Source organism: Rhamphochromis longiceps, linkage group LG10 (assembly GCF_057381845.1).
Source record: "Rhamphochromis longiceps isolate RC_006_pf linkage group LG10, R_longiceps_female_GT1.1, whole genome shotgun sequence".
Lineage (NCBI taxonomy): Eukaryota > Metazoa > Chordata > Actinopteri > Cichliformes > Cichlidae > Rhamphochromis > Rhamphochromis longiceps.
This window is the reverse complement of record NC_140566.1, coordinates 15,360,192-15,461,810: the sequence shown is the minus strand read 5'-3', so window position 1 is coordinate 15,461,810 and position 101,619 is coordinate 15,360,192. Positions and strand designations below refer to the sequence as shown.

Below are 101,619 nucleotides of genomic sequence, written 5' to 3'. Positions count from 1 at the left end.
TGATATTCCTTATAAAGTATATGAATTTTTACAGAAAAGACTGATTACAAAGTTACAACAGAGTCAGCTGATGCAGAAAAATATATTTAACAATGACAGTATCAAGCAAAATAAAATGTTCCAGTTCAGTGAAGCGCTTGTTGTAAATTAGCTATAAAATAATAAAAATTAATTTAAAAAATGCTTTCTGAAAATGGACTCAGCAGCCTTCTTTTTTTCCTTTGTTTGCTTGTTCCTGTTAATAGTTGGACTCCCACCCCAGTTCCACAGGTGAAGAAAATAACAGTCCGGCCAGAGGAGGGCACTCATTCTCCATTTACAGCTGCTTACACAAGCTCCACTCAGATGTATTTGCACAGACTTGCTCTGGCTCTTATTTGCTGGTTGCTTCCCCACCCTGCCTTCACTCATCGGGGGAACCATTTTCTCTTTAGAAAAGCACACAATCACGAGGATCCCTTCTTTTGATCGCATGATATGCTGCAGTGCCTGACTGTGTGTAGGTAGACATTCAGATTGCGTGTAAGGCCGCTGTGATGCTATATCCCTGTGATTGCTTAACCTCTTTGGATTAGAAACTCGCAAATGCCACGTTTATTTATTACCTGAGCTCGTTCTCTTCATGAACTCTGAATTTATTTCTTATTATGCAGCCACAAATTAACTATCGCCGCCAGAAAGCTTTTAAGCTTACTGACTTGCCAATGGGCAGGTCATTACAAACTCCTGCTGTGCAACCAAGCAACCCACTGAACTTTTGTTTGTGCTTGTGTAAATCCCATTTTCCCTAAGATATCCCAGCTTTGAGCAGAATCAAAACATATCACCTTTGTAGAGCTTAATAAGAGTTACTGAAAGAAGTTAAGTGGTTTAAATTACATTTTATCTCAAACTACTTATTCGGTTCCTGAAATACAGAACATTGTTATTCTATCTGACCCGAGCCCAGTGCCTGATGCATTATAACTACAAGTGACAAACAGAATCAGGCAGAAGGATGAGAGAACATCCATCAAAGACCTTAAACAGGATTCGAGCTGACAAAACGGTGAAGTCTTACAGCCATCAGGTTACTAACATCCACATGATTCTGTTATCCTCCTATCAGTCATCATGTCTACTTCATGTACCAAGGCACGCAATGCATATACCCACAAGCTGGTGTAAGAATGCACAGTTGGACTCTCGAAGAAGCCAGATGCCTGACAGATGGATAGATGCGGGGAGAGAGAAGAGGGGGGAAAAAAACAACAAAATTAAGTTGCTTACTTCAAAGTTAGAATTTGAAATTTCCTCCTAATTAAGAAACCGACTCTGTGAATAAACTCTCTCTTTAATCATTAAAGTGATTCATGGTTTGCAACCCTGATTCGCAGATGTACAAACACTCCAGTGCATGTATCCCGTCTTACTGCCAGGATGGGGGGGGGTTCCTTTTAAACAAAAAAGGGTGCTATGATTTACCAATCACTCGGACCCAAAAGCAGCACAAAGTCAAAGGGAAAACGTCTAAAAGATTTATTGACTGAGAGATGGTGGACTGAGTAGAGGCTGAGGAGTGAGTAGTCTTTAAATGGCGAGCTGGAGAGTAATACATTGAGCAGCGAGGCAGTGATTGAGCAGGGAGGTGGGCGAAGAGAATGGTTTGGTGGTCATCTGTCTGCAGACAAGCAGATGACAGTGAGCAGACAGGCGATTTGGCACACACAGGAGGCTCAGCGGAGGTGACCGTGCGATCTGCCTCGGAGGAGTACCGAGGGGTTGGTGTGCCGCTGAAGCTGACTGAAAGAGGACGTGCAGGTGTGGCGGCCGCAGGGACCTCGGGCAGGGAAAGGAGTGGCCATGGCCAGGGAAACGCAAACACACAGAGATACACAGAAACACCCACAGAAACAGAAGGGAGAATGCAAGAGAGACAGAAACACAGGGACCAAACCAGATTTCTGGCAGAGCCACGACAGAGGGATGAGGAATGAACGCTTCCAAATGTAATAATTAAATCATGCCAGTTATTAGAATCAAATTTCTCTCCAAATATGAAGAATGTGAAATCTGGTGGAAGGAAATTAATCGTTAGACTGTTTGATCTTATAACTCTGTGCAATGGAGCCTATAGTCATTATGAGTTGCAAGTCTGTCGCGTTCCACCGGCAATTATTCACAGCGGGCTTCAAAATGGGCCGATGAGGGAGCAGTGCCTCTTTTTACCTGTTGCTGTACAGAGCTGCAGTGACATTGCTGGATTTGGATGAAAGAACAGCTGACGTGCGAGTGCTGGAAAGAAGATTCAACTGAGAATATTTTTTTTCCTAGGTATTCAAAGCAACCTCCAAACCTCTGAACTTCTGTACGGGGAAACCGGTGAAGCATTTCAGTACAACACAAGCTATCGCACAACTCAAAGCCAAAAGCCTTCAGTGGACCTGAAGGCCCCCTCCTGTTGTCTTCCTGGAACCTTTACTTTTAGTCCTAACTTCAGCAGGGGTAGCCTTACGAAAACAGTGGGATATTTTCAGTAGACAGGCCCACTTTTTTTCTTCTTCTTTGTTTTTTTTTTTACAGTTGCATGAGCTGTCAGAAAGGCATGCCTGTATTCGTCTGAACAGCTGTAACTCTTTGGTTAAGCTAATCCTCTTACATCTACATGATAATATAGCAGGCATCCAGGAGTCTTAAAAAAAATTCACCAGGAACAGTCAGCGATAGGCTTGCTTCACCGAGATGCTTCAGTCACACAGCCAAACATACGGCTCTAACAGACGACTGTCAGTATCATTTGTTACCTTAATTACAACACGACAGCGGCAGCCTGAAGTGGAGGATCAAACGCAGAGCCATTCCTCCTCGTTCATATTTCATACCAGCCCGCTGTGTTTGACTGATCCCTTCTTCTCCTCGTTATGCTCTCGCACCCCCGAGGCCCCACCTGGTGCCAGCTTAGCTGTTTGTGCAGGATGACTTTGAGTTCATTGCTCAATTGTTCGTGTCTCTATTGTTTATCACGTGCCGTATTAGTAAATCTGGATGATGTCAGTTTGGATGCTTCATTGCTCTTTATCCATGTATCAGACTGTCTGCATGAAAATGAGATGATTCATCCTCAGACTGATGATGGGCAGGGTGTGGTGCAGGATTTTTGCCATTACGATGACACTTTACACCGGTGTGAAAACAGCTGTCATCCCAAATCCCTAGACCAAGATAATAACTCCTCCTGCAGTTAAGTCTAATGGGTTCCTTTGCTTTTCTCTGAGTCTTAAGGGCTCATTTAAAACACACATACACACACACACACACACACACACACACACACACACAGTGCAGTCAAGACAACCATCAAAAATATTTGTATGTGTTTTTTCCCCTTGTTTCTTTTTGTGATAATGATTTGAAATGGATTGTGATTTTACTTTTCTTGAAAAAAGAGAAAAAAACCAAACTGAATACCCATGCGCACCCAATTAAAGTGAGGAAGGGCGGTTTGTGAGAAATTTTACCTCGTGCTTATTTAGCCGAAAAACAGCGACGTGGAAAAGATTTTAATTTTGCACCGTGAGGTTTTGCCAACCCGAGAGAACGAAAGCGATTTCAGAGTACAGCCTTGTGGTGTCACTTTTACTAAGCTGCATCTGCAAAAACAGAGCTTAACCAGTGAAAGCTTATAATGTCACCTGAGCCAAATGCACACGTTTCATTTTGTAGTATTAGTGATGAGGTACGATGCCATTAGGATGATGGCCCACAGAAACATGCCAGCATTTGCATTTTTAAATTTCTGCTTAATACCCCCGTTTGCCTACTGAGGAATACACAAAATACCAAATGCACACGTGTACAACTGGAAAATAATAGATAATGAAAGCATGCAGACATTTTAGGGCATTTGTGGATGGCTCCTGTTCTGTTGCTTCAGAAAAGGAAGAGAAGCAGAGCTGAAAATATCCGATTGTGCAGTGAGTCAAGATAGAAGCTCGTGCGTGGCTCTGCCAGTAGAGCTTGGCTTACAAAATGTTAATGTGCATTTTTACCACTTGTTCCTGATGTGTAAATAGCTCTTTAGCTCATTACATGCTCTGTGTCATTATGTCACTGTGAAAACAATTTAAGACCGTTAGAAGTTCACATCTACTGAATGTCAGGCTGACCGGACTTAGACAAACCTGAGGATGCTAAAGATCAGCTAAAGTTTGATCTGCTATTGACTGCAAGGTGATTTGACATCCTTGGACCATCAAATGATTAGTTAAGTGATCTTGAGCAAAATCCTGAATGCCAGACTTTTAACAAGCCAGGGTTTTGCTACTTTTTTTTCCTTCCCAATACTGACATCAGACTGAATCCCATAATTTTAGAGACGTTAAATGTAAAACCACAAAAATAAACTTAGTAAAGGAAAGAAAAAGCGGAGAAAGGGATACTTCAAATCAGCAAATTAAGTCGATTACCTAAGATCCACAGACGGGTCCAGATTCTGGGTCTGAAAGGTGAAGTGCATTTAGTCTGCATTCTTTCTAATGGCCACCAGGGAGTAATCGCTCTCATTTTGTTCTACAAACCTCTATGATCAAATTCTCCGACTTCTCCCTTAGTTTAATACCTCCATAAACATTTACCTGGTGACTTTCTTGTCTCAATTGCTAGTTTGAAGTTCCATCTAATACAGCAAGGTGTCTATTTTGTAAATGATGGTGCTATTTAGAGTAAAAACGTATGATTAAGCCGAGTACGCTTTAGGGTGTGGCTATACTTGTGAGTGACAAGTTGCTACTGGATAAGCAGTGTTTTTGGTTTCTCAGACTTGGCTTCAAAAACCAAGATGTGGGCAGTGTGGCTACATTCATGCTTTATATACAGTCTATGATATCACCAGTGTCAGTGAGGTCAGTGAGATACATCACATGAGCGATGTTTTAAAAACAAATATTTCAGTTTTCCACTTTTTTTTTTTTGACACATTTTACACAAAAAAGATAGAAAGCGGTCACCTCAAGGCTAATGCTGAGGGAAAAGTCAAAACACCGCTGAGGTCGGTATGATTTTTTGCTTTGTGGCGGTGATTTTTGCAGCTTTACATCCAGTTTTCATTCTAGACCGAAAGGACTAACCAGCTGACAAACTAACAGCTTCGGTGAATTCTCTGTGACCGTGAAGTGTCATTGCTTTGCCAAAGACAGTAAAATGACCTGCTTTGAGTGCGTTTTTACATACAACATCAACACCGTTAGAAGTCTGGCAGGAACGTTTTTATGGCTCCATGACTTTTATCCAAGTACATCTTCTGCTCGCGTCTATGTTTGAATCCTCAAAACAACTAGCTCTACTAGTCTCACAAAGCTCTGCATTTCACAGGTTTTGAACATTTCATGGCAATCACTAAAACAGGGATGACATTCAGGTGTCCTAACTAAGCGGCGTCGACAATAAACGGGGTGTGAAAAAAAACGCGGCTGACAAATAGCTTTGTTTTCTACCTTTAGTGGGTCATTCTGGTCTAAAGGCTCCTCTGGCTCACACTCTGGAGGTCTTAGAAGTTTTAGATTTATATTTTAAAGACAAATTGAACTTCACAAGGACATTTCTCATTTTATGTTTTCCTGTTGAAGCTCCCATTGCATCTTCCTGCTGCAAGAAGAAGAAGAATTTCATGCATTGAATACAGTAAATATGACAGCTTTGATGATATGGACACCCTCAAGCGGCATCTGAATGCATGCTGTCTGGACCCTCTGACCACTTACTGTATATAACAGACAAACAAACAGAAATAAAGTTTGACGCTTAGCCTATAAAATGTGCAAAAGGCTTTGTTACTGAGTCGGGATGAGTTGTTGACTTTTTGCTTGTACGATATTTGCACTCCAGTGAGATCCACAGAGATGCAGGCAATGCTTTTTCTAACATTTGACCTTTATATTTTCCGAACAACTTTCACAGCAAGTAAACAAATACTACTGTTGTGCACACGATATGTAGAATATAGACCCCTTCTCTTCATCATGTTCACATATAGCTCATTACAGACGTTTGCACATCTTCACAATCCATCCTCTGACATTTGTATACTCAGGTTTTTTGCAGCTGAGACTTGACCTCTGACTCAACTGTCCATTTTTCTTCTTCAGTCTTTCTCTCTGGGACACAGCAGATCCTTAACCTCGGATTTTGGGTGATATACCATGTGCTGTGTTGTCAGTGGGCTGGATCATTTGATGGTTGGAAGTGGATGTACAGTAACCCAGATGTTTTACTTAATTATTCTGCTTTACAGACATTACATCAACAACAACAAAAATGAAACAGCTGACCCCAGGAGAACGGGAATTGCTGGTCTCGCCCTGCCCAAATTAAGCATTGGTCTGGCCTTGTTAGCAAGCTTGAAATGCTAATGTCTGATTTACATTTTATCACTTAGATTTAAAATATGCATTTTCTCTTGTTTATGCCGCTGTCTTTGCCAGACTTCCCAGAAAAAACAGCCATGAATTAAATAAGAAAATAGGTTGTGCTCAAACACCAGTGCTGTGATTTAGCAATGTTATTAGCTCTCTTGATATCACACTGTGGTCAAAATGACTGAACTTACAGAAGAACGAGCGGATCCGTGGCACATTTCATTACTTAAGTACTGGCACATCTCGTGGAAAGATGCGCTTCAAAATGGACAGAGAGATGGTACAAATTCATGCACCAGATTTCTAATGCTATTTTTTTTTAAAGAGAACACAACTTCTAATAGCCAAAGGCCATATTGCAGAAAAGTTGCATCATGAATCAGGTGAAGTAGTACTGAGCTGATCCATCATCATTTCGTATTCTTTAGCATTTCAGACCTTAGCTCGATTCCATCATACTTACATACATACAGGTTAATATCCCTCCCTGCTCCTTAAAGGCAATAAAGGCTCAAAAATTGTCCTCTCTGTTTTGTCCAAACACACTGATTTCTTATTCATGGGGATTAATTCAAGGAATATTGGCTGGAGTCTGATGGGCTGGATTATAAGTACCGCCAACTTCCTGCTGATTTTATCTACAGCACAGTTTACAAAAACTGCATGCCAGCGTTTGCAATAGGACGGAATTAATTGTAGTGTTGGAGTCAAGACGCTCGTGAAAGTAATCTAAGCGACACCGGAAATCGTGTTACATTATTGTCAAAATAAAAGCATTCCAGAAAAAAAAACAAGATACCAGCTGAGTGCGAAACTGAGATGCGCAAAGAAATGAAGTGCTTCCTATAGCGCCATGTTTTAAGATATTTTTATTCAACAAATGTGTGAAATTACAAACATGTTATCAAACAGACACCAAATATATTAGTTTGCAAATAGGAATTTATTTGTCAAAACAATGAATGGTAAGTTGTGAATCATGTAAAGGTCATATATTCTCTATTTAGTTCTCTTTTTTCCCCAACTTGCTGGTTCATTCGTATAAAATGTTATCGGCCTATATAATTTTATTTTGAAGGTGCTTGCCGGAAATTCCATAACTTTCTTTTGACCTACGCTTTTGACGCTGCTGTTATGGTAACGAGAGTGGGCGGAGCTTGCCCGTGCCATTCGACTCTGGGTTTGATGCGGTGTTGAAGTCCTTGGTGACCAGCTTACAGTAGTCAGAGCCACGAGCGCCCAACTTTTGATATCCAGCGCACATTCAGTTCGCTGACTTACTCAGAATACAAAGTAGACGTTTTCTTCCAGTTTCAGTCTAATTTTTCGAGTAAAACCAGGCCAGCTTAGACCTGTCGCGCAATATATCCCCACCACCTTTCGTTGGGTTTTTTCCCCCCCCCGCAGCCAAATAGTCTGGTTGCTGAAGGAATTAAAAAAGGAAATTAAATCAGACTTTTTTTCCTGGATATTTTTCCCGAACGTGGAGATGTGGAAGAAGGTATGAAGCGACTGCTATGTGAGGACTAAATGTGTATCTAACAGATATGCAGTGAGGTGCCCTGGTTGCAGTCTGCTCGGTCATCGAGCTGAGGGGGGAGAATCTTTCTCTTTTTTAGGGGGAGAAGTCGTGTGGTGCACAAAGAGCTTATTAAGCCGAGCATACAAGTCTTTTTTCTTAACCATGCAGCCCGTGTGCTGACAGAGGGCTGAGCCTCACGAGGAGTTGCAGCACCGCGGTTTGTTTCTGCCTGTGTGTGTGTGTGTGTTTTTTCTAGACTTTCACCACAACACAAAGTTGGACAAGTTTTGAGCCTGCTTATAAACGCTCACTGTCAACGGAGCCACGTACGGACAGGCGTTAGTCAAAGTGTGCTTTCTCTCTGCGGCACAGTGTTGAGGCTTTTACTGAAGTCCAATTTAAATGCGGACTGGTTTTCGGTCAGTGGGTGCACAGCCGAGCTGCCAGTCGAGTGGCTGCCAGCGCCACTTGGTTTTTAATTCAAGTCGATTCATTTTTCACCTTCTGGTAACGACACCATGGAGCTGATATACCAGAGCATTGTCCTGCTGGGGTGCATCTTCCTGGACTGGGCTCTTCTGTCGACTGCAGATGAAGGTGAGTGGTTTTTTTTCCTCTTAAATATTTATTTATTTTCATATTATTATTATTTTCTTGACGTGCTGCCCACACTTGTCTGGGTGAGTGAAATGTCCAATTAGCATCACATCCCGTCTCTTACCAGCGGGAAGTGTCGTAAAACCACAATGCATTTTAAAAAGCATGCTGTGCAAAACACCACACAAGTCATTTTTTATCCAAGTAATCGCAGAAAAATCACGGCCACAAGCTCACTGTTACTGATAAATAGCAGTAAGAATGTCACTGTAGACACTGTGTTTGCAAGAAATGGCTTTTTTCTCCTCCATCTGGCAGTGGATTATTTAGTTTGTTTTGACAGAACTGTGTCACCGTGGTGCCAATCAATATTGTTTTGTTTTTTTTTGTTTTTTGTTTTTTTACAAGCTCCTTGTGGCTTCAGAAAGGCCATTTCTAAGACCAGCTCACTATTGTTTTTTTCTTCTTTTTTTCACTTTTAAGTCATCACAAGGTTCCCACTCTGCTTCCTGGGGGATTATTAACCAGCTTACCTTAAAATCAATACTAAAACATTCAGTGGATAGAGGCTAGTACAGGCGTGGTGTGGTTTTAGTGGGTTAATGTAGAGTGCTTTTAAACTTTTACATTAAGCCCTGGAGGGAAAAAGGAAATCAAAACAACAACAAAAAACATCTCATTTCATATCAAATGTGTAATCTGGATCATAATTTCTATTCAGTTCTGGCAGCAGGCTTGACATTAACAGGCAAATTGTCCTGGATCAGCTTTGTGAACCATGAAGGGGGAGAAACAAGGCAGCCTGAAATTATCTGTCATAATGTTAAAGAAGATGATGGTTTCAAATGGTCTGGTTTTTACAAGGGAGTATAGCTCCACATCATCAGCATAACAACAGGGGCAGTGTCTGGATAATTTGCTTAATGCAAGGGTGGAAGAGTAACTCTGAGTGAGCCACGCTGACAAAAAGCAGAGGAGGCTGAGTGTTTATTTGTTCCTAGTCTTCTGACACGTCTCTGTCTTATTGTGACATTAATAGGGACGTTTCGGCTACGCGGAGGGTACTGCAAACTGATTTAAGTTTGTTAAGGCTGCTGCCGAAACATCTCTCTGCAAAAGCCATTTATAGAAAATGGTCTTTGGAAATAATAGGCCTGTGTTTACCGAGGATCAAAGGATCACAACTGGGTTTCTTTAAGAGCTGTTGAACTGCAGGGTCTTTAAAAAGTACCTTACTGCTGTGTAGGCTGCTCGCTCCTGTTCACCTGCGAGGACTACGTTTTATTCCACGTTGTGCTTTTTCGTTTTTGGCACTGCTTATAACTTTGCACACAGCACTGTAGTCATATTTGCTCACTGGCTCACAGCTAGTATGTTTATTTCCCTCTCCATCACTTGTTGGCATTAGTTAATCAAGGCGAAATGACATGCAGTCTATATATTAAGTTAAAGCAAAATGCTGGCGTTTCTCTTGTAGTTTCCCAACACGTGCTTCTTCAGGTAGTTTTACTAATTTTACCATTATTCACCCCCCCACCCCCCGCAAAAAAAACCAAACCAAACAATAAGGCTATTAAAAAAAAGCCCACTTTTTCCTGGGTATTTCCATTCCAATCGAAAACCGTTCTAAACAGGAACTCCATGTACATGCATGACTTCACATATACAGTGCTGTGAACACAAATCTGTCAGCTGCATCTGGTTTGAGGTCTCAAGCCTCCCTTCTTACTGAGGCTTCCAGTTTGGCTTCATGCTGTACATACACATGGATGTGGCGTACATGACATGGCCCGCAGTTTTATTAAAGGGCTTTTAAGGATTGGATTTGCCACTTGTGCACGCACACCCGTCACATGTAGAAGTTAAATTACTGCAGCTACCGAGAGCCTGAATTCTTGCGGGGAAAACTTTGTTGACTTTGTATTTTGAGAGCGTAGTATGGGATTTTCCCAGACACTTAATTTTGGTCAGTTTTCTGGGAGTTCGGAATTTGGCCGTTAGAGGAGCTGGAGATTCTCCTCCAGCTGGAGCAGCAGGTTTTTTGCAGCTGAGACTTGACCTCTGACTCAACTGTCCATTTTTCTTCTTCAGTCTTTCTCTCTGGGACACAGCAGATCCTTAACCTCAGGCTCTGTGTGGGAGGTGACGTCCCACATGTTTTTGATGTCAGAGTTATTGAGCATCTCCTGAATAGCTTGTCAACTCGTCTCCGCTTGACCTTTTCTGCGTATTTGCAAAGATGCTGGTTCCAAACAGGTGCGGCGCAGACAGTGGCGGTGAAGAACTGGCGTGTAGACGGGAGCCGAGGCCTCGTAGCACCTTGTCGGCCGGCTCTAGAACATCTGTGTCTTGCCAAGTGTGAACAAGATGTCTGGTTTTTCGTGTCTTGGGTAATGGCCCACTCCTCAGCCGGCACACTCTGGATCACTCCCCCCCCTTGTTCTCCACCTAGTAGGGAATTCTGTAATGAACTGATGGGAGGGCAGATGAAGCTCACAGCTGCCAAATCTCTCCTGCTTTTCCAACTAAAGGATAAATGACTCATTTACACACCACTTGGTTGTTCAGAGCATGGATCTCTCTTCCCTCTGTCTTTGTGAAGATTAAAACACAGACCTTTTGATCAGATAATTAGTTTGGCTGGAAATTAATACCACTCTTTCTTTTTTTTTGGTTGAAATCTGCAGCGAGGATGAACACATACAGGCACACCAGACAACATTTTTGTCTGCCTTCCACAGAAAACACATAATTTACAGAAAATTATAACCACGGGTTTAAAGTATTAACCGCTATTAATAATTCCCACTTATGTACTACAATTTTAAAACATATTTGACTTCATAAATGTAAGCCATAATGACGCCTTATCCTCCCACACGCACACTCAACCTAGAAAGTGCTCATTTTGTTTCTCTCCCAGCCCCTTTATATCTTTCATGTACAATTTCTCTTTCTCAGCAATGCCAAGATGCAGCCGGCGACAGGACCACTGCAGTCTTTTCCACCTGTTCGGGTCCAGAGCTTTAATGATATGCCAACACTTATCACTTATCAGTTATCTCTTCCATCTTGCAATATGCGATGTGGCTTGAAGCCATTTTTGAGTGCTAGTGCACCTCTGTCACCCCTGTGATCATCTAAGAGGCTAGACGTAAATTCTTGATATGAGTAAATGCACTTATTTGGCTTAAATCTGCTGCAACTTTCATAAAATTGGGGAAAATGGATTAATGTAGGTGTGTTTTGTTGTTGTTTTTTCTCTATCCATTATTACACCACTGCAATTCTCCAGCGGGGTGCCATTAAACTGTAATTAAGTAATTAAAGAATGACTTCAGCTAAAAACAAATGAAAACAGTGTGGAAAGCGTGATGGGGAAAGGAAATGGCGTTTATGTTGATTTCATGTATTAATTTGAGGAAGGTTGTGCTCATTGGTCCACACTGATCACTTTACTGGTTCTCTTCTATCCAGAACAACTTGTGCTTTTCTTTCTTATCAATACATCAACTTTCCATGTTAGCCAAGTGTTATTTTTTGTAATCATTTCTACGATTCACCTTCTTTTAATCAAAGTCAACTGCACGTAGGTTTAATTGGTAGTGGAGAAATGGCTCAGTTGATGACTAAATGTCTCTTGAACTTGACGTAAACAGTTTTGAAATCCATGTCCATCTCTCTTGAACAGGAATGGGAAGTACATGTGCAATATGGATTTTTTTTATTTATTTTTTTTACTGCAGCTGTTACTTCCTTATAATTTACAAGTCATCTTTTCACATAATGCACAACAAGAGAGTGCAGCTGCCAGAGTAATATATTTGGCTGAGGCCTGGCTTGTTGGGTTGAAAAATACAGACAGCACATTTTTAGCTTCTGGCGATGGAGCGAGGAGGGGGAAGTGTCATCCTGTCTCTTTAGCGGTTTCTTCCATATCACTTTCTCAAACCACGGCTACCCTAATGCTAAAGCAGGTGATGGTAACATCTTTTTGTGTGGCACCTGAAAAGATGCACCATCCACTCTCTATTCCAAACAATGAGTTTGCACAGCTACAGGTTGGTGCCTTGGAGGCAAAGCAGTTAGTAATGAAGCCACTTTTAAAATAGTCAACTGCGTCAAAACGTATTGTGATACTTTGTCTGCAGGTAGGCATCTTTATCGACAGAAGCGCCAAGATTTTTCACTAACGAAGTTAATGAAGCTCCTGTTCTATTTTGGTGCAGATGCTTAATTAATGTGATTAGCAGCACCTGTGTTTACCTACTATTTCCTGTCCACATGGCAAATTTTTGCTGAGTAGTAAAGGCACTGAATTTCTGGCATATTGTTAATTATTTCTGAAAAACTAATATAAAATTATTAAACCATCTGTTGAGACTATATCTATTTTTCCTTATAAAATAGGCTAACCCCATTAGCTGACAGTGGTGCAGCTCTAGCTGACAAGTGGTGCATCTCCAAAGTGTTTTGGGTGAAAGTCACATGGAATGGCGAAGGTGAGACTACCCTCTAAAACCCAACGCCCATCATCGGTTTATTCTTTTTCCTCCTAGCTCGTCCAAGGCACAACTGCTGTGATGAATAGCGTAATGCCGCTCAGTCTAATCGAAACCCCAGTGTCTCAAATGGAGAAAGGATGTTTTTTCTATTTTTTTTATCCGAGAGGCCTTACTTGAGCCTCAATCCTTTCTTTCACAGACATGTATCCTTTTCTTTTGCTACTCCTTCCACATCCTCTGTCTCCTTGATGTTTGACTGGTGCTATGCTGTTTTCTCTTGCTGACTGTCTCCCCTGCCGTGGAAATGTGGATCGTTTCCCAGAAATCCTTTTAAATGGAACCGATTTTTATAAGAAAGGGATTTGCATTTAAAGCAACCTCCCCCCTCTCTGAAAGCCTGTAGCCCATCATCCTCAGTACCTCAATCCGATGATTAGCTTCCTCAAGAGTTAAACAGGCATCTGAGTGCCACAAGTACTCTCAGTCCGTGTCTCTCTCGTTCCCTTTCTCCCCTCCTCCTCTTCAGAGAGGGATACATATGGCAGCTGGGAGTTGCAGGTGGATGATAGTTTAGCTTGGTGAGAGGATACACCCCCAGCCCATACATCCATGTCAGGCATTCACTTTGGAGAGCCAGTCTGTCCTCCACCCACACGCTACTCTGAGAGTGGGACACAATGGGGACAGGCTGCAGCGGAGAGGGAATGAGGCCACAGCCTATCAGCCATAAGCACCAAGGAGAATGGCACTTTTAGAGGGATGGGGGTTCTCTTTGAAGTGAGTCAAGGAGAGATGGGCAGACTGGCATGAGTCAACGAAATGGAAAGAGCAAGTGCAGTGAGGGCAAGGAGGGTGCAAGTATGTGCACGTCTGCACAGCATATAATGAGAAAAGTTAGGTATACTGCCTATTTGCATTCTTTAATCACACACCTAGGGCCAGATATGAGAGATATATGCAATGGGCTAAATATGTGATTATAATAAAGGGATTAAGAAGGCCTTTAATTAGAAGACAACAACAGAGAAGGAGCTATTTATCTCGGGTCCATCTTTCTCATTTATCTTGCACACTAATCACAGTTCTCATTTGAGGCACACCGAGTATTGTGTTGGAAATAAATCCTTTGTGAAACGTTTCTTCATGCCATTGTTGCACGATACCTTATGTTTTTGTCGCTACATTCGAAAATAGAATGAAGTCTTAACGGGGAAGAAGCAACATGAGGCCAGCGAGACATCTGAGGCTGGATGTGCAAGAATTGATTAAAAAAGGCAACCTTGATTTAACAACAAAAAAAAATTCTCTGCTTGAAGCACGCTCCATCAGTAGACTTGATTCGATTCGTGTCTGGGATATTTTTCCTCACTGCGTCAGAGGTTGACCTACATCTTCCGTTTGGCCGTTTTGAGTTAAAATGCAACTCATTTGGTTCGACATCAACCTGGAGAGCACGTGCATATTTGATCCTACCTTCATGCATATGTACACATCTTGAGCGTGTCTCCCAGGTACTGCTTTCATATACCACTCTGAACCAAGTGGGCTCTGCTATATACGGCATAACATAGAAGCACTGCCGTGTAGCTGCCCTCCTACAGTTCTCACACAGCTTAAAGCTTTAAGAGAATGTCATGCTCCAAAATAGAGAGGGTCAAAAAGCATTAAACACCTTTCTTTTTTTTTGCAGCGTGGTATCTTAGTATCTAAATTTCTGTGGATTTGCCACACATGAAAAAATTCTTTACCTTCTTGTCTTCCTTCATATCCACAAATAGCTGCTCAATCCCATCCAATCATTGCGCTGTTAAACTTTGTCCTTTTTTCTGTCATTGGACAAAAGCGTGGTTTAGCAATTCAAACAGTTTGCAAACTACTGAATCCGCCTCCTAATGAAACCATAATGTAGCTGGCTGAGGAGGCAAAATAATGCTCTTTGTACTCGAGCAAATAGCTCCACATCCGAAGATGAGTTTATCTTTATTCCAGATATATCGGTCACCGCCACACAAGCAGCCAATTGCAGCCTCGTAGCGGCAATTCGTGGCTCAATGGAAGAGAATTAACTCTCAGTTGGGTCTGTTGTTGGTTGAATGTGGGAAAAGTGTGATGTGTCAGAATAAAAGGGAAAATTCTCGCCGAGAGTCTGTTCTCTTGTATCTTTACTTAGATGTGTCAATCCTTAGATGGTTTATTTAGCTGGAGTCTGCACTGTTAGCTTCAAGCTGTCCACCTCCCACAGCAGATTAGTCACTGGGAGCTGTGAGAGTGAGTGTGTGTGTGTGTGTGTGTGTGTGTGTGTGTGTGTGTGTGTGCATGCATTTTCTTCTGCAATTTCTTCCCCCCAAAAATGAATTGGAGATTCTGCTTTAGTCGAGGCTTTGATAAAAACTCAGTTGTAAGTACAGCAGCAGACATTTTTGGGGCTCGTAGCAAGGTCGTTAGATGCATCACAGCAGTCGATGGCTCTATGTGGGTTTTTAATCTTTTCATCTAGAAAGATTTGAAATAATATAGGTCACCTGTTATATATTATTTTATAAAAGTAAAGATTTGCATGTCTTTTCTCTCCTTTATATATATTTTGCAGCTTCCAAAGCTGTAGTGCATCAATCTTTGTGAAGGAAATAGTTTGGGTGTTTTTTTTTTTTTTTTTTTTTTTTTGTAGTCACGACTAAATGGCACAAAGCTCCAATCATGCTAATAATTAATCTATAGTTATCTAGCTTGCAAACTAGCTTGTCTAATTATTAAAAGACTAAGCCAGCACAGGGGTGGAAGAGTATCCTGCTGGTTAGGAAGATCATCCCAGATTTCGGCGCTGTGTGACTCCAAAGTATCCACTCTGCGGGGGTGCCAGCCTGTTACTGACCCAGACATCAGCCTTCCTGACAGGAGAACAAAAGTATGAATATCCTCTTAAGACACCGAGAAAGTGTTTGAAAACAAGAATGCAATTTGCACCTTCCCCTTTTGCTTTTGTCAGCTCTGGACTTTCAGTTTACGTTCTTCAAACTTTTAAGATGCTGACCTAAATTGAGGCTTGCGGGCATTTGAGAGCAGTGTTGACCACAGCGTAATGGTGTATGGTGGGTCAGTTATAGGGCAATGAAGTGTCTTTATAAACTGGTCACACCTGAATTTGGTCTATGAATATCTTCTGCTCTGGTTAAATAAGCAAATTAATTGCGTGCTGTAGGCCAAATGTTTATGCATGTTTGTAGAGGTATTTTCCTTCTTTGCTGTGATCAGTGTTGGAGTCGTTACTCAAAACGGCAATTATTACACATATTTCACTGAACACTTTTAAGAAAAGTAATGCAGTATGTTACCTAATTACCCCTGGGAAAAATTAATTTGTTATACTATTCGTTACATTACCTACTCGTTACGCTGTAAAATAGCTGAAACACACCGTCTCATAATCACCGTTTAACAATATAAACCTCAGGCTACAACCCCACACACCAACACAAATCCCTAATGAGGACACACATCTCTAAGTTCTTTCTCTTAGTAGAATACAAAGCTGACAACACAACCAAGGGTGGTTACAACCTGATCTGTTTGTTACCTGTTGAAATTCTGTATCTCAAAAGACAGAACTTCAGTGCTGATCCCAGCAGGCAGCATTCACTCAGCTTTCACTGTGGGTTCTTGACTATCTAATCCACACTCTAGATTGCATTGCTATTTTCCTCCTCTGACACTCGAACTGAAATCAGCTGATTGTAGTGCAAATGCAAGACCCGGGATCAATAGGCAGGCAGACTAACAACTCCAAAGAATTGGACTACTTGGAAACAGTTTTCTTCAAGAACCGGTTCTCGATTCCCATCTCTCATCCAGGGTGATTTTTTTTTGTGATGTATAACAAACTGAAAATTTGTGACATTTGTCTTTTTGCAGTCAAACGTGCAATTGTGGCAGTTTCTTCTACCAACTCTATCACAGGATTCAAGACCATTTTATACCCAAAGTCAATGTTAGATTGATGTTGTGGATAGACGTGATTTTTGCACGATTTTTTTTAATCTGCTGCTTTGTGCCGCTGCTGCAGCAGCTGGGTTGGAGACACATGTATGATGGCGTCAGTCATAGTGATATGTCAGCAGAGAAGCTCAAAGATTTACAGATTACACCGAGGGAGATATTGCGACAGTTTGAAAAGATTCAACTTTGTGGAAAAAACTTTGAAAAAACACTGTAAACATCATATTTAAATGGATGATTTTTCATTTAGGCAGTTTCTGTATATCTCTGTACTCCAGCAAATATCAGCCTTTGTATCAAAGAAAAACTTTTTATCTAAGGCACAGCTGTGCAGGCTTCCATAACAGAAAATGGTATTGTAAAAGTCTCAAGCACTAAAATGCACCATCTAGTAAATGTCTGTTTTGTAAGATGCTTTGCTTTCAAAATCCTTGATAATGAGTGATAGTCTTTCAAGATCAGAAGCTTGAACTGAAAGATTAAAAGGTGTAGCACCCTCGCAAAAACATACCATGGAGTATTAGGGCCACCATTTGTGCAGTATTAGGGAACAAGTTTTGTTCATTTTGAAAAAGTTTCCAAGTGCAAATTTCAACAACAAAATGCTATTTATAGAATAAAGAAAAAATTAAGTCAACTCCTTTAAGATGAATTTATGGCCCAGGTTAGCTAATTTGTTTGCTGTCCAGGGATAGCGGGTCTGTGTCCAGAGAGCCTTGTTGCTAGTTTGGGGCAGTGTACAAAGTATGTGGCCACTACTGCTTGTACTGTTGTTGGTCCTTCAACAAGCCAAAGAAATCAGCAAATATATAACATACTAGAAGCTGGAGCGAAACAAGTGGTAAAAAACAATGAAACATGTCCACTACAGTCCCCGTCTGTGCTTTCCATGCTTTATTTTTATATTTGAAGTTGTTGTTTTTTTTTTTTTTTTTTTTTCATTGCTCTTCCATTCCCGGTGAACTCCGATGTCATTCGTTTCCCTATTCCGGATCACTTGTCAACCAGTCAGCATTTGACAAATGCATACTTCATCTGCTTTCAGCAATGCAAGGTTTTGGAGAACAGTACAGGAGCATGTAATGTGGCTCTAAAAGGAAGGCGTTACTTGTCCTATCATATTTGCATTTGGTGCCCGCTTACAAGTTAATTTGTTTCTTTAATTCAGTTAACTTTCAGTAACTATCCTGTGTAAATAATGTTACATTTTTTTAAAAAAATCAATACTTATAACCCTAATTTCAAGGAGCCTTCCTTCTCTTATCTCTGTGAGTAACAACAGGGAGCGTTCATAAAGAGAAACTAGATCAACATTTTGATGCATTTCTACATCAAAATGTAGGACCATGGCCACCTTTAATTGTCTTTTGAGATACAGAATTTAAGTTAAATTGCATAATATAGGCGATTTGAGGGAAAAGAGAATATGAGTATAAATAAGAGAAGACGAATGAAACGGGAGAATCAAGAAATCAGTCAGCTGACAGGATATACGTTGCAGGTATTTTTTCTGAATTGGATAGTTATTTGTCTCTTTTTTTAAGCAAAAGTGTCCAACCATGGAGGACTTTGCTTTTTTTTTCTTTTCCCTATGATACTTTAAAAGCAAACAGATTAATTTTAAAGAGTGCATTAATCCATTAATCACCACTAGTGGTGGGGTTTCGTAATTATGGTCTCCAGATTTCAGTAAAAATGATGCATGATCTGTTCTGCCTCGAAAGTCAACACAATCAGCTAGCACCAGTAATTTGTCTTCTTTGTATTTTGGGCCTCATCAAGTTATGTGTCTGTCTTTCTAATTTTATACGTTGTACAGTATCCGAAAGCAGAATGGCTTGTGGAATAGCAGAGGTTTTGAGAATTGCACTCTACCCTGCAAAATAAAAAAAAAAGTCTCATCAAGAAAATCTTTTTAAGTTTTCCTTTGTAATTCATTCTTTCTTTTATAGGATTCTGGATCAGGAGGCCACTAGGGAGCTGGTGCAGCCCGCAACAATGTTCTCAAAAAGCCTTTCAGTTTTTCTCAGACTTGGGTTATTTTTGAAGAAGACTTGAGAAACTGTTGCCCATAATTGGAAGTAGCAGGAGGTGAATTCTCACAGTGGCAGATCAATATGCCAAAGAATGTGAAATATGCAGCAAGGCAATTTAACCAATCATGCTTTATAGAAGTGAGTGCAGGGCCTTACGTGTTTAAAACCTGAAGTTTTTAAATGTGTCTGCTTGGAATTTAATTTGGAATGATTAACAATTTGGGCAGAAAGAAGGACGATCAATTCCTTTTGCCGCTTCTTGCCAATATTAGCCAGTTGCTCGTGTTTGCGGAAGTCCATTGGCAGGTATTTTATTATAGAAGTACTCATACAGTGGGGCAAAAAAGTATTTAGTCAGCCACCAATTGTGCAAGTTCCCCCACTTAAAATGATGACAGAGGTCAGTAATTTGCACCAGAGGTACACTTCAACTGTGAGAGACAGAATGTGGAAAAAAAAATCCATGAATTCACATGGTAGGATTTGTAAAGAATTTATTCGTAAATTAGGGTGGAAAATAAGTATTTGGTCACCACAAACAAGGAAAATCTCTGGCTCTCACAGACCTGTAACGTCTTCTGTAAGAAGCTTTTCTGTCCCCCACTCGTTACCTGTATGAATGGCACCTGTTTGAACTCATCATCTGTATAAAAGACACCTGTCCACAGCCTCAAACAGTCAGACTCCAAACTCCGCCATGGCCAAGACCAAAGAGCTTTCGAAGGACACCAGGAAAAGTATTGTAGACCTGCACCAGACTGGGAAGCGTGAATCTACAATAGGCAAGCAGCTTGGTGTGAAAAAAATCAACTGTGGGAGCAATCATCAGAAAATGGAAGGCATACAAGACCACTGATAATCTCCCTCGATCTGGGGCTCCACGCAAGATCTCATCCCGTGGGGTCAAAATGATCATGAGAACGGTGAGCAAAGATCCCAGAACCACACGGGGGGACCTGGTGAATGACCTGCAGAGAGCTGGGACCAAAGTAACAAAGGTCACCATCAGTAACACACTACAACGGCAGGGAATCAAATCCCGCAGTGCCAGACGTGTTCCGCTGCTGAAGCCAGTGCATGTCCAGGCCCGTCTGAAGTTTGCCAGAGAGCACATGGATGATACAGCAGAGGATTGGGAGAATGTCATGTGGTCAGATGAAACCAAAGTAGAACTTTTTGATATAAACTCAACTCGTCGTGTTTGGAGGAAGAAGAATACTGAGTTGCATCCCAAGAACACCATACCTACTGTGAAGCATGGGGGTGGAAACATCATGCTATGGGGCTGTTTTTCTGCCAAGGGGACAGGACGACTGATCCGTGTTAAGGACAGAATGAATGGGGCCATGTATCGTGAGATTTTGAGCCAAAACCTCCTTCCATCAGTGAGAACTTTGAAGATGAAACGAGGCTGGGTCTTCCAACATGACAATGATCCAAAACACACCGCCCGGGCAACAAAGGAGTGGCTCCGTAAGAAGCATTTGAAAGTCCTGGAGTGGCCTAGCCAGTCTCCAGACCTCAACCCCATAGAAAATCTGTGGCGGGAGTTGAAAGTCCGTGTTGCTCGGCGACAGCCCCAAAACATCACTGCTCTCGAGAAGATCTGCATGGAGGAATGGGCCAAAATACCAGCTACTGTGTGTGCAAACCTGGTAAAGACCTATAGTAAACGTTTGACCTCTGTTATTGCCAACAAAGGTTATGTTACAAAGTATTGAGTTGTATTTTTGTTATTGACCAAATACTTATTTTCCACCCTGATTTACGAATAAATTCTTTACAAATCCTACCATGTGGATTCATGGATTTTTTTTTTTCACATTCTGTCTCTCACAGTTGAAGTGTACCTCTGGTGCAAATTACTGACCTCTGTCATCATTTTAGGTGGGGGAACTTGCACAATCGGTGGCTGACTAAATACTTTTTTGCCCCACTGTAGATGTCAGATCTCCTTAAGTGATTTTTTTCTTCTAGTTTACCTGCTTTGGGAATATACCTCACAGCTATGTGTATTTTTGTGTGTTTGAGATAAAAAAGGACTGTTTGAGTCTGAGTTGCACAAGTGCTGTTCAGCAGTTGACATCACAGGTCAAGACTCATTATTCGTAGGTGGCAATATAAAAAAGCCACGGAGGCAAGCTGATGTCTCATATCCTCTTAACCTTAACCTCTCATTTTATGCCGTGGCTAAAACTTTTTCATACAATTGAGATTAGAGGTAAATATCCGCTGCGCGCTGACATGACTTGAATAAGTTAACAGTTTTTCTTTTCACTTAAACGCAGTTAATTAAGAGTGAATTGCAGTGCATTACAGGTGCACCCTTTGAATTCTTTTACCTTCTTATAAATCAATATTTGTTTTGTGTTTCAGAACCAACACTTTCTGGTGCGACATACAATAAAAGCTACTTTCCCTTATTCACAAAGGGTCACCACAGAGGGTAGCTCTGCATGTTTGAGTCTGTGTATTTTTATGCCAGATGCCCTTCCTGGCGCAATCTCAAAGGGATTCGTGTCTCCTCCTGGGATCAAACCAGGTATCTCTCGCTCGATAGGCGAATGTGTAAACCCTTTACGCTATAAACGTTTTACTTTAAAAGGTGAATTATCCAGGGATTAGGGCATACCTTCAGCAATGCAAGCAGTTTTAGTGTTGTAGTGAATTTATTAATAGCTAAGGAAGAGAGGGCGATCTTTCATACCGGTTCTCCAGCGTGAACTCGAAGATTCGCTGGGGAAATACACCTTCACTTGGAAATGATTAACATAATGATTCTGTCGAGCAAATCTCAGGTGACCGTGTAAGCCGGAGCCAAAACATTCAGAGGGCAGGTATTGTAGACCTGGTCTTAAATCCACAGAGCTTTGGGGTCAGTGGGTTTAATTCGGAGCACCGTTGATCTCTCTCCCAGCTTCTTTTGGTTTCTGTCCAGATTGAAGCTTCCTCCTTAACTAGGTCACATCCTGTCCTGGGACAGAAACCAACCACAACACTTATTGATATGCGTCCCTGCGGGCAAAAAAGAGAAAAGGTGTCGAGCATTAACACCTTCCCCAGCTCTTTCATCTTACTGCTCCTGTGAGGCTTACTTATAGTACCTGGGCTCATCCACATGTGCCTCGAGGGGAGGGGGTCTTTGTTATACAGTAGGTGGGGAGTGAAACTGTATCCTGCCCGGCTGCTGTTCACGTGAATGATGTATGCATTGGCGGCACCAGACCAGGAGACAGGAAAAGGACAGGAACTACAGGAAGCTGGTGTCTAATCCCAGTAGACACAACTTTGTCAAAGACACACAAACACGCTTTATACACATACATTCATTTCATCACTCGCTAAGCATTCATTTTCACGTGCACTTGCCGTACAACAATAAACTGTTGAAATGTGACGGAAAATCCCCTCTTCCTTCTTTTCCGTGTCTTCATTTGCACTGTGAGATAAGCTTGGTGTACCAAAAATGATCATTCTTGCATACTGTCAGTAAAGCCTGGAACACAGTCACTTCTACCTCCTTAGCTTAGCTAATCATACAGACATGACAGCGCTATCAATATTCTCATCTAAAGCTGGCTTATTGGTTGGTAAGCTTCAGAATCTCTCTCTTTAACACCTTGCAGCCCATTACCCACGATCCTTCATTCCTCCCACTCAGCGCCGTGTTTGGCCAGCTGAGTAGAGGTGACAGAGGAGCTGGGCATTGTACTCCTCAGTCTCTGCATTTGTAACTTCACAATATGCGACACTTCTCATGTGACCAACCCAATGCAACAATCTCTGTGTCCCCAGAGAGCCTGTCTGAAAATGTGCACCATTATCGCATCTTTAAACAGTATTGCATCTCTGTCAGCCATTCTCTGTGGCGACTTTTTACTCTAAGCTGCTGCTGTGGACAATTGTAACCCATCACTCCAGCCTTAATTCCTGGCAGGAAAGCAAAACGCTGAATGTTTAAATGTGAAGCGTGTAGCTTTCAGATGGCTCCGGGGCAACAATCATGTCTGATTTCAGGATATTGGCTTTGTAAAATTACATGTGCCAGCAGTGTCCCCTGATAAACAGAAGATTCTCAGTTATAGCCAGAGGACAGAAAAACTCCTATCAGGAATCTACTTTGCTGCCACCGAGAAACAGAACGACCCTTCATATCAAACAAAGAAGACAGCAGATTATATTCCAAAACTATCAAATAAGTAGTATCCAAGTGCTTTCCTTTATTTAGCTGTTTATTAATTATTATATTTGTGTATTGATTAGAATACTTGGGAGGGAAGGAGACCTGAAAAATGGTATCATATGTTCAGTTGATGTGATATAAAAAGGATAATGTGTTCAAATAAATTGTCAAGATGACATCAAGATGTTAGCGTGTTAGCTGGACAGGCTAAATATTCAGAGCAAGTTGCTGTGGAATGGAAAATACATTGAGCCCATCCACTTTTTATACATTCGTCATCTGTGAATCCCAAATTTTCCCCTTCTCACATTCCTCTTTTTCATTATCCCTGCTCTTCTCCTTTGTTTCAATTTCGCCAGGTGTACAAGGGTAATTGGCTCTCTGTTTCTTTAATTAAAATGAGGTCTAATTGTAGCTGAAGCAGGGCAAATGTTCTTAGGCCTATAATTTCCCTATCATACTCCAGAGCCACAGAGAGAGTGGAAAATAGGCAGCAAACGGGCATGCAGGGAAGGAATGAACATACAAGTTAAGGATAGAGAATGAAGCAGTTGGGGTGGGGGGTCATTTATAATGGCTCCAGATCTTGAATATGAAGGCAGTTTGAAACCTGAACACGGCTCGATATAGAACATGGGGGTGAGGTGTTTTCTGTACATGCCCCAATTTAAAAAAATGAAGGGTCAGGTTTTACATTTCAAAAGAAAAGCATGTACAACACTCCCTGTTGTTGTCTTGCTTTGACATAGAACAGTTAAACCCATTTTCTTTTGTTTCCACAATATTTTTTTTTAACTTTTTGCCTTAACAATATTTAACATGTTGATACTGTGTTTTTTCTGTAATTGTTAGTCGAAGGCTAAGGCCTAATCATCTCGCCACCACCCGTATCAGTTTAGACTTCTCCGGTGTCTAGTATTGCGTACAGTTGTCCTGTAATTACTGTACAGTTGTTTGTTTTGGATGTTAAAATTCATCCAGATGACGAATTTTCATTGTTCCTACATTTTTCGAGCACTGGGGGCAATTTTCCGGCGGTGGGTGGTCGCCGCTGCTGAAAGAATGCAGGGGAAAAGCCAGCTTCCTCTAACAGGGCTTAAGACTGTATCTACTTCAGCGAAAGGCAAGGCCATGCAAGCACATAATAGGAGCGCTCACCATCTCATAGAAACACTCACGCTCACGCATCCTGTCTCATAAACCTTAATGATAGAGCAGTGATAAACAGTGATTACCATGCCTGGGGGGGTGGGGGTGGGGATTTCATCTCTACTCCTTCAGAAAAAAAAGAAAAGAAAAATAATTATAAACACAGAGGCAGGTGTGTATATGAAATGTGGAGATGTGGAAATATGTATAGCCTTTGTGGTAAGGGTGTTTTTTAGATTATGCTGGAGTGAACTCAGAGTAGACTAAATGTGGGGAAATCACCACTCTGAACTTTGTCATCCAATTATCCTCCTCATCCACCTCTTCCCTCTTTTTTTTTTTTTTTTCCCCCTCTCTGCTCTCTCCGGGCTTTCCTTTCTTTTCCTTTGTCACCTTAGATTGTTGTTAGAAAGCTGGTGGGCTTCTGTGGTTTTGAAGTGGAAATGGCTGAGAAGCACGGTTGTGTTTCTTCAGCTTTCAAAGAGTGTAAAATTGTGAGATTATAAAAAAGCGAAATGGGGTATGAGAAAGGAGGACTTAATGACAAAAGCGGACCCGTTATGCTCATTTACAGCTCGCTCTTTTCACTTTTGGGCTCTACTAGAATAGCTTTGACTTATTGACAGCCTCCTTTAATCCAACTTTTTTTCTGATTGGTTGCACCTTGCAAACAGAAGGTTTGAAGACCAGGTGGGTGGAGCCGAACCCAAACTCAGAGCTGTGTGTTTTGACCATATTAAGGATGTCCCCTCTCCATGACATTATACCGAGCCAAGATAAGGGGGAAAAAAGCTCAGGATTTACCTGAGCTTTAAGTTCAAAGGGATTATTTGCACATATGTTGAACTTACTATTTAAAACATTATAGTTCCATACTAAAGCCACGTCCCTTTTTCTTCTCAATATGATGCATGACCTGTTGCATATGCAGTGCTGATGACAAGTGATGCCATGTCCTTGCTTTTATATGCAGGTGGAAGGCAGTAAAAAAGATTTGACTAATTTGCGTGTACAGCAGGGAGAGTGCTGCGGCGAGAGTGGGATCGAGAAGAGTGAAAATTCTGTGTTTGAGTGTGTGTGTTGGCCACAGAGAAAATGTATTAAATTAGCTGGAGAGAGAATGTGAGCGGTGGTGGGCGTGATTGAGTGATCAGTGAAATCATTATGGGAAAAAACAAAGAAACAAAGAGTGACCTGTTATGGATGAAACAGTTTATTTTTATTTCATAATAGTATTGTTATTGTGTTACTCATTTATTGTAAGTTGTGTTTGGTGTTGCGGATATGCGTGTTTAGAATAGGTTTATTTAAAGATAAATTATATAAGATTATTAGTTTAAAAATTGAGCACTGAGATTTAAGAACTTAATTACAGTATAGATAATGTATATAATTTGCTTGCTTTATGCATCCTCTCACAGAGTGACTGTGTCGTGTCTTCAGCTCAAACTTCACTGGGTGTTTTAGCCCTTAACCATGAGTAAACAGAGGTTGTGGCTAAATCACTGCCCACCAGCTCCAGGCTTCTAACCCCCCTCCTCCCTTTTATACCCGAGCCAACAAGAGGCTCTTTCTGCTGCTTCCCCAGTCCTGTGCACAGCTGTTTTCCTGCTTGTTCCCTGAAACTCCAACTGTAGTGTGCGACTGTGCTGGGAAACCTCTACACTCCACTTTTACAGGAAACAGCCATACTTAACACCTTTTCTCTCCACACTCCTGGATGAGGTTATGGTATTTTAGATTTGTCCTTTTTGTGAGACTCATCACAGCCGTTTTCCCATGGCCGCAGTGGTATTTGACTTCTGGTACCGTCTCCGCCGGTGTTGTTTGTGCAATTCTTCTCATTAGTCGTATTTCAGTCCTGCCCATTACCATTGTGTCTCACCTTTCAAGCTTCTTGTCCTCTCCCACTTTCAGGAGACTCTGGGGGTATTATTCTGTTTTGTAATTGGTAACATGTTGCGGTGCCCTCTTGCACATAGTGTACATCAGGTTTCTAGCCTTAATCACCCATGCCAGACTTTTCAGCTGTCTTTCACTCGTCTTTCCAGCATCACCAATCAAAATCATTCTTGTTTGCCATCCAGTCTCTTCCTGGATGTCACTGGTTACCAGAGTTTACTTGCTGAATGGGATGCCACAACTGCAGATACTCTATAGGGTAACAGTGACTTTCCACCTGGATCTGCTGTGTAGAGCAGCTTTGACGTATTGATAGCTCCCCTTTTAACTTTCTTCTGATTGGCTTCACCTGGCAAACAGAAGGTTTAAAAAGCAAGTGGGTGGTGCTTCTGTAACTAATCTCTACTCTGTGTGTCTCTCTGTGTCACTACAGAGTCAGAGAAAGAAGTAGGACTTCTCAGAGATAATTTTTTTCTTTTATAAAGATAACAATGCCGATCTGATTAACAGTCACTGCACTTATGCTTTCTCACACCCTGCTTATAACGCCCCTCCCCTGCCCAATGGCATCAGGCAAGGCAGACGAGTGGAGACTGTGTAGCTTCTCTGGCAGATCACCATATAGGTTAGTTGTATGATGATTCCTATTCTCTAGCACCAAACAGGTTGAACTTAAACACTGGTTGTTTAAAATTAAAGAAAAGATTTAGCACAACCTAGCATTTGGACACCAAGTGTTACTGAATAGCTGCAACCCCTTTATACAGTAAGGTATTCTAAATATTGCTCTCTTAATAATATAATCGCAATCACCGCCCAATTAAAGTGTTAAGGTCATCTATTCAACTGCTCGTTAATGCAAATATGTAATCATCCAGTCTAATGACTGCATATTTATGCATTTAGGTATGTAGACGTGGTCCAGAGAACCTGCTGAAGTTCAAACTGAGCATTTAAATTGGGAAAGAAGATGATTTAACTCACTTTGAATGTGGCCATGGTTTTTTGCTGCAAGATTCGCTGGTCTGCGTATTTTAGAAACTGCTGTTCTACTGGGATTTTCCTGCACATCTCTAGGGTTTACAGTGAACGGTCAGAAAAAGAAGAAAATATCCAGTGAGCAGCATTTCCCGTGGGTGAAAATGTTAGAGGTCAGAGGAGAATGGCCACGCTGCTTCCAGCTGATAGAAAGGCGACAGTAACTCAAATAATCACTCGGTACAACCAAGGAATACAGAAGAGCATCTCTGAAGGCATTGAACATGGAATCAGATGGGTACCATTCCTGTTAGCTAAGAGCAGAAAAGTGAGAATACATTTCACACAAACTCACCAGAGTTGAACAATGAAGACTGGAAAAACAATGCCCAATCTAATGAGTGTCCATTTCTGCTGCAATGATCAGACGCTAGGGTGTGGGGGATATTTTCTTAGCATACTTGGGGCACCTTAGTATCAGTTGGGTATTGTTCAAATCCCACAGCCAACCTGAGTGTTTATGACCACAGTGTACCATCTTCTGATGACTGCTTCGAGCAGGATAATGACAAAGCGATCATCAAGGGCGATCGTGGCTCAAAGAGTTGGCAGTTCGTCTTGTAACCGGAAGGTTGCCGGTTCGAGCCCCGGCTCGGACAGTATCGGCCGTTGTGTCCTTGGGCAAGACACTTCACCTGCCGCCTACTGGTGATGGCCAGAGGGGCCGATGGCGCGATATGGCAGCCTCGTTTCTGTCAGTCTGCCCCAGGGCAGCTGTGGCTACAACTGTAGCTTGCCTCCACCAGTGTGTGAATTATATAAATGCAATCTATTATTATTATTATTATTATTATTATTATTATTATTATTATTAAAGCTTAAATCGTCTCAACACAGTCACCAGATCTCAATCCAGTAGAGCACCTGTGGGATCTGGTGGGACAGGAGATTTACATCGTGGATGTGCAGTCACCAAATCTCCAGCAACTGTGTGATTCTGTCATGAATCTGTGCCGCAGAAATTAATGGCAGTTGTCTGGATTTATAGGACATGAAGACTTGGTGAGCTAGAGTTGTAGCGCTTGACACAACAGGAGCCAGATTCAGCTTTACCTCAGAATCTTTTTGCACCTTCGTGTGTATTTCACTGGGATGTGGGCTGGTAAGTGGTAAATGCGATTGCCTCTCACTTCACACAGGATCACAGAGATTAGTAACTGTAGGCGTTGGAGTTATTTTTGTAAAATACTACAAGTGCTGGTGTTTTGCAAAATATATTCAAAGAGCACGAGGAGTCCATGACAGCCTTGATGTCCTCGCAATGTTCGGTGTTAAAGGTTTCCCCAAACACCCTCTTATCCTGTACACAATCTTTCACAGGCAACACAATATCTACAACATCCACAGAAAATGAAAGTAACTGAGAGAGCGATATTAGGATTACACTGTGAGGATGAATTTTCATAATTTTGGCAGCAATATTTATCACACTGACACTGCTAGTCATCAGTCTGGGGATGGTGGTGTGAGAAATGGTATTAGATGTAAGTATTTTTCTTTACTTAGGGCTTGAGCTAATGAGTGTTTTTATTATTGATTAGCCTCCTTTTTTTTAAATAAATGCCTAGCACTGTTTTGTTTTCTTTTTTCTTTTCAGAGCCTAGTCAAATCTTCACATAGTTCTCACATTTTTGCTTAAACTTATCTGATGATAAGATTGCTGGCAATTCATCATAATTAACCACTGTGTTTTACAAGCTGACGGTTGTAGAGGAAAGAGAGAAATCATTTCTACTCTTGATGTTTTGTAGTGTGTTTTGTGTAGTTTAAAAGAAAATTCCTTTAATAAGCCTTTATTAAACTTCAATGGCTGAAGTCATTATTGAAGCAATAAAAGAAGCCCCATTGAAGAACTACGGGCTTTAGATAAATGCAGATGGAATCACAGAGTTTGTGTTTAATGCCGGATGCGTGATTGTATGACACACAGCAGATGTTTTGAGAAACAAAGCAACATGTTGAAGCGAGTAGGCGGTGGAAACGCATCTTAAACAACTGAGAAAAGCAACACGTTGTCCTCATTGAGAATTCAGAGTAATTGTTTAGTTTCTGAATGAGCTGTTCAGCGGAGTTTGTCAGCTCGAGGTAAACGAACAGGCAGCAATGCGAGGCAAGATATTGATATGTTATTAAAATTAAAATTCTATTTGAAAGTATGGATTTCCGAGGAATTCGAGCACTGCTTTATTATTTATGTGAAGGATATTGATCTAATGGGAAAACGTTTGAGTGCAAAAATCGAAACGTGGGGGAAAAAATAAAGCACAAAAAGTGGAGATCTGGGGCAGATGAAGCGTTGTATTTGTCTGTGTGTGCAGAGGGTGTACTGCGGCGTTATGGCATGCTGACTTAACTGCCGAGCCTTATATTGGAAGCCTAATTCAACAAAGCACCTTACTAACCCCAATGATAAACCTCCTGCTGAAACCCCCATTTCCTCCAGCATCCATTTTCATGGAAGCGCTCCTTGGTTTGTAGCCACATTAAATCTGTTTATTCGTAAAACCAAACTGCGCAACCCTTTTGGGATGAGCTTCTGTGGGGAACAGGTAGGGCACTAAAAGCCACTCTGTGACAGAAACCGCATCCCATCAGTGTAAATATGACTCGGAGCCTGCTAATGCAGCTAAAGGGGGGAGGGGGGAAAAAAAAAGATGTCCTCACATCAAAAGAAGTCCCTGCACCCAAACTAAACTGTGCTTCCAGTTGCACGCAGTTCAGGTCTCGGATTTTATTGGGTTACTGAATCATAGCAGAAGTCCTCAGATTGTTTGTGAGCTGGCAGCCTAACCCTCAAAAGATTACAAAAAATCAATTCTATTGTAATCACAGATTGTGACTGGAAGGGCTTAAATCTTGGTGTGCCTGTGCACACGCCTGTGCATGCGCGCGTGTGCGTATCTGTGTAAGTCTGTTCGATTCTGCTGTTCTACTTGTCCCTGCTCTCCCTGGACAGACTCCTTTTTTTTGAGCAGGTTCAGTTCGACCGCAGGCGTGGCGTGTCGCTGGGAACTGGGGGGAGATGGGGGGAATAAAAACAAACATGAGAGGAAAGACAATTTTAGAGTAGTGGGAATGTTTCTGTGGATGTAATTGACTGGTGAAACCTCATCTTCTATACTAATCCCAGCATAAGCCATAGCTGATACTTTGCAGAGCGCTTGGGACTCAAAATATGTTCTCTCTGTGATTTTTAGATTCGATTGTGTGTTTTCTGAATGTAAATGAGCCTTATACGTGTCGTTTTTACATTTCCTGCTGTGAGTGGTGATATATTTTTTTTATCTCTTCTGCAGAGGTCCTGATGAACACTAAGACAGAGACTTCAGATCTCAAATGGACCGTCTTCTCCCATGCCAAGCCACAGGTATGTAACCTCAGCTTCACTGTGTTATCTGTATTCCTGCCACAGAGCCTAGTGGTGACTGGGGATTTTTGGCCTCCAGCTGTTCCTTTGTTACTTTGGCTATAAAAGATTTCCTTATATGGCAGGTAACTGACAGAGTAAAAGAAACACCAGAGTGAATGTGGGATTTAAAGTGTATTGAAAGCAGATGCTTTGATAGATCTCATCAACCTTGGAGTCGAAGTCACAGGCTGCTTGCAATTTTTGGTCCTGCAGCCAGAAAAAGACATATTTGTAATTTGATCAGCTGAGTAGTGGTTGCTAAGGTATTTCTGCCAGCAGCGTCTGTGACCAGAACTGCTCAACTTGCCGATTGCCTTGGAAGGAAAATGGTCCCAGTGATGGCGGTAGGAGGATTTCTGGTGCTGGACTGAAATACTCAACAAATGTGTCTGTGCTTTTGATTAAGATGCAAGGCTGAAGCAGGCAGACTGTCTCTAAATAGCCTGCACAGCATTTATCATTTGAAGCAGTTTATCAAAAGCTCTGTGTTGTCAGAAGAGTGGCCGGGCTTGTGTTTTTAAGCATTACCTTGGCACAAAAGAGTATAAAACCGTGATTTAGTCAATGATGACAAGCAGCGGTGGGGAGATGCCACGAGCTGTCTGCTTCAAAAGTGCAGACATAAAAGGGATACTGTATTATTCTTTATTTTTAGGATTAAAGGATTATGATACCCTTGTAGGAGATATTTGTGGCAACTTACAACCCAGTCAGATAAAAATTTCTGGCTTCTCAATTTCAAAAATACTTGAATGTCACTGTTGCATTAATAATTCATGAGGAAGCCAAATAAAGCTAATATTCATATTAAACCTTTTGGTGTAATGATGCGAGTGTGACAATTGTTTTAATGAAACTGGGATGTGCTTCCGACTAAATCTGTCACAGTTAGACCCTGTTGCATATTAACACACATCTATGGGCCTCCATCACACAGACGCGCACATTTGAAGGTAGTGCCATTGCGCTCTTTGTGCAGAGATCATGGCTCCCAGTTTTTGAACTTTTTGATTAGTTGTGCATCCATTTAAAACTTGACTGTCCTGAAACGACTCACAATCTTATTCATGAATCACTTGCTCTTTCTCACATATTAAGTGTACGCAAAGCTTTATTTTTATACTACATTTCATTCCAAGCAGGAGCACAATGCACTGCACAATGCACAAGCTCCTTCAGAGTGTGTATCACCAAACTATAAAGATGCTGTAAAACGAAAATGTACGTAAGAACGATGAAAACCAAAAGTCAGTACAAGGAGTAAGGTGAAAAAAGTGAAGTAATAATTATGATCGTTTGTTGTCCAGTTAGAGTAATAAAATCCTTCAAGGTGAAGTCCACAAACAGTCAGAAATAAAGTAAAATGTTAAAGCCAAACAGCATGGATAAGCAGGACAGGTTTTAGCTTAGGTTTAACATTGATGATTTATTAGGTTTTTACAGTCTGCATTAGCCAGCATCAGATGCATTCAGTGGCCAATTCATTAGTTACCAGGTTGGACCCCTTACACCTTCGTGACTGACTTGAACGCGTGGCATAGATGCAGAGTGGCACAGATTTGTTGAACAGCAGTTTCTAAAATACTCAGACCAGCCCATCTGGCAGCAACAACCTTACCACATTCAAAGTCACTTACATCACCTTCTGCTCACTTTGAACTTCAGCAGGTTCTCTGGACCACGTCTACATACCTAAATGCATAAAGATGCCATCATTACACTGGATGATTACATATTTGCATTAACGAGCAGTTGAATAGAGGTGTGGGAAAAATCCAATCCATCTGACAAGAACAGCCATGCAACATTCAAAGTCACTCGAATCACTTTTCTTCCTCATTCTGATGCTTGTTTTGAACTCCAGCAGGTTGTCTTGACTATGTCTAGATGCTTAAATACAGACATTTAATTGGCTGACTAGATACCTCATGAAGACATGTGCCTAATGAAATTGCCAGTGTTTGTATATGTATAGTATTCGTCTAAGTTGGATTGGCCATGTGTGCTACCTACTGACTGCGACTCCACCAGAGGTTTACCTGGATCATTCTCATAGGTGCAGTTAGACATGAACACACACTTTATGCTAAATAGCTGGCAAATCAAAGAACATTTATTGTCCAATCTGACTGCGTTAGACATTTGCTCTCTACGTGTCTAGTAAAGTTCAGTTCATGCGTGAAAACGGCTCTAAACAACAAGGCAAAATCAATGATTGTAAAAGATTTGTTGAAATGTCATCAGTGCCGGATGTATGTCGTAAATGTCATCCACTGTGATGTTGAGACTTCAGTACTATTAAATACAGAAGGTGTGACTTGCTGCCAAAGAAATGTAATTATTTTTTTCAGGAGGTAATCTATATCTTGTAAAAAGTATTAGATTACTTTTTTAAAAGTAACACTATATGCTTTTTTTTAAAAGTCCCATTTATGTAACTGCACTTTGTCTGTGTACTTGTAGCTCATTCTCTCATTTGCCTTCAAGTCACACTTCTCTTTGAATGGTTTTTGTCAAATCCAGATGAGTCCTCACAGATTCGGTGCATCTTCATCACAGAAAACATTTTGTTCACAGACACATGTGCTGCCAAAGTCCACGGTATTTATTTTTTTTGGGATTAGAAGGGAAATTCTTCATTCCAGCGTCTCAAACCTGGCTCTCGGTGCTCTGCTGCACTGTAATTCATTCACACCACAATTCTGCCTCACTCAACACATCATCTGAAAATGGATTTTTAAAGATTTACATATTTATATAACCGAATTTCTGAGCCTCAAGTTCAGCAAATCTGCTAAATTCTGCCCCGAGTATGTTAATTTCTTGCTTGTTTCCCGCTCTTGGGAACATAGTGATGGTGAACATTTTGCTGTTGACTCAGAAGTCAAACATTAAAGCATTTTTCTGTTGCATTTGGCTGCCCAACAAATGTAGATTTCTGTGCAGTTTTTTTTTACTTCACTCATATTTGCGATATCCCCTCTTTATTCTTGTGTTTTAGGCTATAAATGTGTTTGAAAGGTGAAAGCTTTGTCTGTCTCGATGCTGTTTGCAGAAGTATGCTTTGTTTGACAAGTGAGACTTGTATTCCCACTGGCTGTGCTGGAGCTCAGTGGGAGGAATGATTTAACAACCCAGATTCAAATTCGGGCTGGATTAAAATCCACAGTGGGCCAGATCTGTCCCACGGGCCTCTGACAGGTGCAGAAGGCCAACAAAAGATTGTAACATTATTATGATGAATAGGATTTTTAATGTGACCAATTATATAAATATATAAATACCCCAGTGAAAGTCTTTATAGGTGAAGTAAATCTACTCTGTGCTCACAAGTTATCTGGGTCAATCTGACAGCCCTTTGTTCTCTCTGCTCTCAGTGGGAGGAAGTAAGCGGTTTAGATGAGGAGAACAACAGCGTAAGGATCAATCAGATTTGCCAAACGGACAGTTCGTCCAGCCACTGGCTGCGCAGTGGCTACATCCAGCGACGGGGAGCGTCTCAGGTGTACGTGGAACTGCGATTCACCATGATGGAGTGCTCTTCCAGGAGCACACACCACCGTAGCTGTAAGGAGACCTTCAACCTCTACTACTATGAGGCAGACTCCAACGAAGCCACTGCTACGAACCCACCCTGGATGGAGAACCCCTACATCAAGGTACCCATTACATTACATTATAAAAAAATAATGCAGGTTTCTTTTCTGTTGGCTAGTCTGATAAATATTATAGGAGCTAATTCGTTGTTTAATTGTTTGAGAAAATCAATTGAATTGAATTCTCGTGGTATTGCCACTCGGCTTCTAAGACTGTTGTATTATTATGTCTTGCTCAGCAGGAACATTTTTATATTTGACAGCGTAATAAACTGCAGGGCTTATCTTGATTATCGATCAGTCTGCCTATTATTTCCACAATTAATCGATTGATTCCACTGTGGTGGCTCTAATTTGCTTTGCTTTACCCAAAAGTATAAACAAGTGATGTATATCAAGAAAAATAGGGTAAAAACTGCCTGAAATGGTCGTGTCTGAAATTGTACTCTTAAAAAAAAAAAAGAAGAAGCAAATCAATGGGGAAAAAAAAGTTCTGTCGCAATGAGGGAACTCGAAGCTCCAAATCTGAAGGTTGCCAAGCAGTGAGGACCTGAGAAAAATAAGTTATTGAATAGCTGTGTGTATTGCTACCAGTGAAAGTCTGTTGCATTGAATTTGATGACTCACAAATACCCTCATAAACTGGATAAAAAAAGCTGTGCATGATGTCCAAGTCATTGTTGGGAAAAAAACTTAAATGATGAAACCATTAACAATAAGTATTCTTGCCTTTCACTTTTGCAGAATTATTTATAATCTCACCATGTTCTTGTTTTCGCTGACAAACAACTGTTTTTGAAGCCTCATAAGGCGCATGTGTGTACAGCATGCAGTACTGTGAAAAAGTACCAACTCTCACTTCTTCTTTATATAGGATATATGAAGCATATAGGGTAAATGGTGTGGCGATTGACTGAAATGTCTGCAAACAAACATGGTATATAAACAGAGTTTGTCTGAATAGCTTGAAACTCAATATTTGGTGTGACCATCTTCATTCTTCAACACAGCCTGAACTCTCTTAGACAAGCTTGCCTGCAAGTTCTCTAAATGTCTGCAAGAATAGTTTTCCAGGCCTCTCGAAGGACATTCAAAACTCTTCTTCAGATGTTGGCTGCCTTTTTTTCCCCATTTTCTGTAAAAATGATCCAAAACTTGCTTCATTAGTGTTGAGATCGGTGCTCTGGTGAGACCAATCCATGACTGATAGTGTTCCACTGTGTGTGTGTGTGTGTTTTTCATTCAAGTATGATTTTACTGCATTGCCAGTGTTTTTGGAATCACTGTCGTGCTGAAAAATGAAGCCGATGCCAAGCAGATTATAGCTGCATTGTGCATCATAATCTGATGGTACTTTTCTGTGTTCATGATTCCATCAATTTTGACAAGATCTCCACTGGCAAACTATGACAGATCCTCCATCGTGTTTGACAGATGGCTGTCGACACTCAGTGCTGTAGCTCTCTCCTGAACTTCTCTGCACATATTGATAAAGGTTTAAACCAAAAATGTCAAAATCTCGATCCATCACTCTGTAAGTCCAGTTATTGTGTAATTTAGCATACCGCAACATTTTCTTGCCACTTCCGTTTCTTAAGAATGGCCTTTCTGATGAGGCTTCACTTGGCCAGATGCATCTGCCAGGTCCTGTGTCAGGTCTTTGCTGGACTTTTTGCTATTTCTTAAGGACATGAATATCATATAGTGCCCATCTGTTTGGTTTTTAGGTCTGCGACTTATTCTTGTGTCCTCCACATGCCATTTTTTCTCATTTGTCTTTTAGGACACACTGCACTCCAAGTTATGCCAAGTTTTTTGGTTTACAGCTCTTTGTGAATCACCTTGTTGGTGCAAAAATAATACTTTATGCCTGTTAAACTGTTATTTTTTTATTCCTTTGTTAGTGTGAAGTAGCTTTAAAACACTTATCTGAAAATGTCTAGGTATTAGGACTGGATTAAAATGAGTAAAAAAGCAGACATGTCCAAAGAAAAACTTTAAAAGACCTTCTTCAGACCACTTTAAAAAGTTACAAGAAAGTCTGGCTCCTTGGAAGCAGGCTCAAGTCTTTTGCACAGTACTGTACACGTTTGTGACGGATTTATTTCCCCCTCAGTGTGCAGCTTTTCATACAGATTCAAAACAAGTTTGCAGAGACCAAGATTTCCTTTAAATGTCAGTTTCACAACATCGTCAATGTTCGGGGACTTTTTTAATGTTCCAATCATGTTCTCGCCTCTTGGGAGCAAGCACTGCTTTAAAACCCACCTTGTCAGTGCATTCAATCTGTTTCACAGCCTGAATCTTTTCGTAATGTTTATCTTCTGGGTTTCATTTTCCAAACACATAGCTTAGGAATGCAGCACAGTCAATCTAATTGTCAAACCTTAGTTGTTGGCCGTGTCCTTGAACAAAACACCAAACAGTGGCGTCAAAATAGTCCCTGCTTCTCAACTTCATTACCACCTAATAATGTAACTTTGACAGAAAAATAAAAGTGATGAAATGTTCGCCGTGATGAATTGCCTTCCTCTCCAGCAAGTTTCTCGTCCCTGCAAGTTGAGGTTCAAAGCACACTGTAATAAATGGGAAACAATGGCTGCCAGAAAGGCAGTGAATCAATGTAAAAATCACAGTGGTATGCTTTGTAAAATTTTCAGTAATATGAAGCATATGTAATTTCTAATTAATGGGCTAAACATGCAAAACTATCAGTTTGATCTTTTTCATGGCTGAACAGGAATGCAGGCGTGCAGGAATCTGGATATTACATAAGGTCTTTTCTCTTTCTCCCTGTCTTAGGTGGACACAGTGGCTGCAGACTTTCTACTAAGGAAGGACGGGGAGAAGAAATTGAACGTGAAGACCTTGAGACTCGGCCCTCTTAATAAGAGAGGCTTTTACTTGGCCTTTCAGGCTCAGGGTGCCTGCATGGCTCTGCTGTCTGTCAGGGTCTTCTTCAAGAAGTGTCCTCCCCTGGTCAGTGCTCTTTCCTCTTTCCCTGAGACTATACCGCGTACTCTTGTGCAAGAGGCACAGGGTGTGTGTGTGGAGCACGCAGCTCAGCAAGGTCCCCGTCCTCGGCCGCCTAAGCTCTTCTGCGGGGAGGATGGCCAGTGGGTGGGCCAGCCAACAACCTCATGTGCATGCGTACCAGGATTTGAACCAGCTGAGGGGTACACGAGATGCACAGGTAACGAAGGAGGCAAGGTTAAGCCAAATAAAACTGACATGCGTGCATGTATGCATATAGACTACACCCATATAGGCAACAGGGCAGGCAGACTAAACAAGAACACAATGGTAAGGCGAGGGTGGCGGGGAGTTCACTGAGGGTTGAAGTGTTTGAGAGGAAATGAGAGACCGAGGAAGTTAATGAGGCAGGGGAATGGCTGTGACACAGAGGAGACAGAAAGAGAGGTCAGGTGGAGCAGCACTTATCTCTGAAAGGAAGAGCAGGGTCAAAGGCTTACTGCTGCGACAACTCCTGGCTCAGCCGAGATAGGAGCGCAGGAGGACTGCAGAGGTGAGGGGCGAGAGGGAGGGGAGGTGGTGCTCGGGGTAAAGATCATAACACTTTGAGAACATCAAAGCAAAGCAGACAAAAAAAGAAGGAAGAAGCAGGATGATTCTCTCAGGAGCCGTGCAGCAGCTCTGCCTAATGAGTCCAATTAACAAGCCTCGCGCATGGACTACCCCCTCACACGCGCACAGACTCGCCGCATCGCAGCGACACAGATAAATGGCGAGCACTAAAAACACAGAAACAAAAGGAGAAATGCCACATTTTCCCAGGGAAACGCCTGGTTTCATCTGTCTGTGTTTGAAGGTAGGCTGTAGTTTGATCTCCGTGGGCGGTATAATGATTTTTCATAACAAAAAAATAATTTCCGACATTTTGCTCCTGGTGAGGTGGCATTTTCCAGCGTTCTGTCACAGAAGAGAGTTGCAAGGCAAAACATTCACAAGGCCATAAAGGGAAATTGCCTCGCAGAAAAGACCGGACAGTTAATTTGCTTGGGAGGCTGGTCATTTCGGAAAAATGAAATCGACACCAGGGTTTAAAATTAAAATTCATTTTGCTGTAATACCATTATTTGCCAGAGACTATACATATATTTTCTGGGGCAAACACGAGCATTTAAATATAAAAGTTATGAATGCTGTCAAGTTGATTTAGTGTTTCATCTAAGTATGGTTAGAATATTTAAACCAGGTCTCTGAAATGAACTATAAGACCATAAATACTGCTCTGGGGGAGGGGTATATTTCCCCTCATGTGGCAGTATTGCTTTATTATTGTTAGACAAGTACATCATTATAAAGGTTAAAAACTAAATAGGTTAGAACTAGCCCCTAATCTACTCCAAACAAGATTCATTTCTATTTCAAAAGCTTTGTTTCGTTCAGGAAAAAATGCCAGAACCAGAATACTGACTTATCTTAATGTGAACTGCTGCAAGTGCTAAACAATCTTACAGCTGAATTCACTGAAAAGTTGCACAGTAATCGATAGCGACGGCTCCTGTAAATCACAGTGTTATTTGTGTCATCTTGTGGGAGCTCGAAAGCACCGAGGTTACAGCCGCCTCTTCACATGTGGCAAATTCCTTGCGGTAAATGTCAGTCAGGAACGATCAGCGAGAGCGTTGACCCTGTGAAATGTGTCAGTTTTTCGCTGCAGCGATGCTCCCGCTCGGTGTGAAAGTTTCTTGTTGTATTTCTCTCGCTCAGCAGCTGCGTATCAGCCGCCCAGACTGAACGCAGAAAGTAAACACGTTTGCTGCCATTGTGTGCGGTATTAGCAGGGTGACGGCTTATTACACATTCACATGTTAGAACAAGCGTTGGATCGGGCTTTGCTGGTGAGCAGAAGCTGAGGTGTGCACGGTTTCAGACCATGTAGTGACTGCAGCTAATGACTGTTGTCATTCTTAATTTCTACGTGTATTTATTTTCTTTGATCGATTGATTGTTTAGTCTGAAACGTCAGACGTGGTGATGTTTACTGCGATATGAAGCGAAGAAATACAGGAGTGGTGTTGTAGATTTGGTCAAAATTGTGCTTAATTGTTTTTCCATCGCTCGACTAATTGATTGTTCAGCCAATCCTTTCAGCATGAGTTCAGACTCCATTCACGGTGTCCTTACATCTTACCGCGGTGCTGGTTTGGGCTTTACAAAAGGAGACCTGGAACAATGTTTGAATCAATAAGCAATGACAGTTTTTTCATAAGGACCGCCACATGTCTGGTCTCATTATCCAGATATGGCCAGGTAAATTCAATGATAAGCAGCATGTCAGTCACAGGCAGTTTTTTTTTTCCTCCACTAAATTGACTATTAGTGTCAGTCTCATTACTGTGATTGTCTCAGTTTATAGCCCTCATTACATGCTTCTGTCTGTCAATCTGCAACCATCTGGCACCTAAGCACTCCGAAATAAAGGATTTATTTGCAAATTGAGTTTGACCCAGGCCTATACAGGACACAGTGAAGGCGTTATGCAATGTACTGTTGTATTTAATGCTAATGTGCCTTTATTTGTTCTCACATCTTGTCCTCTTCAGCGTGTCCTGTGGGCCAGTTTAAGTCAGGCATAGAGGGACAGTGCAGAGGCTGCCCAGGATTCAGCCAAGCCACCAACAGGGGGGCGTCAATGTGTGAATGTCGCCCTGGGTACCTACGTGCCGAATCAGACACTCCTGACACACCGTGCACTAGTAAGTAAAACAGTGCTTAATCCACATGCAAATATGGAGGTGCTAAGCAACACTCTTTACTGTCTCCTCCTCTCTTTTTTTGTCTTCCTCTGACACCTCTGATGCTACTTCTTTTTTTCCCTCCGGTGTCATTTAGCCAGGGTCCGCTGAGCTGCTTTGTGGCTTTTGTCTCACGGCTGGGCATTGAGATGCATGTCCTTTGTGACAGGTTGTTGGTGAGGGTGGGAGGGTAGGGCTTTCTGTCCAAAGTGAAGTAGGCATTGATGGTCTCAAGTGACACATCCATGCGGATTGAGGAATTTCAATTCAGGCTCATTTTGGGTGTGTGTGAATGGGAAGGGGGGTCTTTAATTAGGTGCGCTCTTTCGGAAGGGCCACAAAGCTGATGTGAAACAATGTGACACTGTGACTGTGGCTGTTACCCCTGCAGGTGTGATATAAATACCAACTGGAATTCACACCCACCAATTTTATTTTTTACTGATAACTTTAATTACAAAGACTTATCTTAATAATGGATCTCTTTAAGAAGCTAATTTCTATTATGTATTCTGTTGTTGTATCAGATTGCCTGAGCAGTTCGGCACGTAACGTTATTTTCAATTTGTATGCAAAGTTTTAAACCAGCCGAGCCACCTGAAATTCACGCCAGACCTTTTCCCTCCTGAAAATAGGTATACGTTTTTACATTTTTGCGACAGGCGTGGTGGTTTTTAATTAAGCGCATTGTGATTGCCAGGACTTAAAAATGCGTCACCTCCAAAAATCCCCTGTTGCCAAATGCTGAATTCAGAATTCATGCTCGCCCAGATTGAGCGTGATGTTACTCCACTCGGGTTTCCAATGAGAACACCATTAGCACTTAAGTTAGCTGCAGGCTCAGTGACAAAGCTCTCTCTCCTTGGCAGGAACAGAAACTCATTCACAGTGCCTGAGTGGTCTTGCTGTTTAGTTATGCTTGGCTTGAGGCAATAGCTATCTTCTTACAATTTTCAGGCGGTGATCATTATCATCCAGTTTTAGACAAACGTAATTGCACCAGTTAAATCCAGCAGCACATATGCTCCCGCTGTGACGCAAAGCCACTGCAAGAGCATTGTTCTGCTTCGTGAGTACATGTGCGGGCTGAGTAAAATGGCTTCAGCTTATATCAGAAATCATAAAGAAACAATATGTGTGGGTCATGGAAAAGTAAAACAGTGGCAAAATGGCACAGCGGAGATCAACACAGAACTTTCATATATTGTAATTTCACCGAGGCAACTTTCCACAGGGGAAAAAACATGAAGTACGATTCAATATTTTTTCCCATATAACTTGATAATATGTGAAGAACAGCTACTGGTGCTCCCTGAAGGTACTTTATCATAGCAAAAACAAAAAAATCATAACAGGTGATGCTGCTATATTGATATTGTTTAAATGGTCTTAAGAGGTTTAGAAAATGCTGCCTTTGGGATCAGGAAAAGGCCAGATTGAACGGAATAGTTTGACATTTTTGCGATATTTGAGTTTGATCGGATTAATGTGTAATTCTGTCATGTATACATGATGCTCCAGTTCTGAAAGAGAGTCATGTTCGGTGGGTTATGAAATCCCGAACATGCAACATGCAGGTCTGACCAACCATGAATCCTGCTTTTATGGTTAAGTCAAGCTAAGTGGATGCTGCCTGCAGCAAGAGATTTACTCATAATCAAATTTAACAACATCATTTGTTGTATTTTGTTTTAGTGTATATTACCTATAAGTAAAAACATTATAGGTAAGCACATACATGAAAGTTTCATCAATTTTCTCATTCAGCTCTTTTTTTTTTTAAGCAGATTGGTTCGCATACAGGAACTTGGATGACTGCCAGTTTGCAGTATTTTTTAAATGTGGAAAAAGCGTGCTATTTTAACTATTTCTCTCACTGTAGGAACTCCCTCGGCCCCTCGCGGCATAATCCGTAAGGTCAACTTCACCACAGTCACTCTGGATTGGAATGAGCCGCTGGACAGCGGCGGCAGAAACGACCTGAGCTACGCCGTCAGGTGCTCTCTGTGCAGGTCACCAAAGGAAGCGTGCCTCCCCTGCGGAGATGGCGTCAGTTACCGGCCTGCGAAGGACGGCCTGCTGGGTCACAGGGTAGAGGTGTGGGGCCTGCTGCCACACACAACGTATACGTTCACTATTCAGGCACTTAACGGGGTGTCTCAGCTCAGCGAGAAGGAGCCTGCCAGCGAAAGTGTCAACATCACTACAAGCCATGACGGTAAGAGCTGCAGGAGGATGGGTGGAAAGGTATAAATAGTCCGAATTTCACTGTATTTATAATTCTGCTGCCATCTGTGCAGTGCCGCCACTGGTGTCTGTGATTCGGAAGAGCGACTCCACAGAGAGCAGTCTGACTCTACACTGGTCGGCCCCGACTCAGCCACACTACACCATCCTGCAGTATGAGCTGCGCTACTGTGAGAAGGTAAGAGCTCCCTGACGACATCCCCGAACTTTCCCTTCAGATAGATGATCTATTTTTTTTTTAACAGGCTCATGAGAAGAAAGCACTCTCAGTGCAGATGTAGTTAAAGGGTCACGGCACGCGGGTTAGACCATGTGGATCTGTGAAGAAGCTCTCTAAATTGTGCAGTATACACTTTAACAATTAAGATATTAGTAACATATTTGTAATGTTTTTTTTTATTATTATCTGATGTAATTGAAGTTAGTGTTCAGTTCAGGACAGTTTGACTAATTAACTAGCTTGACATCATCATCTGTTCTTCTTTCACTATTGCCTTGGACTCATTCTTTTTTTGCTTTTAGAAGGAGCAGCGTAGCGAAGATCAGTGCCACTCCATACAGAGTAACAGAAACCAGGCTGTACTGACAGACCTCCGCCGGGCTAGTCAGTATGAAGTGCAGGTCCGGGCGCGTACCCAGGCCGGCTACGGCAGTTTTAGTCCACCAACCATTTTCCGCACGCTGCCCGATGGTAAGAAGAGGTCTTGTTTTCTCTTGAAGAGGAGCCACACACACATTACTCTTTTTTCTTATTTAAAAAAAGTAATTTCCAGTGGGGGTGTGACAGTCATTTATCCCTGCATAATCAATCTCTGCACAGTTTCTTTTATGAATTTATCATCTGCATCTTTGTTGACTCTCTTTAATAACCTAAATTCCTGCCCCCCACCCCCACCTTTCTTTACTACCTATGTAAACCTCCTGTCATGGCTTCTGTCGTTGTGTTGCTCTAACTCTCTCACTTTCTGTCTGCTATTTTCTCGTCTCTCTCTTTTGTTTGCCGTCTCTCCCAGGACGTGACTCTGGCTCCGAGTTCTTGGTACCTGGCATCTTTATCGCTGTCGGGATGCTGCTGCTTGTCACTTTCGTCTTTGTGGCCGCCTACTGCATACGGTGAGAACGGGAGGAAGGGAAATAGGCACAGGAAAACAAGATAGATTTGCAAGTGAAAGAAGCTCGCGGAATAACAGGAAATGGAGCGAAAAGGATAGAAATCAAAAACCAATAACAAACGTGACCCCAATTTTACAGTTTTGCACTGCTTTGTTCTTTTGTTTATACAAATCATATCTTATCAACGGTGGTTTTGCACTCTGTTACCCACACCTTTTCTTTTTTCTTCTTCCCCCTCTGTGAAGCAGTTCAGACACAAAGCAAGGCTCATGATTTCTTTTGCTTACACAGCTAAAAGCTATCCTGCTCATTAGAACATTTTCCTTAGGCTTCATTGTTTGAGTAAATAATGTCGGATGGCATCACGGGGAAAAAGAGAGGGAGAAGGTGCGTGCATTTGTGTGTGAGAAGGATGACGATAGAGGTAGAGGGCAGGGAAAGACAGGATGCAGGCGTCCCAACCCTGTTTCCACAGGACAGAACAATAGCTGTGACCTTGTGACACACACACACACACACACACACACACACACACACACACACACACACACACACACACACACACACACACACACACACACACACACACACACACACACAAACCAGTGAGTGAGGCCCAGATCTGCCACTAACTGAGGGTGGTGCATTATTGCTATTTTAGGCTTCTGAGGTGGAAGAGAGAAATGGAGGAAGGCAGCGATCCAGTAGCTACAGGGTTGTTACTGTACTGTAGGGATGAGTTTGCTCCAGCAGAATTATAATGGAGCCGCTTGCGTCAAAGAGCAGAACCATATGGGTTGTCTCAGGTATTCAGCACCACCACAAGTCACTGTGTATTGCGTGTTTACAGCACGGACAAAACTGTCCACAACAAGGCGGTGTTGGCTTCTCAAACCATAACAGTTATGATGTATTTTTAAGAGTGCATGTGGCTGAAGTGACCTCTGACCCGTGATAGCTCTGTTATGTGCTGTGCTGTTCTTATTGCATCTGAACAGTTGGTTGATGTGCATTACATTGGGTTGATAAAGCATTAGGAACACTTGTCCAAAAAAAAGTGAAATAAAACATCAATTCCTCAGATAAGTGCGCTGCAATCCTAATCTTGTTTCATTTATACTGATCTCTTTGTACCTGCAGCCGGCACAGCCGAATAAAGGATCCGGAGCTGAGTGACAAAAACAGCCAGTACCTCATTGGCCAAGGTAACACATCAAGGACATGCACGCTGAACCACAGCTCTGATTTACAATTCATTCACGTCGGGGAAATCATTTTTAATGTGACCGGTCTCTCTGTCGCTCATGGTTCTGTAACATTCCTGCTCCCACGCTTCTGTTTGTCTCCCCTCTCAAAGGGGTCAAGGTTTATATCGACCCTTTCACCTACGAAGACCCTAATGAGGCAGTGAGAGAATTTGCCAAGGAAATCGATGTTTCCTTTGTCAAGATTGAGGAGGTCATTGGTGCTGGTAAGCCCATCAGTATGCTTTTCCTGTGATTAATAAATCTGTAAACTTTGCCCTGGTCCACTCTTTCTGAGGACTTGCAGACTGCACAGGTTGCGTTTTGTTGTGATGTGTTGTTTTTATTTTTAGCATATTGTTCTCTCTCAAAATAACCTTATTAAAAAATACCTAATTACTAAATTAAATAGATTCAGTGACATTTAAAACCATTGCCCTGTTTCTTCTTTATCACTCAAAATTCAATTTGGCTGCAGAAAAAACACAATTAACTGATAAATATGTTCCCGATATTGGTGGCCCTCATTCAAACCAAAGGGCACTGCTAGCTGCGAGCAAGCGTTGCGTTTGTTAAATGTAACAGTTGTCTTCATAATGAGGTAAACTCATGCTGGGGAGGAAAAAACGGCCATAATAGTGTGTTTACGTGTCTGTGTGCTGCAGGCGAGTTTGGGGAGGTGTGTCGAGGACGGCTGAAGATACCAGGAAAAAAGGAAAACTACGTTGCAATTAAAACTCTAAAGGGTGGCTACACCGACAAACAGAGACGGGACTTCCTGTCTGAGGCGTCCATCATGGGACAGTTCCAGCACCCCAACATTATCCATCTGGAGGGAATCATTACAGCCAGCTGTCCAGTCATGATCCTGACAGAGTATATGGAGAACGGCGCTCTGGACTCTTTTCTACGGGTCAGTATGAGTCGGACAAACCAACGCCAAAGCACGCTTCTCTCAAAACACTGAAACACACCGTAGTGCCGCTCATTCTCAGACTGAACTGGTTCTGTCCTCTCCGTAGCTGAACGACAGCCAGTTCACACCCATCCAGCTGGTTGGTATGCTGCGTGGCATTGCTTCTGGCATGAAGTACCTGGCAGAGATGAGCTACGTCCACCGAGACCTGGCTGCCCGCAACATCCTGATCAACAGCAACCTGGTGTGCAAGGTGTCTGACTTTGGCTTGTCACGCTTCCTTCAGGAGAACTCCTCTGACCCGACCTACACCAGCTCTCTGGTGAGACAACAGCCATCCTCAGTTAATGCTTAAGGAGAAAAGCCTGTCATTCATTTCATACAAAGTAGTCTAGTAGGATGGAAACCATAGAAATGATCCCAATGTGTTAATTTTAATCTCTAGCACAGACATCAGGACACTGATTATCAACAATAGTGGTTATCAGTGTGATTTCTGCACTACAATTAGTTGTCAGTTAGATTTTTAAGATTTAAATAAATGCATAAATGAATAGCAGAGTTTTATTTATCCACATGCTTTTCATCTCTTGAAATATTATGTTGATCGTAAAACATTTTTAACTTTAACTTAGGATTTTACCTACCTTCAGTTTCCTCCCCAGCTCCCTGCTGGACCATGTTTACGTGAAGTTTCTGCATCACTCACTGTTTACCTTTCTGTGTAGGGAGGTAAGATCCCAATCCGCTGGACAGCACCGGAGGCAATAGCCTTCAGAAAGTTTACCTCAGCCTCAGATGTGTGGAGCTACGGCATCGTCATGTGGGAGGTCATGTCTTTTGGAGAAAGACCGTACTGGGACATGAGCAACCAGGATGTAAGTTGAAGCAAGAAAAGCCTTGCTGGGCTGTTTTTTAGATTTTTGGAAGGACTTTTCAGGTTTTGTTAGCCGAGTTTTTCCAGTCATTTCAAAACACTTGGAACTAGGTGATCAGTGAAGTGTTTAAATCTTGACTGTGACCATTAGACTCATGTTTAATGGTTGCTTCCGTCAGGTGATCAATGCCATAGAGCAGGACTACCGCCTGCCCCCGCCACCTGACTGCCCCACCCACCTGCACCAACTGATGTTGGACTGCTGGCAGAAGGACCGGTCGGCGCGCCCTCGCTTTGCGGAGCTCGTTAGCGCTTTGGACAAACTCATCCGCAATCCTGCGTCGCTGAAAATAGTGGCTCAAGAAGGAGCAGGGTGAGAGTGCTGATGTGTTTTTACAGTTGGATCAGTGAGGTTTTGGACCACCACGGTGGATTTTAAACCTAAACAAACAAAATGCGATTAAAGTGAAGCTTTTAATTCAAGATGTTTAACAAAAGTATTGCATTAATTGTTCAGGAATTTCCTGTTTTTATGTAGTCCGCGAAAAATGTCACACAGCAAAAATCAAGCATGTCTTCAGACTGTCTTATTCTTAGTGTCCATTTAAAGCCCTGACAGTGACAGGGCAGGCATTAGCCTCCTGCTGCCCAATCTTGTGCACCACCTCGGTGTCCTGCTGTGACCTGTCAGCCACTTGCTGTTCCCATTTCCCTGTCTCAACATTCTGCCTGTCGGCTAGTTATATACAGCTGAGGACACTCCACCTCTGACAAATCCCATTGTTTGTCCCTGTCAGTCACTCAGTTCGACTTGTCACCTGGAATGTTGCTGCAGGACATGTATAAGCTTCTCACTGAGGTTTTGGTGACGGTGAATGTAAGTTATTCCTTTGTTTCTGGATCCTGTCCCCTAGGCCGTCCTACCCCCTGCTGGACCAGCGCGCACCTTTAGCTCTCCCGCCGTGTGCTTCGGTGGGGGATTGGCTTAGGGCCATCAAGATGGAGCGTTACGAAGACAGTTTCCTTCAGGCTGGCTTCAACTCAGTGGACCAGCTGGCCCCAATCACCACACAGTTAGTTCATATTCCCATTTTTTTTCCTGCTCACTTATTTTATCCAAGTAAAAATTTGTTTAGGAAAATTTGTCTCTAATTAGTTTTTTTTTTTTTTTTTAATTCTGTAGGGATCTGCTGCACATGGGTGTGACTTTGGCTGGGCATCAGAGGAAAATCCTTTCCAGCATCCAGACAATGACCTTTCAAAACAAGAGCACTGCAACTGTGACCTTCTAGCTGACCTGCCTCTTATTCTGGACATGACACCAGCACACAGGTGCTGCCAAGTACTGAGAGCACTCTGGATCCTCTTTCTGTGAGCCACTTTGAACACGGACTCGTAAAAGGGATTGGCGACTTTATTCGTGACCAGAAAAAATAGGGAGAAAAAACTATGGTGTGAACTGTTGTGCAGAGATTGGCAGGTCTCTGCCACACAGAGGGACCAGGTGATGAAGCTGTGCGGACTGACTGCTTCTTTATTTTTTTGTTCTTTTGTTTGTTTTTTGCAGTTTGTGCTTTTACATCCACCCAAGATTTGGACTCAGTACATGTGGTGAGCAAAGAGGAACAGCGGACCAGAGTTTACACAGTTCTGTATTGTCATGTCATTACAAAAAAACAAAACAAAAAAACCCAAACTGGTTTGTTGTCCCAAAATGTCACTTTGATCTTTCACCAAAGGAGACAAAAAAGACGAGAAGAAATGCCAAGATTTTTAGTTTTCGTATTGTTGTAATTATGAATGGGAACCGCTCTCGATGCCGACTACGTTACTTCAGAGACACCTTTCACATCAAAACGTGAACATTTTAATGTGAGATTTTACATTTTGTTGTTCTTTCTCCCCCATTTGATTTCAGTATTACCTCCTCTTTACTCAGGTGTGATGTGTAATGCAGACTTTGGAGAGCGCTGTACTTGCTCTAATCAGACTCCTGATCTTCCTCAAGTCTGGCTCTCACTTTGCCAGCTCAGCAACATGTGAGAAGAAAGGCACAGAGACATATCAGCACTTTTGTCATTTCAGAGTGAATCGTAATCTTCAGTAACTCCACGTGTTTCTCGTGGAGTGTGGTTGGTTATTTCTAACGCTGGTCTTTCTGCTGGCAGCTCAGTTTTATTATAGTCGAGCTGAACAAAGACCAAGTGGACTGAGAGACCACGAAAACTGTAGAATTGGTTTTCTTTATAGATAATAGCCAAGGACGCAGTCTGGCCTCAAACTTGTTTTTTCTTGATTATAACGGATACATTTTTAATTATCTTATTCTGTATTCTCCATTTTCCAGTGCCATTCATTTGTCTTTGTGAACTAAAATGCCATTTTTATAAAGCAGAAGCCTTTCACAAGTGATTCAGTTCTGTCTCATTTGAATGCACCTTAAAGGGTAACTGAGTAAAATGTGTCTGCTTTTGTTCTGAAGCGATGCAAAAAGAGGTTCCTAACAAAAAGCACGAAACACAATACATGACCTTAAATTAACACTCTAGCTTGTAGCCACTTTGGTTGGTTTCACCGGCAGTTTCGCTCTGCAAAACTAGTGATTCTCAGAGCTGTTGTCTTATTAGCAGGGCAGCACCTCTCACTTTGCCGGATGTAATGTCAGTAAAACATTTCTGCACTTGCACTAAAACGATTCCCTAAAATTTTGGAAGAGGAAACAAAGCACGGCTACCAACTGAGCCAGTCTGCTCAACGCAGTGTTTTTGCGTTTCTCAGAAAACTGCCTCTCGTACAAATATACAGTTAGCAGCTCGCTGTATCTGTTGCTTTCACTCATGACCTGCTCACAATACTTACTGTTTGCAAACGCAGAAGAGTTGAACTTCCAGCAGAAAGTGCCTGTGCTCCAGGAGCGTATCTTTGCATACTTTGTCCATATGAAGGCAAACAAATCTCTTGGCACATACAAGTTTGCACTTTTCAATCTTATCCAGGACCTGCCAGGATTTGCTGACTGATTGTTGTGCACTACCTACAGCTGGAGGCAAGGACATATGATGGAACAAAGCCTGGACTCTATGGATACATGGGTGCCTCCCCTGTAAGATATCCTCTGCCACCACAATGTAGCAACATTAACAAGTAGTCCAAAGGCTTTGCTCAGTTTGTCTTCAGTGGGTGTAAAATAAATGTCACATCACTCATATACCATCAAATACTCCGTTCACTAAATATTTGTAGAATATCTGTTTACAAGCAGTTTAAGTTACTTCCATGCTACTTTAGCTAACACACTGATGTCGCTAACATAGTATCTACAGCACTGAAAACTCTATGGGTAAAGATTCCTTATCAGGCTAAACCCGGAAACGTTGGCTGATATCATTTGGAGTGTAATGCAGAATGATTTCATGCAGTCTGGTCTGTCCATTACGCGGCTTGTAACCATAAACGTCTGCGTTTTGCTTCAAAGGCGTGTCTTTACTGACAATATTCTGGCATTAAAAAGCATGAAAAGACCATTTTTACTTATTTAGATGATATTGTGGTGTCTGCTGAAAATTCTGGGTTAAAATGTTTTTTTCCTTTTCTCCAGTGCTACAAAATAAAATTGAACATGGGAAAGGATGCTAATAGGCAGTGGTCAGCTCACCGGATTGAGTGGGTAACCCATATGCTGAAAGGCTGATGGGGAGGTCAGGGTTTAGGCCTGCACTGAGGCCATTTACTTAATGTCTTCCCCCTGGTCTTTTTAAAAATCTGTCTCTTCACTGTCTTGGTAAAATAAAGGGTTAAAAAAAAGACCCAGAATGTGGAAACTGGATGCACAGCTAGCAGTAAGATCTGCAAATTGCTTTCTACTTTTCCCCCACAGCTCCGCAGAAACAGCTTGAAGTCATCAGTATCTTGTGAAATAAACATTTAACTGACTGGAGTTCAAAATGTTGAAATATTGCTCAAAGATGTTGCAAATGTTGAAGGATGAGACCAGAATTTTTGACATTTATGTGTATTTTACCCTAGATAGCAGTGCTTCAGGATACACCTGGGCTACTAAAACATACAGAAATGGCTCAGGTGCACTGAATCGCTTCTTCTAAACTTTTTAGGGTTGAGAGAGTTTTTAAAGTCCCAGAGTGCATAACAGTCATTTGAAATATGCAACGCAAACCTGAAATGTGATGCTGGTTATGACCTTACACTTACCCAGTGACAAACAGCAGACCAACACGTTCCTTTGTAGGCTTCATACTGAAGATCTCAATAATGGCAACTCTGAATAAGGGATAATGTTTATCCAGCGTGTATATAGGTAAATATGAATATTTACCATCATTTCTCAGCTGTTTAACATGTCAGAAGGGCTTTGTAGATAGCCACGCTCATTTTTCACTGCAAGCGAAGCATGGAAACGGTTTAAATAAAAGGATGTCGTAGGAGGTCCATATCTGACCTGAAGTGATAACCCACATGGTTTACCTGTCTCCGGTCGTAAGGCAGGCTGTCCCAGTGACCCTGTTCGCTCCCGTCCCAGATTCAAAGAAAAAATGAGCACGCAACAAAGCAGCTACACTTTTGTCAAAAGGCGCACTGATGCTTCTGGATGTCTTTGAGCTTTTTTATTCCAGTGCTACTCAATGTGAACTAAATAAATGTTTCTTGGTTGTCTCGTTTTAATCTTTGGTTAAATAATGTGTTGCCTAAGATCATGTAAGTAAAATGTCTAATAGGATTTTTCTTTGTCTCCTTTGTGTCAGCCCTCCTCATCTATCCAGTTGGCCCGTTTTTAATAATGAGATGGAAACAAGAGAACGCAAGGACTCAAATGAGTCCCCAGCTTTGCTTTCTCGCAGCTTTTCCTCTTGCTTTCTGTTCCTCCAGAGAGCCTTTACCCCTGAGGGCTCAAAGCTTGTCCTCTTCTATGTTTCCTTTCCTGGTCCTCAGCCCTTTTAATCATGAAGAGATGTTCTTTTCTTCTCCTGTGCCTTGGGCTGAGAACAGCTTATGGCACAGCATAAGCTTAAACTCTCACACACACTTTTCTCCCCCTTCTTCTTCTTCTCCCATCTCCAAAGCTACAATAAACAAGCTAAGCTGCCAGGGCTTCCAAAAGCATTTAGGCTCATTGATTAATGTGCTTTGATTATCTCTGTGTTACTGACTCATTCCTCTTGTTCTATTGTTCTGGTGTGGACCACAAAGTATAGACCTGCGCAAGTACAGATTTTTTTTTTTTTTTTTTTTAAAGAAAAAGATGAGTAACTGTTGACTGTTGTTATGGTTTATTTTCAGCCCCACGGTGCATTTTGGTTTGCATGAATCCCAGTGTTGGGAGTGATTCAGTGCTTGAAAGAGAGAGATAAGCATTCATGTGGTTTCTACTTCTGTCAGTGCTTTGAGTGACCCCTGACCCTGCTGCATAGTACAAATCCAGCCTCAGCTTTGTCTGTGTATCTGAATGGCCATTCATTAGGGCTGCTGTCGGGCACTGAGTAGACCAGGCCGAGCAAGTTTTTAGCATTTGGTGGATTGTGTCATTCCCCTCGCATTCCTGCGTGCATTCGAGTGTGGAGAACGTGTGTGTGCGTGCATGGTCGCAGTGGGTGGGGGGCTACCCAGAGGGACAGGTACATGTGGATTTAAAGGAAAGGGGGAAGGGAGGTGATTTGAAATGGTTTCACCCTGTCTGGAGGAGTAAAACTCTCAGAAAATCTGAGAGTACACACATTAAATGTGTATTGGGAACGGTTTAGTCCAGCTAAGTGCACTCCCACAACACTGCAGGACTCAGAAAACTGATTTTTTTAAAATCTACGTCAAATTTAAAACAGTTGAGTCTGAAATGTTCTGGATTTGAGCTTCTGAAAAAAACACGTTATACCCATATTTGAATGATTATCCTATCTCACAGAAATCTCGGATAAATAAGTTTGCTTTGAGCAAACCCCCCCCCCCCCAAGTATCCCTCATGAAAGCCCCAGAGCTGCTTTATCATTCCACCCTTCAGTTTTTGGAAACCGCTGTCTAATTTCATTTTCCATTAGTCTTCGTTTTCGATCTGCAGCATTGGTTTGATTTTTCCACAACAGCACTTATCTGAAGATGGAAGTTTAGGCTGGAGATTGTCACTCCTATGCCGCTCTCCCTCCGCTTCAGCTGCCAGATTTCCTCCCCGAGATGACTCCCAGACAGTTTGCTCAAAATGGCCCAATATTTCTGAGCAAATCCACCGAGCAGCCAGCTAAGATTATTTTTCACCTGTGTACGCATTGTGATTTCGGAGGCACATTGCTCGGCAGAGCGCTTCCACTCTGTTTCGTATTAAATCTGATCACTGGAAAAGTTGTCACTCCTCGCTGCTCTACAGCATTTCTGTTGACTTTGCAGGAGATTGTGCCAGGCCATTGCCGTAAATAAGAATTTGTTCTTTGCTGACCCACCTGATCAAATAAAAGTTGTTGGAATTTAATTATACTTTCATGCTGCAGTACAGTTTTATGTGGAATTAGTCTAGTATTTTTAATCATGTAGTTAATCCACTTAATCAATGTAAACTTTTAGACCACAATCCCCTGCTGTCGTCTCAGTACTGATGTAGAGGAGTATTCAAATATTGTTATATTAGCTACTGTCAGGCTGTTGCTTTCACAGTTAAATTGTTTGGGTTTATTTAAATGTATTTAAATGTACTGAATAACTAAGATGAACTAATAACTGAGATTATTTCCCACAATCATCTCTAGGGTTTACAGAGAATGGCTCTAAAAGACAAAAATATCCAGTGAGCAACAGTTCTCTGGGCAAAAATACCTTGTTGATACCAAAGGTCTGAGGAAAATGACCAGACCGCTTCAAGCTGAAAGGAAGGCAGCAATAACTCAAAGAACGACTCGTTACAGCCGAGGTATGCAGAAGAACATTTGGAATGTGCAACACACTGAACCCCGAAGCAGACGAGGTACCACGGCAGGAAACCACACTGTTAGTTATAAACAGACAACTAAGGGACAAGATTTAAAAAATGTATGTGTTTTAATTTCTGCTGCCATATTCAGATGATGGGATCCATGCTGCCTTGTATCAGCAGTTCAGACTGGTGGTCTAATGGTGTGGAGGGGTAGTTTCTTGGCACACCTTGGGTCCCTCAGTGCCACAGCCTAACTGCGTGTTGTTAGTGGCCATGTCCACCCCTTCATGACCACAGGGTACCCATCCTCTGATGACTGCTTCCAGCAGGATAATGCTCCACATCACAAAACTGAAATCATCTCAAAGAGGTTTCTTGACCGTGACAGTGAGTTCGGTGTACTCGAATGGCCCAAACAACAGTAGGGGTGGGTGATGTACCCACAAAATTTTATCAAGATATTTCAAAAAACATTTGTAATAATGATGTTTGTGACAATATAGAAAAAATACTGAAGGAACTTTTTATGGATGCTTGCACCTTTCAGGCAGCAGCATTTGTACGTGTAAGTAAATAAAGGGCGTTTTTCCATCCATGTTTTCCAATGAGCCACTGTCTCTGATGACAGACTGAAGTGTGAATCCATTGAAATAAGGTGCAGCCAGCACAGCATACGATGGTACAAGTCACGCTTAAGTAAAAAGGTAGCCTAGGCAGCGTTTTCCCTGGAAATTTAACACTTTAGTTTAACAATAACTAGACAAACTTAAGCTTGTAACTCGTCAGGAGCTGCACCATACTGTCACAGATAATAACGCAGAAATATATTTTCTACCTGAAATGTGTTATCTTGGGTTGAGGTTTTTTTTAACCAGCTGCATACAGCCCTGCTTTTCCACCATGTAACTCCATCAGTAATTTCCATCCACCGTTTGCTCTTCCTGTCGTATGGAGCGCAGCTTGTGATGCTTGGTCGAGCCATTTGATTACTTTTGGGTCACACATCACCAGCTGCTAGTATCTCATCCTTTGCAACCTGGTTGTACTCGACAGTGTTTTTGCCTCAAGCGGTGAAACGACTTTGTTGCTTCCACCTTTAGCGAGAACAGGGTTCTGACTGTGCTTTGTTGGAGGTTGTTGAAGTCGCTCCCTCTTTAGGTACTAAAATGCCATCAGAGGCTGACACCTGTGTTTTACTGCCAAGCATTAATGTAAACCCATGGTGTTGCTATAGCAATGATATCACGATATAGTACTTTTATGCCACAGAGGAATTTATACCGGTATTATTATGGACCATGTGATATGGCAACAACAGTCTGGGATAGTAAGCTGTTGGGAAGTGGTGTAGTAAATATTTGTGCATGAGGAATATTTCCAGCACCTTTATGAAAAATTAAGACAGTTCTGAACTCAAGAGGGAGTACAACCTGGTACTAGCAAGGTGTACCCAGTAACATGGTTGGTGAGTATATCTTAGCTAAACCTACAGATGGATCGTTTACTTATAAAGAACGAATATTCAAGCGGTTAAATAGGGTTAGGATGCAGTTCAAACAACCCTTTATTTGTTTTAAGATTTTAAAATGGCTAGGTGTTTCTTTATATCCAGCTGTTTTATATTTTAATATTTGCTACTAGCTATACATTTAGCTAACCGATGCATCTTTGTAAGTAAGGGTTGTTTCTTTTCTTTCTTTTTTTTGAGAGTTTAACACTTTGATTTTCATTTTTTAAATAATTTCTAGCTATATTGGATATATCAACATCTATCTATCCAGTACTGTATATTAGGGCTGCCACAAACGATTATTTTGATAGTCGACTAGTCACCGATTATTTTTGTGATTAGTCGACTAATCAGATCATCATCCATTGGACGTACAGCGTACAGCTTATTGCACCAGCAGCATCTGGTCTTATATAACTATCATTAGCTTACAGCTTGAAGTGTTTGTGCTAACTAAAAATAAAGACAAGATGGTAGTTTATTAATTTTTAATGAAATTTGCAGATTGTTTCGGTGAAGTTTAATAAACTCCTTGCTTTCTAAAATATAACAGGACACCGGAGTATATTCTCCAGCGTCTCACACTTCTGATAATCAGCTGTCTGCTTGACAGTTTTAGCTGTGCAAAAACTATAACTTTAATCTCAGCCAAACCGATTTACTCAGGAACAAATAAAATACTAAAGAAAGCCAAACAATAACATTTTTAAGTTATCTAAGTGACTTATATATATGTTTAACCTGACTAGCGAAAGACGGCGGTGGGTTTGAAAACGATTTGCCGGGAGTCCGGTGTTCTCACGGCTCTAGTTAGCCTTGCCCCCGCCTAGCTAACGAGCTAGTGGGTAACAGACGTCTCCGAAAACGTCGGAGCGCTTTTGAAAATATGTGGTGTCTTGATAAACTGAGCAGATATTTGAGGTTTACACCGCTACATTCTCGCCTGAAAATATGTTAAACGTTTATTTTGTGACCCAGAAAGAATAATAAGAGTAAAGTTAAAACTAACTAGCTGCCGCCATTGTTGACAGCTGCGCTATGAATTCTGGGACACAGCTTCTTCTTCTTCGGGGTTTAACGGCAGCTGGCATCCTTGTACATGCAGTGCTGCCATCTTCTGTTTCAGTCCGTTATTACACTCTTAAATCCTACTACTCATTCCTGCGTCCTTTGTGATCTTACAAAGCTTCAAACGATGCGTCGACTATTAAATTAGTCGTCGACGATTTTAATAGTCGACATAATCGTGACTAGTCGACTAATCGTGGCAGCCCTACTGTATATTTACCTAACACTGGATAAACATTTATGTTACCTAGACTATTAGGTAACAGTTAGCTGTAGGTTTAGCTAGCTTTTTCTACCTTTTGTTGTTCTAGGTTTTTTTTTCAGGTACTTTTATAAGCTGTTTTTATTCCTTTTTGCACAACTTTTAATTATCTAAGTTCTTTATAACATTTCTGCTCAAAGCTATGAAAGCTTGTGTCAACCACTGGGAACCCCCCCCCCCCCCCCCCAAAAAAAAGACTTTATAGTATAAATAGTTATATATAGTTTAGTGATACTGATATATAGCTATGTACTTCTCAACCACACTTCACAGAAGAGACCACATTTGATGGAGGTGTTAGTGTGATGAAGAATGCGAATATGGGTTTCATCACCTTCAGGGTGAGTGAATGGCTCCTCCAAAGGTGTTTGCTGGTTCTTGCTCTGTCAGCTTTCAGCAGCCATCCATCTCCCCCATGGCACCCTTTTGTTTTCCACTCAGCTAAGATGTGCCTCTTGCCTTCTGTGAGGAAATGAAAGTCGTGTGACCTTCCCACTTCTTATCGTCTTCATGTGAATCACTCTATATTCTAAAACTCAAGCCACATGCGTCAAGGACCACTATGTTAAGCGGAGGGAAATAAAACTCGTGGGGCTTCATGTGGCAAAAAGGATTCTGCGTATGTGTCTGAAGTGAGGGAAAGTTCAAAAAAAGGCCATGATAGGAGATGGCAAACATCTCATGTGAAAGCTGTTTCTGATCAGTGAGATTGATTACCCTTTGTGAACTCAGATTGATGGCTTTACTCTTCAGTCTTGCGCTTAACCTCTCCTATAGGTCTCACCTTTAAGTCCTAACTCATCATAACTCCTCCACACTTCTGAACCCACTGGTATGAATCTTTACCCTGAGCTGAAATGTGTATGCACCCACAGTCACCTTGTCACTAACAAAGAACACACAGACTTCCTAGCGACCACCGGGAATTTTTGAGGTTTGATTCAATCAGACAAAGTTTGTAGAACTTTGAGGATTTAGAGAAACTACCAAACAACAGCAATTTAAAACATGCACAAGGTTATTTTTTACCACGCCTCAAAAGGGCTTCTAGTTTTGTCTGTTTTCTATCTTTTTCATAATTACAGTAAGGTTTGGCCTTTATATTTGTATTGTGGCCATAGATGTTTACCCTAACTGAATGTTTATCCTTCTTCTTCTACATTTAAATCACAGTTTGCCGAGCAATTGCCTGAATGAGCTGTTTTCATAAATGTCTACAAAGCAAATGAGCAGTAAACACAGAATATTCCAGTAAACAATGACACACATCTGCACTGAGAGCACATTTTTGTTTTCAAAAGCAAAGGTAAAGCCTTCTTCAGTCTTTTTATTTTTTTATTTTTTGGAGGAGTTGCATGAATGTGTATCCCCTCACAGCAGGTCTAAGGATTAAAGCACCCCCTCCTGATCCCCTGTGGCCCTCCTCCCTGAACCTACACCCACTCCTTTAGCCTGCTTTGGAACGACAGCCTGTCAGAACTATTGATTATACTGCAAAAACATGACCACTCACGTTTAGTACTGACCCCATGAGCACATTTGTGGGGGGACGGGGTGTGCTCAAATTGTGACAATATGGAGGGTAGTAAAGTGTATGTATGCGTGTGTTTGTGTGTGTGTGCCCACTTAGAAATCTGAGCATGGAGCATATGGTTATGATTTAACCAGCATCTGGATGCAATACAACAAGGTTTACAATACAAAGCATAAACTGTGTGCGTTTGAGGGAAAGGGTGTAGTATTGAAAGTAATCAGATTACAGAAATGAGGAAACTAACCTTGGGCTTATACCATCACCCATCAACCAAAATCGTACCCAGAATGGAAGAAATAACCGTGAACACACACTCGCTCTCTCAGATCTGTATTACTGTGTTTTGAGCGCCCTCTAGTGTGCAAAAACTTGGTTTATTCGATTTTTATTCTAATGCTGAGAGGAAAATAATTCATGCTTTAAATTCTCGTTTATTTACGAATCACGCGTTCAACCCTGATCATTCGGTAAACATGAAAGCATGAAATGCGTCCTGACTCTGCTTATCAGATAAGGGTTGAAGCTGCTGTCTGTGCAGGTTTGGGCTGAGCCTCGCAGACAGTGTCTCAGCATATTCTGACCCAATATCACTCCTACTCTTTACAATCGGAAAATCTGATTGTAAACACGGCGTGCAGTCTGCGCCACTGTCTCGGCTGGCAACGTCACGCAGAAGCGGAGAGAGGACTGGTCATTAGCAGTGATCTGAAGTCATGATAAATACATTCTGATTCCGAATCTGTTCTGTGGTCGTCCATCCGGACAGATTTGTTATTCTCGAGTTTTAAAGGTTGGGCGTTCAACAGCTTATCACAAAGAAAGAGGAGCAGCTCTCCTGCAAGGTAACTTTGAGGCAGGCTCACCATTACTCACCCGCGCTGCTTTGTCGCCGCCTGGTGGCCATGGCGGACTCTGACACCCTAAAGGAAAAGCAGAGTCATGTTTCAGTGGGTCGAGCTTAGGCCTGAGAGGATGCAGAGGAGGCGCCTGCTCTCTCAAAACGAAGTCCTCCTCTCACATCGGTGTATTGTGCAACTATCGCCTCTGTAAACATAGTTTCTGATAGGATTTGAACTATTTTTCGAGTAGGTCGAATGTGTACTTGTCTTTAAACAATAATGGTCCTTTGCTCTCTCTTCCCCCCCACCTAGGCTACACTACATTATGCACTGCGTTAAAGCAAACAAAAGAAAACAAAGACCACAGAAAAAACAACAGCAGTAAGAGCCACACCTACATAAATAACACACATGACCACACCTCAATGCCTGGCAGTACAACAAAAAGAAAACCACACAAGACAAAAAAGCTATACCAATGAGTCCTGCGGCAATAAACTTTTAGTTTAAGAAGTAGAAAAAGAAAAAAATGCATTTAGAGAATCGTGTGCTTTTTAAGCACTGAGAACAATTATTTGAGATACAGGGTTCAGTAAAGACAGAGCGTTAGTGCCTCTGAATCAGCATGCGCTTACGTTTAAGAGACGCAGCCCTCTTGGAGTTGTAGTAATTATGATAGAAGTGATGGATGAAGTCATGCACTGTTGTTATAGCGCAGGGAGGTGGTCAGGGTGGAGGAACGGGTCAGCAAAACGCTGGACACAAATACACGAGAGAGCCGTGTTCATTGTTTCCATCTGGCAGCGGAGACGATGAGCCTTTAATTGTAACCACCATGTTTCCCTAGCTTTAAACATGCTCTTCTTTTTAGGCAAAATATGGTCTCTCCTCTTGTTGTCTGGATTTAACCCAGCCTTGAGCCTACGATGCGATTCGTAAGAGTCTTAAAGGATTTGGTAAACTTTGTCCTGCTGATGTAAGCTTGTCTTTCATTTTTAAGGGGAAGATTTTTGTATGGGCCCCTAAGTGGGAATTCCTGATGTGTCTGCCTGATATTTACAGATTGCTTTGACAAGCTGTATAAAAGTAGTAGCAGGTGAACAGCACTGAAGTCGGGCGTGATTTAAGATGAAAGGCCTTTCTGGTACACCGTAGGGAAAATGCCTCCATCTGAGGCAGCCCTACTACTCACACAAACAAGCAAGCTCGCCTCCTTCTCATCACTGTACAGCATGTACAAGGTGGCAACAAATAGCTTGACTCCATCGCGCTCTACATTCCTGGGTTACTATATTGTTAGACTGACGAAATCTATCTTTGCGCGGTTACGCAACAGATAACTAAAAACAATCTTCGCTGTTCTAACCCAGATATGTGATAGTTATACAATGCAGACAGCAGGTTCTCTCTCTCCTTGAAATCAAAAGGTAAATTTCTATCATCTGGCCCTCGTGACATCACGCATAATTATAAATCCACTACTTTGAGGAAATACAGAGTGCTATGAATTACACTGACCTCTGCCAGCTGCCTGTGTGACTGTGGTCAATTGAATGAGTGATTGTAGCAGCTTAATCCCGGATGATCTCTGGCTCTGAAAGCCACTACAGCAAACGCAGGGAGGACTGCACTTTAGGAACAGTGCCTGACCGCCACGGCAGCTGGAAGATGAAGGGGCAGAGATGGTTAAGCAGATGCATGAATGAGCTGGAAGTTAATCATTGAGCTAGACGTCTGAGATACTGATGCACTTTTTTGTGGCTTTAATAATCCACATTTAACCCACTGCTGAATACGGCAAAAGAGCAGATCCAAGCAAACATTTTCACCAACTTGGAAACATGAATCACAGCTGGTCTGATTGTTTTCCTATCAAATTTAAAATAAAAGGAAAAGATATAGATATCAAATCTAAATAACGGCCTGCAGATATTTCACAGCGTGAGGGAGTTGCTTAATTATTTTCACATTTGATGCGAATTTCATTTTTGTTTCCGATGTTGGCTTTTAAGCTGGGACTTAACAGCCATGCACGGAGGAGATTAGAAGGTGGATTTCTTTGCGCAAACTGTCGAAAAGCTGATGGAGAGAACTAATCCTCTCTATCTGCATCATCATTCTTTAAAACTGCACGCTTTCTGTCTGTCTGTATTTCTCTTTTCAGCAGTTCAATTTCATTTTAGTGCACAAAAGATGACCTGCCCTTTTTTATGTTTAATTTTTTATGAACAGGGCACCAGTAGCCGCTGATTTTTCTTTCCCCTCCAGTGAAAAAGGGTTTCACACATTGTGCTCTGCTTTATGGTTTGTGTGAAAAACTGTCGCAGGAGGTTTGGCTCGCGCATTAACCCAGACCCCGACAATATCACGCTCAGCAGTGGCCTGAAGCCGGTGCCAGGCTTTGAGAGGATGCCACCCTCGCTTTGTTTGAGGGACCGAGGGCTCGATGGCAGCAAGGGTGCTGGTTATGATGACAGCGCCGCTGCAGATCAACTGATCAATTATAGCCACGCAGGTATGAAAAACAAAAAAAAAGTCATTATTAATTTATATCTGAAGAAAAAGGTCAGCGAGCTGAACTCTCACAGCCGCCGCTGATTATAGTCACAGAAGAACAGACACTTCATCCGGGTGCGCTCTTAATCTGAGCAAATGTAAGCTGGTGGTGCTTCGACACAAATCCCCCCACTGTCCTTCCTTTGAGAGATAAAGAGAGAAAGATACTGATTGCTTTTCCTATCCATTTTTACTCAAAGACGCACCTCACATCAGCAGGAGTCATTGTTTGTGACTGGGTGTTGCTGCTGACATGTCGAACTGGCTTTGTTTTATTTTGGAATTAGGCTCCACAAAGGAGAAATCAAGACTTTTTTTAAAATATTTCGCAGGTGCTTTAAGTTCTCCTTTCCAGCAGTTTGATGTCTGACACATCCTCGGGCCGGATGCTTCAAATCTACATGAAACTCCATCAAAATAGCACTGCCTTGTTATTTTGTTTCAAACTTAGAAGCAGCTTTTGTTTAAAGTAGATGTAGCAGGCAAAAAAAAAAAGAAAGAAAAAGTAAGCAAAGCAGAATCGAAGAGCCATTTCATCAGTCGGGGTGCTGGAATCTAGGCAACAATGTTTGCCAGCCGTGGTGGCAGCGGAGGAGGTAAGGGGGGGAAATACTCCGTGGAGGACCTCTATGGCATCAGTAAGAAGCCCAAGGCGTCGACCTCCTCAGGGAGTATTGTGGCCAAGGCTGGGACCCGGAGCAGCAAGAGCTCGGAACAGAAGACTGAGTCAGAGGCCTTGGCCTCTCAGATCCTGGAGGCAGCCCACAGACTGGTGGAGCGACGCCGGCTGGAGCTGTACCTGAGAGAATGTGGCCTCTCCCTGGCTGAGTGCGAGGCTGAGCGCTCTGCAATGCCGTACAGGTATGAGGAGAAGACTTTACAGCATGAAACCATGAGGCAGTTAGAGTTTGTAGTTATGACTTAGTACATTTAATTAGGCCACTAAATAAATAAATAAATAAAAGCAATTATTAATAATAAAGAACTGGAATGTACAGCCTACACAAGGCTGCAGATTTAACTCAGGTCTGGGTTTCGGCTGCTTTTTTAGCGAGTGCAGGACTCACACTGAATGTCTGGATTTTACAGAGATAATAAGAGACCATCCCGAGCACTCAGCCATCCGTGGATGATCCATTTTAATAACATGGTTAATATTTTTCTAACATATTACTAATGCGTTGATGTAATTGAGTGTTTGGAGAGGACTGCAATTGAAAGGCAGTGAGTGGAGACATCATTCACGAGAGATGGGGGAAAAAAAATATTATTTTTTTTTGTTTTTTTTGTTGTTTTTTTCTCACTGGTGACCTAAAAAGAAACATCAGGCGTTTGATGAGATTTCAATGCAGAGGACTGATGAGTGTACGTGGCCGGACTGCAGAAGCATCCGGTTGTTCAGGAACGCTAATGTGAGTTGTACGTGAGCCATTGTCTAATTCCAGCCTTTCCAAAAAACAGCCTGACGGGGTCAGGCATCAGTGGTGCAGAAGTTTGGGGTTAATGATGCATGATTTGACAGCGGGGGACGGGCGGTTGGTTGTTGTACCGCGTGCATCTCTCTGTTTAAAGTGTGGAGGCGAATGAACGGTGGTGTTGGCTACTCTTCAATCAGTTTACCAAAAACCTAGGGAAAAATAGATTTTTGTAAATTGAATGAGACCTGAAAAAAGGAGGGGTGGGGTGCTTGCAGAGAAGAGGAAGATACAGGCCAGGCTGCTGCATATTTCATTATTACTGCTTAAACACCATCATACTAAAATACTGAGTACAGATTCCATTACATTTGTCATTTTATTTGCTATAACACATCCAAAACATGCAAACACAGTCATCTAGTCTCCAGCACAGTTGCCTCTAGGTGGCAGCGTCATCATGGTGTGAAGACAAGTCTGTGACCAATGACTCAAAAGCAGAAAGAGGGACAATAGTGCAGGCCAAGGGGTATCATTTGCAATTTCACATCATTTTTATGCTCAGATCTAGGACTTACTTTATAGCACATTTGTACTGGCAGCGTACATTTTGATAGCTGAAACAAACTAACGGCGTACCAGAGTATGATTCAGTTGATTCGACCACCTCTGGCAGAACCGCTTCCATCACTTGAACTGCCCCACAGAGCCTCCAGTGGAAGTTGTTTCCACAGCCTCTGTGCGCCTTCATTTGCATGAGATCTGGACTCCCTCCTGACAGAAAATGATTACCTGTAATCAAAACAGAAGCCAGCATCTACCTTGACGTTCTTTCTCGTTTTCCCGGTTTAGCTGCAAACATTTGAGCTGCAGAAATGTGAGCTATTTAGATTCTGAAAAACAGACAACGAGGGCCGAATGAAACGAAGCTAATAGGTCAGACAGATTCGAACATGTGTGAATCTTCATGGATTATATCAAAGGAATTCTGTCCTCTTTTCGAGGAGCTGAATTACTTTTGAATAAAAACCGCGAGGAGAAACAAGATGCCTTCAAAGTCACAGGGTCAACGCCATCAGCTTTCTCAGAACGTCATGCGAATTTCATGTTGAGGCACACCTGCAAACACTTCTTAGCGTTCTTTAGTGCTATTTTAGTTCAAGCGTGTCAAAACCAACATGAACACCACCATGGGAGACGAGTTTTCTTGCTTCATCCTGCTTTAAAAAGACATTTACACATTTATTTATTTCTCTATTTACCAGGTTATGTCGAATTGTTCTGTTTTTAAGTGAAAATGGATCCAAAAGGGTGACAGGCAAGTCCAGGTCATTTCATTCTGTAGCATTAAAGGAATATGCTTGCAAGCACTTATCAAAGTGCGGTTTGGCAGATTTTAGGGGATTATAGCTCAGAAAGTCACACTTTGTGATGAGTTTTTACGCTGAGTTGCATGAATAACCTACCTTTTCAAGGACATTCAAATTATAGAAGCTCTTGTATAATCCAGCTTGAGAAGAAAAAAAGCCATCTACTGTATCCCCTTATTTTCTGATAATTTGATTCTATAACCTTATCATTACTAGGAAAATAAGGATGCACCACACATGTGCTCAGTTTTGGTCTTTCTCCACCCAAATACTTCAACATGAGGCTCACAAGTGCTGGTTGTGTCCCGAGGTTTTAGCGCTGTAAGCTTCTGAAGTGGAGAACAGACTGAGTCAGTGTCATTACTGTGTAATACGGCGATGCCAGTGGCCATTATTTGGAGTGAAGGGGAAGGTTAAGCCTACAGGGAGATGAAGATAAAGAAGTCGACATGATTATGCAAAAGTTTGGCTATACAAAAATAATGTGCTTCCTGGAAAATAAGCGCCTTAACAGTGAAGTGGAAGTAATTAAATCTTCTCCTCTTTTGAAGCGCCACCACGGGCAGCATTCGTATTTTCTCTCTGCCTGTACAGCTGGAAACTTCCCCGTCCAAACTTGTGCTGAATGGTTCTTTAGAAAGAGCTGATTGCCAACTCAAAGTCACATTCTGCTGGCAGTGGATGCCCTGCAATCTGCTCTGGGACTGCAGATCTGCTTCAAAACACTAGATGTGAAACCAAATTGACAATGGTGACAAATGTGGGGTATTTTGCACATCGTCCTGCTGTGTGAAGCAGACTTAGCGGGGCGAGCACTAACCACAGAGTAAAGCCTTTTGGATTGACAGTCCTCTCTAAGGATATGGCATCACACTTTAGATGGTAAACAAAGCCTGGAAGGGGCTATTATCATTGCTTGGCCACCAAAATGACACATCCATTTCATTTCATTGTGATGGGCTGCAGGATGATCTGATATGCCCTGCCGTGCTATGCCCGTGATGTGATGTATTGTGACTTAGAAACCATCTATCCTCTGTTTGCTCAGAGGTAGTAATGAGTGTAATTCTGGTGATTGGGTCATTGATGGCAAATCAAGCTATCATTGGGGAGGGCAATGTTTTGCATAGGAAGAATAGGAATAATGGGAGTGGTGGGACGACAGAATTCTGGACCTTATGGAGGGAAAAAAGATGGTTTGGGGAGGGGGTTGAGTAAGTATAGCCTAATGTGTGCCTTTGTGATGAAATGTGTGCGCATCGGTGTGATGAAAAAATGTGGATCACACCCGAAAGAAAGGGAGGGAGAGGGAGTATCTATCCAAACCCCCACACTGCTTGTGTGTCGTGAACGTTTTGAAGCCTGTGGAAAAAAAAGGAGGGGGGGGGGGGGGCGGTCTCCAAATGATGCTGGAGAGCCGAGAGGCGGCACCGAGCGTTTGAAATGTCTGCTGCAGCTGATTTTGGGGCCAGTATGCCGGCATTTTTCCCCCAAATCCGCGCACCCTGAGATCCTGGCGAACAACGGGAGACGTGCACAGTTACCGCTGCTGCCGGTATGTGAACAACTTCTCACACTGAAGCTAAAGATGAACCGGCTCCGTGCTTGCTGATTTTGTTGGGTTTTTTTTCCCCCTTCTTCTTCTTTCTCCATCGCTGTTGCATCAATTGGATGCTGCGTGAAGCCGCTTGGTGATGATGCATTGGTGGGGTTTGAGTGTCTTTACCCCCGATCTGACTTTTCTCCTCGGCGATGTAAATTCGAGCTATTGAGCCCGATCTTTTTTTTTTTTTTTTTTTTTTTTTCCCTTTTGCTCACCCACCTTGCGACAGTAAAATAAAAGGTGGGGGAGAAATATGAGTGATTTCGACGCGAGGTGTGAGGATGCCTGTAGCTGTGGTTGTGTCATTGCTGCGGCACGTTCCGGAGCTCCTCAGCTCAAGACAGTCTCAACAAACCTCAGCTGAAGAGAAAACAGCAAGCTGGCAAGTGCTTTATCACCCTACATAAGCCATACAGAGCCCGTGCATGTTATGTCGGACGAAGCCACTCTCCAGGGAGGGCATCTATTGCACTGAGATTTTATTGGGGTGGGAGGGTGGGGGGGCTTCCCAAGAACTGCCACATCCCCAAATTCGTCTGAGGACTGCTGCGAGCACACAAGCTCCCTGATGATTTTTGGAGGGCAGCCCTGATGCATCGTGTGAGTGTGAAAACTCCGAGAGCCTTTTTGCCAGGTTTGCATCACCAGACAGGAGACTGAGCAGACGGTAACTCTGTGTGTGTCATGTTTAGAGGCTGGACTCTTGCCTGCTCCCTCCAACTCTGAGCCAAAATCTTTGACCTGCCCTGTCTGAGCCCTTTTGTATGAGCATCACGGCGCTGCCACAACAGCACGACGGGAAACGGTGTCGAGCAGCACCAACAGTTTGTAGACATTGCTGTTTGTGTGACTCCTTGTTTAAAAGACAAAAAACAAACCCAACCCTATACTCAGACTCTCAGAATAAGAGACACAGACATCAGCTGCCAGGATGCAGGTGTCTTTTGCATGCACTGAGCACAACCTCAAAAGTCGCAGCGAGGACCGGCTTTGTGGCCTTCGCACCGCTCCACCTCCTGGAGGGAGCAGTGGCGGAGTAGGGGGAGGTGGTGGCGGTGGAGGAGGAGGAAGTGGAGGTGGTGGTGGTGGAGGAGGAAGCGGAGGTGGAAGCAGTGGACAAGGGAGCAATGGCAACTACATGTCTCAAGGTTCTGTCAAGACCAGGGAGGGTTCTGGGTCTCGTCAGACTCCTCAGGGTCACGCCCACATGAAGGAGGCTATTGGGCGCCACACCAATATGAAGTACAGGTGAGTATGAGCCTGACTGGGGGAGACGAGGAGCCGGAGCTTTATTGGTTGGAGAGATGGCTTTTATTTCGCTCTGATCACTGTGGCCTTTTGACCTCCACCAGAGGTGAAAGTCCTCCACCAGAAACAAGGTGTTGGGCCTCTTCTTCACAATGAGGCTCTACCTGCCTTGCCGGGCCTTCATTATTCCTAGTTCTGCCAGTCTCTTTGCTGAGATGTGAGGTGAATTCGAGGTTAGCTTGTCACCAAACATATCACCAGTGAGCAGACTGTGCAGACTGCCTACATATCCATTAGCCAGATGAGAAACACCTCAGTGAGAGCAATGACTTATCTGACATTACAAAAATATGACATTTATTCCTAAAAGCGCTTATGGATATAAATAAAAAAATGCTTACATAAGTCATACTATATAGCCCTAATGCTATCACAATATTTCAGACAGTATGCATATGGGAGCATTAGCCACAGACTTTGCGTTAGCCTCTTTCTCATTTCAGCAGATTAATAATACAAAAAAAGCTTTCCTCCAATAACAGCTTCTCCTGAAACCACACTAGGACGTCCGGCTTTTCTTAGAGGTTTTAAACACATGTACTTTCATAAAATAGCCTTGCAGGAGACCATCGTATGCACAGAAAATCTCTGCTGCACACACACCAGGTCTGAGTCATAAAGTAGGAAGGAAATCCAACCAGATAAACAACAAGACAAGAATGCAATGTATGTTTTTCCTCTTTTAGTTTGTTGGCAAACTTGTGGTTTACCTTTGATGGATTAGAGCTTGAAGCTAAACAAGGACAGCTGTTCATGCACAGCTCATGCATGAAGGAGGCTCGTATTTATACATAAACATAAATTTTTTTAAAAAAGGGGGGGGAAAGCACAAAGCATGCACTTTAACATTAGGCTGCAGACTTCCACAGGCTCACACTGTGTTTCCATCTTTGGGCTGTAAAATTCGAGAACTAGGAGGAGAGTTTTAACGACCTGGTTTCTTGGTAATCAGGTTGATTGAATTGCTGCCATTCTCTTCAGTCAATTTAGTTTCCACTTAATAAGATGCTTAAAAAGGGAATAAGGCACAGGACAAAACTAGGATATTTCCACTCCTATTTTTTCCCTTTAGAATCACACACATACAGGACTTTATGATTGGGCTGGATTTTTCCAGTTGTTCTGTCGTCTCTAGAAAAGTGTCACTAATAGGGAGTGCAGCAGCACAATAAGTCTATACAGCATATGGCCACTTCCAGTTGCCATTGGCAACACCCCAGGCATTGCCTTTAGTTTTTGTCTTATTTTCTAATCAGCCAGCACTGCTGTCGCTTATCAGTCCTTTCCTTAACTGAGTATGCTCAAAGCTCCACCACCTGCACCACAACAGTCTGGTTGTGGCGGCGTCGTGGTGGCCGCACATTCCTCATTTCACACCGTTATTACAATTACACAGAGGTCAGGAAGGAAGCAGGCTTCTGCCTTCACTTTAAACCACCCGTGAACTATATAGATATATAGAAAAGTGGGCCATGGCCACTGTGGTGTCATCCACTGGTTTGTGGAGTCCCGGATTTGACCATGTTTGGATGAATGGCTGGAATACAAAGGTGTGTCCAGAGACTGTGTAACTGCATCGCGCAGAAACAGATATCTGCTAATTATTGCTAGGTAACATAGAAATAGAATAAAAGAATATTACTCTGCAAAAAACACCTGAGCACAGATCTCTTGTTGGTGTCATTAACCACACAGTGAGTCCTGTGACTTGTCAGATGATTGCATTAAAAATGTTCCAGGGGGGCACAAACACACAGAAGAGGTCACGATGGGTGACGAAACATTTCCCAGCTTCTGCTCAATGGTGATAACGTTGAGTATAAATGAACTTATATTATATTATATATTTAGATGGTGAAAATGAGTTAAGGAGACCAATGTGCCAGGCTGTAAACATGCCCTATAATGCTGTTTAAACGCAGTGGGAGATTGAGTCACTCTTGTAGGCAGCCTCAAGTGGCCATTTGAGGAACTGCATTTTTTGGCACTCCAGCGCTGGTTTCTATTTCCAGTTCTGGATGCTGCTGCTTGCGTTGACCACATCTTTGTGGCCCTTCTGTCTCATTAACCCAAGTATTGATCACTCACAGGCAGGTCACAGATGCTCAGAGTCTTTCTTTGCGACTCTCTCTATCTTCTTTCTTTGATCTTGTTTAAGCTCACTGTTTTCTTTTCAAATGCTGCCCTTTTTTACTCCCTCACAGTGCACTGCAGCATTCTGGTTTGTGTGTGTGTTTGTGTCTGTGTGCGTGTGCAATATGCTGGGTGTTCAGTGTGGCCACAGGGTATGCATTCGAGCTGATGGAGAGGTGACTGTAGCGGTCAGTTCTGTCACTCAGCAAAACGTCTATTTTTAAAGTAACTAAACCTTCTGTTTTCAACACCAAACTGTCCAGATGGCCCATTTTAAGGTTCCATTTGGCACAATACACTCAAGTTTGAGAAAACTGAATTAAAAGATATGACAAGATAATGCACATTTCACAGACAACGCCAAAAATGATTCGACTTTCCTCTGGAATCGCATTTTTGTCATGTTTGCACCTAAATATTTCAAAAGAGAATTTATCTAAAAGCATCATTCACAAAGTTGTCTGTGCAAATTAAAATTCACATGAGTTAGAATAAAATATGGTATATCTGAGCATCATGAATTTCTTAAAACATTTTTTTGGTATGAGTTTAAAAAAAAGAAAAGGGAATTTGATTTACATTAATACTGGAGAAGACCATAGATCTATCCACCGCTGTTCCTCACAGATGGCCGCGGGGCACGCTGTGTCTGTGGCGGATGCCTATAAATCTTAATGCATGCTTGAGAGATGGAGAATGTGAATAGGGAAGCCCTACTCAGATAAAACATTCAGCACTGACATGCAGTAAACTGTGAAACAAAGTATTATTGTTAAAGAGCCAAGATGTGAGAAAATCAAAATAAGTTCAGGACAGCTGGAAAGACATGAAGGAGTTTAGGAGCGATTACCCAAGAATGCCGTTCTACTGTATCTAAAAGAACTCAAGTTAAACTTAAAGACATGTGATTGTGAAGAGTGAGAACAAACTATTGATGACACTTGCACGTGATGTTTCACATCACAGCCAGCAGCTTAGACCAAAGACTGGAGACGAGGAGCTGTTGCTGGTTCCATGAAGAGTCTGTGACCTGATGGGAATTGCTGTGGTGTTTTTGCACTTTGGCTTTTGCAAGGATTAATCAAGTAATAGAGACCTTGTTAATCAATGAGCTTTAAGTTCTGTCACCTTAGGTGCACCAGTTGACCTCTATCATCTGCTTTGGTGCAAAGCAACCGCTCTCTGTTAGTGATGTGGCTGTACTCGTGCTACAGATCAAAAATCTTAAGCTCTACAAAAGTTCCCTGATTTCAGATTATTTTGCCAAACTAATGTATTTCCAAGCTGTTTCTACATTTTTAAACATTTAGGACATGCTGCTCCAGTTAAAGCAGACGACAAACAAAAGCCTCAGCTGTACCATAAAGAGAAAAACAAGAAAAAGAAGATGTAGCGTTCATAATAATACCTGATACTGGGTAAGGTCGCATGTTAAACTGGAGAACAAAGCCTTCATGTATTTTCATGAGGATTTGAAGTGTTCTGACATTCAGCCATGCAGAGAGGTGTCGTTGTCTGGAGGAGCGGAAGGTGGAAATCTCAGTAGCGTAGTCGCAGCAGCTGAAGCTTTGGCGTCGAGCGGCCCTGTCGACTTTAAACACGCATCTCATGCTCATTTAGTGCTGCGAGACGGTGACCTACCCTGAGTGTTATTACTCTCGCCGCGTGCCTCTTCTTAGCATTCAGATTCTTATCTCGCCCGCGTTTATGCGCTCTGACGGCACAGCGGCGTCACCGGCTCGCTTTGTTAATTTCACTCCACGCGCCGTTCACACGCGTGCCACCGATGGCAAAGCGAAGTGTAACAAATCCCCAGCAGCGACTAAAATATTCATCGTAACCGGCAGGTGAAGCGATAATGTAGTGATTTTGACCTCACGCTGTTGTCATGATTAACCACGGGAAATAAATGGCCTGTGTGGCAGGGAGGAGAACACGACTGCGGGCTGCAAAAACCTTGACCTTCAGCTCTCCCCTCTGTCGCTCTGGGACATTTATTTATTTATTTATTTATTTATTTATTTATTTATTTATTTTCAGGAGGGGTTCCAGTTGACTGGGCAGATTAGTGACTCACTTTGAGGTCTGGGAAGTTTTAGGCAAAGTAACGCCGGGTGTTCACTTGCTTGATTTCAACCAAAACATAATCCAAACCATGATCTGTTTACTGTCTGCTAAACTGTGGCTGCTTATTTTCATCTGCCACCCACTACTACAGCACGCTGTACGGTGCTTAATGTTATAATTACTGCATATATCGTGCATCTGAACAATATCCAGGCTGTTATTATGTGTGCAGCTGCTTGTTGGGACTTGATTAAGTGTATGCAGCGGGCAACTTAATCCTCTCAAAATGCAAAGTGACCTGCGTGTCAGTGTTGTTTGATGAAGCTCAGAGTTGTCGATAATTGACTGCATTTGGCGGCTTACTCTTAACTGAGAGGCATCGTAATCGCGGCCAGAAAATCCACATCACGTCCTCGGAGTAAGGCTGTCTCATCAAAGTCAAAGACTGGTATTGTCTTCTGGCAGAGCCATCATGGCCGCATGTTGTTATTATGTAAGAGCAGAGGGCAGCCTAATGAACAAGTGTCCGCATGCTCTGGAAAAGACTCAAAAGGCATTTAATTAGATGATATCAATTCCTCTTTCTTCTTTTAAAATCTTACTTTTATTTGAAACTCTTTTCAGTGTTTTAATATATTCATTTATTTAAATAAATCTTGGTAGCATTCATTTGCCTGCCGTGTAATACACTGCAAAATTCATTAAGGCAAAGTAGTTGAGCTGTTTTAAATCACAGGGAAACAGGAACACCAAAGAAAACCGGAGGACGGCGCGATACTCAAAAACATGCTCGCGATTGCATTCAATCACTTTGAATTCACTGCGCTGTCACTCACGGGGGCATGAGATCCGGAAAGCGCCACATCCCTCAAATACTCGTCTTTATCCGTCTGCCAGCGGACATGAAACAGAGGCAGAGTGCAGCGACCTTCTCAGCGAGCGAATTTCATTAACATTTGATTACATGTTGGGGCGAGTGAACATTTTTTTGGGGTTTTTTTTTTTTGTCGCAGGTCACGTGTGTTCCCAAACTTGGAATAAACAGTAATGACAGCGCATTGTGTCAAATTCAGCTTGTGTGAGCTCTTTCCTGCACCACTTCATTACATGCATTTTTAGTTAACGGGAGAGTCAGGACCACTAATAAAGTGTCAGCAGCTGATACGCAGAATTGGAGGAGAGCAGCTGAGATTGTGCGTGTGTGTGTCTTTGTGCCCCTTTTTCTCCATTCGCTCCCTGCACAGCATGTGTATTTTATAATTAGGACAGACCTGATTTCCTAACTGTTTTAATATAGCTGAATTAAAAAAAAAATCACATTTACATGAAGGGTCCATTGTTTAGGCTAATGCTTTTAAAAATAGCTACATCAATAATTAGTACACTCTTAGATGCTGGGGTTTTGATTAGTGCCAGGCCATGTGGCTAATTTGGTTTCATTTGTCATATAAACCCAAAAATGTAGCTCTGTTGGCATGTCTCTGGATTATTGAGAATGACAAGCAAAGTAAAAGTTTGTGGTGGCGTTTTTTTTAGTGCCATAACTTCTGCCCACTCCATTGATTGTATTTAGGCAGGCACAGGTGAGAAAAATCTGTTCTCTGTAATTTGGGTGAAGTGACCCTTTAAAGCCACAAAACAGTGTGTGCAGCATTACTGAAAGAGAACAGACAGTCCACCATCTTCCCACACTCTGTGCTCAGAAAATGTGTGTCTAAGCATACACATAAAACTGACGTGAGTGTTATTAATATCTAGGTCTTCCCTCTGGAGAAGAGCCTGCTCAGCATGTGTGTGGCATTTTATGACAACTGCAGAGGGAAGGGGGAGAAAAAAAGTCCACCATTAGCACCTAACCATCTGTATATAGTGTCTTCCTCCTGTCTCAGGTGAAAACTAACTGTGAATGTCAGCACAGGTTAAAATGCTGACTAAACCGTGACGGAGCACCTGTGTGTCTCCTCTGTCTCTCTCTCTCCAGCGTTAATAATGTATGGACGAGGCAGCCAAGTTGCTACAATCATCTCGTTTGGAGATCATGATTTATGGCAATGGAAAAAATAGAGAAGAAAACACTGGAAGACCTACTTATAAAGGCTATAGAGAAGCATCTGTGTGCCCTGCTCAAGAGTGCATTCATGCATGTCTGCATGTGGAACTGTGCCTGCGTTCCAATGCAATTCCCATCAAGCGTGAATATTCACGTGAAAGCATCGAACCCCTCCCCATAATGACACATGCACAGCATAGATGTTTTCCGTTTATTGCACAGCGTCCCTCACATCCGCCTCAGATGAAATATAGGCCGAGCGTCTGGGTGTACTGCGTGCGGGAGATAGTGGGAAAAGACTGTCAATAGGGAGATAGTGCGAGGAAAGACAGAGCATGTGTTTCTCCAGACTCACTGATAGTAATTTAGCAGACTGCAGCATTGCAGAGAGCGGCGGAGTTGAGCGCAAGGGAGGGGGCGGCCAGTTGTCACACATGGAAACAGTGACATCCTCTATTGCTCAGAAGCACACGCGCACACACAGACATAAAAATGAGATTTTTATGTGGCTCGGCAATTGTGGAATTCGCCCAGTAATGCACACCGGTTTCAAATTTGCTCCCTGTCATGATGCGTTCACAAGCAGCGTTCACCAAACACGAGGCTGTCAGCTTCATGCACTCATCTTTAACAAGCATATCGGATAGAAGAGCATTTAACAGAAGAAGGAGAAGAAAACATTTGCGTAACAGCCGTATACCACTGGATGCTTGACACACTCCACCGAATGCTGACTCATGTTTTGGTGGTATGTGTTTTTTCCTCACACGTAAGCCTTCTGTTTGCCGTCCTGGTCCAATGTGAAAAGGAAAGTATGGACAGAAGGTGTGTGACTAAGCTGGGGAACAGATTTTTATTGTCCTTAATTCACAGCTCAAAGCCATCATGCATAATTCTAATGAGTTTTTCTCAAGTTCCCTAAAAATAATAATAAAAAAGAAGGTAATAAACAAAAATAAAGTTGGGTATAAACCATATCGTTTATTTGCTCCCGGTGTGCAGATACAGAAGCTACCTCAAAAGCAATTTTGAATCAGTTTCAAGCTTTGCTTTAGAAGCTGATTAAAACTGTAGGGAATATTTTTTCCGGATGCTGTTATTGGCCCCACCTTGTCAAATGTTGCTTGACAAAAAATAAATAAAATCCCCTTTATTCTCATCCAAATAAAGGTGAGACAAAAAAGGACTGATTTGATGGATACTACAAAAAAAGAAGAGCCAACAAAAACGAACAAAACAAATGGTAAAATATTCAGGTAGCTCATTTGAAATAACCCAGTCTCTGAAATATGTTTTTCCCATGTGCCTCATTTAAATTTACTCCCAGTGTTCAAAGTGGCTGTCAGCGTGAGAGAACAGACAGAGCTGTCATTGGTTGACGAACCACGAAGAAAAGCCAGCTTACCATACAAGGAATCAGCTACATCCAAACCCCGCAGACACATTTCCCTTTAAATAGCTTTCCTGACCTTCCACCTGTGTGCTTTTTTAACAGTTTAACGTAATGACACAAACAATATGTATTTCACACCCACATGGAGTGCTCACATAAAGACTGATCCCCCCACTACACACACACACATAAAGATCGTGAAACAAATGCTTACATATGCAGGAATCTAAAAATAGCATAAGGTTGGGAATAGAAAATAGACCAGGAAAATAAAAGCGGGACTTGTTCGACTGAGTCTAAATGCTCTGACAGTCTGTCTTTGTGCATTTGGCTGTTTCGCAGTGGACGCAGGCAGACAAGCCGAGAGGGGAGAGGCGCTGGAGATGAAAAGACGGCGAGCAGCGAGGTGCACTGCAGTTCTGCCGGCTCTCCAGCTGGCTCCCCGGCTAATTAGAATGGGGGAGAGCACACAGGAGAGCAAAGCATGAAGCCCACATCATTTTCAGCTGTACATGCTCTTGTGGTCAGAAATGCAGCTCTCTGCTTCTCCCCCGCCTGCCCTTCAAAATTCAGCTGTCTGAATAATCAGATGTGGCATGTCAGTTAATGGACTCCTCTTTAGCTCACAGAGCATTTTTGAGCCATTTATGGTGCAGACCAAAGAAGCTTTTGCCAGGACTCTCTAACTGCGCTGAGCTCCGTCCCCTCCAGGTGTTTCACTGGCCCACTGTAATACACTGAACTGCTAACATACGAGGGATGAAAGGTCAATTGTTCAGAAATAATTAGACAGAGGAAGTCATTTTACCAGAGGCGAGAAAGACTTTCACTCAGCAGCTGCAGTGGAGGAGTGAAGTGTCGGAGACTACGATAGAAATAAATTACATCTGTGTCCGGTTTTTAATTTTGTGTCGTACTTATGTTTTACATGTGACACCAGGTTTGTGTTACATGCTGCTACAGAATAATCAGGATCTCATCAACAACATCGCCATATTAAGGCGACGTTTAGCTTTCAAATCCTGATGTGTCCAGTAAAGCAGTGAGCCAGCTCCCTCATAGACGTGAATAAATAGTTTATAACGCTGTAATGTAGTTGTGAGTGGATGTGATTATTAATAAACCGAAACTACTTCAGATGGCTCGGAGGCTTGGGTAGAAACAAATAAGACAAAATGTGTGTTAAATACAGTGTAACATTGCAGCTGCCATCTTTTTTAAACTCCACTTAGGTATCTCTTAGTCTCATCACTGCTTAACCACAGTGTCTCCCTACTGAGGATTGCTCATCACTCACATGCGTACATCTTACTGACTGTGTTTGAAGATTGTATGTCCAGATATATTCCAACTGCCCACACATTTTGTGTGTGTGTGCGCTTTACAGGCATTTCTCATCTAACCTCCTGATTTTTCCCCTTTCTATAGGAACCTGGGAAAATCGGGCCTACGTGTTTCCTGTCTCGGGTTAGGTAAGTTGGGATGAAGGCAGGGAAATATTCAGCTCAGCTTCAAACTCTTAAATAAAATCCGTCTGTCTGTCTCTCCCTCTCTCTCCTTGTTCAGGCACCTGGGTGACATTTGGATCGCAGATCTCTGATGAAGTGAGCATTCTCTCTCTGTGTTTGTATGAGAAATCGATTCCCGCACACCTTCACTCGTTTGGTTTTTGTGTAACACCGTTCGGCGCACTGTAAACAAATCTCAGTGTTCACGATCGCAGGAATATGTGTGACAGGCCTTAAGACTGCTGTAGCTTGGCGAGATATTGTCTGTATTATCCTCCCTGAGTAGTGCCCTTCATGAACGACCTCTGGGTAATTGGAATTTATCCGCCGTCTGCTTCTCTCAGTCTCAGTTTTTGTGTTCTCTCAGATGGCGGAGAACCTGATGACCGTAGCTTATGAGAACGGAGTGAACCTGTTTGACACAGCGGAGGTGTACGCCTCTGGAAGGTCAGACTTCACTTTCCTCTCCTGAGCCTCAATTAAACTTTTTTTTTTTAAATCGTCTGATTTCTCTCACAGCAAATACAAAAATTTAAACCTGTTTTTATGTGACGTCGTCTTTTATTGTCTGCCGTTTTCCATTCTTCTTCTCTACATTAATCTGGTTTTCTTTGGTCTGCGTGTCTTTATCATTTATTTATCTCGTTAAACGTTACATACAAATAAAGTTTATTAGCCTCAGCCCGTCACAACCAATGATGTGTTTCTCCACAGGGCGGAAATTACTCTAGGGAACATCATCAAGAAGAAAGGTTGGAGGTGAGATTACTCATTCTTCCTAACTGACTCACAGGCATGCAAACCTTTTTAACTCGACCAGATCACAGATTTACTTTAAATAATCCCTAATAAACCCTTCCTGAGATGAAATGCATTACTACATGTTTTTATTACTTTTGATAGCGGCACACCATTAAATTCTCTCAAGGGAAAGCCATGCTTGGGGAAAAAATGTAGAGCTTTATCCTCAGAGAGACTAAAAAGGATAAAAATGTTAAATTCCCTGATCAGAGATGGTGGCTGACTCACCCAGCTGCCTAAGAGACACATATTGGTAATAAAATGTTTTAATTTTAACACCAGAAAGAGAGAAAGACTGTCCGTACTATTAGATTTAGGATGAGCTGATTCCCTTAACTTAAATGTTATGCTGCAATCAAAATACTCACGACTCCTGTCCTTGCCAGACGTTCAAGTTTTGTCATTACGACAAAAATCTACTGGGGAGGCCAGTAAGTATAAGACTAAAACACTAGACTCTTCACATTTCTTCAACCCAGCCTCTTCATCATTTTAACTGAGGATCAATGATTTGTATTTTCACAACTTCACAGGGCAGAGACAGAGAGAGGACTCTCCAGAAAGCACATTATTGAAGGTACAGTCTACTCATGTATTTGCAAAGTGTAAACCAAATAAGGGGTTATTCTGGTCCAGTTGAAAGCAATTTAAATAAATTTCAGTTCAGTTATATTTATAGAAAATTCAACAGATCACACATCAGTTGCCTTGGGGCATTTTATTTTGAAAGTTAAATACCCTACAATAATACGGAGAAGACGAACAGAGCAAGTGCTTTGGCGACAGTGGGAAGGAAAAACTACCATTTAACAGGAAGAAACTTTCAGCAGAAACAGACTCAGGGAGGGACAGCCATCTGCCACAACTGGTTGGCGGTGAGAGGAGAAGACATTGGATAAATATTTTTCTGCAGCTTGACTTTAAACTGACAATTTAAAATAGAAAATGGGTCATTTGGAGCTGGACCACAACATCACCATAGATACTGTGGGGATCTCTCACTCAATGACTCCGTGTTACACGTCACAGTAAGCACAACTTCATTTTTAACTGTGATGTCAGTGGACACTATTGGGATATGAGGTGCATTCACTTTGAAGCTATAGTACAGATGTTGATGGGTAGGATGTTTCAGAGGCCTGTCATCAGATTTGTTGGGTCAAAGAAAATACAGAGGTCAGGTGAAGGTACATGTCTTGATTGCTGTTTTCCAGCCATTTCATCGGTTCCAAAAATAATCCTAAAAAAGCTAAAGGATATGGTGGTGGTCTTTGTTCCTTTTGTAAGCAGCACGGCCGCAGGATGACCATTTACCTTGGACTTGAATGACTTTTTTATGTCATTGTCATGAAGCTTTTGATTTGGGGCCGTTGCATAATGAGTGAACTACGTGCAGCTCTTAAGGCTTGCACCGCGTGCAGGGTCAACGCTCAGATTTCGACTCTATGCACTATTTTTCACTTTGCTCAGGAAAAAAAAGTCCAACTGCTGACTTACCCAAGGTTAGACGCTTGCCCAGAACATTTGAGAAGCAGAAAATCGAACATAAAACAGAATCACTCATTTTACCCTCCACCAGCACACTGTACTGAGGATAATCATTAATATCTTGGGAGGAGCTGAATGCTGTTTTGATGCCATGTAAACTTAAAATGTAAAAAATAAATCACTTTAGTGATCTGGCCTAAGATTAGGCACCAGCATGAAGTTTGTATTTATAGATCTACTGGATGAAACTCCATGAAATTCCAAACACACACTCATGTCTCAATCAGGAAAAAATGTAATAACTTTGGTCCTTCCCTTACGCTTCATTGAGCATGATTACCAGATCAATATAATGCAGCCTGATACTTTGGTTTATTGCCAAATAACTGCAAAGCTATTGACACTGTAATTAGACTCTCTGTTGTGTAGCAGTGGCTCAAAACATCACTGTGCCTTAAAGTTATGACCCTTAGTCCAATAATTGACTCGTGTTTCTCACAGGTTTACGAGGATCCCTATCAAGACTCCAGCTAGATTATGTGGACATCGTTTTTGCCAACAGAAATGATGTCAACAGTCCGATGGAAGGTCAGTTTGAACCGCTTACTACTGTTGTAGCACAAATATGGAGGGTTTTTGTATGGTAGTATGTTTTATTTGTGGAAATAAGCTTTAATCAGATGCGTTAGAGTTGTCAAATGAATGTAATTTAAGTGAGATGTCGTGTGCTGTGATTTGCAGAGATTGTACGGGCCATGACGTTTGTAATAAACCAGGGTATGGCTATGTACTGGGGAACCTCGCGCTGGAGCGCAATGGAAATCATGGTGCTGAGCTCTCACTCTTAAAGTCTTACTCTTCACAAATTCACGAGTGTCAGCTTTTTTCCAGATAACGCTGATCACTTACCATTGCATTGTGTTTCCATTTCTGCGGCACCAGGAGGCATACTCAGTGGCACGCCAGTTCAACCTGATACCACCTGTGTGCGAGCAGGCAGAGTATCACTATTTCCAGAGGGACAAAGTGGAAGTGCAGCTTCCTGAACTCTACCACAAGATCGGTCAGGCATCCAAAAACCCCACAGCAACATTTATCTCTTCTTTTTAATTAAGTTTCATTAGTTTCATTCACACTTTCCTCGCTCTGTCAGGTGTTGGAGCGATGACCTGGTCTCCGCTCGCTTGTGGTTTAATCACAGGCAAGTACAGTGATGGTGTACCGGAGTGCTCCAGAGCAGCAATGAAGGTCAGTTTGATCTTCCACTTCTTCTGGCTCCACATCAGCCTCACTATAGTTCTTGATTTTATCGGCATACAGTGTGAATCAGTGCTTTTCTCCATGTTGGTCCTGATGAAGGGGTACCAGTGGCTGAAGGAGCGAGTGAACAGTGAGGAGGGTCGGAGGCAGCTGGCTAAAATCAAGGAGCTCCATCTACTGGCAGACAGACTGGGCTGCACTGCTGCACAGTTAGCCATCGGTATGATCCGAGCAAACGGCCTTAATTTTTTAGTGCAGACATACAGAGATGCAGCTTTGCTTGTTTTCGCATCATGTGACTGCAGATTAAGACTGAATTGATTCGTATTTGCATGATTTTCACTCCTTAAATGACTGATTCATTATGTTTAATCTTACTGTACACACGCAGGTAGGAAGTGCTGTAACGGTTCTGGGAGAAGTGTTGAAAATCTATGTCTCCTGCATGAAAATAACATTACATAATCTGTGATCTTGTTAATTAAGTGCTTTGTATATGTATGGTCTGCATTAAGGCTTTCAAATGGAATCCAACCACTGGTTAAATCTGTTAACATTTTTTTTAAAAGAAGTCTAAAAAATCAGCTACTTTACTTCGGTTACAAACTGATATTCCTCCAGCAATAAAGTTGTCCTGGTTTGCTCTTTTTACAGCCTGGTGTCTGCGCAGTGAGGGAGTCAGCTCAGTACTTCTGGGTGTTTCTAATACAGACCAGCTTCTTGAGAATCTGGGTGCCCTCCGGGTAAATATGTGCTGTATTCAAATATGCTTTTATGTTTTGTGCGCAATAAAAAGAACCACCCAAAAAAACAGCAGATGACACTTTAAGCTGATGCCACCCTCCCCTTCTTTCAGATTTTATCTCAAATGACCCCTCAAACCGTTACTGAGATGGACGCCCTGCTGGGAAACAAGCCACACTCGAAGAAAGAGTCACGCGCTTGATGATTCAAATCTCAGCGACGGACGATGTTCCGAGAAGATGAAGAAGACTTTGATATTGGGGAAACATCGCTTTTTGCTCTGCTGTATACTCAACAACTTGCATGTCCTCGGCAACATTTATGCTTCCAGTATGTGCGCATATCCATTCTGCGCAGTACATTATATCATGTAGAAGAAGAAAAAAGGAAAAAAGAAAAAGAGAACTCTCTCAATTGTGGAAGAAAAAAAACATAATCGATCATATATTGCTCACTGTTGATTGTTCAGAAACTAATTATTTCAACATAGAGGAAGGCTAAAGCTGGTCAATCAAATGTCAATCCTAAAATGAGGAAAGAAAGAAAAAAAAAAAGGCCACCTCTGCCCTAACATGCAACTTTACTGCGTGAACGGTGCTTTCATTAGACGTGTGAGTCTCCTCCCCTCACAGCTGCCTGTTATTCTGTGTGATGTTTAGTACCCAGCAGCCAGAGAGCTAAAGGTTAGTCCTTATGTGTCTAACCGAACATTTCCCGTAGTGTGCATGTGACTGCTCTGCCACACTCACCGCTTTATAGGGTTGGGAACAATGAATTACTTGTGAAGTAATAAAAAAAAAAAAAAACCCACAGCAAATAAGCCACTCTGGTATTACTTTTTTTTTTTTAAATCACATGATTTAAAAGGAAAAATTGGCAAATGAATTTCAAACATGAAGGTTACAGAGTTAGAACTGAGTCTGGCAGAAATGTTGAAATAATAATAATAACTTATGTGTGCTGTTACGTTGTCAAATTGGCAATCAGAAATCAAAAGCCAGTGACATTTTGCAAAGTGACTTTTCCCAACCCTGCTGCTTTCTCAGCGGTCCGTTTGCCTCCTCTGTGCGCATGTCCCTTTAAGACAGAATAGCCCTAACAGGGTGTAAATGTGGCATGGCTTCTTTCTTTTTTTTTACGGCTTATGTAGATTTGCAGTGCCCTTGTAAGCCATTTATTTATTTATTTTTTAAACTCTAAGCGGTCAGATAGTTTTATCCGACATAACCGTCCTGCTGGGCACGCTCGCCTTAAAGGCTCTCAGCAGTCTGCAGACACGGCTTGTGTGTTCATGTTGCATATAATCTTTGCATCGTCCTAAACTATGTCAAAAGATGCTGACATCACTTTCTAGCGGTGCCGAGTTGCTGATCTCGAGCCGCAGGTCTGAGATGGCTGGACTGGGCGGAAAGGTTGCTGGGTGTCTGACACAAAGATTGGGACATATTGTGGTGAACGTTACGTTTTCAAAAAGATGGGAAATAAAAACAATAAGTCTGAGTTTATGAAATGTGATACGAGTCTTACCACAGACCACTTAGGGTAAGATTTCGATTAATGTTAACTTTTCTTTTTGTTTGTGGAAGCCTGAAAACACAGCTTCTCTGCTCATTTCTCTCTCTGCATCGCTCCAAATTCGTTCCCATTCTCAAACACACGCACGACAGATTTTATACTGTGCACTTTGTCTTTTTCCCTTTAGTTTTGTAATGACTTCAACACTTTGTAATGTGAAAGGGGGGTGTCTTTTGTTTTGTTTTTCTCCTTTTTTGTGTGATTTGCCATGAAAACTAATCTCCGAGGTGGAGTTTTTGATACACCGGAGTTGTTTCAGCAGACACGAGGTTGCAATATATTGTAAATAGGCTCATGTGTTTTGACGGTGACGTAACAAGAGAGAGTTCAAGTCTGTGGTTCATGAAGGTTTTCTTAAAGGAGCCGCTGAAACGTGGCTCTCCGTGAGTCTGTCATGATGTACAGTTCGACTGAGCGTAGCTTCCTGTGTACATAGGTCCTTCAATCAAACCCTGAAAATGTAACTTTGCCTGCCTAACTTATATTTTACTGTCTTGCAACAAAGAGAAACCAAAACACAAACAAAAAATAATAATAATAAGAGAAGAGACAACTGATTCTGAATGTATCATGTCTGTTGCTCAAACCTACTTAAGGGACAAAGCACATACCCTGTTCCATGAAGTCCAGTGGTTTTTGAACCTGCAAACGTGCAAACATTTACATTGGGATTAGCCAACTCAAGCTTCTTGCACCCCCTTCTTTCAGCTGTTAATACAAAGTCAGATGAGATTTTTGTACTTCCAAAACCCGGAGTAGTCTAATCACAGGTGTGACGCTAAACCCCCAACTGCTAGCTACTCTTCCACGTTCATTTTTGGACCACCTTTTATTTGTGTACATGTGCGATGCAATTTTACGAGTTGCATATGAGGCGGCATATGGGCCGCGAGCACTAGGATTAGTCACAACCTTCATTCTCGCATATCATGTGCTCCCTTGATGGGTTTTAGCTTCCTTATGTACACTTTGATGATCAACACAATGTTGATGGACATACTTAGATGACTAAGACACTTAAACCTGTAATTGCTTCAGATTTTTGTTTTATTTTGTTCGACATTTTTATGCAGATAGAAAATAAAGCAGCTTTCAGCTACAGATTTTTATTTTATTTGTGGTTAAGCAGTGACTGGCAGAGGAATGTTCTTAACTAAAGTCAACAGAAGCCAGCAGATAACACTGAGTGCATAATGCATACCTGCAAAGCTCGTTTGTTCCTTCCATTTGAGGTTAGCCTGCACCTTTGTGTTGCTGCTGATATAACAGAGCCTCTTTGTGTTGCACCAAAACAGCACGAGTTGACCGAGCGTGGCGACGGGTACTGACCGTGGAAATAGTGATTTTTTGTGTGTGAAAAGGCTCAGGGAGATGTGTTGTTTCAGAGAAATTCGAAATCTCCTCACTAAAGCGTAAAAAACTTTGATTATTCATGTGGATCTTCAGACTGTTCTTTCTCAGAGGGGGAAAAACGTCCCTCTGTGAAATCTGGCATTAAGACTGTTTGTGCTTATGTGGATTTACACTAATCAGCTCCTTCTTTTCCGCGCGCTTCTTGCGAAGAAACGCAATGAGTTGATCAAACTTTTCCTTTTCTTGTATGTTGACGATGGTGACGTTTGTGACAGGCAGCTTTGTTGCGTGCAATAACAGACTATATTTGTAACAAAAGTCCACATCTGATTAATCACTTTGCAAGCGCTGGCTTACAGTATGAGCCACACAAATATTCAGCTGCACATCCAAAGGAGTCAAATTTGCACCTTGTAGTGTTATTGTACAATTACATTTGGGGGTTTGGTTAGCACTAAATCGCAGGTGGATTTAAAACACTAAAAAGCTCACAAATTCAAGAAAGGTGCGAGTTAAGAAGCCTTGCATTTATTTCCCTGCTTACATCCTGTTAAATGTGTGCCAGCTCTTCACCCCTGACTCTTTCAGATGGATGGTACGAGAACAATAACTCAGCCGTGTGTCCGGCGCTCTGTGCCGTGCCCGCTGGGACGCCACACATGTTTACAGCGAGCAGAAAACATCTGTGACGCCAGCACCGGTAGGCCTTCTCTTACTGGATTCCCAGGTGCCCTCAGAGCGACAGATGAAACACATGTGCTGAAAAATATTGACGTCCTCACCGCCAACACAGAAGAAGGAAACAGGTCTTGCCACGTGATTCATCCTCTGTGCGGTGAAACAAGTTGGGGATAAGGTTATAAAGAAAGAAGAAAAAACAGAGAGAAAGATGTTCAGAAGCACATTGGAGATCTACAAGCCCCCACATCTAATAAAGCACATTTCATACCTTACCCAGATGCTGTTGTTTTGGTCCTACAATGAGCCGATTATATTAGAGGTCAGACCCGGTGATGAAATCCCAGGTAACCTGTAGCTTCTGCTGTGTTGACTAAAATCCTAATACAAATGTAATAATGCAGTGGAGCAAAGCAACCCATGTCAGCACGAGCTGAGCACTCGTGCACCGACTACATTTACTGCATTTGTGTCAATAAAGAGCCTGAAATCCTTCAGCCTCCATCAGAGTGCTGAGAATGAGCCCAGCTCAGTGTTTCTCGTAAGGCTCGCCTCTGCAGCCAAATCCTCATGAAGGTTATTGCTGTGTTACAGACCACTGGGTGATATCTCTTTGTTACAATAAGGATGGCTTCCTGCTACTTAGCACAGCATGAAAATGTGCAACAATCTGCTGCTTAAAATATTCAGAAAGAAGAACTATACGCTGTTTGAAGTAGAAACATTTGATAATACTACAGTGCCCTGCAGTATCTAAGACATAAAATCATTTTTGTTCTTATTAATTTAGGGACCGTTTTTAAAGATTTGTTTTACACAGACACCATGTGGAAGTCAGAAACAAGAAGACAAGCTAAAATAATGTTGATTTGGATCTTTGCTGATAATTCGAACACTTTGTAGTTATTGCAGTGGGCTCGCCAAGACAAGGACAGGACAGCGTTTCACATGCACTTATTCCAATAGAATAACCTCCTTCGCACATTTCAAAAAGAGTCCATGCAGATCGTTTGCTTCAAGGACACATACAACCCTCATCCTCCTAATGTATGCTGTCTCCACTGTGCCAAGCCAGTTAAATCTCGACTCCTTTAATCTGACCCCACCTGCTACCATACAATAAATGGATGAAGTGGACTAAGCTACTGTGGACTTCCTTTTTATTGCTGTATTTTCACGTGTTTGGCTTTCAGGTTATGCAAGTGCATATACATATGTATATATATATATATATATATATATATATATACATACATACATATATATATATATATATATACATATATATATATATATATATATATATATATATATATATATATATATATATATATATATATATATATATATATATATATATATATATATACATATGTATATATATATATATATATATATATATACATATGTATATATATATATATATATATATATATATATATACATATGTATATATATATATATATATATATATATACATATGTATATATATATATATATATATATATATATATATATATATATATATATATATATATATATATATATATATATATATATATATATATATATATATATATATATATATATATATATATGTATATCAGAAACTCCCATATTAGTAGAAATGTATTACTTAGGAAAGTTGGGAGAGTGGAGGGGGAAATAAAGAGCTCCCGCTTGTCCTTAATTCCTCCCCCTCTGTTTGCACATCTGCTGAATCACATTAAACTCCCCACAGGCCGCTTCACAACAGAAGTCCTCGACATCATTTCAGCGAGCTGGAGCCCTTCAGCCTCTGTTTGCTGCCATGGGAATGCATCTGAAGTGTTTTTTATAACTGCTTAAAAAAAAAAAAAAAACAACACGCACACAACCATCTCTTTTACTTTTCCTGCTCTGAGTCAGCTTTTACAAGCTCTTCAATTACTTTACATTGTCACAAGGAAAAAAAGAGAAAAAAAAGGAAGCCAGGTGATCACAGGTTACCTTTATTTTACTAAAATACACGTTTCATGCAGGGTTTTTTGTCACTTTCCACAACAGAAACACACCTAAACTAATGCCACCTCGGGGCTTCTTATTTTAAATGTTTTTTTCTTGTCTGCCGCACAACAACAGGCAAAGAGGGACATTAAAGTCACACGGTACAATATTCCGCATGTGCAAATTCCTAGTGGCTTCATAAATAGCGAGTCCTCATCTGATGTCACATGCCGTCATTAGCGAACCAATAGCGAGCCAGATGTATCTGGTCATAGCGACGCAGTTTACGCTGGGAAAAGAAAGTCATGCTCAATGCGCCGGAAATCAACAATAACGGAGTGCTGTATTGCTTTTGAAAATTAATGTCATAAAAAAATATGTGTGCGGTAAAAAGTAGCCTTAATCTATCACGTTTTAAAAACAAACAACCAAGAAAAACTTAGATGAAGTTGGTCAGCTGGATGCATCTTTTCCCTCCAGTTTTATTGCCACCTTTATGGCACCGACTGTGACCCTGCAGGGGGGGGGAAAGCACTGACAGGCCACGTTCCAAACAGTGGAGAAGGCATACGTGAATCAGAGCACATGACGTGTAAAAAAGGAGAGACTGAGCATGGAGGAAACTCTTTCCAAGGCCTGCTATGATCTTCGTATGAAAATAAAAAGAGGTAGGCAAATTGTCTCTGCTGCTCAGAAAACACTGGCAGTTTAATAAGATGCAAACGGGGATGAAGTGCTTATCAAACATGCTACACGCAAAGCCAGTTTTTTTTCCCTAAGTGACAGTCCAGCACAGCATGCCTGAAACAAACCACCTAGCCTATTCAGAATAGTGTTCTTCCTTATGCAGCTTGTTGCATATTAATAATATTTAATCTTATAATAACTTTTTTTCTTATGTAAACAAGGAGACAGCGAAACACACGACTCATGCATGCATTATCATCTCCAGAATGTGGAACAATAGTAAACACAGACGGATGTTACTGCACAGCATATTTAGTGGCTTTTTGTTTTGTTTTTCTCTCTATTTTTTTTTCCTTTTTTTGTTTTTAGGCTGTGGGGGAATGTCAGAGAGCTTCGTTTGCTAACACAGAAATAAAAGCGACCACAGTTAGACCGCTCAACGCTTTTCTTTCCTGCCGCCTGTCTGCATGACATCATTAAGGGAGAACGACACGAAGGCAATCTGCTCGAGTTCACTCTCTTTCCCGCACTCCATCAGGCACGAAAACTGATCCTTGTCCCCGTTGTAAGCCAGGTCCGAGTAGCCGCTGGGCCCCCTGTGGATGATCCTGGGTCTGTCCCATCCGGATGAGTGCAGGGGGGATCGGTTCAAATACACACCCATGTCCCTTCTTCTGGACTTGCTCGTCGGGTGCATGAAGAGGAGCCAGGTTTGCGTGTCTGGTGACAGGAGCGACGTGCCGCAGGCTTTGCTTTCCGCGTCGTCGTTTGGGACAAATTCCGGCGCGGGAAAGCCGATGATGCTTCCCTGACATCCGTAGCGCGTTTCCACCAGCTCCGGGGCCATGTGGGGCTTGTCGAAGTAGACGCCGCTGTTTTCACTGAGAGCCTCACACCTGTGGCCCCCGGCATTACGAGCATTGCAGTAGAGGTGGCTCCTGCCCTCGTGGTCTATGATCTCGGCCATTTCACATTCGCACGACTTCTTCCGCAGCATCTTACCTATGTGCCACGTCTGTCCAAAGTCCTCGCTATATACTGACAGTGCACGTGGGTAGACTGTGCAAGGGATGGGGAAGGAGCAGCATCTGTAAGGAATGTAGTAGGCGTACGCAGGGATGATCAGTCGGCCGTTCTCAAGCTGAACACCGTGGCCGGGGCCCACGGCGAATGTGGCCCACTTGTGAATGGCCTCGCCGATCACGCTGTCAGTTAAGTCTGTCACTTGGCTCCAAGTCTGGCCGTCGTCTCGGCTGCTGACGTAGCAAAGACGAGTCTTGTTCTTACCTGTCAGGATCTGCTTCGCTTCCGTGGTTGTGCCCCACACACAGATGAAAAACAAATAGAGCGTTTTGGTGTTTTTTTCATACACCGGGCAAGGATTCATAGTGCGGTGGTTTGGCAGGCACACCGAAGACAGCTCCTGACTGGACGACCACTGGAAAAAAAAACAAAATCCCAGAAACATGACAAAGGCAACATTTGAAAAGAGGACAACAAATCATGTTAACTTCAACTATGAAAATCAAAGTGATCATGTGGCAATGGTAACCTGCATGGATCCATCCTCTTTCAGGGTGCCTCTCCTCATAACGAAAATTTTGGCGTCATTGTCACAGGGTGAGGATCTCTTCTCTGCAAAGGTGAGGAAGGTGTGACAGTGCCTCAGATAGACGAGAGCAGGGATTCTGTATGTTATCCCACTTGGCTCCCTTTCAAACAAAGTTGTTTTAGGAGGTTCTTCTCCGCTGTCTCCCTTCGACGACGTGTTTCCCATGGTGGATCAGAGCTCCTGTGAGCAATAAAATGTCCTAAAATGCATGACAGAGCCTCAGCTTCTTTTATAGTCTTGTTATAACAACCTTCAAAGCACAGACTCGGTGAAGAGTTCACACTCCAGCAGCTCCCTATAAACACAGACCGCTGCATTGCCACAAACAGCTCGCACCGTGCATGCACAGCAAAGCCCTTACCTTCACTGATCGCTCTTCACAGGTCCCACTCGTGATCTTTGTCTGAACATCATACCGTCTATAATCGCACGCGAAACCAGAGACCTCTGATGTTCACGACACTGATGCTGTTGGTTCATCAGAAACGAAGCCGTACCTGAGACCGAGAGAGACTTTTACGCTCCCTTCCGCGTTCGCTTCTCAGCTAAACTAAACGTCGACTTTATGCAAATGAATATATCCACCTTCGTATTTGATTGTGTTTTTCTTACTAGCACTACCGCAATAATGACTACATATCAGTTATGGCTGTCACTACCTACGCCGCTCTAAAACGGCCTTCCCCCGCAGGGACGCCCTACACAGAAGCTAGCTAACTAGCCGGTTTAAACAAACACAGGTCAGGCTTAAAATCTTCCGAGAGTAATTATTTGCCAAACAATACACAAAATAAAGCATTTCCTGGTTGTAAACGTGCTTTTTTAATGTCTTTGAATGCCTCAGGTTGGCCCGGCGGAGTATTATCTTGCCATTTTAGTTAATCTTTGAACACCTAAACTCACCGGTCTCTTCCGCCTTTAGCTTAGAAAAGAAATGTTACTGCCCCCTGCTGGACGGGAGAAGCGGTACTCGTCTTACGTGCTGTTGCTAAGATACAGAGAGCTACACTGAAGCTCGGGATCAAACACATTGTAGCAGTTTTTTGACATAGTGTGGTGATAAATGGATTTGGCTGCAGTCAGGATGACTTCAGAGTCCTACACCGCTGACGCAGGGCGGAGCTATCCTGTAAATTGTTTCCCTGCCGGGACTTCACACCACAGAAGACGAGACGGTATGTTGAAATAAAGCAAGGTTGTAACTAGCTTATATTAATGAAATAAATATAGTGAAAACGAACAGCACCAAAACCAAGTTAGCTGGTTACTCTAATGTTGTAAATGCTGTAATGTGAGCTACTGCTATGTACAGTACAAAGTAAATATTATTTATCAAAAGGGGCCCAGAAGTTCAAGCAGTACCAAAGGGCACTTTTATGAATGGAATTTGGGCCATACCCTAAATAATATTTGTGCTTGGTCTACTGAGCTGTCTACACTGTATTAAACTGTATGTGTCTGTCTGTATACAGGTGTATGAATGGAGGGTTTAGTTGAGAGAAATCATAGTTGGCAAAAATCATAGTTTAATTTTGAACATACATGCCCACATATCCGTAATCAGTCCAGCCCATCTGGAATCAACAATTATGCCACTTAAATCACCTTTCTGATCCTCAGTTTAAACTTCAGCAGGTCATCTTGACATGTCTAAGCCAAAATATACTGGGTTGTTGCCATGTCACTGGTTCATAAGATATTTGCATTAGTGAGCAGATGCACTGCTCAGTGAGAAAAGAACTGACAGATCCAGAATGAAGAGACTAACCAATAATGAAGAGTGTTTACCTGTGTGAAAACACCTGCTGGCGTGGTTTTAGTCATCCATCTTTGCTTTTATAGGTGCTGGGCACTGGCTTGCAGCTTACAGGGAGGCAGAGGAGCAAAAATACAGGCATCAACGTAGGAGAACAAAAGCAGCTTATAAAAAATGTGAGAGCGAGCTGGCTGATACTTCTCATGGAGTCACATTAGACAGAGCTTTCCTGGTATGAACCTTGAATTCAACACACAAACGCTTATCTGACAAAAGTTAGAAAAACAGTGATATTTTTTTATTTTCTTTTTCAGCTCCAGTTGCATCATGTTGACAGACCCTCTGAGCTCTGTTCTCTGGACATCAGCGAGCAGAAACTAAGCTCTGTAAGAGCCACCTTTTCCTACTTTTACTTACCTTTATCAGCCTGTTGGTTAAAATCATTTGTGATTAGTTCCTTTATACTGGGGGTCACAGGTCAAACCAGAAGAACTCGAGGTGTTTGATAACGTGGCTTACATCAACGCATCTATTAACTCCCTCTCTCTAGGTGAATATGCATGTATACATTATCCTGCAGATTTCATTCTAGCATCGCTGTGTGTGCCTCTTTCATGAAGTCATATCAGAGGCTGTCCATTGTTTTTCCTGCAGGATCTTTCAGTAGTTTTGTGTCTCTAAGAGAACTCAACCTGTCATTAAATGAGGTTAGCGACTTGATGTTTGATGCTGCTGCCTTCCCTCTTCTCGAGGTAAGATGACTCGGCGGTGCTTTGTAACTGTGAATGTGCAAAAGAGATGCTGACATTCAGAGGAAGAGTTAAATGTGTGCCATTTTTCTTCTTCTTCTTCTCTCCTTCTTCTTTTGAATGTGGTTAAGTTCACCCGAACAGTGCATTTTAATCCTCGCAGGTTCTGGATTTGTCCTACAACTGCTTATCACCTGATGCTATTGATTCTCTCGGTCGGCTCCCACGTCTTAAGGTCCTTCATCTAACTGCAAATCAGCTTCAGCGTCTCCCTCCTAATCTGGGCTCCTCACACCAAGACCCCACTCAGCTGTAAGTGCCTGAAATAGCAATCTATTTTTTACCACGTTTCATCCACGATCAAGAGACGTTAGCCGTCCATCAGTTCAGATGATGAATTTGCTCGTCTTTCCTGCCCACTTTGATGTACGTTTATACTGAAAAGCTTCAAATGAATAAACTTCAGAAGTATGTGTACATTGGTACTGGGCAAAAACAGAATTTGCGAGTGTAGTCTTGGTCTTCTATCCCCACCTCACACACACACAGACACACATACACACACAGTTCTGCCCTGCTTTGTGTTAAATGACTGACAACAAAACAAACTTTAGGTATAAAAAGCTGCCTGATTTACAAATTTACAAATCCAATAGTGGTAGTCATTAAACTGGCTGAATCCAGCTCCCATAAATAATTAGTAAAATATTCCAAGATGAAATAATTTATGGCTATCTTTTAAAATCTGTGTTAACTCAGCATGTTTTAAGTGTTATGATTATCATGATCCATGAAGTTATCCAGTACCTTGGTTATGATTTCATGACACATTTCATTCCTGAAACATTCACAAATGTAGTTTTCAAACCCACCAAAAGGGGGAGCACAAATGCTCCAAATTCACACTTCTGAGCCGGTAAACCTGCACTCACAGGCCACTTTGTTAGGTACACCTTGCTAGTACCAGTTTGGACAGTGTTTTGACTACAGAACTGCCTTAAAGCTCCATGGTACAGATGGAGATGGAGACAGGGCATATCCTGTTGGAGACAGCCACCACAAGATGGGTACTGTGGTCATAAAGGGATGAAAATGCTCTGCAGCAATACTCAAGTAGGCTGTGACATTTAGACTAAGGTAGTGTGCCAAGAAAATGTCCCATTACACCACCTGCAGTTGCCTGAACCACTGATACAAGGCAGGTTGGATCAATGCTTTCATGTTTTTTCCAGTCTTCTATTGTCCAGTTTTGGTGAACTTGTTTAACTTACAGCCCTTTTTTCCTGCTCTTAGCTCACAGGAGCTTGGTTGTAAAGAGTGGATATTTGAGTTGCCCTTGCCTTCTTATCAGCTCGAAGCAGTCTGGATATTCTCCTTTGACCTCCACCATCAACAGCACTTTCTCCCAGAGACCTGCCAGTCAAGGGATGTTTTCTCTCTTTGAGGTCAACCTCTGTAAACATTCTGATGCTCGTATTGAACTTCAGCAGGTTGTCTTGACCATGACCACATGGCTAGAGGCAGCGAGCTGCTGCCCTGTGATTGGCTGATTTGTGTAAATGAGGGGTTGAATGGTTTACCAAAGTCACTGATGAAAATAGATACATAAAATCTTATTTCACTTTAATTGTATCATCACACACATTTAGCATTTCTTCGTTTACGTGTAGGCCGGCTAAAGATGAAGACACATGCTTTCAAGCTCTAGAAGTCCTGATGCTTGATGATAATGAACTGACCTCTGGAGTCTTCAGCAGCCTTAAAAACCTAACGAGGTCTGTAAGTTTTCCTGTAAAGACTTTTTGCATACAAAATATTCATTATAAATGCACTTTTAAAAAGTCTGCATGCATATTGCCAGCCTTTGTGCGTCACAGTGCAAGTGAGAAATTGCACTTTTAAATAAAAGTGTTTCTTAACATGGACTCCTTTATCACAAGGCACAGCAAATTAGTGGAAACGCTCATTAAGCATTTTTAATTGTTGATTACAGGCTAAAGCATTTAAGCCTACAGGGGAACTGCATTTCTGAAATACCGTTCATGCAACTGGTGGGTTTTTCCAAACCTGTGCAGACTGCCACTGAAGAAGAGGAGGAAGAGGGTAAATACTCGGCATCAGCTTTGTGTAATTCACATGTGTGTCCAAAATTTCCTTTAAAAATATCTCTCCCGATCCAGCACTCGCTCACTCGGAGCCTTCCGATCAGTATTTGACAAGAATCTCAGAGGTAATTCGTCCATGATCTTTTAGATGTGTCATCACTGTAGCTCGGTGTTATTCTCCCATTAAACTTGTGTGTCTCGTGGTCACTCTAGATCTTTTGCAAACACAACTGGGAGCAGAACCGCAAAGAATCCAGTTTACCTCTTCCAGCGCTGCAGTACCTCAACCTAGCTGACAACAAGGTGTGCTGCTGCTTTTTATAAATAAATCCACTATTTTTGGGAAACGAGGTAGCGTGACACACCGGTGGTTTCTCATCAGGTTGCTAAGGAGGAAGCACTGATGGCTGCCACTCTTTTCCCGATGCTTCGTGAAATTGATATTCAGTTCAACCCCATAACCACGCGGAGGAGAGGTAATATTCCTCCTGTAAAGGATCATTTTAAAATAGGTGTTCGGGGCTTCAGAAACAACCTCATCATGTCTTTGTTTAAATACAGGAGACCCTCCCTTGCTAACCTACATGCAGGAGAGACTTGGAATAACAATAAAGCAGAAGAAAACACCGGAGGTTGTGAAGCGCCCGCTGAAAGTGTCCACTGAACCAAAATGGAAGGTTGGACTTTTTTGTGTTTGATCACGATCCTTCGAATTTTGCTGTATCAATGTCCAGGCTGGAGTCTTAGGTTTAGTAGGTTTAGTGATTTTGCAGAAAGGACGTGTGATTGACTCCAAGGTGGTCATATTTTTGGTAGCGTTTGCCTCTAAACTTGATCGTTTTTTATGAATTCTGATAAAACTCTGTAAGGGCGTAGAGTGGGGTCATGCTAACAATCCATTAAAAGTGGATTTGCATCCACTAAGGTCTTCAAGGCCAACTTAATGATTGATTGCTCAGAAATGGATAAAAATAAGTCTGGTGTGTGTTATCAAGCTTTTTGCTTTTGTATTAATCACTGTAAAGTTCCATTTCAGTGAATGAATCATTATGTTTTCAATGTTTTCATATTGGAGGTGGATGAAAAAATACCAAAGGTGTCAAAGAAGCTAATACTGCTGAATCCACAAAGCCAGGCTGGCAAAAATGAAGGCAAAAACAGCAGAAACCACACCTTCCATGAAAAAAGAAAACCCTTCTTTCTTACTCAGGTATGTTCTTCAGTAGTTTTCCTCATTGGGATATAAAAATCCATCATTTTACCAAGTTTTTTAAATGTTAGTTAATGCCGCAGCATTTTAACGTAGTCAGTGTTATTTCATGCTCAGGCAGCAGATGGACCTGAGTTTGAATTTGGTCTTCTTCCTGAAGACAAAGAAACTGCAGACAGCAAGGAGAGAAAGCAGTTTGATTTCTTGATGGATGTCGAACCGAACCCTCGTGTGCTCAAGCTCAATGGTGAGGAAGGAGGAATGTATTTTCATCTGCAGCCATTTCGTTTTTTTGTCAATTGTTTCAAAGCCAGTAAAGTTTGGCTATACAGCGGGACCGTGGAGAATACTGATGCTTTCTTTCTCTCTTCCTTTCTTTGTGCAGGAATTCAAACAGCTGTTCGGATGCTGGAGCACACACTGAAGAATCTCCATGTTTACAGGGACTCGAAACCAAAGCTCGACAGCATCCAGACGCCGTACAGGGAGCGAGAGAAAAGGGTTTGATGTTTAGCCACGCAAACTTCATTTGCAGGCTCGTAAATTGCAATAAACCGAGCGACTTTAACTACGTTTTTATTAATTACTGCACACAGATTAAGGAGCTGCCACCTCTGAAACCTGTGAAGCAGCTGACTGAAAGGGTAGAGGACATGATCAAAGAAATCAGAGAGAGTAAAACAGTAAAAGTGGTCCCTTTAGGTATGCACATTTCCTACTTATACGCAGTGAATGTCAACATATTTCCCCTGTAAAGCCCTCTTTCTTTAAATAACACTCTGTTTTCTGTCCAGCCACTACCCTACAAAGCAGAGGTGTCAGTAAGCAAGAATATAAGGAAGCTCTCTCGCTGATGAGGGACATGAAAAGAACATATAAGATGGTCCACGCGAAAACAATGGAGCAAGAAGCCGCCATCAAGTCTGACAGAGACTCTGACCAAATCTGAGTTGAATCTCCATCTGTTTAACAGTCACATCCAAATAATTAGCCGAGCAGATTTTCTTTGGCTTGAAATGTTTTCTTTGTATTACTGTGAGTAGAAATAAGTAAATCGAGCAATGTTTTCCTCGACTATCAGCTCTAGAGTTGAAGTGCAGAGTTCACAAAGCTGTAGCAGATGCAAGTGTGTCTAATTGTAACTAAAAAAGTGTGCCACTGTCTGCTCCCCGTAAGCCTGACAGTTCTGAGCAGCTGTGCCGCCACGGCTGTGACCAGAATCCATCCATTTGTCAGTAGAGCTCATTGCAAAAACAGAAAGTAGAGAGAGCTTTTTCTCTCTTTTTGTTTTGTTTTGGGTGAGGAGAGGTGTTTTAGACTGTTTGTGCACATTTATATGCAAACACCCTGTTCTGTTGAAGGAACACTGGGGTAGATTAACAGTGCAACAAAGTCCACATCAAGCCCTGCTGTATTTGAAAATGTTGTACACCCTCTAATGGTTCCCAATCAGCTATTCTCCATGGGTATTGTGCATCACCCTCTCACTCACCTTTTATATGGTAAATGGCCTGTATTTATATAGCGCTTTACTAGTCCCTAAGGACCCCAAAGCGCTTTACATATCCAGTCATCCACCCATTCACACACACATTCACACATATATGAGATTTTCAAAAATGATTATGTGGCTGATTATTATCTTTTCGTAACTTTGAACAGACTTCTGCAGTGCAGAATGATTTAGGTTTCGATGCCAATGTGCGGTATTACTACAAGTTGAGAGTGGTAGTTGTTTGTTTTCGTTGCTCATTCCCTTTTTGATTTCATGGTCTTGTCCATCATATGATTTTGATTATTTGTCTCGAGTGCAGCATGCAGATGTGGAATGCATGTTCAGCCCCTGTGGAATAAATCACTTGGCACTCTGAAGATACTGGGTGCAGGGATTCTGGGTTTTTACATTCATGTCGGGACATTTTTCTGCTCCTGTATGGATTGAATCATAAAACATTTATGCATTTCTTACGCTAAACAAAAAAGCGTGCTCTGGCAGGGGGTTCGGTTTAAGACGGGACCCAGATTCAACATGCGAGGAGGTTGTAGGGAAAAAGGTGATAAACTTTTATGGAACGAGCCGAGGAACAGCTGAGGTGTTGATCTCGGGAGGGGAAGACACAGAAGAGACGAAGAACAGGCAGAATGGGCCTAATGCAGCACAAACAATGGATCAGAGTCACCTGATCCAGCCATAGAAGGAAATTTTGAAGCCTAATGTTAGAACAGAGAGAGTCTGCCTTCCAAACCCAAACCTGGAGCCTGGTTCTGCCTCTCATTATGCTCCCGGAAACAGTGGGAACCACAAGTAAGATGTACTCTGAGGGTTAACATGCTGCTCCAGGATCTTTAGGATAAAAGCAGCTTGGTTATAATTTAATTCTGCATTTCACTGTCTTTTTCAGTTTGATCAAAAATGTAAACACAACAGAAGATAGTATGTCTGTGAAGGTTCTCAGTCATCCAGGTCATCGTAGTCAAAGGAGCTTGCAAAGAAAAGCGTCTGGACTTCTTTAAGTTACTTGAAGACGTTTCGCCTCTCATCCGAGAAGCTTCTTCAGATCTAAGGTCAAATGGTGGAGAGTCCCAGATATAAACCTAGTGGGAGTTTCCCCCCACAGAGGGACAAAAGGACCCCCTGATGATCCTCTAATCGCCTGAGCCAAGGTGTGAAATTGGGTGTGGGTCCCAATCAGCCAGAGTTTCGGGTGAGTTCATTGTGAAACCTGGCCCCACCTTATCATGCGAATTCCTGAGATCAGATGGCCCAGGATGTGAGTGGGCGTTAAGGCGTCTGGGAAGGGATCTCAAAACTGGATTATAGATGGCAGAGAGTTGGTGTCGTAAACCACCGCCTCTGTTCAAAGATGGTCGCTCACAGTGGACATAGATGGCTTCTTTCACTCCTCTTTCAAACCATCTGTCCTCTCTGTCCAAAATGTGAACATTGGCATCCTTGAAAGAGTGTCCTTTATCCTTAAGATGCAGATGGACTGCTGAGTCTTGTCCCGTGGAGGTGGCTCTTCTGTGTTGTGCCATGCGCTTGTGAAGTGGCTGCTTGGTCTCTCCAATGTAGAGGTCTGGGCATTCCTCGCTGCACTGTACAGCATACACCACGTTGTTAAGTCTGTGTTTTGGCGTTTTGTCTTTCGGGTGAACCAGTTTTTGTCTGAGCGTGTTGCTGGGTCTGAAATGCACCGGGATGTCATGCTTGGAGAAAACCCTCCTGAGTTTTTCTGATACACCGGCTACATAGGGGATGACAATGTTGTTGCGTCTGTCCTTCTTATCCTCCCTCGCTGGTGGAAGCTTCTCGGATGAGAGGTGAAACGTCTTCAAGTAACTTAAAGAAGTCCAGACGCTTTTCTTTGCAAGCTCCTTTGACAACAGAAGATAGTGCTTAGTTATTGAAACCGGGGTGTCTGCATGATTGGGCGTGCGCTGCTTTAACATGGTGTTGTGGTTGTGTTGTATAACTACTGTGAATTTCTGAAACCTTGCCCCCGGGAAACATGCCTAATAATAAAAACAGTGAAAAAAATTACAGTAGCTGCTCACCATAGCAATGGAGTGCATGCAGAAGGAACTCTTTTAGTTTTGTGTGTGGAAGAGTCAGCATTGGGTTCCAGTGATATGTTTTAATGAAATCAATCACTGAGCTCTAGCATGAGAATCGCTGTCATTGTGGTGTCACACAAATCTTAGCGATAAACAACTTTCAGCATTGTAATTAGTTTAAAGCAGTGTTCTATTATTTTTTCACTAAAAAGTTAGTCTTGATGGATGAACAGTTTGACACAGTGAAAACAATCGGTACAGTGCTGCTCAGTGCTATCAGGCAAACACCTGGTCTCCAGTCTGATGGCCTTGTTCAGGTCTTTTCATCCTTAACTATATTTTTGCTGGTAATGAGGAGCCTGTGCCAAATGGCAGAGACACCCTTCTACAGAAATACTCTTTTCCAGTCCAGTGGAGCTCAGCTCCACACAGCCGAGCTTGTCTGAGCTGCAGCGATATTCCACAGTATTGGACACAACAGCTGCTGAAAATCCTCGATGCTAAATAGATTATAAATGATCAGATTGTTTTCATTATTGACTCTCAAATTGCACTTTTACTCCCTATCCAGGCTTGGGTGCGACTCCATTAAAGTGCCCTGAGACTTGTTGTTGCTTTCACTAACATTATGGATTTTGTTCTGCAGCCAGGAAGTCCTAGCATGAACTTATTTTGTTTGACCAGATTGCTGTTACAAAGTAATTTAGAAATGATAATGATTAGTACTTGCAGTCCAGTGCTGTCATGTTGTAATTCTTTAATGCTGGAAGAAAAATAGACATGTACTCTTGTGCAAGAGGTTTGTTACACATGTTAGTTTTCCACATTTTTGGGAATAATCAGTCCCTCTGATGGCTGTCTATTCCAAGTACACTCTAGGCGTTTACTGACCTCATCACAAACTTGGAGATCTCTCCAAGAACTCTTCACGAGATTGTGAAAAAATAACTCAGATGCACTTAGTTGGTAAACCTTCCACTTTTTTCACCAGCTCTTTTGGGACATACACCTTCCTTTTCTTTGTTTGTGTTTGTGCCAACATGTGCAAATTTTAGATTATGTAATTAATAAAGCAGATGAATCTGATCATTTCTTTTCCCGCATTACCGTTGTGCAGGCGATGAATCCTGGCTTCATGCTGTTACCTCAGGCTCCTTCTGCAATTCTAAAAGAATCTGTTATCAGGAAAAAGTCAGAAGGATAACTACCAAAGCAACTACAAATTCCCCTTTGAGCCTGATCAGTCGATGAGTAATTAATCACAGCCAGTTGTGCTTGAATCTGCCAACACAGTTTCAGTGTGAGCAGTTGCTTTATATAGACATAAACAGTACCCCAAAATACCCCAAGAATGCAATACAAAGGGATGTTTTATACTAACAGATGTTTTTATATTTATCAGCTATGTCAATAAATAATGACAGATGCAGGACACAAAGCTGTAAAGGCCCTGTGGTACAAATGGCTTCAAAACCTCTGGATCCTACACTTCCCAAAATGCAATTTACCCAGTTTGCACTTAAACCCCACATTCCCAGCATAAATAACCTCGATGACATCAATGTGATATCATGAGCATTATTTTTTGTTGTCATATATAATTGATTTACTTGTAGACGCCTCATGGGGGTGCTTAAAAGAGGACCTCTTATGGTTCTCTTTATTTTCTACCACATATGCAGCCACATGAAAAACAAAGTACTCTCACATCTGGTGAAAAGCAAACACAGCAAGTCAGCACAAACACCTCATACTAACTGTCAAACACAGTGGCGGAGGACTGAAAATTTGGGCTTGTTTTGCAGCCACAGGACCTGGGCATCTTGCAGTCATTGAGTCAACCGCGAGCTCTTCTGTATACCAGAGCATTCGAGGGTCAAACGTGAGGCGATCTGTTATCTGTCAACAACTAAAACTTGACTCAGACTGCAACAGGACAAAAATCTCAAGCACAGCAGCAACTCTACAAAGGAAACGAAAGAAAAGAACCAAGATGTTGCAATAGTCGAATCAAAGCTCAGACCTCAACCTGACTAAAATGCTGTGGCAGGACCTTAAGAAAGCTGTGCATAAATAAACACCCACAAAGAAAAGTGGTACAAATGACTCTAAAACGATGTGAGGAACTGATAAAATTGCATGGAAAACAATTCCTTTTAGTTATTGCTAAAGGCTACAGGCTACTGAATAACTGGCTGTAGGCCTACTTTGTTTTTCCCACAGAGCGCCTTCTTTTTCACTTAGTTTGTGACAAATAAATATTGATTCATATTGATGTTCATCTGAGATTTTCTTTAATTAATTTTAGAACCTATAAAGGACTAAATCTTTTTGTAATAGGTCTTAACATGTAGAGTTTTGGGAATGTCTACACCTACTGTTTTTTGCATAACAGTAAATAGACGCCAGAGCAGTCTAGATGCTTGGACTTTTAGTTCTGCATGATAGTATACCTATATATTAGGGGTGCAACGATACACAAGATTCACGGTTCGGTTCGGTTCGATACTTTGGTGTCACGGTTCGATATTTTTTCGATACAGAAAAAAATGTTCATGCCTTTTTAATTTGTCATTTATTAAATTTTCACGGCACATTCCGCACCACATCTCTGTGCGTTCATCATTTGTTTGAAGCCAGCTCACCTCCTGCAACTACTTTTCCGAAAATACGTGCTTCTTTTGTGGTTCGGACTCCTGACATTTCTTTGGAGGTGGAGGAACATCACAGTAATTGCTTAAAGGAGCTTCTTCGACATCTTTAAGAGTTCTAAACAAATGTCGGTCCTCCTCCAGAAAATCTTATGTACGCAAATGTAACGGAGGCGGAAGGCTGATTCTACTTCCACAGTGGTTTTGTGCGAAGGAAGGAAACCTTCCTCCAGACGGATTGAGCAGTGGAGCCGCCAAGGGAAAACCCGGCGGCGTCTCGCCACCCTATCAATGTTTCTGTTCCGGTTTCCCGAATGGGCAGAGCTCTCAACTCTGCCACCGCTTTCCTGTGGCAAACCAAGCAGCACCAGCCCGTCTGGGCTCGTGGCCGCCGCCACCGCCTGATACCGTTCACTCTCCCAGTCCTCACTCCACCATCAGTGTCTTCTCTCTCGTCTCCCATCACTCTTATTGGCCTCCGGGACCTCACAGGTGTGTTGGGTTCATAATCAAGGAGGGGCGGAGACTTTCCAGGACAAGTCACCGATGAATACCATAAAACATGCAATAAAACCCATAAGAATACAACACTATACAATATTAAAGAAAGTAAAACACAACCAAACATGCACAATAAAAATATCTTAGGTAACTTGTCCCTCTCCACCCCGTGACACAAACACGCATTGCAACTTCTTATCTTGTGCGCGTTTTTTATTTTGACAGCGAATGCGCACCTGCGGACCACTTATGTGCAGCCCCGGTTATATAGCTCGTCATATTGCAGCCACAGAAATTATTTTGTCCATGAAACCATAAAGCTGTACTTTCTTTTTGCCTTATAGTCTGATTTGTCATAACTTTTCCGTTTTGTGGTAAGCTTTTCTTTGGCTGTCACTTCTTCACCCTGACCTGTCTTATTTGGCTCAGCAGAACTAAAATATATATCCTGCTGCTTTTACACACACACACACACACACACACACACACACACACACACACACACACACACACACACACATAACGGTCAGCGATTCTCTGCGCGATCAACCTCTCACATGTTTAAGCTTGCTGCGGGAGATTTCACTTGTCATGTTTGCATAGTAAGGTAACGATTAATAAGACGATGTCAGAGGAATTGGTGCGCAAATTATCATCACTCACAGATCAGTGCTGTCGCTCTCTATACACAGTTCGCACGATTGCAAAGTGAAAGCAAAAAACAAGCGCAAATTCAAACGCGATTTCAATATGTCACATATTGACAGTGGCTCACCGATGCCAATGACATAATTACCCAGCTACATTTCCGAAAGAATGCAAAAGCATTGACATATATTTTTCTTTCCTACGATAAGCCGATGGGCAGGGCGGAGATAGATTTTGGTAGCCCGACTGGAAA

At 42.1% G+C, this 101,619-nt stretch overlaps 4 protein-coding genes across 5 annotated transcripts; 3 read left to right on the top strand and 1 right to left on the bottom strand.

Moving 5' to 3' along the window:
* Positions 1-7,554: 7,554 nt before the first annotated feature.
* Positions 7,555-51,161, top strand: ephb4a (eph receptor B4a). The gene is made up of 17 exons (XM_085420441.1): positions 7,555-8,511; positions 30,614-30,684; positions 34,104-34,385; positions 37,125-37,515; positions 39,893-40,045; positions 41,967-42,302; positions 42,385-42,509; positions 42,854-43,022; positions 43,345-43,444; positions 44,585-44,649; positions 44,802-44,915; positions 45,354-45,601; positions 45,711-45,926; positions 46,333-46,482; positions 46,661-46,854; positions 47,396-47,554; positions 47,665-51,161. The coding sequence occupies exons 1-17, from the start codon at positions 8,433-8,435 to the stop codon at positions 47,771-47,773; spliced, it is 2,961 nt and encodes a 986-aa protein (XP_085276567.1). The 5' UTR covers positions 7,555-8,432; the 3' UTR covers positions 47,774-51,161.
* Positions 51,162-66,079: 14,918 nt separating this feature from the next.
* On the top strand, positions 66,080-82,831 carry LOC146660527 (voltage-gated potassium channel subunit beta-2). Its single transcript, XM_085419582.1, has 14 exons — positions 66,080-66,796; positions 75,928-75,971; positions 76,066-76,103; positions 76,375-76,454; positions 76,722-76,766; positions 77,195-77,239; positions 77,342-77,385; positions 78,798-78,884; positions 79,038-79,123; positions 79,239-79,359; positions 79,450-79,544; positions 79,656-79,776; positions 80,211-80,299; positions 80,413-82,831. Exons 1-14 carry the CDS (start codon positions 66,480-66,482, stop codon positions 80,500-80,502), a joined length of 1,302 nt encoding a protein of 433 aa, XP_085275708.1. The 5' UTR covers positions 66,080-66,479; the 3' UTR covers positions 80,503-82,831.
* A 3,967-nt stretch (positions 82,832-86,798) lies between these two features.
* On the bottom strand, positions 86,799-89,045 carry LOC146660526 (sialidase-3-like). Of its 2 annotated transcripts, none has more exons than XM_085420440.1 (3): positions 88,553-89,045; positions 88,132-88,390; positions 86,799-88,017 (listed from the first exon to the last, which is right to left on the bottom strand). In XM_085420440.1, exons 2-3 carry the CDS (start codon positions 88,354-88,356, stop codon positions 87,016-87,018), a joined length of 1,227 nt encoding a protein of 408 aa, XP_085276566.1. In that variant the 5' UTR covers positions 88,357-88,390; positions 88,553-89,045; the 3' UTR covers positions 86,799-87,015. The 2 variants fall into 2 exon arrangements, with proteins under 2 accessions (XP_085276566.1, XP_085276565.1); XM_085420439.1 differs by having other exon boundaries at positions 88,132-88,371; positions 88,553-89,026.
* A 121-nt stretch (positions 89,046-89,166) lies between these two features.
* Positions 89,167-98,607, top strand: xrra1 (X-ray radiation resistance associated 1). Its single transcript, XM_085420438.1, has 17 exons — positions 89,167-89,366; positions 90,034-90,179; positions 90,262-90,333; positions 90,425-90,497; positions 90,602-90,699; positions 90,860-91,008; positions 92,367-92,471; positions 92,690-92,799; positions 92,877-92,926; positions 93,015-93,104; positions 93,184-93,277; positions 93,363-93,478; positions 93,877-94,011; positions 94,129-94,258; positions 94,397-94,512; positions 94,608-94,713; positions 94,806-98,607. Exons 1-17 carry the CDS (start codon positions 89,255-89,257, stop codon positions 94,958-94,960), a joined length of 1,857 nt encoding a protein of 618 aa, XP_085276564.1. The 5' UTR covers positions 89,167-89,254; the 3' UTR covers positions 94,961-98,607.
* The last annotated feature ends 3,012 nt before the right edge of the window (positions 98,608-101,619 follow it).

What these genes read in the sequence shown, in the direction of transcription:
- xrra1 (XM_085420438.1), top strand. Translation starts at nt 89,255, where the DNA reads ATGGATTTGGCTGCAGTCAGGATGACTTCAGAGTCCTACACCGCTGAC. An exon ending in CATAACCACGCGGAGGAGAG is followed by an intron (nt 93,278 to 93,362) that starts GTAATATTCCTC and finishes GTTTAAATACAG; the next exon opens with GAGACCCTCCCTTGCTAACC. An exon ending in ACAGGGAGCGAGAGAAAAGG is followed by an intron (nt 94,513 to 94,607) that starts GTTTGATGTTTA and finishes TACTGCACACAG; the next exon opens with ATTAAGGAGCTGCCACCTCT.
- LOC146660527 (XM_085419582.1), top strand. Translation starts at nt 66,480, where the DNA reads ATGCAGGTGTCTTTTGCATGCACTGAGCACAACCTCAAAAGTCGCAGC. An exon ending in CAGAAAGCACATTATTGAAG is followed by an intron (nt 77,386 to 78,797) that starts GTACAGTCTACT and finishes TGTTTCTCACAG; the next exon opens with GTTTACGAGGATCCCTATCA. An exon ending in TGAACTCTACCACAAGATCG is followed by an intron (nt 79,360 to 79,449) that starts GTCAGGCATCCA and finishes TCGCTCTGTCAG; the next exon opens with GTGTTGGAGCGATGACCTGG.
- LOC146660526 (XM_085420440.1), bottom strand. Translation starts at nt 88,356, where the DNA reads ATGGGAAACACGTCGTCGAAGGGAGACAGCGGAGAAGAACCTCCTAAA. An exon ending in AAGAGGATGGATCCATGCAG is followed by an intron (nt 88,018 to 88,131) that starts GTTACCATTGCC and finishes TTTTTTTTCCAG; the next exon opens with TGGTCGTCCAGTCAGGAGCT.
- ephb4a (XM_085420441.1), top strand. Translation starts at nt 8,433, where the DNA reads ATGGAGCTGATATACCAGAGCATTGTCCTGCTGGGGTGCATCTTCCTG. An exon ending in TGGAGAACCCCTACATCAAG is followed by an intron (nt 34,386 to 37,124) that starts GTACCCATTACA and finishes TCCCTGTCTTAG; the next exon opens with GTGGACACAGTGGCTGCAGA. An exon ending in AGCTGCGCTACTGTGAGAAG is followed by an intron (nt 42,510 to 42,853) that starts GTAAGAGCTCCC and finishes TTTTGCTTTTAG; the next exon opens with AAGGAGCAGCGTAGCGAAGA.